The following is a 144,179-nucleotide window of genomic DNA, read 5'->3' on the forward strand; positions in this document are numbered from 1 at the left end:
CAGTGCCTAGCTGATCCGATCAGAAGCCAGGAGACAGGAGCTTCTTCCTGGTCTTCCACATGGGTGCAGGGTCCCAAGGCTTTGGGCTGTCCTAGACTGCTTTCCCAGGCCACAAGCAGTGACCTGGTTTGGAAGCAGGGCAGCGTTCAAGGTGAGGACACCTGCGTTCAAGGTAATAGGGTACCACACCATTTTCCAGATTATTTATTCTTAATTTGGGGAAGTTTAAAGGATTAAATTTCACAATGTAATTGAAGAAATCAGCAAATGAAAGCTGAGTCACAAGCAAGAGAATGTGTTCCTCATGAGAACTGTTATGAAAAAGAATTTTGGGGACTTGGCCTGTTGTCTTAATTGGCTAATCCTCCACCTTCATGTTCCAGGATCCCACATGACGTCTGGTTTATGTCCTGTGTCCTCCTCTTCCCCTCCAGCTCCTAGCTTCTTTCCTGGGAAAGCTGGAGAGGTTGGCCCAGAGTCTGGGACCCTGCACCCATATGGGAGACCTGGAAGAGGCTCCTGGTTCCTGATTTCAGATCAGCTCAGCACCAGTCATTGCAGCCACCTGAGGAGTTAACCAGTGGATGAAGGATCTTTGTTTTTCCTTCTCACTGTAATCTGCCTTTCCAATAGCAAATATAAAACTAAATCTGAGAAAAAGAGGACTTTTTGATCAAGTAAAGCATTGCTTGCAAAAATGTCATACAAGAGAATAACTATTCAAGGGAAAGATAAGACAAAACTACTAAAACATTCAAGTGAGTTGCAGAAGGTTTGAACAAGTAATACAAGGTTTTAGGGGCATATATCTGAGAATTTGAGTGAGAAAATAGACCATAATTCTTAAAATGTTGTTTATAATTTTGTCTAAAATTTAATATCAAAAGTACACTGACTCAGAATTAGAACCTAGCTGTCAGGAGCCATGTACTACAGCTACACTGAAGCCATTTTGAATATAGACCTATGGGACAGTGGAAAACCCCCGGTTGGCTAGATGCTTGGGAAAGAAGTTATGAAACTAATCACACGCTTAGCTTCAATTGTTTCTAGCAACTGTTTCAGAATGTGATTGATGCTGTACTTACCGATATCTTGTTACTGATTACCTACGCTATTGTCGATATATTGGTTACTATTGTTGATATGGTGGCTGCTCAAGAACAATCGGTCTTGAGACCATGGCCTGCGTCCCAGTTTCTCCTTCCCTCCCTGAGCCTTAGTTACTGAAGAATATAAAAACCCTCAGTTGAAATCAATAAACTGACAGCTTGATCAGACCTACTGTCTTGCTGTCCATTCTTCGTGTCTCTTGTCCCTTCATTCTCTCCTAGGTGACTGCGACCCCGTTGACTGTCCTGCTGGACAGGACACCTAGTTTGTTCATTAATCTTCTGTTAAAGCAACAAGTGCTATTTTTGTGTGAGATTGTACTTGTTTGTATTGGAAAAGCAGATTTACAGAGAGCAGAGACAAAAAGATCTCCCACCCACGAGCTTCCTCCCCACTTGGCTGCAATGGCTGTTGCTGAGCTTGGCTATGCAGTAGGACCTGGTGGGAGACTTTGGACACGAAAGCACTGGGCGCAGGCAGCTCTTCTCAGAAAGGGAAACACATGGCCTTCATGTCAGGGTTAATCAAACACACAAGAAGAAGCTTAATGGAGAAATGATTTTATTACACTATCCTGTGGCCAAATCCACTTTCAGGATGACAGACTTTGAGAATACAGAATTTTTTGCCCCAGCAGAATGCAGATAACACAAAGGCTTAAATCAATTCTTGTCTTATGTGAAGCTAGCAATTGTTAGAATAATTATTCTCATGTTAAGAAAAGAAAAGAAAGAGAGAAGACATTAACATAGTGTCTTGGTATGTTTTGGTTTATTTACACTCAAGGAAAGCATAAGAAGAGATAGCTTTGAGGCCAGGGACACTCTCTTCTGTTATTTTTAACCCGAGGGAGGCACAAAGGAGAGAGAGCACTGTGGATTTTGGTCTGCCCCTCAGTGTTCCAAGGTTAGACACAAGCCCAGGTGTTCCCGCTTGTGAATAGTTTCCTTGTCCACTGATGCACTCAGCTCCTTCAGCCCCACGTGTGCTTTCTGCATTGGAAGAGGTAAGAGGGAGAAAGGAATTCTGAGCAAGCCTTCTCTGTGCTACATGACTACTGGACTATTTCAAAGAACTATTTGAAAGGACCAGTTGAAAGCAGATTTACTGAGAAAGCACAAGATCCTCAGAGCAGTTTTACTGAAAGAATGAGATAAAGAGGGAGAGAGAGAGATCCTTCATGTGCTGAAGGACTCCCCAAATGGCCACAACAGCTAGAACTGAGCTGATCTGAAGCCAGGAGCCAGGAGCCTATCCAGGGCCCTAACACCTGAATCATCTTCCACTGCTTCTCCAGGCCACAGACAGGCTTCTCCAGGCCACAGGGAGCTGGATCAGAAGTGGAGCAGCCAGGAAACAAACTCACATCTACATATGCTGCTGGTGCTATTTAGGCAGAGGATTAGCCTGCGGAGCCATTCTGGTCCCAGTACAGCAAAATTCTAATCAACAGAATGTCAACAGGTGTCATTTCTTCTGTAACAATAGACACCGTAGTGCCCAGTGTTTTCCTGCTGTGTTTTGTGCAGGAGAATTCTAGGTCCAGGCAGACTGTAATTGCCACCTGCATGTGATGCCTAGTGAACTCAAGTTAATTGGCCTTCACAAAGTCTGTAAGGCACACAGTATCACTGATCAGTCCAAGGAAGTCATGAGCACTGATCACCCAGGAACGTGGACACGAGCTGATGGGTTGCATGTCAGTGAATATGTAAAGAGGACTGGGAGATGAGCACTGAGAGAAGGAGACAACAGAATGTGATCAAGTGGAGACAAGTGCACTCATGGCTTTGTGAAGCACAAAGCAAAGAGCAACCCCAGTGTATCATATTTCTTGATCAGTTGCTACAGCTTAGTCACGTCCTCAGGCTAAGTTAATGACTGTCTTTGGTATGGAGAACATCACACAACAGCTTAATGCATCAAACATGCACATGATCTCAGTAAGAGCAACCTGCTATATGCATAGTGGTGTTTGGTGTGGTTTTTGACCCCGTTCGCCTACATGCACAGCCACAGGTTCCAGGCAGCCCTACTCCCAGGTCATGACTCTGAGATAGCTACCTGTGCCCATGTGCTGACAATTTTTCCTGAAGACAAGAGCTTTGAGACACTGGCACGCACAATGCCGTGCTTGGCTTCACTGTGTCTGCACACGCATGTCTCATTGTCTTCCTTGGAGTTTCCTAGCAACCAGCTGCAAGCATGAGAATTAACTTTGGGTCAGACTCTGGGCAGCCTCAGCTGAAGACAGGCTTATGTACAAAGACTTTAACTCTTTTCACACACCTCTCAGCCCCAAGTTTACCTGTAAGAACTCCCACCGCTGACTCCAAAGGGAGCCCAGGAATTTACCATAGACACTTGGTTCCTTGCCAGACACTTTTGCAGTAAACACTACTTTCTTTCCTCACCGCAGGGTCAATGTTGGGCCTGCTGTGTGTGTGTGAGAGGACCAGGTTTGGGGCTCCATAGCCACACCTCCCACCAGCTGAGGGTATTTTATACAATTAGAGGAAGAAAGAAAATAGAATTTTCATGGTTTGACCTCTCCATGGTTTTCAGGAACCACTGTGTTATGAGTTTCCCATTTTCTCTTAGCTCTGTTGCCACACAAATATGGCCCCACCTGGCCAGAATCCAAGTCTGAGTTCACACTGGAGAGCTTCCTAAAATGTCACCATGCTGACAACCCGAGCTTGCAAGAAGTGAGCATGATGGCTTAATGAGAATATTGTTTCTGTTACATATGTTTTAAAAACCATTGTGAAGACAATTGAGTTTAAGCAGATGAGTGCCTCAGTGTACTGTAGTAGCTGGGTTCCTTGCCTTTACATGCCCGGATCCCATACGGTTATAATTCCTGCAGTCCTGCTTTTGTCCAGCTCCCTGCTTATGGCCTGGGAAGGCCGTGGAGGATGGCTGAGGGCCTTGGGACGCTGCACCTATATGGGAGACCTGGGAAAGGCTCTTGGCTGCTGCCTAGCGATCGTTTCCACTCCAGCCATTGTAACCACTGGGGAATGAGTTAGCAGACAGAGGATCCTGCTGTCTCTCCTCCTCTCTTTTATCTTACTTTCAAATATAAAAGAAATGAAACTTAAAAATAATAAAGCAGATATTGTTACACATTTAGCATATTGCCCTTTCTATGAATACGAAAAAAAAAGAACTGGTTCAAGCAAGCCTAATGGAGAAATCTCTGCTCTCAATGGCACCCAGGGCAGCTAGTGGAGCAGTTGAGATCGGGGCTTGCTGAGAACAGTTCTTGCCTGTAATAAAAGGTGACTGTCCTTGGAATATATTCATGACACTGAGACTCTCCCAGTGTAAATGGCTCCCCAGGCCACCATGGAAGTCACTGGTGGTGCCTGTTGCCATGACTGCATCTGAGACATGTGGCCTGCTGTCTCTGCTCTCAGCTTCTCTCTGCTCTCAGCTTCTCACTGCTCTCTGTCCTTCTTTCCCTCCACTCCCCATCCATCAGGCTCCACGCCCCTATTTCCTGCTCATTCACATAGGACCTGGATCCCCTTTTGCTTATCCATGTCCCCTTTTCCCACAATGAAGAGACCTGCCTAGGTTGCCTGTTACCTCAGAAATCAGTCTGATTGAGAAATCACAGTGGAATTCACTCAGTGGTCAAGTTGAGGATGGGAATCCAAAACAAACTGGTGGATACTTGAAATTGCTCATCTACTAGCCTATGTGTGGCTGCAGCATCTATGCTTTTGCTGCAAGGGATCAAGGGGAAAGAGTGAGAGTGAGCATGAGAGAGAGAGACATGGGGTGGTTGTAGATTTGTAGGTTGTTTAGATTGTATTTGTCATTATTTCTGACATTCTTGTAAGTACCATGTAAGCATGAATACTCATGCATGGAACTGCTTGTCAAAATCATGTCCTGCTGAGTGTGGTGACCTACATCCCACCCTAGTGAGTGGTTTATGTATTTATAGGATCTGAAAACAACTGTGTTTTTAATGAAGTAAGGTTAATGAAGCATAGTTAAAACTGATCTAACTTGTTAGAAAGGCTCTAGAGGTTCACTGGCTTCTACGATGCTGATTTTTCTAGGCTCCTGGCTGACCCTAGTTGGTGGTCTTGGGGAGTTGAAGAAGCTGTACTTGCTGGGAATGCAGTGCAGAGCCTCTTCCCAGAGCACACTGGCCAACTGGGCCTCTCAAGGGTTTAGGATCTGGTGTTGGTCCCTGCATTGAGTGCTTTGTCTTTGGAGGTGACAGAAGGAAAGGAAGAATCGTGTTGTCTGAGCTGTCACTGTTATTCAGTCATACTGGGAGAGGAGAGTAGCCCTGCCACCCCCCGAGTCCCTTAGGGGCTGATGGGGTGCCCAGAGCCCATGGCAGCATTCTCCCCTCTGCTGCCATTCTGCACAACTCAATTGGTTGGAGGGCACGCCCAGGAGGGAGTGTGCTTAGTGAAATCTGTGGGCTCATTCCTTAATTATTCATAGAAATAAAAATTAGAGATAGATTCTAGAGAAGTTTTTCAACAAGTGATTGTGAAAAGAAGGAAAGGAAAGCAGACGGGGTGTTCCTGAGTGGGAGCTTCAGGGAGTGTGTTGAGTGTCATGGGTTTAGAGGAGTTCCCTGAGACCTCATGCGTTGCTCAACTGGGCAGGCGTTTCTCTGCAGAAATCTTCGCAACTGGTGGTCTCTAATTAGGAAATAGCTGGGTAGTTCCTGTGCTGCCCACTGGAAAGTGTGATTGGGCTGGTCATCTGGTTAGAGACCAACAGTGACCTTCCTGAGAGCAAGTTTGGCAAGGTTCCCTTCTCACTGAGGTGTGTGGTGTCTCAGAATTTAACACTATTCAATTATGTTTCCCAATACTCAGTGTGTACAAAAAAGGGGCAGTGAGGTGGTGGCCTGGGGGAATGACCTCATAAGTCTTTTTTTTTTTATAAGATTTTTCTTTTTATTACAAAGTCAGATATACAGAGAGGAGGAGAGATGGAGAGGAAGATCTTCCATCCAATGATTCACTCCCCAAGTGATGGCAACGGCCGGTGCTCTGCCAATCTGGAGCCAGGAGCCAGTAACTTCCTCCAGGTCTCTCATGTGGGTGCAGGATCCCAAAGCATTGGGCCATCCTCGACTGCTTTCGCAGGCCACAAGCAGGGAGCTGGATGGGAAGTGGAGCTGCCGGGATTAGAACCAGCACCCATTTGGGAACCCGCGTGTTCAAGGTGAGGACTTTAACTGCTAGGTCATGCTGCTGGGCCCAACACCATAAGTCTTACCCCTGGATCTGACATTCATTTTAGAGGGCTTGAATAGCCTTTGGGAGTTAGATAACGCTAAGGGAACAGCACCTTGTTGGAGCAGTCTGAGCTTCTGCTTGCAGTGCTGGTAGCTGGTATCCCATACAGGCACAGGTGCATGGTCCAGCTTCTTCCCTTCTGATCCAGCTCCCTCTGTCTCCTGGCCTTAAATCATCCCAGCTGCAGCCAGTGCGGCCATTGGGGGAGTAAACCAGCAAATGGGAGACCTCTCTCTCTCTCTCACTTTACCTTTCAAATAAATAGATCTGATGTTTTTTCTTCACAAAAGATGAAAAGAGAGACTACTGTGATTATGAAGGTGGAGACTGAGGCTGTGTCCATGGCCTGGGAATGGCTGAGTGGCCAGCAATCAGTGCTGCTGGAGAGCCCTGCAGCAGGCCTCCTGTCACAGCCTCAGAAGGGACCATGTCCCTGGTCTGTAATTTGGCTTCTGGCTGCCAGATGGACGTGTGTCATTCTATGCTTGTGGTACTATGTTATGGTAGCTTTTGTGGTATGCCTAGTCTGCCTTGTAGCCTCACCTAACCAGAGGACATGTGAGGATTCTAATCCACTTACCTGCTCCCTGACATGCAGAGGTGCTAAGCAGCTTACCTGCCTAATCTGCCTAGCACAGGAGTGGCACCAGCTGCCTGTAGTCGGCATGCCTTGCCTGAGCCCCTGCACTTGAACATGGCCATGATGGGCAGGGAAGAGAGACAGCTGTGCAGTGCTACTGCATGGTGTCCTGGAGATATTGGCAGGCTAGGCAGAGTAAAGCCTTGTGGAAGCTGCCAGCCCCTGCTCTGTTCCCAGCTGTAAACTCACACAGCTTCTATTGTTAGTTGGTATTGTCCAAGTGGAGGCATCCTTGGGAACGTTAGGGACAGGAGACTTTGCCTCCTGATTCTTGTCCTGTTGGGATCTCAGGAGTTGGCTCTATTGTACACAAATGCACTCAGGTGGCCGTCAAGAACCAGGTGCCCTAGATTCTTGTTGGGACTCCACAAACTCCAACCTTTAAGGCATCATCAAATGACTGCCCTCACCTCCCGGTGCTGATGTGGTTTGGCAGCAAAAGCAGCACTCTCTGCCACCGCACACCACCCTGCAATACAGGAGAAATAGGAAAAAATGGAAACATTTATCCAACCCCTGTTCCTCCCCCATTCCTCCACACCTTGACCCTCCACAAACCAATCAGAGGTCCACATGGGCATGCATCCCACTCAACTATGTAAACAATATTCAAAACAAAAATTAAAAAGGCCAGAGTTATTATGAGAATAAGGAAGGAAGAGAGAGAGACAGAGAGAGAGAATTTACTATTGCTGTTTCATTTCCAAATGGCCAAAACATCCAGTACTGGGCCATGGACAAAGCTAGGAGCTAGAAGCTAGAAGCTGCAATTTTCTCCCATACCATGGAGGGGCCCAAGCACTTGGGTCATGCCCCACACCTTGTCATGTTCTTTAAGAGGGAGCTGACTCAGGAGAGGAGCAACCAGGACTCACGCTGGCACACATATGGGATACCAACTCAGCCGGTGGTAGCTTAACCTACCATACCACAGTGCTGACCCTATAGAGCACTGATTTCTATTTTCTCTCCACTGCAGTTAGGAAAGACATTGGTACGATGACAATTTTCTTAAGTTTTGAGACTGATTCCCAAACTAACAGGTGGTCCCATTTGTAGACTGCTCCATGGCAGCTGAGAAGAGTGTGCGTCCAGCAGATCCTAGGTGGCGTGTCCTGTAGGGCTGGTGGGTCCATTTGCCTGTGCGGTGATTAAAGCTCGGTGCTCCTCACTGACTTCCTGTCTGACTGCTCTCTCCTTTGCTGAAACTGAGCTGTGGCATCTCCCTCTACTCCTTGCATCACTGCTTCTCACTTACCTCTGTCGGTTTTTACTTCATACATTCATATTCACAGTCAATGTTTATTGCAGGCTCTTGTGCCGGAAGAGAGAAATTCTACATCTGGCATATATATACAATACCTTTTATTCAGCAGATGAGAAAAACATGCACACACAGCTTGCCTGCATAGAGACGTATCTGTCATGAATGGAAAATGGGCCCAGAAAACAAAAGTAGTGGAAGAAGAGGAGAGAAAACACACCATTGCCTCCTGCAGTTGAGCGAGCTCTGACTCATCAATGTGGTCTGGGCTGTAGCAGTCACATTGGGCCTTTTAGAAACATACAAGCTGATCAGCCTCCAGCTTCCTGAGTACCACCAGCTGAGCTGGACACAGCACTAACAGAGGCAGCCATAAGGACAGAGGGAGGGGCCCGGCGTGAAGGCCTGGTGGCTAAATGCAAACAACACTGCCTCAATTGATTTCCTTGTGGGGTGGTTAAGTGTCCATGTAAAAGGTGGTGAGACTGTGTCAAGATGGTTGGAGAGACATCTGCTGAGCCTTGCTAAACAGCTGGAAGCTCCTCTGGGTGTTGCCAAACAGAGTAGCTGTTCTCTTCACACCTTTGTGTCATTCACAACCACTGCATGGACCCCAGCACCTGGCATCCCCGGGTATCCAATATGGACACCAGGTCATGTCCATCAGCTGCTCCACTTCCCATCCAGCTCCCTACTTGTGGCCTGGGAAAGCAATCAAGGATGGCTCAAAGCCTTGGGACGCTGCACCCGCATGGGAGATCTGGAAGAATCTCCTGGTTCCTGGCTTCAGATTGGCTAAGATTTGTCTGTTGTTGCCACTTGGGTAGTGAATCAACAGACAAAGGCTTTTATCTCTACTTCTCTCTGTAAATCTGACTTTTCAATAAAATAAATTCTTTAAAAAAAAGAAAAAGAAGTATTAGGGGCCATAGAAGCTAGAAATTATTCTGTGGATTTAAGCCACATAAAGCTCTTTTCTGTTACAATGTTCCACTTTTCCGTCATAGTATCATTGACTCCCTTTTTACAGGCTAAATGCTAAATGAGTCACACGGGATGGCTTGCTGCTGCCAAAGAAGAGGGCAAGAGTACAAGAACTGACCCACGCTGGGAAACTCCCCTAGGAGGCCAGCTGTTCTGTGCTTACACGGCGTATGATCATCGACGGTGAGGCTAGCTTTGACACAGAAGAGCAAGAAGAGGGTCTCCAAGCTGCTAGCCCAGCAGAGCCTTTAGCTCTGGAGGAGAGGCCCAGGGTGAAGACCCCTGAAAGGCTCACGTGGCCAGAGTGGCTTTAAATGCATGGCCTGTTGCCAAGTGCTCCCTAGCCGGGACATCCTTGAGGAACAAGTGAAGAACGGAGTCAGGGAGAGCTGCAGTGGCCGCAGTTTTGATCTTGCCTTTGCCTGGATGAAGTCAAAGAATCATTGAAAAAATATGTCAAAAAAAAAAAGGAGAAAGAAGAAAAATCAGGCAGAGTACATGTACATACAGTAGACAGAAGTGTTTTTGCATGAGGAAAACATCAAGTAAATAAGCAAAGTCGATTTCAGCCCCTGAGAAAGAGGACAGGCAGCAGTTTTGCTATTCATTGCACAAACCCAACACCCACAGGCCCCTGAGACCCTGGCAGATGGCATCTGCTCTTTACCACAGACAGAAAGGAAGGCAGACCCTAGCAGGAAGGCCATATGCCCTCGCAACAGTTCTGAACACCCTCATGTTACCACCATGTGGTGAGAGGAAACTCACTCCCTGAAGTACAAACTGCTGTGGTCTGCAATTAAAGCAGGTGATGGTTAACAGGTAGAGCAGCATCCCCAAACACTCAGGAGCCGTGGTTGGAGAAAAGTTGAATTAGTGGGATATTTGCTTGGTTGACAACACTAGGGCCAGTGTCCTGTCCAGGCCATGCCAGCAAATTGGAGCAAAGCATTTTAGCAGAGCAGGCTGTGCTCCCGTTCTTAGATGATCCAGCTTCAGCGGAGTCACACGCCCTCTAGCTGCGGTCCTTGGCTCCCTTCTGTAGGGAGCAAGACAGGCCAGAGGGCTCTCGGCCCCTGAGGAAGCCTGCCCATGCAGCCAAGGCCGGGCCAGCTCCTTTCCCTGAAGGGAAGGCCTCAGGCTCTGTTCTCACGTGTTCATGCCCAGGAGGTGCTGAATAGGAAACTACAGCTCCTCCAAGAACCAGCCATCTCCAGTAGAACCTTTACTCCACTTTTCCTTTAGAGAACGTTTCCATGATGTAAATGAAGAATGAAGCGTCTTTATTTGTTAATATATATTTTTTTGAAAGTCAGATATACAGAGAGGAGGAGAGACAGAAAAAAGAATCTTTTGTCTGATGACTCACTTCCCAAGTGGCTGCAATGACCAGAGCTGAGGTAATCTGAAGCCAGGAGTCTGGAGCTGCCTCCAGATCCCCCACATGGGTGCAAGGTACCAAGGCTTTGGGCCACCTTTGAATGCTTTGCAAAGCAGAGAACTGGATGGGAAGTAGAGCTGCCAGGATTAGAACTGGCTCCCTTAAGAATCCCAGCGTGAGCAAGGCAAATACTTTAGCCAATAGGCTATTGTGCCGGGCTCGGAATGAAGCTTCTCTCCTCAGTGTGAGCAGGGGTCGGAGGCCAGAGGCACACAGGCTGTTTGCCAGGCAGTCTTGTTCAAGATTCATATAATTTTCATCCTGGGGGCACATGTATCCATAGTGAATCTTCACAGTGCATACACTTTTGTTACAGAATGAAGTATTCTGTGATAAAACAGGGGTGGAGACACTTTGAATGCAAACAAAACTGCAAGGATTTTGCAAAAGTAGGTTTGTACTTCAACAAATGAGTGCATATTTTGTTAGCTGATGTCAGATGAAGGGCTTGTGATCCATACTCTGAGTGCTGCTGATAGAATAGGGGCTAGAAAGAGTCTTGTATTTCCTGATGAGGTTGGAAGTTCTGAGAGAGGCTAACTCCTAGTCACTGTGGTAGCTTAGACTGCCTGCCTTTGTTAAGATTTTCTTATAGTGACACAGGCTCACTGGCCTGGAATGAAGGTGAGCATTGCAATCCAAGGCAGCCATCTTCATGACCCTTACAGCATCAAGTGAAGGCTGGTCTCCAGATAGAAATAAGATCCTGCGGGCCACTCCAGTCCGTTAGTGAAACTGGGGTGCCAACACTAAAGAGAATATCCAGGCATTAAAACCCCTAGGTACTCGGGAAATGCATCTTGCTGAGGTTCCCTCCTGCCCACCCCTCAAGAGGGCAGGGCACAATTGAACACACCACAGCAACTGCCTGTGGGACACAGAAGAGTGCAGGTGGAGAGATGGACACAGACCACAGGAGCGAGCTTCACATTTGCAGAATGCTGAACAACAACTCAGCAGGAATTGAGGATGGAGATGACTGAATCGACTGAGCACTTGGGATGCTCTGCTTTGTCCTCCCATTGAGTCCTCTACCTCAAGACCATTTCATTTCATGTGCACTCGAACACCTGTTCCTAAGCTCTTGCCCAGAGCAGATACTGCGCTCTCTGGCCTCACCTTTGCTACTTCCCCTTCTCCTCGCACCCACAGGCACATCAATGTGTGCTTGATGCAGAAAGCAAAATCATATAGAACACAAATGATATGAATTGTAATATCCATTTCCCCCTTGGTCCCACTCACTTTCTTCAGCAGCCATTTGCTGCATGTTTCTGCATCATATTTAAGCACTGACCTTTCCTTACACGCCTCCTCACATCCTTACCTGCACGTTATCTAGTGGGAGGACAAGAGTGCTATCTGGAGGAAATCAAAGCAGCTGAAAGCTGTTCCTCAGCTCTCCTGGGCAATGCACACGTAGGTGAACAGAAGCTGCTTCTACAGTCACAGTGGGAAGGATGGAACCCGTCATCAATCATCCGAGACACTCAAATCTATGTCTAAGCAGGTGCCCCGAAGCCATATGGCCATTTCAAGCTCAATCACCTAGGACTGAAAAATCTAAACATTTTTGGAAAACCTCATTGCATATTTTTAAAGATTTATTTTTTTATTGCAAAGTCAGATATACAGAGAAGGAGAGACAGAGAGGAAGATCTTTCATCCGTTAATCCATGCCTCAAGAGGCTGCAGTGGCTAAAGTTGTGCTGATCCAAACCTAGGAGCCAGAAGTCTCTTCCAGGTCTCCCATGTGGGTACAATGGTCCCAAGGCTTTGGGGCATCCTTGACTACTTTCCCAGGACACAAGCAGAGAGTTGGTTGGGAAGCAGGTCTAATGGGATTAGAACCAACACCCATGCGGGATCCCAGAACATTCAAAGCAAGGATTTAACTGCTAGGCTAGTGCACCAGGCCCTTGTTGCATATTTTATTTGCTTGCTATTTAATCTTATTTAGTTTTGTGTGCTCACATAGAAAAATTGTCATTCTTCACCTGCACAAATCTATAAGGTTGTTGTGGAGTGTGACAGAGATCAACAGGATCAACGTGTAGGATATATTTTTTCAAAGTGTAGGATATTAAGAGGAATCTTTATTTCTGAAGCTTGGTGACAGCAGCTCCCGTTACACACCTGGAGCAGTAGAAGGCAGGGTTTTTTTCTTTTTAAAAGATTTATTTATTTATTTATTTTATTGGAAAGGTAGATATACAGAGAGGAGGAGAGACAGAGAGGAAGATCTTCTGTCCTATGGTTTACTCCCCTAGCGGCTGCAACAGCTGGAGCTGAGCCAATCCAAAGCTAGGAGTCCGGAGCCTTTTCCAGCTCTCCCACTTGGGTGCAGGGCCCCAAAGACTTGGGCTGTCCTCGACTGCCTTCCCAGGCCACATGCAGGGAGCTGGATGGGAAGCAGGGCTGCTGATATTAGAACCGGCGCCCATGTGGGATCCCGGGTGTGCAAGGCGAGGACTTTAATCACTACACTATCGCGCCGATCTGAAAGCTCAAGCAGGAAGGGACTTACTCAGTTTTCCTATAGTTTACTTAATCTAATACAGTAGCAGCCAGGAGGGGCCGGGTGTGCGGAGCCTCCGGAGTAATTTCTGCTCTGTCAGTTGTGGATGGTGCAGAAGACAGGAGAGGCAGTGTGCACGTTCTGCACCTTCAATTAACATGAATGGCGGGAGAGGAGGCAGGAAGGGCGGGGTGCGGAAGCTCCGTTCTCGTGCCCTGTCCACTGTCAGTTATCCTGACAAGCAGCGCGTGCCATTGATAGTGGTGCCTCATTACATGGTGGAATAGAAATGAGAATAACTCAGCTTTCAAATGTTGCTCTATATGAGTTACAGCTCTTACCCATTTAAAATTAGTAAAGCTTGAAGCTGCATTATGGCAGGTGGGCATCTGCGGGTGTACATACAGTCGGTTATCTTGAATTGATTTACCATGTGTTCCTTCCTCATGACTGTGCATGGAAGAGAAGTGTGTGCGTAAACTCATCGGAGACATGAGGCAGGCTGCAGCTGCTTTTGTTTTTGTCTGGCTAACGATTTCCCCCTCTTTTTCGTACAAATACCAGCGTTGCTGTGGGGAGCCATGCAGTTGGGTCGGATGGCATGGGTGTGTGATGAGCACTGCTCCTTGGTTAGCAAGGCTACGAGGAGTTTCTAGCAGCGAGGCAAGGCCCGGCGGAATGTCTCTGGTCACCTCATTGCTGCCTCACCCCGTTGTATGGACACTCAATCACCTCTCTGATGTTTCATAGAATTCTCCTGAGGGTGTTGTTGCTGTTTTTCTGCTAATGGGAAATGATTCCTGTAACTAGTATGACACCTCAAATTGATCAATCATGTTATGATAAAAACATCTTTAGCGACGTAAGGCTATGACACACAGCTAAAAGTATACAATAGTACAATTGAGCCCACAATGTCTCCAAAAATCCTGTTATGCGCCCACTTTTGTCCTGGAATTTGCCCTAGTATAAGTAATGTTTTCACTAAGAAATGGCTTGATAATATCTTGGAACTGATGGCAATCATGGAGGTACAAAGAGTTTGTTTACCATGCACCTTGAACTGTTACAGCACATGATATGATGTATTCTAGTTTCTCACCATAGAAAGCAAAAGTACATGGGGCATCTTCTAAAGGGAAACAAATGTGAACCGCCTCAAAGTGGCTTAAAATCTCTATCTTATATTGGTACTTATGTTTAGGGAAAGAAATCAGTTTATAAAAACTTTTGTCTTATATTGGCACTTATATTAAGGGAAAGAAAACAGTTTATACAGATAAAAGGAAGTTTTTTGTAAAGGCCCTCTGTAGATTGGCTGAGCTTCCTTGATCCCTTTCACTGCCCTTTAACAAAAGAACAAAAAACAATTGAATCAGCAGTAGGTGAAGGTGACAGTAATTAATGCATGACTTGATTATAAGATTTAGCAAAGAACCTATGTTACATGCTTTTATAAAATCCTTTCATTTATAATCTTTTAATTCAATAATCTTTTAATAATATCTTAATCAATCTTAGTTTGTGTTTAGTAGAAATTGATTTTGAGTATAAGATTAATTTTGAGTATAAGTAAACTACTTCTCACTATGTAACTGCATGCGCTGCCAACCGTGGAATTCCTGGCTTTAGCCAGGTCACTGCAGATTTCAATGAGTAATGGTTTGCCAAAAATGTTTTCCTTAAAGTAAATAATATGTTAGGATTGTTTTTTGCATTTTCTTAACCATGATGTAAAAATGAAACAATTGGATATTGTGCAAAAGTTTGTGATGATTTGTGTGTAAATAAAGAAGGCAACTTTTCTGAGTTGTCCATTATGAGCATCAAGCCATAGTGGTCTGTGTCTTCTCATTTCTCTTACAGTCTCGCCGATCCACGCATCCTTTGCAAGCTCTCAGTCAGCTGGAGCTGGTCTCCGGCATGTTGCAACTCTGACATGGGCAAGTGAGCGGTTCAATTTTGAGGGCTGCTCTCCACTTGGCTTCTGGGACTGACTTAGGGGTAAACATCTGTCAGTGTCAGACCAGTCCAAGCTGTATAATGGCATTCCAAAATTTTTAAAAAAAAAATCCAACTTTTAAAAAGGCCAAAAGCAGAAAACAGAAACCATCCTGACTGAGGCTGTGGGGGTTTGCGTTCAGTCTGCGACTCTGAGTTCATGGTTCTCTGTTGCTGTGCTTGACTCAATCCTTTTTTTTTGATCTTCCTGGGTGTGCTAGCTGCTGCTTAATTTGCTAAACATCCTACCAGCCATGTGAGACCAATCTGTACTGGATCTGTAAAGCTGAGATAGCTTTTGCAGGTTTTTCATAAGTCATCATTTGACACTTGAATGGAGGTTAAAAATTCTCTGCCCTTAGAGTTTCTCCAGTTCCTGTTCTTTGAAATATTTAATTGTTTTGTTACTTGAATTTACCTAACTTTCAATAAAGTTTCATTTTATCCCTATTACCCTGAGTCCTTTACTTGTGTTACCTTATGTACATTAGCTTTACCATGGTAATTTCTTCCATTTTGATCATTGAAAGGCTCTATTCTAGAAAAGTGTAACAAAGCCAAGCCCTTAGACTTTATGTTGAAACAGTAAGCGGTTTTCTTGAGCTTAGTGATTGATTAATGAGGTAAGAGTGATGTTGTTCAACATCTAAACAAAGTAATTGAGTTCAATATAGTAGATCTGGGCTAAAAGGCAGAGCATCAAAGAGAAGGAGGATGAAGAAAAAAGGAGGCAGGGAGGTAAAGAGGGAGCAAGTGAGAGGAGGAAGGCTTTCTCATCTGCTGCTTCACTCCCCACATGACTGCAACAGACAGGGCTGGACCAGGTGGAAATCAGGAGCTGGGAATCTCACCCAGTTCTCCCACAGAGGGCTCAGGGACCCGGGTGCTTCATCCAGCAAGTGCTGCCTTCCCCAGGTACATCATTGGAAGCTCCATTGGAAACAAAGCAGGTAGATCTTTTTTTTTTTTTTTTTTTTTAAAGATTTATTATCATTGGAAAGGCAGATATACAGAGGGGAGGAGAGGCAGAGAGGAAGATCTTCCATCTGATGGTTCACTCCCCAAGTGAGCCGCAACGGGCTGGTGCGCGCCGATCCAAAGCCAGGAACCAGGAACCTCTTCCAGGTCTCGCACGCGGATGCAGGGTCCCAAAGCTTTGGGCCGTCCTCCACTGCTTTCCCAGGCCACAAGCAGGGAGCTGGATGGGAAGTGGAGCTGCCGAGATTAGAACCGGCGCCCATATGGGATCCCGGGGCGTTCAAGGCGAGGACTTGAGCCACTAGGCCACGCCGCCGGGCCCCAAAGCAGGTAGATCTTGATTCAGCACTCCATTTGGGGATGATGGCAAGCAGTGATAGTTTTTTTTCTAAATTTCCTGGTTTATATGAAAGTTAGAGTCACCGATGCATAGTATACATTATACAGAAAGAGTGATCTTCCACCCACTGGCTCACTCCTCATAGCTGCAATGGCCAGCACTGGGATAGATTGAAGCCAGGAGGCAGGGGCTTTCTCGCACATGGGTGCAGGGGCCCAGGACCTGATCATCCTCCGCGTCCCTCCCAGGTCCACCAGCAGAGAACCTGGATCAGAAGTGGAGCTGCAAGGACAGGAAATAGTACACATATGAGATGCTGGTGCTGCAGGTGGCAGCTTCATGTGCAGCACCACAACACTGGCCTCACCTGGACCTTCACCTTGATCAGCTACAACACCTGTCTTGGATTATTAGGGATGCTAGGTGTTTTCACATCTCAGTTTGTGTGAACAATGCTGCAATAAGCAGGACAGAGCCAATATCTACTTGACACAATGATTTAATGTCTTTTGGCTGGGTCTGGAGTAGGGCAATCGCTGGATCAGACAGACATGCATGCCCAGTGTTTGATGGGATCTCCACACTGCTGCCCACAGTGACTGCACAGCGCACAGCCCACCCACAGTGCTGTTTTCCTATCCATGTTGTCACCAGCATTTGTCTTGTTTGCCAGCAGCCATTTTGATTTTAGTAAGCATTCAGTTGTAGTGTCTCCTTTTTAACATTTTAGGTTTTGCTTCATTAGTCTGGTTTAATGTTTCTCAGCTTTATCTTTTAATAAAACATTTTATTGATCATTTGTATTGCTTTTGTTTCTCAATTTTGCTTACTTCTTCTCTGATCCCTATAATTTAGTTCCCTTGCTAATAATGTGCTAGATCTGCTCTTGCTAACTTCTTAGAAATGCAGTTATCTTGAGTTCCTGCGTTGTCTGAAGAATAGCAACTTCATTTTTGAGGATTTTAACTCTGTGGTGATGTTGCCTGTGTATGCTCTGCATCTTCTTAAATAATGCTTACTGTCAAATGAGCAGGGATAGATTACAGCAATGACAATCATTTGCTTTCTTCCAAAACACTGCTTTTCAGTAACCTCAGTTTTTCTGATTTATGTATTTTCTTATTGGAAAGGCGGATTTGCAGAAAGATAGACAGAAGATCTTTTACTGCTTAGCTCACTCTCCAAGTGGTCACAGCAGCCAGAGCTGAGCCGACCTGAAGAAAGGAGTCTGGAAATCCTCCCAGGTCTCCCATGTGGGTGCAGGGTTCTAAGGACTTGGGCCATCCTCCACTGTTTTTCTAGGCCACAAGCAGGGAGCTGGGTGGGAAGTGGAGCAGGTGGGACAGGAACGGGTGCCCATAGGGAATCCTGCTGATTGCAAGTGAAAATTTAGCCATTGAGCCATCGTGCCAGGCCCAGCAAGCTCATTTGTATCAGCTAGGATGGGTTACTTACAATATGCTGTTTTCCAGTTTATGATGACAAGAGAACTAGAAAATAGGCACATGGAGAAGATGCCTTCCAATGTCAGTGTACTTAAATTCTGGAACAATATTTGGTCTTCCCATGGAAGATTCCTTACTTTGACCATTTAAATGTCCGATGCTAAGCAGCTCAAAGTCATACACTTTGAAACCTAAACTATTGCCGTCAAGTAATCAAGAGTAGTTACAAAAAAAAAAAAAAGTAAAGACAAGTGGAACCACCTTTATTTCTTCCCTGTGGTTTCTAAACCTATGTAAACATCCTTGACTGCATACTACCTGTACTGTGCCACTGTACCCCAACATTGTAAGACAGTAACCTTCAACCTAGAGCCTATAAAATTCACCATTCTGTCCTTCAACAAATCAGATGGCTGGAGATAATGACTTGGGGGTTACTCTCCCAGAAACAGTGTTCTTCAGTCCCAAGTGGCATTACTAGGCTCACTGGGCCCCGAGTGTTGCAAGCTGACTGATCCTATCCCAAGAATGAGTCAGAGGCCGACACTCCTCAGCTCTGCATGGAGACAAAGGGCCAGGAACTGATCAGGAGTGCACTCAAAGCTTGAAGAAATACCCAGCAGAGAGGAGGCAGGGCAAAATGCTCAAGCTTACCTCAGTTTTCAGAAAGTGCCACTGATTTTGCGGTTTTTAACCTGGTCTAGCAGGAAGCAGCTGCAGCTGGCACTGATAAAAGTGGCAGTTGGTGGGGGAGGCAGCTGTGGCTACAGATTGGGTAGGTGACCCCTAACAAGCAACCCCTCCTCCTGACCACCCTTTAAAGCCCTGGCCTTTGACCCCTGGGCCTGCCTCAGAAAGAAAGCTGTTTGTCTTGTGTGTGAGTGCTTTGGCCGTTTTCCTGTTTTGGTCATAGTTTCAATATTTTAACATGTGAATTGTAGGGTTTCATGGGGATTTCCAGGTTTTATTGTTTGTGTACAATGGAACTTTAAATCATACACACACACACACACACATACACACACACACACACACATACACACACACACACACACACACACACACACACACACATATACCTATATACTTTTCTAAGAGGGGAAATGTTATATTTTTCTGTTTCTATAAGAGATGAATACAACGATTACCTTTTCTATTGGTAATGATTGAGTTCATCTCTTTCAGAAGGCATTTTCTTTCTCTCCTGAATACTTTAAATAAAATCTGGCCCTTGTGAAGCCCTGCACACCTTGTCTGTTGAGACCCCAGGTTAAACACATCCCCAGGAATCTGTTGAAGCTGCGGTTCTTGTGTCTGCCCCTGAGGAGCCTGGGGAGGAAACATGGTTGTTGATAAGACGTGCTCCTCTTGAACTTGGGCTCCGACAGTAGCCTGCTGTGTTAGCGAATGGGCGCTTACCCCGCTGACACAAAGCAGCTCAGAAGATCCAGGCGGGTTCCTTGGCTTTTTGCTTGCTTTCCTACACATTTTTTCTAAATTATTCTAGAGTACACAAATGTCAATGGTAAGAAACACCACTGTACTGGAAGAATTAGTATATTGCTTCAGCAACATCCCTGAGCTAAGCAGAGTGTTAGGGGCACAGAGAAGCCAACATAATTTGTATGACATTTTGAAGTGAATTAAATATTTTGAACATACTTCTTTGACAGCCAGTGTTATATTTTTCAAATAAACACAAAGCACAATGATTACTCTATATTCAGCATTTTAAAATTCACATATTTAAAGTCATGTGAGCTGCAACTTCCATGTCAAAATTACTGGCTGCCAAATTTATACCTGTTTCCTCAGCTGTACTTTTTGTTATTTAGAATTTTAAAATTTCTGTAAAGTGGATTTTGTCAACTGTCCTGTGTTCACTGCCTTTATAAAGTGGTACATCATTGTATAATTTCTGTGTGTAACCTGAATGCTTGGGCTCTCAATACAGCATTCATATAAAGCAATAAATATTGATGTTATAAAAAAGGATTTTCATGTGAGCAAAACTAGGATTTACTTTTTAAAAAAATTATGTGTTTCTATCGGAAAGGCAGATCTAAAGAGATGAGGAGAGATGAAGAGAAAGCTCTTCCATCTGCTGGTTCACTGCTCAGATGGCCACAGTGCCCAGAGCTGAGCTGAAGACAGGAGTCAAGAGGTCTCTCTGGGTCTCCCATTTGCATACCGGGTTCCAAGGCTTTGGGCTATTCTCTGCTGTCTTCCTTGTCTATTAGCAGGGAGCTGGGTGGAGATGGAGGAGCTGAACATTAACTGGTGCCCATATGGGATGGTGATTTGAGGTAGAGAATCCTCCAATTGAGCCATTGTGCTGCCCCTCCAAAACAGTTTTTTTTTTCTTTTTAAAGATTTAGTTATTTTATTACGAAGTCAGATATGCAGAGAGGAGGAGAGACAGAGAGGAAGATCTTCCGTTCTATGGTTCACTCCCCAAGTGTGCGCGCCAATCCGAAGCTGGGAACCAGGAACCTCTTCCAGGTCTCCCACTTGGGTGCAAGGTCCCAAAGCATTGGGCTGTCCTCCACTGCTTTCCCAGGACACAGGCAGGGAGCTGGATGGGAAGTGGAGCTGCTGGGATTAGAACCGGCACCCATATGGGATCCCAGGATGTTTAAGGCAAGGACTTAAGCCACTAGGCCACGCCGCCGGGCCCCAAAACAGGATTTATTAAAGACAGAAACCTCCTGACATAGAAGTTAGGAAGGAGGTGCTCTAACGTGGAAAGGTCCCTACATGGGAGCTCTCAGCAGGCAGGTCAGGTTCCCAATTGTGTGTGCCTGTTGGGCCACGTGATGGTGCTTGAGTTCCCTCATTGATGGAATGCGAGCAGCGAGGCCTATCACCAGGGCTGAGAGCCTATGGCAGAGCTGCAGGGTCTACACACCCTTTCTTACCTCTCTCCCCTAGCTAGGAGGTTCCTGGTCTGCTGGAAGTGAGAAAAGCAAGTGTGCACTATGTCTGTGGTGCTAAGTGCATCCTTCTACTAAACTCATGCAGCACAGAATAATTCAGAAGTTTGTCTCCTGGGAAACTAGATCCGGTTCAGAAAAAAGAGTAACTGAGATATCTTTTGCAAGTCTTTATTCACAGAGATGGGAGACATGAACACAGGAATGCCACAGCTCCCCTAGTGGTGGCTCACTGAACTGGCTGAGCATCCAGCCTGTCCTTTACAGACACAGAGTGGCATGCAGTCCAGGACCTGCGTGGCAGTTCATGGACCCGTTGACTGGCAGAACATGTGCCAGGTGCCTGCCTGCCGGCTTGCCAAAGTAGCACAGACAAGGGAGCTAACGGCATGGGAATTTGGTATATTCACCTTCCCAACATAGAGACACCACAGAATTTTGGAAATTCTATGTGATATATAAGTCTACATAAGGACAGTCTATATTGCGAAGCAAGAAGTATCTATGCCATAACATAGAACTGATTGTCTCCTCTAACACAGAGATTGTTTTCTTCTTCCCAATTAGCATCTTTACTTCCTCAATGATGACCACGGGTTATTTGCAATGAAGAACCAGTCCTCTTCAAAGTAAGAGAAGGTAGCCTTCTGCAGAGATTGGCAGTGATCTGGTTAGATCCCCTTGGAGATCAAGAAGTGATGTCTTTTTGAGACCTAAATGCTTTCATTTGGCCTGGCCTTTGGTTATTGAAGATGACCTCAATGACAAACTTATATCTGCTATGGCAACTGTCCCTGGGCGTTATCACTAAGAATGTAGGATTTAGACAGAAAGTGGACCCTAGGATTTGTCAAGGGAGTCCAAAAAGGTTTAGACCCTTGAGTTCATTCAGAGTACAACCAGGAAAACTGATGAGATGATCTTGTACTCAGAGGGAGTCAGGCCACCACAGACAAAGCCACAAGAGGCCACTTAGAGTCAGGTGTTTGAACACACATTAGCATGAAGATGAACCTTAAAGGTAGGGAGGGCACCCCTCCCTCTTGCTGTGTCCTGGGCACTCCTGCCCTTTGCTGTGAAAGCCCTGGTGAAGTGACTCTCATGTAAGCCACTTATTTGGGGAACTATGCCTCTATGCTTTCTCCTTTCCTGGTCACAAGAAAATGAAAGTTTCTACTGAGCAAGCTGATGTTGATTGTTAAGACTCCAAGGGAAGGAAACACTGCAGCCCGCTAACTCTGGTGACAAGCTGTGGGAAAGGAAGAGGTAAAAGGCATTAATTGTAGCCATGAATATTCCCCAGGGCCCCCATACTCGCCAAGAGTAGACCAATGTGTCCAGTGTGGGACCATCCTGCAGAGGCAGTAATGAGCAACACCATCATTTGGAAGATTTTGTGATCCCAAAAGACAGCAGCATCTGTGCAGAACACTGAGTGGGTGCACATTAGGGTGGAGGTGCTTGTAAGGAGTTGTTCCAAGATCCTTCCCTGGACCCGGTGCCATTCCTTCTTCCTCACAGCTCATGAAGTTCGCGCCGGCCTAGCGATCCACCAATCAGATGTAACCTGGCATTCCACGTGAATCCCACCTGAATCCCACCTCCCAATCTTCCAGCCCCCCTCCCCAACTCTGCCCATTCACCAATCATCCCTAGGCATTCACCTGCAGGCGCCAATCCCCTGGGGGCCTGGCCTCAATCCCTCCCAATCCCCACCCCCTACACCTGGCAGACAAAAAGCCCCCCCCCCCCCCAGGTGCGGCTCTCTCTCTTATCCCTCCTTCTCTGGTCTCTGTCTCTCTGCTCTCTCTCTCTCTCTTCCTCTCTCTTGCTCTTCTTTGCTCTGCCCTCTTCCTCCGGCCTCCCTTCCCCCCTCCCCTTCCCCTTCCCCTCCACCCTGTTCCTGCCCCGTTGGAATAAACCTCCTAAGATACCTCGTTGCGTCTGGTGATTTCAGCTCACGGTAAAGAACCAGGTTGCAGGAATTAGCTGCGCGTAATAATATCGTAATATCATATGAACTAGAACTCTCTTCAATCTTTTTAAATAACTAACAGTGCTGCCCTGCCTCCCAGTCTAATGAACCCCTGCCAGCTCCTTTCATTGATCCAGTTTGCAGATCTGCTTCTAAAAGCTCAGTTCTTGTCCCTGTTGGGACCATCCAGGCCTGCTGAGGTCTTGGCCACACTGTGCAGTGGGTGGCATCAACATTACCAATCCACTTCATAATTGATTAAGAGATCACCAAAGGGGAGCATCTGACCTGTAAGTTCCCTCCCAACAAGAAGGGATCAGGGAATGCTTATAATCCCAAACCCTTCCTCAAATCTTTGTTGTCTTTCTCTCCCCCTCCCCTTTCCAGAAGACCCCACCTCCTGGCTTTCTCTTGGGAGGTGCTTTCCTCTTCCCTCTCCCTTCCCTGCTCACCTGGTTTCTTCACAATAAACTTTTCTGTCTGCAACAGATTGCTGGCTTTTTATATCTACACTAAACTGAGGAAAGAACCCACCAGGATTTTCTGGTAACACCTGTGCCAAAGCAAAACAACAAGAAATAGGTTTGAGGTAAACTAAAGGTTAAATGTATTGCCAGATGAGGAGGTGGCAGACCTCTCCATCTCTAAAACTGCTTCCCTGATGGACAGGGTGATTTACAGATTTAGAGGAGGCTACAATGGAGAGGGAGTTACTGTATGCCAGAGGGGACCTGCTGTGCACCTGAGGGAACCTGCTCTGCATGTGAGGGGGGCTGGGCTGCACCTAGGCAGCTGATCTGCACCTAAGGAGAGCTGGGCTGCACCCAGGGAGACCTGCTGTGCACCTGAGGGGAGCTGGGCTGCACCTGGGGTGACCAGCTGTGCACCCAAGGGGAGCTGAACTGTGTCTGAGGGAAGCAGGTCTGGCCCGAGGGGAGCTGCCCTGAGCCGAAGGAGAGCTGGTCTGCACAAGAGGAGAGCTGGGCAGTGTCTGAGGGGAGTTGCTCTGGGCCTGAGGGGTGCTGGTCTATGACTGAGGTGAGTTGGTTTGCGCCTGAGGGAAGGTGGTCTGCACTTGAGGAAAGTTTGTCTGCACCTGTGGGGAGCTGATCCTCTCCTGAGCTTGGGGCTTGTCCTGAGCATTTGAGCCATTCTGCCCAGGCTTTCCTGTCTCTGCTCTCTCCAGTACAGACATTCCAGCTGGTTTCCTTCCACTGTCCCATGCTTTGAGCCAGCATGTAGTTACACTTTTCTCACAACCATTTTTAAGGGCCTTTCTGGTGATCTACACAGTGCTCCCTAGTCTTTCACCATTTTGGATCTCATTTACCAGTCCTCTAACCTGAGTACTCATCCACTCTTTCTCTGCTGTTTGCAGGACTGGCCTAGTAGTCAGGAAGCAAGGAGCCTGTCTTTCTTGCAGGTCTTAATGAGCCCTGAGGCCCTGGGCTGGAAGTGATGGGCTGTACACTCAACAAGCAGAATCTGGGAGAGGAGTCCTTTTTGCCATACAGTGATGAAGTATAGGAGTATAAGATGCCAGACACAGATCCTCAGGAACTGACCCAGGTTTCCACAGCAGGGAGGTCTGCCCAGCCACTTCTGCTACATGTAAGAGATTTTAGAGGGTTTGTTTTATGAATTTCCCAAATAAGAATTCCTTTCCTCTAACTAGTTATAAGACGCAACTCTGCCCAGATTTTCCCAAAAGTGTTTACCACCCATAGGCACACTTGGAATCTGTAGATAGCATTTTCTTGGTCTTTGAAAAGTTCTAGAGCTTGATTGAAAGGATACAATCCACAGAGCTGGGTCAAACAATTGATAGGCAATGCATATGGATTGGCTGTCACAACCAATCATGGTATAGGCATTCTGTCTCTTTCCCTGAGATAGGATGGATTTGTAGTTAAAACTCTCACCCCATCATGTGCTGGCGCTTCCCTGACATCTGGACTGACCTGGAATACTAGACTAGTGTTCAATAGTGTCTAATAACACCTAACCAGCTGTGGTCGGATGCCTGCTGACTCTCCTTCCCTTCCCATAGGGAACTAGCTGGAGCCACACAGTTGTTTATTGCTAAAATCAAGTTGTTTATTGCTAAAATCAAGTTGTTTATTGCTAAAATCAAAACAGCGTGGTACTGGCACAAAGATAGAGAGGAAGACCAATGGAGCAGAATAGAAATGCCAGAAGGAAACCCACACAGATACAGCCAAATAATCTTTGACAAAAAGACAAACGACAACCCAGGCAAATGGGAAGGTCTGTTCAATAAATGCTGTTGGGACAACTGGTTGATAGCCTGCAGAAACAAAAAAATAGATCCACATCTCTCACCATACACTAAGATCAGATCTAAATGGATAACAGATCTAAACCTACATCCAGAAACCTTCAAACTTTTGGAAGAAAATGTTGGAAACACACTGGAACACTTAGGGGTAGGCCCTCACTTCCTAAAAAAGACTCCAGATGCAGTAGAAATCAAGACCAAAATAAACAATTGGGACCTCATCAAACTAAGAAGCTTCTGTACAGCTAGAGAAACAATCAACAAAGTAAAAAGACAACCCACAGAACGGGAGAAGATCTTCGCGCACGACTTAGGTGATAGAGGGCTGATCTCCAGAATATACAAAGAGCTACAAAACAACCAAAATGTCAAAACAAACAAGCCACTCAAGAAATGGGCACGGGAAATGGGCAAACACTTCACAAAGGAACAAACCCAAATGGCAAATAAACATATGAAAAAATGCTCAAGTTCCCTGGCAATAAGGGAAATCCAAATTAAAACATCAATGAGGTACCACCTAACGCCAGTAAGACTGGCCCACATGAATAAAAGCACCAACGACACTTGTTGGCGAGGTTGCGGGGAAAAGGGAACCCTACTCCACTGCTGGTGGGGCTGCAGGCTGGTACAGCCTCTATGGAAATCAGTATGGAGAATATGCAAACAACTCAAATTCAACATACCGTATGATCCAGCAATAGCACTCCTAGGAATATATCCAGAACACTTGTTCTATGAGAAACCAACATGCACTCCTATGTTCATAGCAGCACAATCAGTAATTGCAAAAACATGGAAACAACCAAAATGCCCATCAACAGAGGATTGGATAAGAAAGCTATGGTTCATCTACTCCATGGAATACTACTCAGCTATTAAAAAAAACAAAATGCAGTTCTTTGTGGCCAAATGGGCCAAACTGGAAACCATAATGCTAAGGGAAATGAGCCAATCCCAAAAGGTTAAATACCACATGTTTGCCTTAATTTAAGATGATATGATGTTAAGTATAACATGTTATGTTTTGAATGTTATATGTTGTGTATAAACTAAAATTGAAGTATAGGTGAGGTGGTCACAGAAGGTGGCTGGGAACCCACATTTACTTTTAACATATTGGTTACTCATTACTATGTCAATTAATTCCATAATGATGTAAATTTTTGCTGATGGTATGTTGGAGCTTTCAATTGACTGGGATGATGCTCTGCTGGCTCTGTCATCAGACCAGAGAGGGTATACCTAAGAAGCCGTTGAACTTGACGGGACAATAAGATGCTGGACTCTATGTTTGGTATACGCTTGCAATGGGGAAATCTCAACTGAACTTGAGCTGTGGTTATGCAACAAGGTGGAGGAATCCACCATGGTGGGAGGGTTTGGGGAGGGGTGGGGAGAACCCAAGTATCTATGTAATTGTGTCACATAATACAATGTAATTACTGAAGTTAAACAATAAATAATTAAAAAAAAAACAAAAAAAAAACCAATATGACCTGATACTTTAAAATTCCTGAGTCTGTTAACCATCTCTTAATTTTCTGACTACAAAGGTCTCTAACATGGCCCTCTATGTGCTTGTTTTTGCCTTGTTGAAGCCATGTTGTTCTGGTCCCGTTGGGTGCTTCAGCTATTCAATGAATTGCTCTCTGGATCCCAGAAGGAGAACTTCCCCCTGGGGAGGCTCTCCCTGCCTGGGATTACTCTAGGTCAGGGAGATTGCAGTGTCATCAGCTTTCCACGCTTCAGAGCTCCAACAAGGACACTCAGCACTGTGTGACCCAGCAGGTCATTTTTGTCAGCTTCCTGCTCACTCCCCTCATCCTCACTTATCAGGCTTGCAGAGGGAGCTCCTTGGTGGATGGTCCTGGTCCTGCTGTCATTCAGCAGCAGCCTTTCTCAGGGATGCTGGCCCCGCTCTCCACGCCAAGCAGCCACGGCTGTGCACCTGCTGCTTTGAGCACAGGCCGAGGAAGGCTGCTTTGCTTCCTAAGTGGAACCTCCATTCTCAGCTGTGGCTGATTTAAAGATACGTCCTCTACATCCAGCAGTCAGCATATGTCAGGAGATCTGGATGGGAGGCATGGTGAGTGTTGGGTTCCCATAAAATCCTATAGTATAATCAGATGCGGGGACAAGACCTGGGCCTGCCTCACACTGCCATGGGCTTACACCAGGAAAACTGTTTTGGCACAACCACAGCTTTGCTTTGCCAACATTTCCCAAACCCTTTCACAAGGCTGCAAGGAACCATGCTAGCTTATTGTTGTCCTACAGAACAACTGCTTGCATAGCCTGGCTACGGGATGGGGTGGAAGACAACACCCTTGCAGAGGCAGGTGGGGAAGGCGTCCTTTGACCCAGTGCAGATTGACCTGTAGTCCTAAACTCAACATGGGCTAAGCATGTGCGCTACGGAGGCCCTCTCTTCTTTCTGGTCGTGGCCTAGAGGGAACAGAGCCTGGCAACCTTTCCAGGATGAAGATCTGGGAGTGTAGGGAGGACAGATTGGGGGAGCAGGTTAATGACATTAGTGCACACTGGTGAAATCACTGAGGGTGTCACTGAGGAGCAGCCGGGGGAGCTGGGCACAATTGCTGGGCTTCCTTGGAGCGCATGCAGGATCCCCGGGCACCTGCCTCCAGGCCGAACCTGCTGGCCGTGATGCCAAGACCACTGGGGAATGCACAGTGCCCTTCTGTATTCTGAGTCAAGAAATAAGGTCAGGGAGTAGGAGGCAGGGCAGGCCTGGAAGCCAATACTGCCCACTAGTCTCACTTCACTAATCAGAACATAACTGAAACATCTAAAGGAGCAGATTTTGAATGAAACTTAAGGGGAGAGCCTGGTGCAGTGGCCTAGTGGCCAAAATTCTTTGCCTTGAACACCCTGGGTTCCCATATGGGTGCCAGTTACAACCCCAGCAGCCCCACTTCCTATCCAGCTCCCTGCTTGTGGCCTGGGAAGGCAGTTGAGGATGGCTCAAAGCCTTGGGACGCTGCACCCGTGTGCAAGCCCTAGAGGAATTTCCTGGCTCCTGGCTTCGGATCGACTCAACACTGGCTGTTGCAGTCACTCAGGGAATGAATCATCAGATGAAAGGCCTCTCCTCCTCTCTGTATATCTGACTTTGCAATAAGGATAAATAAATCTTAACAAAAATAAAGTTAAGGGGAAATTTTTCTCAAACAAGAAAAAAATAGTTTCTGAGCTGATGTGGGGTGCTCACTAGCAGGGTCCCAGCAAAAGTCAAGTTTCTGCTCCCTTCAACTAATGAGATAGTGACTGCCATGGCTTCTGCACACCCAGGCTGTTCCCCAGAGATAGGCTCAGGAGTTGGGAAGCAAAAGCACCAGGTTGTTTTTGTCTCCCTTGTATCTGGGTGAGAGCCCCCAAGAGCCAGATTCTACTCTCCGGCCACAAACAGGTGGCATAAGGTGTAAGGATGGGAAGACTGGACCCCGAGACAATGGCCACAGTGTGTGCAGAGCCCAGTCTGACAGCGTTTGAGAAGAGATTCACACCTGGAGAACTCTCCCTTCCCCTGCCATTGTCGATGATTGGCTGATCTGTCAAGGAAGAATAAACAGTCACAGAGGCAACCAAAGTGTTTCCTCTTCCTCTTCCTTCCTGGTAAATCTCACTCAGACAGAACCCCAGCGCCCCCTCCCCCCAGTCTTCATCAAAAGCCACGAGGAGGGTTATCTTCCCCTTTCTCCCTTAGAATGTTTCCACACCTGTAACATCCACTTACAGGTCTAGGAATTTCCTCTGTATTTTATTCCGAGCAGTGTGCTAAAACTTGGAATCCACCATTTTTGCAAGGGAGACCCTGATCCAGTCTCTCTTCAGCTACCACTTCCTTGATACAAACCATTCTTTGTTTTTATTTCTCCTTTCCCCTTCTCATGAAAAATTTTTGTACTTCCCTGAATAGTTCCTCAGTTGATTTCTCATTCCAGCCAGCAGTCATTTTTAGTTTCTTTGTAATATCCAGCCAGCTCTTAAATATGAAACTCACCTTTACAAGCCCTTGTGCCACTGGAACTTCTGCATCCTGTCTGGAGTATTCCTTCATCTGGTCTCTATGTACCTAGAAATGCAGAAAGGCTTTCTGCTTTTTCCTGTTGAATTTCAAAGGTTTTGGAGACATTTTTTCTTTTTTGAATTTATTTTTATTCATTTGAAAGGCAGAAAGACAGAGAATATTTCTGCTCTGCTATTTGAATTCCCAAATGTTTGCAGCAGCTGAAACTGGGCCATGTGAAGCCAGGAACCCAGAAGGCAGTTTGGGGCAGATGACAGGATGCAAGCACCTGAGCTGTTGCTGCTGCTTCCAGGGTGTGCATCAGCAAGTAGCTAGAATCAGAGCCAGAGCTGGGACTTGAACCCAAGCCCTCTGGTGCAAGATGCACCAACCCCTTGCTAGGACTTTACTCCTTAAGGCAACAGAATGTGTCTGTAAAAAGCAAACACAGCGAGACCACAGAAGTGCAGGAAGTTGAGGATGGTGGCCATTCCAAATGCCACCTGGGGTTGAGTAATTCCAGGAAGTTGAGGATGGCTACAGGAAATGAAACCCAGAAGTGATGGCAGCTCAAAAGACAGTAAGAGTAGGGGGCAACTGAAGAACCTGGAGAATTCTGGGGAAAGTCAAGGGGGATAAGCAGGAGGAGACACTGAGGAGTGGGCTACAGGCAGCAGAAGTGTGGAGGGTTTGCGGTCACTCTGTGTAATGCTGAAGTGCTCTCCCTCTGCTAGCATGAAGGAGGGGCTCCATTTTCCCAGGTCTTTTGGTGACTCACTCTCAAAGGCAGTAAGAATAAAAGGCTGGTCGTGGGGTTACTGCAGTTTTCCTGCCATCACCCTTTGGATCTATTTGCTCATCTTCCTTCCTTAGGAAATGCAGACAGCACACTCCTTCCTAGGCTCCGTTGACAACCCTTCCTTTGCCTGCAGACAAAGCTGCTTGGTTCCTGCTGGTTTTTTGGTTCTCTAAGGTATAGCTCACCCTTCACCCACCCTGCAGCCAGCTAGTTCATTGCCAACCAGTTAGCCCATTAACCTGACACAACCACTGCTCTGCTAGTTGGCCAGCTTCAACTCACTCTGTAGCCAGTTCTCTGAAGTCTAATGTTCAGTTAGCTAACAAATCCATCTGCCCATTACCAGAAATATGTTCAGCAGGATCATGGATGAATGTTTTCAGGAGTGGATCCTTGTGAATCCCATCCAACTTTCTAGCATGGAATGATAAGCTTCCTGGTTCCCATGTTAGAACAGGTATTCTTTTTTTTTTAAAGATTTATTATTTTTATTACAAAGTCAGATATACAGAGAGGAGGAGAGACAGAGAGGAAGATCTTCCGTCCGATGATTCACTCCCCAAGTGAGCCGCAACGGGCTGGTGCGTGCCGATCCGATGCTGGGAACCAGCAACCTCTTCCGGGCCTCCCATGTGGGTGCAGGGTCCCAAAGCTTTGGGCTGTCCTCGACTGCTTTCCCAGGCCACAGGCAGGGAGCTGGATGGGAAGTGGAGCTGCCGGGATTAGAACCGGCGCTGATATGGGATCCCGGGATGTTCAAGGCGAGGACTTTAGCCATTAGGCCATGCTGCCGGGCCCTAGAACAGGTATTCTTACAGTCCTGTAACAACTTCACTGCTGGGCTGGCGTCATTGCTGGGAGTCCTGGAGAATGGATAAGGTCCTAAATCTCCATGAAAATGTGGTTTCTTAGTTGTTGATTCTGCAAATATGGTGCCTATCCCAAACACCAACTGGGCTTGAGTAATGAGCCGGCTGCAGCTCCCCTTCCCCGCAGGGCGCTGCATCCTCTTGTGTGCACACTGCCACAGGTGTAACAAAAGTTCTGATGAGGTCCACACTAGCTAGTTTAATAGCTGCTTTGTGATTAATCAATAAATATTTGTCTTTGTGAATAACTCTTCTAAAGTGACAAAACACAGTTCCCTTTTGATACAATAACTCTTAAATAATAAGGAATCCATAAACTGACCAGGAGGGGTTGAATCCAACATTTCTTGATATAAAAAAAAGGGATTCAATGATGAGCTATAAGCTGCAATCCTACATAAGTACAGCTTGAATACGGACTATATTTGGATGGTGAGGTTCTTTTAATAAAGAAATTTCCAAGATTGCAGCATTAGGAACCCCTCCCTCCTCATTTTCAAGGTCACACCTTGACCTTCAGTGTGTCTATGCTTACACATCCACATGCACGACTCTGGCATCTTCTCCAGCTCTCTCCATCTTGGTAGAGTCCTCCATGGTTAATTGGGAAGTTTGGTCGGGCCCAGCTAATTACCTCCTCCATGGCAGCTGCAGGGCCAGATGCCACATCTGCAACATGCTTCGCTTAACTTCCCAGGCCAGCCTGGACACTAAGAACTGTTATTATTATTTTATTGTATTTCCATTTATGCTATGACTTTTTTTCATAATGTGTTCTTACCTTAAATATTTGGCTTAATTCATTTTAGGGCTTAAATTATATTCTCAAACAATCATGTGGTTTCCTTTTTCACTTTATTTTCATCAAGCTTCAATATCAAGATTACTCTAGCCTCCAGTTGTTTTTGTCGTTGTTGTTGTGTTTTAGCAAGTAATTTAGGAGCTCCTGGCTAAGGAGCAGCTCAGCTCTGATCATTGTGCTCACTTGGGGAGTGAACTCGCAGATGAAGATCTTTTTCTTTGTCACTCCTTCTTACTGTAAATCTGCCTTTCCAATAAGATAAAAAAAAGAAAAATCTTTAAACAGAAAGTGCAGGTTCTTTCTGCCTTAATTTTCAATATCATGCGCCCCCTGGTGGCCTCCCTGCTCAGCCCTGGTGCTCCGCCGTGCAGCAGCAGAGCCGCCACCTAGGCTCCGAGTGGTACACACAGCTAACATCCTTTTCAAATTGTGGCTATTGAGGTATTACCTTTTTCTTTTCCCTCAAATTAACAATGGTGATATGTGATTTCCCAAAATAGGATCCACCTAAGATTATGGAAAAATATTATGGACTTAATACTGTAATGTGACGTATTATTTTAGGGATTTTTAAAGATGTATTTATTTTACTTGAAGGAGTAGAAGAGACAGAGACCTCTCACCCACCGGTTTGTATCTCAAATGCCCACTCCAGCCAGAGGTGGGGCAGTCTGTGTGTAGGGGCACAAGCACTTGGCCATGCTCTGCTGCCTCCCCAGGCCAGAAGCAGGGCGCTGGGTTGAAGGTAGAGCAGTTGGAGCACGAGTCGGCACTCCCACGGGAGGCCAGTGGCACAGGCAGAGGATTACCCCGACACACCAGCCACCAGCCTTTACCTTAGTTTTAAATCTTTGACATCAGGGCACGCTACTTTCTCAATCCAAACTGCCTGTGTTTTCTGCATCTTGTTCACATTTTCAGAATTGTATTTAATCCACTTAGAGATTCTTTCCTAAAAGTCATATTTGGAATTGTGAGTTCTAGGACTGTAGAAATTTTTACATTTACTAATTCATAGTTTTAAAACTATTTTTCCCCTGAGCTGTAGGCAGCTGCCTGCATTGCCTTGTACACTGAGAAGAAACAAGCTCTAAAGCCATGGGACACAGAAAGAACCTAAGAGTGTATTATTAAGTGAAAAAAGCCAATCTGAAAAGCATATATGTTATATACTCCAACACCATACCATCCTGGGGAAAGTGAAACTATGGAAATAGCAAAAAGCTCAGTGTTAGCCAAAGATGAGTCAGCATTCAGAGAGATTCAGAGGGCACTGAAACTTCTCTGTGAGATAACACCAGGCTCCCTATATGTGCTTTTCCAAACCCATAGAACACACAGCACAAGCGTGACTCATTGAGTGGGACAAATGCAGGAGTCTGGCTGAAGACACTGCTGCCACTTTTGTTAGAGGATGCCTGTGCAGGGGTGGGAAAAACAAGAGCTCCATTTCCTTTTGCTCCCTTTTGTTGTGACCTAACAGTTCCATTCCCAGTCCCATTGACCCCAACGAATCTGTTGGGGAAACTCCTGAGTGCCCAGGTAAACATCCACTTGCACTTGCCCAGCACCGTGCAGCAAGTCCTTCACAGCCTTAAGTCAGAAGGGTGGCTTTCACAGCAGTTGCTTTTAAAGAGCTTAATATGAAATGCAGGTGTGTCTTTTAATTGCCTTTTAAATTTACTAATGTTTTTCAAAGGCATGTGTATTTGAAAGGCAGGATTGTAGAGAGAAGCCTTCCATCTCCTGGTTGACTCCCTTAATGGCCACAATGATCAGGACTGAGCTAGACCAAAGCCAGGAACCTCGAGCTTCCTCACTGTCTCCCACACGGCTGCAGGGCCCCAAGCACTTGGGCTGGCCTCTGCTGCTTTCCAAAGCACATTATAAGGGTGCTGTATTGAAAGTGGAGCAGTCAGGGTCCAAACTGGTGCCAATATGGGATGTTAGCACTGCAGGTGACAGCTTAACCTTCTACATGACTATAACAGTGGCCCCTTACTTTTCCCCTTCTTTGAGGTTTATTTATGCATTTGTTTATTTATTTCTGAGCCAGGGCTACAGAGAGAAAGAGACAAAGAGAAACATAGATCTTTCATCCACTGGTTGATGGTTACCACAGTTAAAGGAAGTGGGTGGACACCACAGTGACCTCAGCCAGAGATCTGGCACACCCTGAAGGCAGCCAAGGCCATGTATGGGCCAATGATGGACAAAGGTGAACATTTCTTGCCCTATCAGGTCCCAAGCAGGACTGATGCCAGCACCCATGGCAGAGGGGCATAAAACCTTTGTCTGCTACCCAGCTTGTTTTTCCCACTAGCTGTTCCTTCCTCTCCTGCTCATTCTTCCGCAGCGTGGGGAAAGGCCCAGGAAGGACTTCTCTTTGCTTTATAAATGCCTGTTTGTACTCGGCTGGCTTTTTCTTTCTTGGGTGTTTGGCATAGCTAACACTAGTTTACTCCCAAATGGCCACACTGGCCTTAGGTAGGCCAGAGCAATGCAGGAGGCAGGAGTTTCATCTGTATATTCCAAGTGAGCTCAGAGACTTCAAGCACTTGGCCCATCTTCTGTTGTTTCTCCTGGCAGATCAGCAGGGAGCTGGGCCAAGATGGACCAGCCAGGATTCAAAGTTGTGCCCACATGGGATGCAGACACCTACACGGGCTTAATCCACTCTCGCACAACCCTGGTTCTTGGTGTTTTCCTAATACTTTACTAGTTCCTTATCCATGTATATTAGGCCTTGTATGCTTAAATGCTTATACAGAAGGAAGGAAGTTCTTTTTATATATAAATTTTCTTTTTGATGTTTACATAGTTGACAAGGATGCACACTCATGAGGGTCACTGATTAGGGTGTAGAGGGTCGAGGCTTGGGGGAAGATGGTGGGTACAAATGCTTGCAATTTTTCTTTTCTTTCATTATTTTCTCCTGTATCTAGGAGGGGAGGGGTGTGTGTGTGTGTGTGCGTGTGTGTGTGTGTGTGTGTGTGTGTGTGTGAAACTTCATCAGTACACAGGGATGGGGCATTTTTACTTACTGTCATCTTAGAAACCCTGATATGAAGAAGAATGCTCTGAGGGTATTGCTTGAGTAGCTTTGAGAGTTCTGAAATGCTGTTGGTTTTGTTGCTCCAAGGTTGAGAAAATCCTTCCAATAGCCATTGACCCACCCAGACACTTGCTGCCGCAGCTCAGCCAAAAGAGTTGTCCAGCCTGCTCTGTTCTCCATCTTCTTCAATGGCACTTGCCGTCCTCTTCAGCTAGAATGAGTTGGCTATTTTGTCCCCTCTATGCACCTGGGCATGCTGTCCCCTGCAAAGGCATCAGCACTCGAAGGTTGGGACACATGTTTTCCAGGATCAGGCCACAAATCCTATGATTCCCCATGTGGCCAGAGTTTTGAGCCATGTGATCTACTTTGAGATTTCCCCCAAGAAATTTCACCCGGAATGACCCCAGATTTGATTGTTGCAAATGTGCCAACAAGTAAAAGGTCTGGTTCAGCAGCCTCATGCATCAGACTGCACACACCAGTGATTGTAGTTGCCAGGTTAGTTCCATTCCCAGTCCCATGTCCCATGTAAACTAATGGGTGTTGTGGTCCAGCCCAACCCAGCATGCAACAGACGTGGCCTTTATCCAAGCCAGCACAACTTTAGTCTTCTTTGGGTGACTCCCCAAAATCCCCACCAGGCCCGCCCCTGCCCTGGTTCCTGAGAGAACCAGCATAAACAGTGGACTAGTCTGGGGCACACCACATCCCAATCAGGCTTTCATATACACCTATGGGTGTTGCAGCTTAGCTAAGACCTCCCCACCCCACAATCCAGTCCACACGCATGCCAATTTCCTGTTGATGCCTTGTCCAGCCTGGCCCGCCCACAGCCCTGGCTCTGATGTCTACCAACAGGAGCTGAGGCCCAATAGAGGAGTGTTCAGTTTCCCTACTAGGCCCACCCTCAAGCCTGGCTCTTGCAATTTCCAGGGTTATTGTGGTCCAGTCTGACATGACTTAACCCTGTCCCAGCACTTGCCAGTGGATGCTGTGGCAAAACCTAGCCAGTTGGCTCTTATCCTGGCTCTTGCATGTGCCAGAAGATGCAGTTGTCTAGCTTAGCCTGGCCCACTCCCAAGGTCCACTCACATGCGCAGCCTGGACCATCCCAGTCTCAGCTGTCACACTTCCCAGTGGGAGCAATGGTCTGGGTTCTTTCATGTGCCAGTGGGTGCTGTGGCCCCATCTGATATGATCTGCCTCACCTCAGCATTCACCAGTGGTTCCTGCAGCCTGGCTCTACCTGTTCTGCCCCCAGTCTCAGTGCACGCTGGAAGGTCCTGCAGCCTAGCCCAGCCTGGCCAGCACCCAGTCTGAGCCCTAATATGAACTTGCATGTGTTGCATCCCATCTTGACTATTGCACCAGCCAGCAGGTGCTGCAGCCTAGACCACCTGACCTATTCCTAACTCCAGTTCCCTTGAGTGTTAGTGAGTTCCATGATACTGGCTAGTTTGGCTCATTACCACCCACGGAACTTGAGCAAACCAGTGGGTATTGCTGTCCTTCAGGGGAGAGCCCACATATTCCCCAGAGAATCTGCCCCAAAAGCAGTTCTCTCAGGTTCCAGTTAGTGTAATAGCTCAGCCTAACATGACCCATCCCCTGCTCTGACACTTACTGGTGGGTACTGTGGTCTAGCCCTGCCAGGCAGGCCCACTTTCATGTGCATTGGAGGGTAACAGTTCATGCTAACTCATCCAGCTCAGGCGTTTTACATGAGTGAGTGCACTGATTTTATCCAGAATGGTCCTCTAGTTTCCCACCTCCAAATCATTCAGAGTCCGTTCCCTCACTTGCCTGCAAGTACAAGTGGCCTGGTTGATGGAAGTCTCCCAGAAGCCATCCCCCATCTGTAACATACTTCCTCAGCAACTCCCCCATACACCCCATAGCTCCTTCCTTGAGCAAGCTGCAGTCCCTGCGTGCACCAGCACATGGGTTCCTGGGCCCTGGCTTCCAGTGGGGTGGTGTGCTGGCCTGGAGTCCTGCCCACCCACCAGCACCCAAGCACACCCATGGGTTCCCATTCTGGTCTACAAGCATGCCAAGCCAGCAGGCCAGCCTAAGGCCTCACCTAGAGGCCAAGCATGTGTGCAAGTCCTCAGCCTGCTCTGCTGGATGTAGTGAGAGAAAAGGGAAAAAATTCTAAGGCATTTGCACTGATTCCGGTTGTGTGACCTCCTCAAAGGAGCAATGGCAGGAGAACTGGTTAAGTCAGAAGACTTGCAATGGGCGTCCCTCAGCAACTGCTCTCTGTGCTTCCACAGAACTCCAAGTGTCCTTGATCATCGGGCGTGGAGCATCAGCTGCAGCAGCTGCAGCCTTACAGACACCTGGACAACCAGAGAGCTCAGTAACCAACTTCCCCCCAGCCCAGTAGCTGGTAGAAGGCAGCAGCAGTGGGATTCCCACTCCAGTTTTTATCCAGATGCTCTCTGCTTCCCGCCCCTCATGAATTCTGGGAGGTACCTCCTCTTGTGGGTGAATCAGAAGCTAGTGCAGAATGTCTTACTGCCTGGGAGGACTTGGGGAAAAGGTAGTGTCAGCCTGGATCCTACCAGGGCCAGCCATGGAAAGTACGTTCCCTGGATCATCTCATTCAGAATCCATGAGCTAAAGCTGAGAGGTTCTGCTGACATTAGAAAGTTGTGACAGTCTCATGACATAAGGACCATCCTTGACCATGCCAGTTATAAGATAAACTGGCTGTAAAACTCAGCTTGTGAAATTCACACGCAGGTCTCTGAAACCATCTCCTTTGCTGGCCACCAGGGGGAGCGTTTGTCTGAGGAATGCCTGACTGGAGCCCTTCCTAACTGGCTCCCTGCACAACGGAAGCCTCTGCGTTTGTCATTCACTGTTGGAAGGGTCAGTGTGCTGCAAGTTCTGCTTACTGTGAGTGCACTCAGCGTCACTGTCACATGGCGAGGAAGAAAGCTGGAATTTCGTTGCTTCTGGAGCAAGCGCTACAAATTAGCACTAAAAAATGGTTCATGCCCTGATGCTGCACTGAAAACCCTTTAAAAAAGTGAAGTCAGAAACCCCGCGGCATTTTGGCAGGCTAGAACTTAGTAGAGTTGAACGCACCTGTGATCAATTGCAGGCTCACTGAGGCTTCCAGGGAATGATTATTAACATTTCCCTTCAAGTTAGTGCTCAGCTTAAGACTTAGACAAGGGCCTGACACAGAGTAGCTATTTCATAACTGACAGCAACTTGACATGATTTCAGGGTGAACACTGGGCAATACGACAGTCTTAAGCATCCTAAAATCAACTTGGAATGCATGTGAGTTTTAGATTTTCACTGAGGATAGCCCTAAGAACCCACATGGCTAAGACCCAAGGTGGCTGAATAGGGGAAGTCATACTGACTGCATGTGTGATAGGACAGAAAAATAAACAAAGAGGGGCTGATAGTGTGGATCAGCCAGCTAATTCTCCACTTGGAGTGCCAGCAATCCGTATGGACACTACTTCTAGACCGCGTTGTTCCGCTTTTGATCCAGCTCCCTGCTTATGGCGTGGGAAAGCAGCAGAGGATGGCTCAAGTCACTGGGGCGCTGTACCCCTGTAGGAACCTCCTAAGAAGCTCCAAGATCCTGGCTCCTGGCTCTGGAGCAGCTCAACTCTGGCTGCGGCAGCATTTTTGGAGAGTGACCTAGCACGTTGCAAATCTCTCTCACCTGCTGTCTTTCATTTCTCTGTAAATCTTCCTCTCAAATAAAAATACTTTATCAACAGACAAATAAAGAAGGGAAGCAGTGCATTTCTAGAGGTCTAAAAAACAGGAGTTCTTAGCGAGCTGGAAGGAAAGCAATGAAGATTGCATGGGCCAGTGAGGAAAGAAGTCAGAAGCACAGCAGGCTGGCCACACAGCTCACAGCTGCAGCTGGCCACCACCATCCCACAAGGCGAGCTGGGAAGCAGCTTGCACACGCTCCACCACCCACAGCTTAGCCAGTCACCCCACTGCCTGTGGTCTCAGCCTGGGAGCTCCCTGGGCTCTGAGCAAGCTGGGACTCAGAGCAGGGAAGCCGCATTCACTCCTCTGATCCCTCTGCACACAGTGCTGAGCTCTCTGCAAAAAGTTACTGACCTCATCCTGTGCACACTGTGAGAGTTAGGGTCAGGGTGCACTGTGGAGCAGTGGCAGGCTGCTTGCATCCAGGGATTCATGGAGCTTTACAATAAGCACAGAGCTATGCTCATGCATTCCATGGGAGTCAGAGGATGACCTTTAGCTTTTCTGGGGGGAGTTGCAGGAAAACGCACTCCCACCCTGGGAATCTGGGCAATAGCCCACTGCACTCTGCAGCAGCAGGACTGCAAACAGGCAGTTTTATCTCCTGCCAGAGCCAAAGCTCTTGTGCCCCACCCAGCCAGCCTGCAGGACTGGAGCAGGATGTGTTCCCATTCCCCGGCCCCAGACCTAACCTGCAGCCCCAGCTGCTCACATAGCAAGACTTGAGAAAGGGCGCAAACACATCACACAGTCTGGAGTCCCAGCAATTCCCAAGACAAGTTGCAGCATCACACAGGTTTGCCAGTGGGACTGAAGGACATCCCCTCAGATCAGAGCCCTGGCCATTGTGATCTGCACTGACTCATGTCAAACTCTGGATTTGAGAGACATCCTAGGGAGCCATATTATCTCAAAGTCTACCTTCTTTTATAGTGATTGACTTTTTTCATTGGAATGTCAGAGTTACAGGGAGAAACGGAGAAACAGATAAGTTGACAGATACATGCATAGAGAGCTCAGTACTGGTTTACTCCACAAATGACTACAATGGCCAGACCTAGGCTGGGCTGCTGCTGAAAGCCAGGATCTTCCTTTGGCTCTCTCACATGTGAGCAGGACCCCCAAGGCCTCGGGCCATTCTTTGCTGCTTTTAAGCCATTAGCAGGGAACTCGATCTGAAATGGAGCAGGTGGAACTGCTCACCTGAGAACCCATGCTCATATGGGAAGTCTGCGTTACAGGCAGACACTTAGCCTGAGAAACCAAAGCATCAACCTTTCAAAGTGAAACTTACACCATGAACTTCAGCACACTAGACCAGTTTGTCACGTGTAGACTCAATGACATTGGTTAAAAGAAACCAGTCACTCAGACATGCACTTCTGGGCTCACAGACAACCAAATCCAAAGCAACAACCAGGAGCTGCGCCGCACTTCAGCTAAGCCAGAAACTCTCTTCCAGGAGCAACTGCTCCATGAACAAGAAGGGATTCTTACACTAGATGTCCACATGCCACTGTAGAACCCCGAAGGACGTGAAGAAGCAAGCCAGCAGGAAGTTTCCAAAGCAACAGTCATTCCTGAGATTTAGACCCTGGTCTGTGGGAAACTACAGCAGGCCAGAAATAGAATTCAAGATGGTGGTTGTAAGGAAACTCAATGCAGTCCAAGACATTGCACACAGACAAACATAAAACATGAGCAAACCAATGAGTGAGATGAATGATAACACTTACAAGCAAAGAAAAGGCATTAAGAAGAATCAAATAGAAATGTTGTTGATGAAATTTTTAATCAGTGAAATAAAGATGACTCAGAGCTTTAACACCAGAACAGACCAAGTGAGGCAGAGAATTTCTGATCTGGGCAAAATGTTCAAATAACCTTGGCAAAAATATACAGAAGTTAATTAAAAATAATCAATAAAGCTTTATGACGTTCGGTATAAATTATGTACCAATGACTAAATAGATATTCCTGAATAAGAAGAGCAGGAAAAAAGATGTGAATCTGCTAAATGAAAGGACAGTTACACACTTCTCAGATTTCAAGAGACACGGACATCCAGAAGCAGGATGCTTAAAGAGGAACAAGCAGACTCAACAAAAAAAGGTCTTTCCAAGGCATATTGTGGTCAAACTATCAAAAGCTGATGACACAGAATCCTAAAAGCAGTGAGAATACCACATTTTTCTTTTACAAGCTTAGATTTACTTTCAAATGTTTCTTACCTAGGATTACAGACCCATGCAGGATGGGAAGAGATGGGAGAAAGGTGAGTGAGAAGACAACTCTGCCCTCCCTCCTGTGAGCACAGGGGAGGTGCTGCACTGCTCCTCGGTGCTGGGTCACATCAGCACCAGGGCACAGAGATGGTCCCCTGACTGTCCCAGGGACTTTGGTGGGTACATGGATGGTCCAAGGGTGTTCCCTCAGTAGTCTGAACTGTTCTGAGATTGCATTGACTTCATGGCACTAGCTGCCACTTCCCATCCTTGCCAGCTGTCTATGTTTTGTTATGTCCATAGTCTTACTGCTGGGTGGAGAATTTGGCTTATAGCAGAATTCAACCTTCTCCTCCATTATTTTTGAGTGAGGCATTCAAGTTCTTCTGGCTGTCCTGTCTTTCAGGGGCATCCTAGTGTGCTGTCTCTGTTTACACAGTCAGCCATGGGAGTGGCTCCATGACCAGAACAGGTGTCCATGTGACAGCATCTGAGGTTGGGAATGAATGCAGTGGGCCCGTCAGCCCAACTCATAAGAGCCCCAAAGGGATTGATCTCCAGATGCAGCCCTTGTGTGTGCCAGCAGATACTATGACCTGGTTGGGATGACCCACAAGAAGCCCAGCTAGGCCCACGCCCAGACCCAGCACTCTATTATACCAGCAGGTGCTGCAGCCTAGCTGAGCACGTCTGGGAGGCCCCCTTCCACACCTGATTCCTGATCCAGCACTCATGCTTGCCAAAAGGGAGTTGCAGCCTAACCTGTCCTGGCCATACCCAGTCCCAGCTCATGCTTGCTGGTGGGTGCTGCACCTTGGTTAGGGTGACTCTCAGAACTCCCAACCAGGCCCATGTCCAGATCTGGCCCCCACACATGCCAGTCAGGGCTGCAGTCCAGCCCACACTGATAAGTCCCATTTCTTGGTTTCTGTGTGTACCAGCAAACATTATGGCTTTGTGCAACCTGCCCCTTGTCCAAGCTCTTACTTGTTCCAGCTGGTGCTGTGTAATAGTTGGGAAGCCTCCTGAGGACCTCTAACAAGGCCATCCCTTGACAGGCATACATGTTCACCAGTGGGTGCTACAACCTGGCCTGCCTGGTCTGCCCCCAAGCCCAGCTCTTAGTAGCAAATACTACAGCCTACTCAGGGAAATCCCTTGAGGAGTCCTGTCTGATCTTGCCCCCAGAGGTAGTTCTCACATTATCTGCCAAGTGTTGTAGCCTAACCCTGGCCAGCCTGCCTGAAGCCCTGATGCTCATGTGTTCTAGTGGGTCCTGCAGCCGAACCTTGCCTGGTTTCACCTCCAGTCCCAGCTGAACGAGTGCTGGCAGGTGCTGCGGCCTAGCAAGGGTGCCACCAAAAATCCTCCACCAGGTCTGCTCCCAGTCCCAGTTCTTCAACGTGCCACTGGAGCCTAGGCCAACACGGCCCACTCCCGTTCTTGGCACTTGGCTTTGGACTGCGTGACTCTACTTTTTAAGGCCTTTGTGGAGTGATTCTCAGATGAAAGATTTCTTTCTTTGTCTCTCCTCTCTGTAACTTTGCCTTTCAAGTAAAAATAAAATAAATATTTATTTTTAAGAATAATAATGAGGAAAAAATAAGATGTTTTCTATATAAGACAAGCTCATGACCAGCCTTGCAAGAAATTCTATAATGAATCCTGCATTGAGAGTAAACCTCACAAAAACAACTGAGCTCATTCATAACAGGTAAAACCAACATCTGATTGACAACATGGCTGGGGTAGTTCTCAATCAATAATACTGATATAAATGAATTAAATTCAAAAACTTAGTTTGGCTGAATAGATAAAACCAAAGCCCTACCCTAAACCTAACAAAAGAAAATGCATGTAGACTAAAGGCAAGGGCTAGAAAAAAGACATATCTGGCCTACAGAAGCCAAGTGTTAAAATGTGTGACTATTCTGTTATCTGATAAAACAGGTTTTAAATAAAAAGCCATTAAAATCACCAAAAATAACATTGCATTTTTGCTAAGAGATTTTGAACAGCAAAAAGATATAATACTCATAAACATGTATGCATCCAACGTAAGGCTACCCAGTCATATACAACAAATACTTTCAGAAATAAAAAGGACCTGGTGTGTTGGCTAAAACCCTCACCTACAACTGCCAGAGTCCCATATGGGTGCCAGTTCATTCCCCAGCTGTTCCACTTCCCATCCAGCTGCATACTTGTGTCCTGGGAAAGCAGTTGAGGATGGACAAAATTCTTGGGACGCTGCACCTTTGTGGGAGACCCAGAAGAAGCTCCTGGTTCCTTACTTCAGATAAGCACAGCTCCAGCCATGTGGCCACTATGGGACCAGCAAATGAAAGATCTTTTTTTCTGTCTTTCCTTTCTGTAAATCTGTTTTCCCTATATAAATAGATAAATCTCCGAAAAACAAAAATAAGTAAAATGAACTATGAAAACACAACCCATACAATAGTACTTGGCCATTCCAACAGCTCCTCTAGTTCAAAGGCAAGTCAGTCAAACCCTAGAGATACACTAGGGTTGAAACCCTGAGCAAATGGACCTCACAGGCTTCTACAGAGCACTGCACCAGCAGCCACAGTGTATACATTCTTCTCATAAGCATATGAAACTTTTTAAAGAAAAATTTGTTTTTCATTTTTATTTGAAAGGCAGGATTTGAAAGAGAGAAATCTTTCAACCACTGGTTCACTCCTCAAAGTGGAGCCAGTCCAGTGAGAAGCTGGGGCCATGAACTTCTGGGTTTCCCACATGGCTACAGGGGTCCAAGGATTTAGACTGTCCTCTGTTGCCTTTCCAGACCATTGGGAGGATGCTGGATTTCAGGTGGAGCTGCCTGCTATAGAACCGATGCCCATACGGCAGGATGCCCAAGGTGGAGGTTTACTCTGCTATGACATGGCACCAGGCTGTGGAACATTTTCTAAGAGAAACCATATACTAAGCCATACCTCAAGTCTCAATAAATCTAAAAGTATGAAATTCTATCATGTATCTTCTCTGACCACAGACAAACAAAATTAGAAGTCAATAATACAAGGAATAGAACACTGATACAGGTGCCGGTTCGAATTCTGGCTTCTCCATATCCAATCCAGCTCCCTGCTTACATCCTGGGAAGGCAGCTAAGGAAGTCTTAAGTTCTTACATCCCTGAAACCACATGGGAGAGCTGGAAGAAGCTCCTGACTTTGGGTTAGTTGAGCTCCAAACCTTATAGTGATTCGGAGAGTGAGCCAACAAGTGGAAGACATCTCTGTGTCTCCATCTCTCTTTCTCTCTCAAACTCTGCCTTTCAAATACAAATAAATATATTTTAAACAGTACTTCATTTTAAAAAAATGCAAAATATTAGACTACTCCAATATTTTTAAAACTCTTCTAAAATATTGAGCACGGGGCTCGGCAGTGTGGCCTAGTGGCTAAGGTCCTCGCCTTGATCCCATATGGCCGCTGGTTCTAATCCCGGCAGCTCCACTTCCTCTCTGTCTCTCCTCCTCTCAGTATATCTGACTTTGTAATAAAAATAAAATAAATCTTTAAAAAAAAATATTGAGCAGGTAGGAACTGTGTGAAACTCTTTATGGGGCAAACATCACACTGACATCCAAATTAAAGGCAACATAAAAAGAAAACTATGTGCCTAGATATTTGATGAGCATAGATGAAATGATTATAAACAAAATTGAATTGAATCCAAAACCACATCAAAAGCAGAGAAGACAAAGATGACTGAGTAGCATTTGCAAATCAACAAATTTCATAAATTGTATCAACAGAGTTTGGTCATCCCAATAGATTAAAGAGAACACTGGATAAGACTCAACAACCACTTGGGCTTGATGCAGTAGCCTAGTGGCTAAAGTCCTTGCCTTGCACCCCTGGGATCTCATATGGGTACTGATTCATCCCCAGCTCCATCACTTCCCTTCCAGCTCCCTGTCTGTGGCTTGAGAAACCAGTGGAGGATGGTCCAAAGCCAAGGGGCCCTATAGCTGTGTGGGAGTCCTGGAGAAGTTCCTGGATTCAGATCAGCTCAGCTCTGGCCATTGTGGGTACTTGGGGAGTGAAGATCTTTCTCTCTGTCTCTCCTTCCCTCTGAAAACCTGCCATTCCAATAAACAGAGAAATAAAAAGAAAACAGATTCAACAATCCTTCATGGATAAAAATGCTACAAAATTGATACAGAATCAACATCTCACAGAATTATAAAAGGTTATTTCTGACAAACTAACAGCTGGTATAATGCTGAACCGAGCAAAGCTGAAAGGTTGTCCAGTCTCAGCACTTTGTTCAGTCCGGCACAGGCAGCATTAGCAAGAGCAGACAGGGAGGAGAAAGCAATGGAGGGAATCAAAACAAGAAAGGAGGAAGTCGAGATAGCCCTGTGTGTGGTTGATATGATGCTATATACGCACCATCCCAAACCTCCAGCAAAACATTGTCTTCAGAAGAACAATAAATGTCCTTCGGGACCAGGGAGGAGAGCTTTCTCTGGTCCGAGCCTGGCTCCACTCTGGACCCCCCCCTCACAATGACCATCGGGATCGCTTCGAAAACCCCTCACAGCAAACAATCATACAAACTAAAAAAAAAAAAAAAAACCCTAAAATAAATTAACAACAGAAAGTAGAACTTGAAATCTGACAGAAAAGAGCTGGCATGGATTGGCTCATGCCTCGCTGGGTGGGACACAAAGATTAGTTACTCCTCACCATGGTGTTGAGGATTTTCCTGCACCCCCCCCAAAAATGTTCTGCACCTTAAATGTCAACAAATGTCTTGTTAGAGTTACAAGCCAGTCTAGATTATCCTAAAATCTTCCAAGATCAGCAAAATTTTACTTTAACACAACAAATGGCTAAATACTATAATGAAATAGACACAAAACAGCTGAATGGTACCTTATAGCCATTTTAAGGTATATAGCAGCCGGTCCTGTATATGAACTAAAATTGAAATGTCAATGAGCTAATCATAGGTTGTGGTTAGGACTTGTTTTTTTTTTTTTAACATACTGGTTACTCAAAACCATGTCAATTGCATAACGTTGCAAATTGCTGTTGATGTTATATTGGGACTCTTAATTTACTGGGATGATATTCTACCAGCTCTAACTTCAGACCAGAAAAGGTCTGCCCAAGAAACTGTTCAACCCATCTGGACAATAAGTAGCTGGACTCTATGCTTGGTATATGCTTGCAAGGAAAGAATCTTGATTGAATTTGAACTGTAATACTGCATCAATGTGGAGGAATCCACCAGGGGGGAGGGGAGGGGGAGGGATGGGGGGATTCCCAGAGCCTATGAAACTGTCACATAATGCAAAATAACTAATAAAAAAAAACATTGTCTGAAGCAATGGGCCAATTCAGCAAGGATTCAGGTTACGAAATAAACATACAAGACCAGGAGACTTGAAATGCACTGATGATGAACGCAGTGAAAGGGAAGTTAAGAAAGAAATTCTATTCAAAATGACCAGAAAACAAATAATTAGCACCAAATTTAAACAAAGAAGTGAAAAGTCTACATAGTGAAAATGATCAAACACTGAAAGAATTAGGCAGTAACACAAAAACTTGAAAGTTATAATTGCTTGTCAATTAAAGAAACAGTATAATTAAATGTCTATACTACCTAAAGAAATCTACAGATTCAATCCAACAAAGTACCAGTGATATTCTTTACAAAATTAGGAAATTCTAGAATTTATATAAAATCCCAAAGACCCAGAATGGCCAAAGAAATTCTAAATAAAGATAATCAAGCTGCAAGCATCAGAACCCCTGACTTCAATGAATGCTGCAAAACAATAGCCACTTATACATAACATTTCTTTATTTGGAAGTCAGAGGTAGAGGGGGAAAGATCTTCTGTCCACTGATTCACTCCCCAAATGGCTGCAGGGGGCAGGGCTGAACCAGGCTGGAGCCAGCAAATGTTTCCTACATGGAAAGCAGGAACTCAAATGCTTGGAACATCTTCTCTTTTCTCAGGCCATTAGCATGGAACTGGATTGGCCTAGCTCAGCCTGAATGACTGTGCTACTTAGCCCATACTCACAGCATCAGGCACCACCACCTCTTGAGCCAGCCCACCATGAGTCCTAGTTCTCATGCTCACTGGGGGGAGCCACAGCATATCAGAGGAGTGCTCACAGTTTCCTTGCTAGGCCCACTCTCAGGCCCGTAATTTGCACTTTCCAGGTGGCACTGCAGTCCAGCCTGATAGGACATGCCTCCAGTCCCAGCATTTGTGGCTGAAGCTGTGACAGAACCTGACTAGCCAGCACTTACTCTGGTTCATTTCTGTACCAGTGAGTATAGTCACTTAGCTCAGTTTCACTCACTTACTAACCTAGCTCACATGCAGGCCAATGGGATTTTATAACCCTGCCCCACCTGGTCTGCCTCAAGTCCCAGGTCTCATGCCACCAGCAGGAACGGTGGCCCAGCAAGGGAGCCATTGAAGCCCCTCAACTGGGCTTTCCCCTAATCTCAGCTTTCACATGTGCTGATGAATGTTGAGGCTCAGTGTGGCACAGCCCACCTCACCCCAGCATTTGCCGACAGATACTGCAAACTGCCTCTGCCTGACCTTCCCCAAGTCCTAGCTCATGCTGGTGGGTGTTGTAGCCCAGCCCAGCCCAGCACAGCACAGCCAGTCCCCAGTCCCAGTCATAATGTGATGCATGGATGGTGCAGCAACAGGCACGTAAACAGTGCCCATATGATTTGTCAGTACTTGAAGGCAGAGGATTAGCCAGTTTAGCCAATGCACTGACCCCCTCAGATCATTACTGTTTTCTGAGTGAGTGTCAGCAGGCCAAAGAAGGCATTATTAACTTTAGGGAGAGGGTGCCAACGTTTCTTTCCCAAGATGTAGGCAGAAGGATAACAAATCTCTCACAGTTGAGTACAGTGACTTGAGTTAGATTTTGAAAGGAGCAATGCACCCAAATCCTGAAAAGACAAGGACAGGCAGGAGTTTGTGGAGCCCAAACAGGAGTATAGGGCAGCCAGGATCTTGACAGCCAACTGAGTACGCTTGTATACAATAGAGCCAACTCCTGTGAACCCAACAGGGCAAGAACAAGGAGGCAAAAGTCTCCTGTCCCCAAAGGTCTCATGGATGCCTCCACTTGGACAATTCCAACTAATAAGAAAAGCTGTGCAGCTCCCTACTTGTTGGCACCTGGGAACAGAGCAGGGGCTGGCAGCTTCCACAAGGCTTTACTCTGCCTAGCCTGCCAATTTCTCCAAGATACCATGCAGTAGCACTGCACAGCTGTCTCTCTTCCCTGCCTATCATGGCCATGTTCAAGTGCAGGAGCTCAGGCAAGGCATGCAGCTGGTGCCAATCCTTTGCTAGGCAGATTAGGCAGGTAAGCTGATTCGCATCTCTGCATGTTAGGGAGCAGGTAAGTGGATTAGAATCCTCACATGTGCTCTGGTTAGGTGAGGCTACAAGGCAGAATAAGTATGCCACAATGACTGCCATGCCACAGTACCACAATCATAGAGTGACACATGTCCATCTGGCAGCCAGAAGCCAAATTACAGATCAGGGTCATGGTCCCTTCTGGGGCTGTGACAGGACACCTGCTGCAGGGCTCTCCAGCAGCACTGATTGCTGACCACTCAGCAATACCAGGCACAGATGCATCATCAGTTTCCACCTTCATGATCACATTAGTCTCCTTTTCATCTTTTATAAAGAAAAAAACCCCAGATGCATGTATTTGAAAGGAAGATAAAGAGAGAGAGAGAGAGAGAGAGAGAGAGAGAGAGAGAGAGAGAGAGAGAGAGAGAGAGAGAGAGAGAGAGAGAGAGAGAGAGAGAGAGAGAGAGAGAGAGAGAATTTCTCTCATCTGCTCATTTACTCTCAAGATGACTGCACTGGCTGCAGCTGGGATTATCTAAAGGCAGGAGACAGAAGGGAACTGGATCAGAAGGGAAGTAGCTGGACCATGCACCTGTGCCTTGTATGGGATACCAGCTACCAGCACTGCAAGCAGAGGCTCAGACTGCTCCAACTAGGCGCTGTACCCTTAGTGGTATCAAACTCCCCAAGGCTATTCAAGCCCACTCAAATACATGTCAGATCCAGAGGTAAGGCTTATGAGGCCATTCCTCCAGGCCACCATCTCACTGATCCACATGTTCGTGCATACTGTGAGTAATGGTAAGCACAATTTAATAGTGTTTAAGTTCTGAGAGACCAGACCACTCAGTGAGAAGGGAACCTTGCCAAACTTGCTCTCTCAGGAAGGCCAGTGTTTATCCATAATCAGATGGCCAGCCCAATCACACTTTCAAGTGGGCAGCACAGGAACTACCCAGCTATTTCCTAATTAGAGACCACCAGTTGCGAAGATTTCTGCAGAGAAACCTCTGCTCAGTTGAGAAATGCATGAGGTGTCAGGGAACTTGTCAAAGCCAATGACACTCAAGACATTTCCTGAAGCCCATCCTCCTGAGGCGCCTCATCTGTTTTCCTTTCCTTCTTTTCACCTTCATTTATTCACAAACTTCTCTGCAGCCAATGTCCAGTTATTATGTCTACACTCAGCTAAGGAAAGAGCCCACACATGTTACTACTAATGCTCCCTGCTGTGCATACCCTCCAACTTGGTGGGTTGTGCAGCTGGCAATGGAGGAGAGAATGCTCCCATGGGTTGTGGACACCCCATTAGCTTCTAAGGGACTCAGGAGGGACCAGGTTGCTCTCCTGTCCTAGGATGACAGAATGAGAGTGACAGCTCAGACAACACAATTCTTCCTTTTTTCTGTTACCTCCAAAGACAAAACCCGCAATGCGTGGACCACACCGGAACCTAAACTCTTCACAGGCCCAGTCGGCCAGCGTGCACTCTGGGAAGAGGCTCTGCAGTGCATTCCCAGCAAGCACAGCTTCTTCAGCTCCCCAAGACCACTAACTAGGGTCAGCCAGGAGCCCAGAAATATCTGCATGGTAGAAGCCAGTGAACTTTTAGAGCCTTTCTAACAAGTTAGATCAGTTTTAACTATGCTTCATTTACCTTACTTCATTAAATATATAATGGTTTTAGGATCCTACAAATAATCTATTGAGCCATTGTGGCCAGGCCCAAAACTTGCCATTCTTCTTATTTCCTTAGAAGAGTAATTTTGATTCTTTGAGTTAATTCCCTGGCGACATTCCAACTGTAAGCTTGATGGTGGATGTTTTGTGCAGTGTTTAAGATCCCATGTGAAATGCCCACATCCAGTCTAAAAGTGCCTGGATTCTAGTGGAACAGCCAGGACTTTAACTGGCACCTATATGGAATGTGGGCATTGCTAGGCAATGGGTAAGTCCACAAACCCACAGTGCCAGCCCCAAAGATTGATTGTTTTTTAAGGATGTGTTTATTTTGGTTGAATGTCAACATTACAGAGTTGTATAGACAGAAAGGGATGAAGAGACAAAGGCAGAGATAATTCTCCTGTGCTTACAAATGGCCACAGTGGCAAGAGCCTGGCCAGTTCAAAGTTAGGAGACAGAAGTTTCTTCCAGGTCTCCCCAATGGGTACAGGAGCCCAAGTTTCTGGGTATCCTCCATTGCCTTTCTTGGCTATAAGTAGAGGGATGGTTCTGAAGCAATAGTTTGGGTTTAAACAGTGCCTATATTAGATGCCAAGGCCATGGACTGAGGATTAGTTTGCTGTACCAAGTCACTTGGCCAAGCTGAAGCTTTTTAAGTGAGAGGAACATGCAAAAATAGAGAAATCATCCACTTGCTAATTCATTTCCCAATTCCATGAAAGAGCTGGAAGTAGATCAAGCCAGGCAGGAGCCAGGAATTCCTTCTGCCTCTTCCACATGGTGCCAGGAAGGCCATGACTTTAGCTTCTCAGGCTGTGTACTAGCAAGAGCTTTAACTGGATGAGCATGTGCACTGCAGCTCAGTCAGCTGCGGGATGTAGATAGTCCAAGCAGTATCTGAAATGCCAGGCACAATGCCTGAAGCTTCCTGAAGCTGCAACTGTCAGTTCTTTCATGTGTGGAGACTGAAGAGTGACTTCTGGCAAACTACTTTGATGACTTGTTGCTGGTAAAAACTTGAAAAGAAGACAGAATCTAGTCAGTCTGGGAGGACTCAAAGTGCCCCTGATTCCAAGACTTCTGGATGCCATGGGAACTGCTGAAAGGTCTGGCCTCATTATACTCTTGTTGAAGGACTGATCAATTGGGACTCCAGAGAAAGAGGAAAAAAACAATGAAGAGAGTGTCCAAACTGGTATTTCTCCCTGTTATTGAGTTCTTAAAGCCAGCAATTTTTCTGCTGCACCTTAGAGTTTAACACACATTTGTCAGTTAGATGGAACCATGGACAGTGCTTACTTACAAGCGAAAAAAATCTTCTCATATGTACTTACAGAGATTTTTATTCTGAGCCCCTCAAAATCCCCTATAAAAATCTTTGTCTGTTCTCTGACTGAAGATGAGTTTCCCGTGATTTGCCAAGAGTCATTTACATCGAGAATTCCAAATAGAGTCTCAAGAGTCTCCTTTTTCCTCCAGTAACCTCTTGGTTTTCCTCTGCCAGTCAAGCCACACACTTGCAAAGTGTTGTAAATCAGAATGCAGAGTCTTCAACCTTTCGGGGAAAATGAATTTATTATAAAGCAAGGCAGCAGCTATCTTGCTTGAATGTGTGACAAGAGAAATGAATAACAAAGTTGTAGTTAAGGTGAACATACTAAAAATCATGCTATGTGCACAAGATCAGGCTGAACATCATGCTACGAGCACAACAGCGGGGTGGTCACTGGTAGCAATCTGTTAATCCTAAAAGCAAGAATTATCTCCTCAGATAAAGTAAAAGTTACCAAGGTCAGCATGCCCTGAAAGAGACAGTAGCATTAGAGAGGCCAGAGGCTCTCAGCCAGCCAAGAGCCTCACCTAAACTGGTAACTTTGCCAAGACCATAGATGGTCCTGTCACTGTTGTCTGTCTTAGCTGATCAATATCAATAATAATATCTTCCGTAAAAATAAACATGGAATACATGTGAAATGGCACATGGTTACACACTAAACAAAACTTTTATATTCTGCAAGGCTTAAAGGTATATTTCATTTCAGACACCACAGTAGTACAATATCTTTAAGACCAGAATTTAGTGCTTGAGACAAATTGCAGACTTAATATGATTGACCATGATCAATGTGGGCATCTGTCTCAAAAACTAAACATCTGTGCAGCATAATCCAGTGAGCATGCTTTGAAACATAGTCATAAGATTTGAATTTATTTTAAAGGTCATCTAAATAGCAACACTTTCATTCCAAAGCCTTGTCTTTCTTTTTTTTTTTTTTAAAGATTTATTTTATTTTTATTACAAAGTCAGATGTACTGAGAGGAGGAGAGATAGAGAGGAAGTGGAGCTGCCGGGATTAGAACCAGCAGCCATATGGGATCAAGGCGAGGACGTTAGCCACTAGGCCACGCTGCCGAGCCCAGCTTTGTCTTTCTTAAGAGTCATTGCAGGACTCTCCTATTATTTCCAGTAGTGATTCTGAAGGAAGTAAAAATTTTGTCCATAGAGAATCAAGCCACAATGCCTAGTTTTATATGTATATTCTACTGAAGCATTCCTCCCCCACAACATTTTGAGTTTTCAAGACACTGATATACAAAATAATTTGATGACAGCCTCAGTCAATGAAGGCAGCTCATTTTCATGGAATGCTGTATTGGGGTTGCTGCCATAATATTAACTTTAATTTTCACATCTTCCTGTGCCTGGTAAGAGGTATCTGTCAAGGAAATGCCCAGTCCAAAAGATGTGATGGATGTAGGGACTGCTGCAAGACCAGAATGTGACCATTACAGATGGTGAGAACAGCTGCAACGAGCCTGTGACCAGGCAAGGTGTGACAACTATGGAGCCACCCAGCCTGCGACTAGAGCATGGTGGGACAACTGTGGAGCCACCAAGCCTGTGACCAGAGATGAAACTACTAATTTTGCATTCCTCCAATATCTCTCAGTCAAAGAGGCTCCCAAGTACATATTATGTCTTTTGTCTATAAAGTGTTATTATATTACATGGCCATAACTGAGACCTGAAAGTGTGAACCTCTGATCAAAGGCCACAGTTTGTAAGCACTCAAGGGGCAATTCGAACTAACACATCCTCATTGTTTAGTCCCAAGTTGTTTTGCACCATCACACGCCAGCTAATTAAAGAAGCTCTGAATGTGGTTTAAGAGTTGGAATTGTTTTACCTGCTTCCGTAATTTTTCACTAGAGGAAATAAAAAATGATTTTACTAACATCATTAAGATATACTTTTAATTATTGTTCGGTTGTTTATGAGGTTGTAGAGCCTGAAGTTATAGGGGGACTTAATGTTTAAAACTTTTTGTTTTAGATCTTTATGTTTTTCTCTTCTGATGTATTTATTATTATGATTTATTATATAATTCTATAGGCCCTGGGATTTCTCTAAACCCCTCCATAATTTTCCACCCCCACAACTGAGTTCCCCTACATTCTTACTATAGTATAGTTTTTTATAAATAGTCATGTATCTATCATTGCAGGTATGAACAATGATGGAGAGTCCAGCATCCTAATGTCAAGGTATAGTTAGTTTCATTGGGAGTTCACCTTTGATCTGGAAGTAGAAATGAATGCTGCATGCTGCAATGTATTCTCATATTTGGACATGGTAGTCTTCATTACGCAGTTAATATACATTCCTCTTAAATGAAAAGGCACAATATAAAATCAAGAACTGGAAGAAAAAGAGATATTTACAACACCATGAAGTTAAATAACATGCTACTGAATGACTAATGTGTCAATGATGAAATGAAAATCAAGAACCTTCTTGAAGAAAAGATGCTACTGTATGATCTATGAGGTATGAAAGAATTTAATGAGGAAAAAGAAGTGTTTTGAAAAGATGAAACTTAAGCAAAATCAGAATTCATGAGATATACTTTCCACGGATCTTTGTTGGTGAGATACGCTTTCTATAGGAAACAAATAGATGGGTTTTGTTTTCATAATCCAGTCTAGTTATCTATAACATTTGCTTGATGAGTTTAAGCAGTTAGTTTCAGGGTTAATATGAATGGATGGTAATTTGCTCTTGTCATTTTAACAATGGATTAGTCATTGACTTAGTCTTCTGTTAATTTACTGGGATGCTCCTCACACTTGCTTTAGGTTTTGTTGGGTGTTATTCTTCTCTGTCAAGAAGACATGTTGGCCACAAGATGGCGGCAGGACAAATCAGGGTGGATTCCAATCTTGGGACTGGGGGTGGTCTGGACCACTCTGCAGGGTGTCAGCTGCGGGAGGTGTCCCTGCTAGGTGGAATCCGTCTAGGGACTCAAGCCAAAATCACCCCGCATGGCGGTGGCTGAGGCCTTGATTTTGGGCGGCCAGTGCACCAATTGATGCCAGGCTCTGCCTGCTGGCCACCCAGCGGCGAGCTCTGGGGTTTTTATGATTTGTAACAGCTGCTTAAGGACACTCATCAATTAGACCAGCTTTAGTATAGGTGAAATATGTATTCCTGGTGATTGCCAGTGATAGGGACATGTAACTTTAGCATAAGAGTGGGACTGAGACCTGAAGGTTTGAAGGGGAATGCCCATAAAAGGAGCAGTGGCATCTGAGTGTGCATCCTGAGTGGGGTGTGGGGTGTGGGCTGGACCAGACTGCAACCTTTACCAGCTCAGACAGGGCCAATGGGAGGGCCTGACTGCGCCAGGCACTGGCCTAAAGCCCGAAGGCATCTAGGAGAACTGGATCTGGGGAGGACTCAGGGGCAGAAACCCGGGAAGGTCCCCTGGTGGTTATAGCTCCCACTGGTGAACAGGTGGTCTGGACCTGGGGGGCAGACAGGCTGGGCAAAGTTGCACCAACGGCTTGTCAGTGTATGAAAAGGCGATGGAACAGGTACACCAGGCAGCACTGAGCAAACCCTAGCCCAGAAATAAGATTGGAAACCAGGATGGACCACAGGACAGGCCCAGCTAGGTTTTTGCACCAACTGGTCTGCATGAGCCACGGATGCTGAGCTACAATGTCTAGGACAGGGGTCGCGACAAGTGACATGGTGTGTCAAGCTGAGTCAGAGCAACCACTGGCATGTGTGTGATCTATGGCTGGGAGCAGGCCCAGTCGGGGGACTAAGGGGACACCCTAGCTGGGTGGAGGCTCCCACCAAAGGAGCACACGAGCTGGAATGGGGCTGCATTCTGGTCAGGATACAGTTGTAGTCTCCCTTGGCATAAGTGTTGACTGGGACACAACACACCAGGCCAGGCCAGACTGCAACACCTTCTAGTGTTCTGGAGGACCAGGGTAGATGTGGGAAGGACTAGGCTAGGTCTCAACCCCAACTGAGCCATATATGAACTATATGTGGGTATGGATGCACTGTGGCTGGGCTGAAGCATCCATAAGCAAGAGCCAGAATGGGTTGAAGGCCAGTTAGAAGAGGCCACTGTTCCTGCTAGGACAGGGGGTGAGCTGAGTACTGCTGGCTAATGGACCCACTGGTATGTGTGAAATCTGGCACTTGGAGGCGTTCTGATGGAGGAGCCTGGGCAACTCCTCTTGCAGGACACAGACCCTGTGGGTAAGCACAAGAAGCATGGAAGGATACAGCCAAGAGGTCATGGAAAGTGTCCCACTGTCATACATTTGGCAAGGGCCGGGAGTGGACCAGACTGAATTAGTTCATGTCACCCACTGGCAAATCTGAACACTGCAACAGAGTGTGAATGGAGCCAGGTTTGGTCGCGACAAAAACTGTTGACGGTGCAGAATGCCAAGGTGAGGTTGCCTGTGTCAGACATGACTGCAGCACCCAACCAGCACATGTGAGAGCCAGGAAGGGAGGGGGCTGAACTGCAAGGGAACAATGGGCGGTCCCCTTGCTGAACAGCTACGTCCACTGGAGAGCATGAGCAGGAATGGGGTCAGACCAGACCACGCAGGGCTACTGCACCTGTGCGCCTCATGTGGACTGGATCAGGGAAGACCAAGGCTGGGCCAGGTGTTCCGACTGGTGCAATCTACAATTAGAGTGGGTGAGGGTTATTGGGGCTTGGCCGAAGTATCAGCTGGCAGAAGCTGGCACTGGGGGCTAGTTCTATAAAGTTAAACCACAGAAACACCTGGACACTACATAATTCAGGAGGGGGAGTGGCCTGGGAGGGAAAAAGTGAGCTCCTCTCTCTTGGGTTACCACACCAACGGGAGGGCATGAAAGCTAGGACAGGGGTTGAGGTGGCTCTTGTCAATGATTACACAGGCAACAAGGCATGTTGGTGAAGATCATATTGAAGAAGAATCAGCCGAGTGGTTCTTGTGGGAGAACAACTCCATTTGGCTCACTACTTCACACACCATCAGGCTTCCAAGCAGCTCTCAAGGAAACTCAGTTTTCACACTCTATGCTTAGTGCCCTTTGAGTGCATTATCTAGGAATGAACCTCTTAGAGCATTCCACACAAACGAATGCTCCACATGCGGGTTTCACATGCCACCAACTCCACATTCACAGACAACTTCAGCGCCAAAGCCATTTGCAAATAGCCCTCAATGCAAAGGCTCTCGGCGAAAATATTGGTGTGAGAACTAATTTAATCAATGAAACACTGCATGTTGGTGAAGGGCATATTGAAAAAAAGTAAGCCGAGTGGTTCTTGTGGGAGAACAACTCCGTTTGGCGCACTAAGCTCACACACCATCAGGCTTCCAACAGCATTCAAGGAAACTCAGTTTTCACACTCTATGCCTAATGCACTTTGAGAGCCTAGGACTGAAATGAAGCTTGATGAGCATCAAACACAAACCAATGCTCCACATGCGGGTTTCACATGCCACCAACTCCACATTCACAGACAACTTCAGCGCCAAAGCCGTTTTCAGATAGCCCTCAATGCAAAGGCTCTAGACGCAAATAGTGGTGTGAGAGCTAATTCAATCAAGGAAACATTGCATGTTGGTGAAGGGCATATTGAAGAAGAATCAGCCGAGTGGTTCCTGTGGGAGAACAACTCCATTTGGCTCACTAACTTCACACACCATCAGGCTTCCATGCAGCCCTCAAGGAAACTCAGTTTTCGCACTCTATGCTTAATGCCCTTTGAGTGCCTAGGACTGAAATGAAGCTTGGTGAGCATCCCACACAAACGAATGCTCCACATGCGGGTTTCACATGCCACCAACTCCACATTCACAGACAACTTCAGCGCCAAAGACGTTTTCAGATAGCCCTAATGCAAAGGCTCTAGACGCAAATATTGGTGTGAGAGCTAATTCAATCAAGGAAACACTGCATGTTGGTGAAGGGCATATTGAAGAAGAATCAGCCGAGTGGTTCTTGTGGGAGAACAACTCCATTTGGCTCACTAACTTCATACACCATCAGGCTTCCAAGCAGCTCTCAAGGAAACTCAGTTTTCACACTCTATGCTTAATGCCCTTTGAGTGTATTATAGGAAATGAAGTGGTAGAACATCCCACAGAAACCAATGCTCCACATGCGGGTTTCACATGCCACCAACTCCACATTCACAGGCAACTTCAGCGCCACAGCCGTTTTCAGATAGCCCTCAATGCAAAGGCTCTAGACGCAAATATTGGCGTGAGAGCTAATTCAATCAAGGAAACATTGCATTTGGTGAAGGGCATATTGAAGAAGAATCAGATGAGTGGTTCTTGTGGGAGAACAACTCCATTTGGTTCACTAAGCTCACACACCATCAGGCTTCCAACAGCATTCAAGGAAACTCAGTTTTCACACTCTATGCTTAGTGCCCTTTGAGAGCCTAGGACAGAAATGAAGCTTGGTGAGCATCAAACACAAACGAATGCTCCACATGCGGGTTTCACATGCCACCAACTCCACATTCACAGACAACTTCAGCGCCAAGACCATTGTCAGATAGCCCTAATGCAAAGGATCTAGACGCAAATATTGGTGTGAGAGCTAATTCAATCAAGGAAACACTGCATGTTGGTGAAGGGCATATTGAAGAAGAATCAGCCGAGTGGTTCTTGTGGGAGAACAACTCCATTTGGCTCACTAACTTCACACACCATCAGGCTTCCAAGCAGCTCTCAAGGAAACTCACTTTTCACACTCTATGCTTAATGCCCTTTGAGTGTATTATAGGAAATGAAGTGGTAGAACATCCCACACAAACAAAAGCTTCACATGCGGGTTTCACATGCCACCAACTCCACATTCACAGACAACTTCAGCGCCAAAGCCGTTTTCAGATAGCCCTTAATGCAAAGGCTCTAGATGCAAATATTGGTGTGAGAGCTAATTCAATCAAGGAAACACTGCATGTTGGTGAAGGGCATATTGAAGAAGAATCAGCCGAGTGGTTCTTGTGGGAGAACAACTCCGTTTGGCTCACGAACTTCACACACCATCAGGCTTCCAAGCAGCTCTCAAGGAAACTCAGTTTTCACACTCTATGCTTAATGCACTTTGAGAGCCTAGGACTGAAATGAAGCTTGATGAGCATCAAACACAAACGAATGCTCCACATGCGGGTTTCACATGCCACCAACTCCACATTCACAGACAACTTCAGCACCAAAGCCGTTTTCAGATAGCCCTCAATGCAAAGGCTCTAGACGCAAATATTGGTATGAGAGCTAATTCAATCAAGGAAACATTGCATGTTGGTGAAGGGCATATTGAAGAAGAATCAACCGTGTGGCTCTTGTGGGAGAACAACTCCATTTGGCTCACTAACTTCACACACCATCAGGCTTCCAAGCAGCCCTCAAGGAAATTCAGTTTTCACACTCTATGCTTAATGCCCTTTGAGTGCCTAGGACTGAAATGAAGCTTGATGAGCATCCCACACAAACGAATGCTCCACATGCGGGTTTCACATGCCACCAACTCCACATTCACAGACAACTTCAGCGACAAAGCCGTTTTCAGATAGCCCTCAATGCAAAGGCTCTAGACGCAAATATTGGTGTGAGAGCTAATTCAATCAAGGAAACACTGCATGTTGGTGAAGGGCATATTGAAGAAGAATCAGCCTAGTGGTTCTTGTGGGAGAACAACTCCATTTGGCACACTAACTTCACACACCATCAGGCTTCCAAGCAGCTCTCAAGGAAACTCAGTTTTCACACTCTATGCTTAATGCCCATTGAGTGTATTATAGGAAATGAAGTGGTAGAACATCCCACACAAACGAATGCTCCACATGCGGGTTTCACATGCCACCAACTCCACATTCACAGACAACTTCAGCGCCAAAGCCGTTTTCAGATAGCCCTCAATGCAAAGGCTCTAGACGCAAATAGTGGTGTGAGAGCTAATTCAATCAAGGAAACACTGCATGTTGGTGAAGGGCATATTGAAGAAGACTCAGTCGAGTGGTTCTTGTGAGAGAACAACTCCATTTGGCTCACTAACTTCACACACCATCAGGCTTCCAAGCAGCTCTCAAGGAAACTCAGTTTTCACACTCTATGCTTAATGCCCTTTGAGTGCCTAGGACTGAAATGAAGCTTGGTGAGCATCCCACACAAACGAATGCTCCACATGCGGGTTTCACATGCCACCGACTCCACATTCACAGACAACTTCAGCGCCAAAGCCTTTTTCAGGTAGCCCTCAATGCAAAGGCTCTAGACGCAAATATTGGTGTGAGAGCTAATTCAATCAAGGAAACACTGCATGTTGGTAAAGTGCATATTGAAGAAGACTCAGTCGAGTGGTTCTTGTGGGAGAACAACTCCATTTGGCTCACTAACTTCACACACCATCAGGCTTCAAAGCAGCTCTCAAGGAAACTCAGTTTTCACACTCTATGCTTAATGCCCTTTGAGTGTATTATAGGAAATGAAGTGGTAGAACATCCCACAGAAACCAATGCTCCACATGCGGGTTTCACATGCCACCAACTCCACATTCACAGGCAACTTCAGCGCCACAGCCGTTTTCAGATAGCCCTCAATGCAAAGGCTCTAGACGCAAATATTGGCGTGAGAGCTAATTCAATCAAGGAAACATTGCATGTTGGTGAAGGGCATATTGAAGAAGAATCAGATGAGTGGTTCTTGTGGGAGAACAACTCCATTTGGTTCACTAAGCTCACACACCATCAGGCTTCCAACAGCATTCAAGGAAACTCAGTTTTCACACTCTATGCTTAGTGCCCTTTGAGAGCCTAGGACAGAAATGAAGCTTGGTGAGCATCCCACACAAACGAATGCTCCACATGAGGGTTTCACATGCCACCAACTCCACATTCACAGACAACTTCAGCGCCAAAGCCATTTGCAAATAGCCCTCAATGCAAAGGCTCTCGGCGAAAATATTGGTGTGAGAACTAATTCAATCAATGAAACACTGCATGTTGGTGAAGGGCATATTGAAGAAGAATCAGCCGAGTGGTTCTTGTGGGAGAACAAGTCCATTTGGCTCACTAACTTCACACACCATCAGGCTTCCAAGCAGCTCTCAAGGAAACTCAGTTTTCAAACTCTATGCTTAATGCCCATTGAGTGCCTAGGATTGAAGTTAAGCTTTGTGAGCATGAAACACAAACGAATGCTCCACATACGGGTTTCACATGCCACCAACTCCACATTCACAGACAACTTCAGCACCAAAGCCATTTGCAAATAGCCGTCAATGCAAAGGCTCTAGGCGAAAATATTGGTGTGAGAACTAATCCAATCAATGAAACACTGCATGTTGGTGAAGGGCATATTGAAGAAGAATCAGCCGAGTGGTTCTTGTGGGAGAACAACTCCATTTGGCTCACTAAGGTCACACACCATCAGGCTTCCAACAGCATTCAAGGAAACTCAGTTTTCACACTCTAAGCTTAATGCACGTTGAGTGCCTAGGACTGAAATGATTCTTGGTGAGCATCCCACACAAAAGAATGCTGCACATGCGGGTTTCACATGCCAACAACTCCACATTCACAGACAACTTCAGCGCCAAAGACGTTTTCAGATAGCCCTAATGCAAAGGCTCTAGACGCAAATATTGGTGTGAGAGCTAATTCAATCAAGGAAACACTGCATGTTGGTGAAGGACATATTGAAGAAGAATCAGCCGAGTGGTTCTTGTGGGAGAACAACTCCATTTTGCTCACTAACTTCACACACCATCAGACCGCCAAGCAGCTCTCAAGGAAACTCAGTTTTCACACTCTATGCTTAGTGCCCTTTGAGTGCCTAGGACTGAAATGAAGCTTTGTGAGCATCCCACACAAATGAATGCTGCACATGCGGGTTTCACATGCCACCGACTCCACATTCACAGGCAACTTCAGCGCCACAGCCGTTTTCAGATAGCCCTCAATGCAAAGGCTCTAGACGCAAATAGTGGTGTGAGAGCTAATTCAATCAAGGAAACACTGCATGTTGGTAAAGTGCATATTGAAGAAGACAAAGTCGAGTGGTTCTTGTGGGAGAACAACTCCATTTGGCTCACTAACTTCACACACCATCAGGCTTCCAAGCAGCTCTCAAGGAAATTCACTTTTCGCACTCTATGCTTAATGCCCTTTGAGTGCCTAGGACTGAAATGAAGCTTGGTGAGCATCCCACACAAACGAATGCTCCACATGCGGGTTTCACATGCCACCAACTCCACATTCACAGACAACTTCAGCGCCAAAGCCATTTGCAAATAGCCCTCAATGCAAAGGCTCTCGGCGAAAATATTGGTGTGAGAACTAATTCAATCAATGAAACACTGCATGTTGGTGAAGGGCATATTGAAAAAAAGTCAGCCGAGTGGTTCTTGTGGGAGATCAAGTCCATTTGGCTCACTAACTTCACACACCATCAGGCTTCCAAGCAGCTCTCAAGGAAACTCAGTTTTCACACTCTATGCTTAATGCCCTTTGATTGTATTATCAGAAATGAAGTGGTAGAGCATCCCACACAAACGAATGCTCCACATGCGGGTTTCACATGCCACCAACTCCACATTCACAGACAACTTCAGCGCCAAAGCCGTTTTCAGATAGCCCTCAATGCAAAGGCTCTAGACGCAAATAGTGGTGTGAGAGCTAATTCAGTCAAGGAAACACTGCATGTTGGTGAAGGGCATATTGAAGAAGAATCAGCCGAGTGGTTCTTGTGGGAGAACAACTCCATTTGGCTCACTAACTTCACACACCATCAGGCTGCCAAGTACCTCTCAAGGAAACTCAGTTTTCAAACTCTATGCTTAATGCCCATTGAGTGCCTAGGATTGAAATGAAGCTTGGTGAGCATGAAACACAAACGAATGCTCCACATGCGGGTTTCACATGCCACCAACTCCACATTCACAGACAACTTCAGCCCCAAAGCCATTTGCAAATAGCCCTCAATGCAAAGGCTCTCGGCGAAAATATTGGTGTGAGAACTAATTCAATCAAGGAAACACTGCATGTTGGTGAAGGGCATATTGAAGAAGAATCAGCCGAGTGGTTCTTGTGGGAGAACAACTCCATTTGGCTCACTAACTTCACACACCATCAGGCCGCCAAGCAGCTCTCAAGGAAACTCAGTTTTCACACTCTATGCTTAGTGCCCTTTGAGCGCCTAGGTCTGAAATGAAGCTTGGTGAGCATCCCACAAAAACCAATGCTCTACATGCGGGTTTCACATTCCACCAACTCCACATTCACAGACAACTTCAGCGCCACAGCCGTTTTCAGATAGCCCTCAATGCAAAGGCTCTAGACGCAAATATTGGCGTGAGAGCTAATTCAATCAAGGAAACATTGCATGTTGGTGAAGGGCATATTGAAGAAGAATCAGCCGAGTGGTTCTTGTGGGAGAACAACTCCATTTGGCTCACTAACTTCACACACCATCAGGCTTCCATGCAGCCCTCAAGGAAATTCAGTTTTCGCACTCTATGCTTAATGCCCTTTGAGTGCCTAGGACTGAAATGAAGCTTGGTGAGCATCCCACACAAACGAATGCTCCACATGCGGGTTTCACATGCCACCAACTCCACATTCACAGACAACTTCAGCGCCAAAGCCATTTGCAAATAGCCCTCAATGCAAAGGCTCTCGGCGAAAATAGTGGTGTGAGAGCTAATTCAATCAATGAAACACTGCATGTTGGTGAAGGGCATATTGAAAAAAAGTCAACCGAGTGGTTCTTGTGGGAGAACAAATCCATTTGGCTCACTAACTTCACACACCATCAGGCTTCAAAGCAGCTCTCAAGGAAACTCACTTTTCACACTCTATGCTTAAAGCCCTTTGAGTGTATTATAGGAAATTAAGTGGTAGAACATCCCACACAAACCAATGCTCCACATGCGGGTTTCAGATGCCACCAACTCCACATTCACAGACAACTTCAGCGCCAAAGCCATTTGCAAATAGCCCTCAATGCAAAGGCTCTTGGCGAAAATATTGGTGTGAGAACTAATTCAATCAATGAAACACTGCATGTTGGTGAAGGGCATATTGAAAAAAAGTCAACCGAGTGGTTCTTGTGGGAGAACAACTCCATTTGGCTCACTAAGCTCACACACCATCACGCTTCCAACAGCATTCAAGGAAACTCAGTTTTCACACTCTATGCTTAATGCCCTTTGACAGCCTAGGACTGAAATGAAGCTTGATGAGCATCAAACACAAACCAATGCTCCACATGCGGGTTTCAGATGCCACCAACTCCACATTCACAGACAACTTCAGCGCCAAAGACGTTTTCAGATAGCCCTCAATGCAAAGGCTCTAGACGCAAATAGTGGTGTGAGAGCTAATTCAATCAAGGAAACATTGCATGTTGGTGAAGGGCATATTGAAGAAGAATCAGCCGAGTGGCTCTTGTGGGAGAACAACTCCATTTGGCTCACTAACTTCACACACCATCAGGCTTCCATGCAGCCCTCAAGGAAATTCAGTTTTCGCACTCTATGCTTAATGCCCTTTGAGTGCCTAGGACTGAAATGAAGCTTGGTGAGCATCCCACACAAACGAATGCTCCACATGCGGGTTTCACATGCCACCAACTCCACATTCACAGACAACTTCAGGGCCAAAGCCGTTTTCAGATAGCCCTAATGCAACGGACTAGACGCAAATAGTGGTGTGAGAGCTAATTCAATCAAGGAAACACTGCATGTTGGTGAAGGGCATATTGAAGAAGAATCAGCTGAGTGGTTCTTGTGGGAGAACAACTCCATTTGGCTCACTAAGCTCACAAACCATCAGGCTTCCAAGCAGCTCTCAAGGAAACTCAGTTTTCACACTATATGCTTAGTGCCCTTTGAGTGCCTAGGTCTGAAATGAAGCTGGTGAGCATCCCACACAAACCAATGCTCCACATGCGTGTTTCATATGCCACCAACTTCACATTCACAGACAACTTCAGTGCAAAGACCATTGTCAGATAGCCCTCAATGCAAAGGCTCTAGACGCAAATATTGGTGTGAGAGATACTTCTATCAAGGAAACACTGCATGTTGGTGAAGGGCATATTGAAGAAGAATCAGCTGAGTGGTTCTTGTGGGAGAACAACTCCATTTGGCTCAGTAACTTCACACACCATCAGGCTTCCAAGCAGCTCTCAAGGAAACTCAGTTTTCACACTCTATGCTTAGTGCCCTTTGAGTGCCTAGGTCTGAAATGAAGCTTGGTGAGCATCAAACACAAACGAATGCTCCACATGCGGGTTTCACATGCCACCAACTCCACATTCACAGACAACTTCAGCGCCACAGCCGTTTTCAGATTGCCCTAATGCAACGGATCTAGACGCAAATATTGGTGTGAGAGCTAATTCAATCAAGGAAACACTGCATGTTGGTGAAGGGCATATTGAAGAAGAATCAGCCGAGTGGTTCTTGTGGGAGAACAACTCTATTTGGCTCACTAAGCTCACAAACCATCAAGCTTCCAAGCAACTCTCTAGGAAACTCAGTTTTCACACTCTATGCTTAGTGCCCTTTGAGTGCCTACGTCTGAAATGAAGTTTGGTGAGCATCCCACACAAACGAATGCTCCACATGCGTGTTTCACATCCCACCAACTTCACATTCACAGACAACTTAAGTGCAAAGACCATTGTCAGATAGCCCTCAATGCAAAGGCTCTAGAAGCAAATATTGGTGTGAGAGATACTTCTATCAAGGAAACACTGCATGTTGGTGAAGGGCATATTGAAGAAGAATCAGCCGAGTGGTTCTTGTGGGAGAACAACTCCATTTGGCTCACTAACTTCACACACCATCAGGCTTCCAAGCAGCTCTCAAGGAAACTCAGTTTTCAAACTCTATGCTTAATGCCCTTTGAGTGTATTATAAGAAATGAAGTGGTAGAGCATCCCACACAAACCAATGCTCTACATGCGGGTTTCACATGCCACCAACTCCACATTCACAGACAACTTCAGCGCCAAAGACGTTTTCAGATAACCATAATGCAAAGGTTCTAGACGCAAATAGTGGTGTGAGAGCTAATTCAATCAAGGAAACACTGCATGTTGGTGAAGGGCATATTGAAGAAGAATCAGCCGAGTGGTTCTTGTGGGAGAACAACTCCATTTGGCTCATTAACTTCACACACCATCAGTCTTCCAAGTAGCTCTCAAGGAAACTCAGTTTTCAAACTCTATGCTTAATGCCCATTGAGTGCCTAGGACTGAAATGAAGCTTGATGAGCATCAAACACAAACGAATGCTCCACATGCGGGTTTCACATGCCACCAACTCCACATTCACAGACAACTTCAGCGCCAAAGCCATTTGCAAATAGCCCTCAATGCAAAGGCTCTTGGCGAAAATATTGGTGTGAGAACTAATTCAATCAATGAAACACTGCATGTTGGTGAAGGGCATATTGAAAAAAAGTCAACCGAGTGGTTCTTGTGGGAGAACAACTCCATTTGGCTCACTAAGCTCACACACCATCACGCTTCCAACAGCATTCAAGGAAACTCAGTTTTCACACTCTATGCTTAATGCCCTTTGAGTGCCTAGGACTGAAATGAAGCTTGATGAGCATCAAACACAAACCAATGCTCCACATGCGTGTTTCACATGCCACCAACTCCAGATTCACAGACAACTTCAGTGCAAAGACCATTGTCAGATAGCCCTCAATGCAAAGGCTCTAGACGCAAATATTGGTGTGAGAGATACTTCTATCAAGGAAACACTGCATGTTGGTGAAGGGCATATTGAAGAAGAATCAGCCGAGTGGTTCTTGTGGGAGAACAACTCCATTTGGCTCACTAACTTCACACACCATCAAGCTTCCAAGCAGCTCTCAAGGAAACTCAGTTTTCAAACTCTATGCTTAATGCCCTTTGAGTGTATTATAAGAAATGAAGTGGTAGAGCATCCCACACAAACGAATGCTCCACATGCGGGTTTCACATGCCACCAACTCCACATTCACAGGCAACTTCAGCCCCACAGCCGTTATCAGATAGCACTCAATTCAAAGGCTCTAGACGCAAATATTAATGTGAGAGCTAATTCAATCAAGGAAACACTGCATGTTGGTGAAGGGCATATTGAAGAAGAATCAGCTGAGTGGTTCTTGTGGGAGAACAACTCCATTTGGCTCACTAACTTCACACACCATCAGGCTTCCAAGCAGCTCTCAAGGAAACTCAGTTTTCACACTCTATGCTTAGTGCCCTTTGAGTGCATTATCTAGGAATGAACCTGGTGAGCATCCCACACAAACGAATGCTCTACATGCGGGTTTCACATGCCACCAACTCCACATTCACAGGCAACTTCAGCGCCACAGCCACTTTCAGATAGCCCTCAATGCAAAGGCTCTAGACGCAAATATTGGTGTGAGAGCTAATTCAACCAAGGAAACACTGCATGTTGGTGAAGGGCATATTGAAGAAGAATCAGCCGAGTGGTTCTTATGGGAGAACAACTCCATTTGGCTCACTAACTTCACACACCATCAGGCTTCCAAGCAGCTCTCAAGGAAACTCAGTTTTCACACTCTATGCTTAGTGCCCTTTGAGTGCATTATCTAGGAATGAACCTGGTAGAGCATCCCACACAAACCAATGCTCCACATGCGGGTTTCACATGCCACCAACTCCACATTCCAGTCAACTTCAGCGCCACAGCCGTTTTCAGATAGTCCTCAATGCAAAGGCTCTAGACGCAAATATTGGTGTGAGAGCTAATTCAATGAAGGAAACACTGCATGTTGGTGAAGGGCACATTGAAGAAGAATCAGATGAGTGGTTCTTGTGGGAGAACAACTCCATTTGGCTCAGTAACTTCACACACCATCAGGCTTCCAAGCAGCTCTCAAGGAAACTCAGTTTTCACACTCTATGCTTAGTGCCCTTTGAGTGCCTAGGTCTGAAATGAAGCTTGGTGAGCATCAAACACAAACGAATGCTCCACATGCGGGTTTCACATGCCACCAACTCCACATTCACAGACAACTTCAGCGCCACAGCCGTTTTCAGATTGCCCTAATGCAACGGATCTAGACGCAAATATTGGTGTGAGAGCTAATTCAATCAAGGAAACACTGCATGTTGGTGAAGGGCATATTGAAGAAGAATCAGCCGAGTGGTTCTTGTGGGAGAACAACTCTATTTGGCTCACTAAGCTCACAAACCATCAAGCTTCCAAGCAACTCTCTAGGAAACTCAGTTTTCACACTCTATGCTTAGTGCCCTTTGAGTGCCTACGTCTGAAATGAAGTTTGGTGAGCATCCCACACAAACGAATGCTCCACATGCGTGTTTCACATCCCACCAACTTCACATTCACAGACAACTTAAGTGCAAAGACCATTGTCAGATAGCCCTCAATGCAAAGGCTCTAGAAGCAAATATTGGTGTGAGAGATACTTCTATCAAGGAAACACTGCATGTTGGTGAAGGGCATATTGAAGAAGAATCAGCCGAGTGGTTCTTGTGGGAGAACAACTCCATTTGGCTCACTAACTTCACACACCATCAGGCTTCCAAGCAGCTCTCAAGGAAACTCAGTTTTCAAACTCTATGCTTAGTGCCCTTTGAGTGCCTAGGTCTGAAATGAAGCTGGTGAGCATCCCACACAAACCAATGCTCTACATGCGGGTTTCACATGCCACCAACTCCACATTCACAGACAACTTCAGCGCCAAAGACGTTTTCAGATAACCATAATGCAAAGGTTCTAGACGCAAATAGTGGTGTGAGAGCTAATTCAATCAAGGAAACACTGCATGTTGGTGAAGGGCATATTGAAGAAGAATCAGCCGAGTGGTTCTTGTGGGAGAACAACTCCATTTGGCTCATTAACTTCACACACCATCAGTCTTCCAAGTAGCTCTCAAGGAAACTCAGTTTTCAAACTCTATGCTTAATGCCCATTGAGTGCCTAGGACTGAAATGAAGCTTGATGAGCATCAAACACAAACGAATGCTCCACATGCGGGTTTCACATGCCACCAACTAGACATTCACAGACAACTTCAGCGCCAAAGCCATTTGCAAATAGCCCTCAATGCAAAGGCTCTTGGCGAAAATATTGGTGTGAGAACTAATTCAATCAATGAAACACTGCATGTTGGTGAAGGGCATATTGAAAAAAAGTCAACCGAGTGGTTCTTGTGGGAGAACAACTCCATTTGGCTCACTAAGCTCACACACCATCACGCTTCCAACAGCATTCAAGGAAACTCAGTTTTCACACTCTATGCTTAATGCCCTTTGAGTGCCTAGGACTGAAATGAAGCTTGATGAGCATCAAACACAAACCAATGCTCCACATGCGTGTTTCACATGCCACCAACTCCAGATTCACAGACAACTTCAGTGCAAAGACCATTGTCAGATAGCCCTCAATGCAAAGGCTCTAGACGCAAATATTGGTGTGAGAGATACTTCTATCAAGGAAACACTGCATGTTGGTGAAGGGCATATTGAAGAAGAATCAGCCGAGTGGTTCTTGTGGGAGAACAACTCCATTTGGCTCACTAAATTCACACATCATCAGGCTTCCAAGCAGCTCTCAAGGAAACTCAGTTTTCAAACTCTATGCTTAATGCCCTTTGAGTGTATTATAAGAAATGAAGTGGTAGAGCATCCCACACAAACGAATGCTCCACATGCGGGTTTCACATGCCACCAACTCCACATTCACAGGCAACTTCAGCCCCACAGCCGTTATCAGATAGCACTCAATTCAAAGGCTCTAGACGCAAATATTAATGTGAGAGCTAATTCAATCAAGGAAACACTGCATGTTGGTGAAGGGCATATTGAAGAAGAATCAGCTGAGTGGTTCTTGTGGGAGAACAACTCCATTTGGCTCACTAACTTCACACACCATCAGGCTTCCAAGCAGCTCTCAAGGAAACTCAGTTTTCACACTCTATGCTTAGTGCCCTTTGAGTGCATTATCTAGGAATGAACCTGGTGAGCATCCCACACAAACGAATGCTCCACATGCGGGTTTCACATGCCACCAACTCCACATTCACAGGCAACTTCAGCGCCACAGCCACTTTCAGATAGCCCTCAATGCAAAGGCTCTAGACGCAAATATTGGTGTGAGAGCTAATTCAACCAAGGAAACACTGCATGTTGGTGAAGGGCATATTGAAGAAGAATCAGCCGAGTGGTTCTTATGGGAGAACAACTCCATTTGGCTCACTAACTTCACACACCATCAGGCTTCCAAGCAGCTCTCAAGGAAACTCAGTTTTCACACTCTATGCTTAGTGCCCTTTGAGTGCATTATCTAGGAATGAACCTGGTAGAGCATCCCACACAAACCAATGCTCCACATGCGGGTTTCACATGCCACCAACTCCACATTCCAGTCAACTTCAGCGCCACAGCCGTTTTCAGATAGTCCTCAATGCAAAGGCTCTAGACGCAAATATTGGTGTGAGAGCTAATTCAATGAAGGAAACACTGCATGTTGGTGAAGGGCATATTGAAGAAGAATCAGCCGAGTGGTTCTTGTGGGAGAACAACTCCATTTGGCTCACTAACTTCACACACCATCAGGCTTCCAAGCAGCTCTCAAGGAAACTCAGTTTTCACACTCTATGCTTAGTGCCCTTTGAGTGACTAGGACTGAAATGAAGCTTGGTGAGCATCCCACACAAACCAATGCTCGACATGCGGGTTTCACATGCCACCAACTCCACATTCACAGGCAACTTCAGCGCCACAGCCACTTTCAGATAGCCCTCAATGCAAAGGCTCTAGACGCAAATAGTGGTGTGAGAGCTAATTCAATCAAGGAAACACTGCATGTTGGTGAAGGGCATTTTGAAGAAATATCAGCTGAGTGGTTCTTGTGGGAGAACAACTCTATTTTCCTCGATAAGCTCACACACCATCAATCTTCCAAGCAACTCTCAAGGAATCTCAGTGTTCACACTCTATGCTTAGTGCCATTTGAGTGCATTATCTAGGAATGAACCTGGTAGACCATCCCACACAAACGAATGCTCCACCTGCGGGTTTCACCTGCCACCAACTCCACATTCACAGACAACTTCAGCGCCACAGCCGTTTTCAGATAGCCCTCAATGCAAAGGCTCTAGACGCAAATAGTGGTGTGAGAGCTAATTCAATCAAGGAAACACTCCATGTTGGTAAAGGGCATATTGAAGAAGAATCACCCAAGTGGTTCTTGTGGGAGAACAACTCCATTTGGCTCACTAAGCTCAGACACCATCAGCCTTCCAAGCAGCTCTCAAGGAACCTCAGTTTTCACACTCTATGCTTAATGCCCTTTGAGAACCTAGGACTGAAATGAAGCTTGGTGAGCATCAAACACAAACCAATGCTCCACGTGTGGGTTTCACATGCCACCAACTCCACATTCACAGACAACTTCAGCGCCAAGACCGTTTTCAGATAGCCCTCAATGCAAAGGCTCTAGGTGCAAGTATTGGTGTGAGAGCTAATTCAATCAAGGAAACACTGCATGTTGGTGAAGGGCATTTTGAAGAAAAATCAGCTGAGTGGTTCTTGTGGGAGAACAACTCCATTTGGCTCACTAACTTCACACACCATCAGGCTTCCAAGCAGCTCTCAAGGAAACTCAGTTTTCACACTCTATGCTTAGTGCCCATTGAGTGCCTAGGACTGAAATGAAGCTTGATGAGCATTCCACACAAACGAATGCTCCACATGCGGGTTTCACATGCCACCAACTCCACATTCACAGGCAACTTCAGCGCCACAGCTACATTCAGATAGCCCTCAATGCAAAGGCTCTAGAATCAAATATTGGTGTGAGAGCTAATTCAATCAAGGAAACACTGCATGTTGGTGAAGGGCATATTGAAGAAGAATCAGCCGAGTGGTTCTTGTGGGAGAACAACTCCATTTGGCTCACTAACTTCACACACCATCAGGCTTCCAAGCAGCTCTCAAGGAAACTCAGTTTTCACACTCTATGCTTAGTGCCCTTTGAGTGCATTATCTAGGAATGAACCTGGTAGAGCATCCCACACAAACGAATGCTCCACATGCGGGTTTCACATGCCACCAACTCCACATTCACAGGCAATTTCAGCGCCACTGCCGTTTTCAGATAGCCCTCAATGCAAAGGCTGTAGAATCAAATATTGGTGTGAGAGCTAATTCAATCAAGGAAACACTGCATGTTGGTGAAGGGCATATTGAAGAAGAATCAGCTGAGTGGTTCTTTTGGGAGAACAACTCCATTTGGCTCACTAACTTCACACACCATCAGGCTTCCAAGCAGCTCTCAAGGAAACTCAGTTTTCACACTCTATGCTTAGTGCCCTTTGAGTGCATTATCTAGGAATGAACCTGGTAGAGCATCCGACACAAACGAATGCTCTACATGCGGGTTTCACATGCCACCAACTCCACATTCACAGGCAACTTCAGCGCCACAGCCACTTTCAGATAGCCCTCAATGCAAAGGCTCTAGAATCAAATATTGGTGTGAGAGCTAATTCAATCAAGGAAACACTGCATGTTGGTGAAGGGCATATTGAAGAAGAATCAGCCGAGTGGTTCTTGTGGGAGAACAACTCCATTTGGCTCACTAACTTCACACACCATCAGGCTTCCAAGAAGCTCTCAAGGAAACTCAGTTTTCACACTCTATGCTTAGTGCCCTTTGAGTGCATTATCTAGGAATGAGCTAGGTAGTGCATTCCACACAAACGAATGTTCCACATGCGGGTTTCACATGCCACCAACTCCACATTCACAGGCAACTTCAGCGCCACAGCCGTTTTCAGATAGCCCTCAATGCAAAGGCTCTAGACGCAAATAGTGGTGTGAGAGCTAATTCAATCAAGGAAACACTGCATGTTGGTGAAGGGCATATTGAAGAAGAATCAGCCAAGTGGTTCTTGTGGGAGAACAACTCCATTTAGCTCACTAACTTCACACACCATCAGGCTTCCAAGCAGCTCTCAAGGAAACTCAGTTTTCACACTCTATGCTTAGTGCCCTTTGAGTGCCTAGGACTGAAATGAAGCTTGGTGAGTATCCCACACAAACGAATGCTGCACATGCGGGTTTCACATGCCACCAACTCCACATTCACAGGCAACTTCAGCGCCACAGCCGTTTTCAGATAGCCCTCAATGCAAAGGCTCTAGAATCAAATATTGGTGTGAGAGCTAATTCAATCAAGGAAACACTGCATGTTGGTGAAGGGCATATTGAAGAAGAATCAGCCGAGTGGTTCTTGTGGGAGAACAACTCCATTTGGCTCACTAACTTCACATACCATCAGGCTTCCAAGCAGCTCTCAAGGAAACTCAGTTTTCACACTCTATGCTTAGTGCCCTTTGAGTGCCTAGGACTGAAATGAAGCTTGGTGAGCATCCCACACAAACGAATGCTGCACATGCGGGTTTCACATGCCACCAACTCCACATTCACAGGCAACTTCAGCGCCACAGCCGTTTTCAGATAGCCCTCAATGCAAAGGCTCTAGACGCAAATAGTGGTGTGAGAGCTAATTCAATCAAGGAAACACTGCATGTTGGTGAAGGGCATATTGAAGAAGAATCAGCCGAGTGGTTCTTGTGGGAGAACAACTCCATTTGGCTCACTAACTTCACACACCATCAGGCTTCCAAGCAGCTCTCAAGGAAACTCAGTTTTCACACTCTATGCTTAGTGCCCTTTGAGTGCCTAGGACTGAAATGAAGCTTTGTGAGCATCCCACACAAACGAATGCTGCACATGCGGGTTTCACATGCCACCAACTCCACATTCACAGGCAACTTCAGCGCCACAGCCGTTTTCAGATAGCCCTCAATGCAAAGGCTCTAGACGCAAATATTAGTGTGAGAGCTAATTCAATCAAGGAAACACTGCATGTTGGTGAAGGGCAAATTGAAGAAGAATCAGCCGAGTGGTTCTTGTGGGAGAACAACTCCATTTGGCTCACTAACTTCACACACCATCAGGCTTCCAAGCAGCTCTCAAGGAAACTCAGTTTTCACACTCTATGCTTAGTGCCCTTTGAGTGCCTAGGACTGAAATGAAGCTGGTGAGCATCCCACACAAACGAATGCTGCACTTGCGGGTTTCACATGCCACCAACTCCACATTCACAGGCAACTTCAGCGCCACAGCCGTTTTCAGATAGCCCTCAATGCAAAGGCTCTAGAATCAAATAGTGGTGTGAGAGCTAATTCAATCAAGGAAACACTGCATGTTGGTGAAGGGCATATTGAAGAAGAATCAGCCGAGTGGTTCTTGTGGGAGTACAACTCCATTTTGCTCACTAACTTCACACACCTGCAGGCTTCCAAGCAGCTCTCAAGGAAACTCAGTTTTCATACTGTATGCTTAGTGCCCTTTGAGTGCATTATCTAGGAATGAACCTGGAAGAGCATTCCACACAAACGAATGCTCCACATGCGGGTTTCACATGCCACCAACTCCACATTCACAGGCAACTTCAGCGCCACAGCCACTTTCAGATAGCCCTCAATGCAAAGGCTCTAGACGCAAATAGTGGTGTGAGAGCTAATTCAATCAAGGAAATACTGCATGTTGGTGAAGGGCATATTGAAGAAGAATCAGCTGAGTGGTTCTTTTCGGAGAACAACTCCATTTGGCTCACTAACTTCACACACCATCAGGCTTCCAAGCAGCTCTCAAGGAAACTCAGTTTTTTTTTTAAAATTATTTATTATTTAACTTCAGTAATTACATTGTATCATGTGACACAGTTACATAGATACTTGGGTTCTCCCCACCCCTCCCCAAACCCTCCCACCATGGTGGATTCCTCCACCTTGTTGCATAACTACAGCTCAAGTTCAGTTGAGATTTCCCCATTGCAAGCGTATACCAAAGATAGAGTCCAGCATCTTATTGTCCCGTCAAGTTCAACGGCTTCTTAGGTATACCCTCTCTGGTCTGATGACAGAGCCAGCAGAGTATCATCCCAGTCAATTGAAAGCTCCAACATACCATCAGCAAAAATTTACATCATTATGGAATTAATTGACATAGTAATGAGTAACCAATATGTTAAAAGTAAATGCGGGTTCCCAGCCACCTTCTGTGACCACCTCACCTATACTTCAATTTTAGTTTATACACAACATATAACATTCAAAACATAACATGTTATACATAACATCATATCATCTTAAATTAAGGCAAACATGTGGTATTTAACCTTTTGGGATTGGCTCATTTCCCTTAGCATTATGGTTTCCAGTTTGGCCCGTTTGGCCACAAAGAACTGCATTTTGTTTTTTTTAATAGCTGAGTAGTATTCCATGGAGTAGATGAACCATAGCTTTCTTATCCAATCCTCTGTTGATGGGCATTTTGGTTGTTTCCATGTCTTTGCAATTACTGATTGTGCTGCTATGAACATAGGAGTGCATGTTGGTTTCTCATAGAACAAGTGTTCTGGATATATTCCTAGGAGTGCTACTGCTGGATCATACGGTATGTTGAATTTGAGTTGTTTGAATATTCTCCATACTGATTTCCATAGAGGCTGTACCAGCCTGCAGCCCCACCAGCAGTGGAGTAGGGTTCCCTTTTCCCCGCAACCTCGCCAACAAGTGTCGTTGGTGCTTTTATTCATGTGGGCCAGTCTTACTGGCGTTAGGTGGTACCTCATTGATGTTTTAATTTGGATTTCCCTTATTGCCAGGGAACTTGAGCATTTTTTCATATGTTTATTTGCCATTTGGGTTTGTTCCTTTGTGAAGTGTCTGCCCATTTCCCGTGCCCATTTCTCAAGTGGGTTGCTTGTTTTGACATTTTGGTTGTTTTGTAGCTCTTTGTATATTCTGGAGATCAGCCCTCTATCACCTTAGTCGTGTGCGAAGATCTTCTCCCATTCTGTGGGTTGCCTTTTTACTTTGTTGATTGTTTCTCTAGCTGTACAGAAGCTTCTTAGTTTGATGAGGTCCCACTTGTTTATTTTGGTCTTGATTTCTACTGCATCTGGAGTCTTTTTTAGGAAGTGAGGGCCTACCCCTAAGTGTTCCAGTGTGTTTCCAACATTTTCTTCCAAAAGTTTGAAGGTTTCTGGATGTAGGTTTAGATCTGTTATCCATTTAGATCTGATCTTAGTGTATGGTGAGAGATGTGGATCTATTTTTTTGTTTCTGCAGGCTATCAACCAGTTGTCCCAACAGCATTTATTGAACAGACCTTCCCATTTGCCTGGGTTGTCGTTTGTCTTTTTGTCAAAGATTATTTGGCTGTATCTGTGTGGGTTTCCTTCTGGTGTTTCTATTCTGCTCCATTGATCTTCCTCTCTATCTTTGTGCCAGTACCACGCTGTTTTGAGAACCACTGCCCTATAGTATGTCCAGAGGTCCGGAACTGTGATTCCCCCTGCTAACGTCCTGTTCTTCAGGATAGTTCTAGCTATCCGTGTTTTTTTGTGCTTCCAGATGAACCTTTGGATCATTGTTTCCAGTTCCATGAAGAATGTTTTGGGCAATTTGATTGGGATTGCGTTGAATGTATATATTGCTTTTGGCAGTATAGACATTTTAATGATATTGATTTTACCTATCGAGGAGCATGGGATGTTACTCCATCTTTTGAGGTCTTGTTCAATTTCTTTTTTAAGCAGTTTGTAGTTTTCTTCAAATAAGTCTTCTACATTTTTGGTTAGATTTATTCCCAGATATTTCATACTTTTCTCTGTTATTTTGAATGGTATCTTGCTGGTTAAGTCTTTTTCCATCTTGGGGCTGTTCGCATACACTATGGCTGTTGATTTTTGTTCATTAATTTTGTACCCTGCCACTGTACCAAACTCCCGTACAAGTTCTAGCAGTCTCTGTATTGAGTCTCTTGGCTCTTCTACATAAAGAATCATATCATCTGCGTATAGTGAGAGCTTGACTTCTTCGTTTCCCATTTGGGTTCCTCTGATTTCTTTTTCTTGTCTTATGGCCTCAGCGAGTACCTCTAGGACTTTGTTGAATAGTAGTGGAGAAAGTGGACATCCCTGTCTTGTTCCAGATCTCAGTGGGAAGGGTTCCAGCTTTTCTCCGTTCAGTATGATGCTGGCGTTGGGTTTTTCATATATGGCTTTAATTATGTTGTGGATTTTTCCATCTATGCCTACCTTGATTAGGGTTTTTAGTAGGAAGTGATGTTGGATTTTGTCGAAAGCTTTTTCTGCATCTATTGATATTATCATGTGATTCTTGTTTTTCAGTTTTTGGATGTGGTGTATCACATTTATAGATTTTTGAATGTTGAACCATACCTGCATTCCAGGGATGAATCCTACTTGATCTGGATGAATGATCTGTCTGATGTGTTTTTGAATTCTGTTGGCTAGGATTTTGTTGAGAATCTTAGCATCAATGTTCATCAAAGAGATAGGTCTGTAGTTTTCCTTCTCTGTTAGTTCTCTGTCTGGTTTTGGGATTAAGGTAATGTTGGATTCATAGAATGAGTTTGGAAGGGTTGCCTCTTTTTCTATTGTTTTGAAGAGTTTGTAGAGGATTGGGGTCAGCTCTGTTCGGAATGTTTTGTAGAATTCTGGAGTGAAGCCGTCTGGGCCTGGGCTTTTCCTTGTTGGGAGGTCTTTAATCACTGATACAATCTCTACTTCAGTTATGGGTTTGTTCAGGTCGTTTGTTGCCTCTGGGCTAAGTTTTGGCAAGTGGTAGAAGTCTGAGAACTTTTCCATTTCTTGGTGATCTTAAGGAAACTCAGTTTTCACACTCTATGCTTAGTGCCCTTTGAGTGCCTAGGACTGAAATGAAGCTTTGTGAGCATCCCACACAAACGAATGCTGCACATGCGGGTTTCACATGCCACCAACTCCACATTCACAGGCAACTTCAGCGCCACAGCCACTTTCAGATAGCCCTCAATGCAAAGGCTCTAGACGCAAATAGTGGTGTGAGAGCTAATTCAATCAAGGAAACACTGCATGTTGGTGAAGGGCATATTGAAGAAGAATCAGCCGAGTGGTTCTTGTGGGAGAACAACTCCATTTGGCTCACTAACTTCACACACCATCAGGCTTCCAAGCAGCTCTCAAGCAAACTCCGTTTTCTCACTCTATGCTTAGTGCCCTTTGAGTGCATTATCTAGGAATGAACCTGGTAGAGCATCCCACACATACGAATGCTCCACATGCGGGTTTCACATGCCACCAACTCCACATTCACAGGCAACTTCAGAGCCACAGCTGTTTTCAGATAGCCCTCAATGCAAAGGCTCTAGAATCAAATATTGGTGTGAGAGCTATTTCAATCAAGGAAACACTGCATGTTGGTGAAGGGCATATTGAAGAAGAATCAGCCGAGTGGTTCTTGTGGGAGAACAACTCCATTTGGCTCACTAACTTCATACACCATCAGGCTTCCAAGCAGCTCTCAAGGAAACTCAGTTTTCACACTCTATGCTTAGTGCCCTTTGAGTGCCTAGGACTGAAATGAAGCTTGGTGAGCATCAAACACAAACGAATGCTCCACATGTGGGTTTCACATGCCACTAACTCCACATTCACAGGCAACTTCAGCGCCACAGCCACTTTCAGATAGCCCTCAATGCAAAGGCTCTAGACGCAAATAGTGGTGTGAGAGCTAATTCAATCAAGGAAACACTGCATGTTGGTGAAGGGCATATTGAAGAAGAATCAGCCGAGTGGTTCTTGTGGGAGAACAACTCCATTTGGCTCACTAACTTCACACACCATCAGGCTTCCAAGCAGCTCTCAAGGAAACTCAGTTTTCACACTCTATGCTTAGTGCCCTTTGAGTGCCTAGGACTGAAATGAAGCTTTGTGAGCATCCCACACAAACGAATGCTGCACATGCGGGTTTCACATGCCACCAACTCCACATTCACAGGCAACTTCAGCGCCACAGCCGTTTTCAGATAGCCCTCAATGCAAAGGCTCTAGACGCAAATAGTGGTGTGAGAGCTAATTCAATCAAGGAAACACTGCATGTTGGTAAAGGGCATATTGAAGAAGAATCAGCCGAGTGGTTCTTGTGGGAGAACAACTCCATTTGTCTCACTAAATTCACACACCATCAGGCTTCCAAGCAGCTCTCAAGGAAACTCAGTTTTCACACTCTATGCTTAGTGCCCTTTGAGTGCATTATCTAGGAATGAACCTGGTAGAGCATCCCACACAAACGAATGCTCCACATGCGGGTTTCACATGCCACCAACTCCACATTCACAGGCAACTTCAGCGCCACAGCCGTTTTCAGATAGCCCTCAATGCAAAGGCTCTAGACGCAAATATTGGTGTGAGAGCTAATTCAATCAAGGAAACACTGCATGTTGGTGAAGGGCATATTGAAGAAGAATCAGCCGAGTGGTTCTTGTGAGAGAACAACTCCATTTGGCTCACTAACTTCACACACCATCAGGCTTCCAAGCAGCTCTCAAGGAAACTCAGTTTTCACACTCTATGCTTAGTGCCCATTGAGTGCCTAGGACTGAAAAGAAGCTTGGTGAGCATCCCACACAAACGAATGCTGCACATGTGGGTTTCACATGCCACCAACTCCACATTCACAGGCAACTTCAGCGCCACAGCTGTTTTCAGATAGCCCTCAATGCAAAGTCTCTACACACAAATATTGGTGTGAGAGCTAATTCAATCAAGGAAACACTGCATGTTGGTGAAGGGCATATTGAAGAAGAATCAGCCGAGTGGTTCTTGTGGGAGAACAACTCCATTTGGCTCACTAACTTCACACACCATCAGGCTTCCAAGCAGCTCTCAAGCAAACTCCGTTTTCTCACTCTATGCTTAGTGCCCTTTGAGTGCATTATCTAGGAATGAACCTGGTAGAGCATCCCACACATACGAATGCTCCACATGCGGGTTTCACATGCCACCAACTCCACATTCACAGGCATCTTCAGAGCCACAGCCACTTTCAGATAGCCCTCAATGCAAAGGCTCTAGAATCAAATATTGGTGTGAGAGCTATTTCAATCAAGGAAACACTGCATGTTGGTGAAGGGCATATTGAAGAAGAATCAGCCGAGTGGTTCTTGTGGGAGAACAACTCCATTTGGCTCACTAACTTCACACATCATCAGGCTTCCAAGCAGCTCTCAAGGAAACTCAGTTTTCACACTCTATACTTAGTGCCCATTGAGTGCCTAGGACTGAAAAGAAGCTTGGTGAGCATCCCACACAAACGAATGCTGCACATGCGGGTTTCACATGCCACCAACTCCACATTCACAGGCAACTTCAGCGCCACAGCCGTTTTCAGATAGCCCTCAATGCAAAGGCTCTACACACAAATATTGGTGTGAGAGCTAATTCAATCAAGGAAACACTGCATGTTGGTGAAGGGCATATTGAAGAAGAATCAGCCGAGTGGTTCTTGTGGGAGAACAACTCCATTTGGCTCACTAACTTCACACACCATCAGGCTTCCAAGCAGCTCTCAAGGAAACTCAGTTTTGACACTCTATGCTTAGTGCCCTTTGAGTGCCTAGGACTGAAATGAAGCTTGGTGAGCATCCCACACAAACGAATGCTGCACATGCGGGTTTCACATGCCACCAACTCCACATTCACAGGCAAATTCAGCGCCACAGCCATTTTCAGATAGCCCTCAATGCAAAGGCTCTATACGCAAATAGCGGTGTGAGAGCTAATTCAATGAAGGAAACACTGCATGTTGGTAAAGGGCATATTGAAGAACAATCAGCTGAGTGGTTCTTGTGGGAGAACAACTCCATTTGGCTCACTAAATTCACACATCATCAGGCTTCCAAGAAGCTCTCAAGGAAACTCAGTTTTTACACTCTATGCTTAGTCCCCTTTGAGTGCATTATCTAGGAATGAACCTGGTAGAGCATCCCACACAAACGAATGCTCCACATGCGGGTTTCACATGCCACCAACTCCACATTCACAGGCAACTTCAGAGCCACAGCCACTTTCAGATAGCCCTCAATGCAAAGGTTCTAGACGCAAATATTGGTGTGAGAGCTAATTCAATCAAGGAAACACTGCATGTTGGTGAAGGGCATATTGAAGAAGAATCAGCCGAGTGGTTCTTGTGGGAGAACAACTCCATTTGGCTCACTAACTTCACACACCATCAGGCTTCCAAGCAGCTCTCAAGGAAACTCAGTTTTCACACTCTATGCTTAGTGCCCTTTGAGTGCATTATCTAGGAATGAACCTGGTGAGCATCAAACACAAACGAATGCTCCACATGCGGGTTTCACATGCCACCAACTCCACATTCACAGGCAACTTCAGCGCCACAGCCGTTTTCAGATAGCCGTCAATGCAAAGGCTCTAGACGCAAATAGTGGTGTGAGAGCTAATTCAATCAAGGAAACACTGCATGTTGGTGAAGGGCATATTGAAGAAGAATCAGCCGAGTGGTTCTTGTGGGAGAACAACTCCATTTGGCTCACTAACTTCACACACCATCAGGCTTCCAAGCAGCTCTCAAGGAAACTCAGTTTTCACACTCTATGCTTAGTGCCCTTTGAGTGCCTAGGACTGAAATGAAGCTGGTGAGCATCCCACACAAACGAATGCTCCACATGCGGGTTTCACATGCCACCAACTCCACATTCACAGGCAACTTCAGCGCCACAGCTTTTTCAGATAGCCCTCAATGCAAAGTCTCTAGACGCAAGTAGTGGTGTGAGAGCTAATTCAATGAAGGAAACACTGCATGTTGGTGAAGGGCATATTGAAGAAGAATCAGCCGAGTGGTTCTTGTGGGAGAACAACTCCATTTGGCTCACTAACTTCACACACCATCAGGCTTCCAAGCAGCTCTCAAGGAAACTCAGTTTTCACACTCTATGCTTAGTGCCCTTTGAGTGCATTATCTAGGAATGAACCTGGTAGAGCATCCCACACAAACGAATGCTCCACATGCGGGTTTCACATGCCACCAACTCCACATTCATAGGCAACTTCAGCGCCACAGCCGTTTTCAGATAGCCCTCAATGCAAAGGCTCTAGACACAAATAGTGGTGTGAGAGCTAATTCAATGAAGGAAACACTGCATGTTGGTGAAGGGCATATTGAAGAAGAATCAGCCGAGTGGTTCTTGTGGGAGAACAACTCCATTTGGCTCACTAACTTCACAAACCATCAGGCTTCCAAGCAGCTCTCAGGAAACTCAGTTTTCACACTCTATGCTTAGTGCCCTTTGAGTGCATTATCTAGGAATGAACCTGGTAGAGCATCCCACACAAACGAATGCTCCACATGCGGGTTTCACATGCCACCAACTCCACATTCATAGGCAACTTCAGCGCCACAGCCGTTTTCAGATAGCCCTCAATGCAAAGGCTCTAGACACAAATAGTGGTGTGAGAGCTAATTCAATGAAGGAAACACTGCATGTTGGTGAAGGGCATATTGAAGAAGAATCAGCCGAGTGGTTCTTGTGGGAGAACAACTCCATTTGGCTCACTAACTTCACACACCATCAGGCTTCCAAGCAGCTCTCAAGGAAACTCAGTTTTCACACTCTATGCTTAGTGCCCATTGAGTGCCTAGGACTGAAATAAAGCTGGTGAGCATCCCACACAAACGAATGCTCCACATGCGAGTTTCACATCCCACCAACTCCACTTTCCAGGCAACTTCAGCGCCACAGCCACTTTCAGATAGCCCTCAATGCAAAGGCTCTAGACGCAAATATTGGTGTGAGAGCTAATTCAATCAAGGAAACACTGCATGTTGGTGAAGGGCATATTGAAGAAGAATCAGCCGAGTGGTTCTTGTGGGAGAACAACTCCATTTGGCTCACTAACTTCACACACCATCAGGCTTCCAAGCAGCTCTCAAGGAAACTCAGTTTTCACACTCTATGCTTAGTGCCCTTTGAGTGCCTAGGACTGAAATGAAGCTGGTGAGCATCCCACACAAACGAATGCTCCACATGCGGGTTTCACATGCCACCAACTCCACATTCACAGTTAACTTCAGCGCCACAGCCGTTATCAGATAGCCCTCAATGCAAAGGCTCTAGACGCAAATATTAGTGTGAGAGCTAATTCAATCAAGGAAACACTGCATGTTGGTGAAGGGCATATTGAAGAAGAATCAGCCGAGTGGTTCTTGTGGGAGAACAACTCCATTTGGCTCACTAACTTCACAAACCATCAGGCTTCCAAGCAGCTCTCAAGGAAACTCAGTTTTCACACTCTATGCTTAGTGCCCTTTGAGTGCCTAGACTGAAATGAAGCTTGGTGAGCATCCCACACAAACGAATGCTGCACATGCGGGTTTCACATGCCACCATCTCCACATTCACAGGCAGCTTCAGCGCCACAGCCGTTTTCAGATAGCCCTCAATGCAAAGGCTCTAGATGCGAATAGCGGTGTGAGAGCTAATTCAATCAAGGAAACACTGCATGTTGGTGAAGGGCATATTGAAGAAGAATCAGCCGAGTGGTTCTTGTGGGAGAACAACTCCATTTGGCTCACTAACTTCACACACCATCAGGCTTCGAAGCAGCTCTCAAGGAAACTCAGTTTTCACACTCTATGCTTAGTGCCCATTGAGTGCCTAGGACTGAAATGAAGCTTGGTGAGCATCCCACACAAACGAATGCTCCACATGCGGGTTTCACATGCCACCAACTCCACATTCATAGGCAACTTCAGCGCCACAGCCGTTTTCAGATAGCCCTCAATGCAAAGGCTCTAGACGCAAATATTAGTGTGAGAGCTAATTCAATCAAGGAAACACTGCATGTTGGTGAAGGGCATATTGAAGAAGAATCAGCCGAGTGGTTCTTGTGGGAGAACAACTCCATTTGGCTCACTAACTTCACAAACCATTAGGCTTCCAAGCAGCTCTCAAGGAAACTCAGTTTTCACACTCTATGCTTAGTGCCCTTTGAGTGCATTATCTAGGAATGAACCTGGTAGAGCATCCCACACAAACGAATGCTGCACATTCGGGTTTCACATGCCACCAACTCCACATTCATAGGCAACTTCAGCGCCACAGCCGTTTTCAGATAGCCCTCAATGCAAAGGCTCTAGATGCAAATAGTGGTGTGAGAGCTAATTCAATCAAGGAAACACTGCATGTTGGTGAAGGGCATATTGAAGAAGAATCAGCTGAGTGGTTCTTGTGGGAGAACAACTCCATTTGGCTCACTAACTTCACACACCATCAGGCTTCCAAGCAGCTCTCAAGGAAACTCAGTTTTCACACTCTATGCTTAGTGCCCATTGAGTGCCTAGGACTGAAATGAAGCTTGGTGAGCATCCCACACAAACGAATGCTCCACATGCGGGTTTCACATGCCACCAACTCCACATTCACAGGCAACTTCAGCGCCACAGCCGTTTTCAGATAGCCCTCAATGCAAAGGCTCTAGACGCAAATAGTGGTGTGAGAGCTAATTCAATCAAGGAAACACTGCATGTTGGTGAAGGGCATATTGAAGAAGAATCAGACGAGTGGTTCTTGTGGGACAACAACTCCATTTCGCTCACTAACTTCACACACCATCAGGCTTCCAAGCAGCTCTCAAGGAAACTCAGTTTTCACACTCTATGCTTAGTGCCCTTTGAGTGCCTAGGACTGAAATGAAGCTTGGTGAGCATCCCACACAAACGAATGCTCCACATGCGGGTTTCACATGCCACCAACTCCACATTCACAGGCAACTTCAGCGCCACAGCCGTTTTCAGATAGCCCTCAATGCAAAGGCTCTAGACGCAAATAGTGGTGTGAGAGTTAATTCAATCAAGGAAACACTGCATGTTGGTGAAGGGCATATTGAAGAAGAATCAGCTGAGTGGTTCTTGTGGGAGAACAACTCCATTTGGCTCACTAACTTCACACATCATCAGGCTTCCAAGCAGCTCTCAAGGAAACTCAGTTTTCACACTCTATGCTTAGTGCCCTTTGAGTGCCTAGGACTGAAATGAAGCTTTGTGAGCATCCCACACAAACGAATGCTCCACATGCGGGTTTCACATGCCACCAACTCCACATTCACAGGCAACTTCAGCGCCAAAGCCGTTATCAGATAGCCCTCAATGCAAAGGCTCTAGACGCAAATATTAGTGTGAGAGCTAATTCAATCAAGGAAACACTGCATGTTGTTGAAGGGCATGTTGAAGAAGAATCAGCCGAGTGGTTCTTATGGGAGAACAACTCCATTTGGCTCACTAACTTCACACACCATCAGGCTTCCAAGCAGCTCTCAAGGAAACTCAGTTTTCACACTCTATGCTTAGTGCCCTTTGAGTGCCTAGGACTGAAATGAAGCTTTGTGAGCATCCCACACAAACGAATGCTCCACATGCGGGTTTCACATGCCACCAACTCCACATTCACAGGCAACTTCAGCGCCAAAGCCGTTATCAGATAGCCCTCAATGCAAAGGCTCTAGACGCAAATATTAGTGTGAGAGCTAATTCAATCAAGGAAACACTGCATGTTGGTGAAGGGCATATTGAAGAAGAATCAGCCGAGTGGTTCTTGTGGGAGAACAACTCCATTTGGCTCACTAACTTCACACACCATCAGGCTTCCAAGCAGCTCTCAAGGAAACTCAGTTTTCACACTCTATGCTTAGTGCCCTTTGAGTGCCTAGGACTGAAATGAAGCTTGGTGAGCATCCCACACAAACGAATGCTCCACATGCGGGTTTCACATGCCACCAACTCCACATTCCAGGCAACTTCAGCGCCACAGCCACTTTCAGAAAGCCCTCAATGCAAAGGCTCTAGACGCAAATAGTGGTGTGAGAGTTAATTCAATCAAGGAAACACTGCATGTTGGTGAAGGGCATATTGAAGAAGAATCAGCTGAGTGGTTCTTGTGGGAGAACAACTCCATTTGGCTCACTAACTTCACACACCATCAGGCTTCCAAGCAGCTCTCAAGGAAACTCAGTTTTCACACTCTATGCTTAGTGCCCTTTGAGTGCCTAGGACTGAAATGAAGCTTGGTGAGCATCCCACACAAACGAATGCTCCACATGCGGGTTTCACATGCCACCAACTCCACATTCACAGGCAACTTCAGCGCCAAAGCCGTTATCAGATAGCCCTCAATGCAAAGGCTCTAGACGCAAATATTAGTGTGAGAGCTAATTCAATCAAGGAAATACTGCATGTTGGTGAAGGGCATGTTGAAGAAGAATCAGCCGAGTGGTTCTTGTGGGAGAACAACTCCATTTGGCTCACTAACTTCACACACCATCAGGCTTCCAAGCAGCTCTCAAGGAAACTCAGTTTTCACACTCTATGCTTAGTGCCCTTTGAGTGCCTAGGACTGAAATGAAGTTTCGTGAGCATCCCACACAAACGAATGCTCCACATGCGGGTTTCACATGCCACCAACTCCACATTCACAGGCAACTTCAGCGCCACAGCCGTTTTCAGATAGACCTCAATGCAAAGGCTCTAGATGCAAATATTGGTGTGAGAGCTAATTCAATCAAGGAAACACTGCATGATGGTGAAGAGCATATTGAAGAAGAATCAGCCGAGTGGTTCTTGTGGGAGAACAACTCCATTTGGCTCACTAACTTCACACACCATCAGGCTTCCAAGCAGCTCTCAAGGAAACTCAGTTTTCACACTCTATGCTTAGTGCCCTTTGAGTGCCTAGGACTGAAATGAAGCTTGGTGAGCATCCCACACAAACGAATGCTCCACATGCGGGTTTCACATGCCACCAACTCCACATTCACAGGCAACTTCAGCGCCAAAGCCATTTTCAGATAGCCCTCAATGCAAAGGCTCTAGATGCAAATATTGGTGTGAGAGCTAATTCAATCAAGGAAACACTGCATGTTGGTGAAGGGCATATTGAAGAAGAATCAGCTGAGTGGTTCTTGTGGGAGAACAACTCCATTTGGCTCACTAACTTCACACACCATCAGGCTTCCAAGCAGCTCTCAAGGAAACTCAGTTTTCACACTCTATGCTTAGTGCCCTTTGAGTGCCTAGGACTGAAATGAAGCTGGTGAGCATCCCACACAAACGAATGCTCCACATGCGGGCTTCACATGCCACCAACTCCACATTGCAGGCAACTTCAGCGCTAAAGCCGTTTTCAGATAGCCCTCAATGCAAAGGCTCTAGACGCAAATATTAGTGTGAGAGATAATTCAATCAAGGAAACACTGCATGTTGGTGAAGGGCATATTGAAGAAGAATCAGCCGAGTGGTTCTTGTGGGAGAACAACTCCATTTGGCTCACTAACTTCACACACCATCAGGCTTCCAAGCAGCTCTGAAGGAAACTCAGTTTTCACACTCTATGCTTAGTGCCCATTGAGTGCCTAGGACTGAAATGAAGCTTGGTGAGCATCCCACACAAACGAATGCTCCACATGCGGGTTTCACATGCCACCAACTCCACATTCACAGGCAACTTCAGCGCCACAGCCGTTTTCAGATAGCCCTCAATGCAAAGGCTCTAGACGCAAATATTGGTGTCAGAGCTAATTCAATCAAGGAAACACTGCATGTTGGTGAAGGGCATATTGAAGAAGAATCAGCTGAGTGGTTCTTGTGGGAGAACAACTCCATTTGGCTCACTAACTTCACACACCATCAGGCTTCCAAGCAGCTCTCAAGGAAACTCAGTTTTCACACTCTATGCTTAGTGCCCTTTGAGTGCCTAGGACTGAAATGAAGCTGGTGAGCATCCCACACAAACGAATGCTCCACATGCGGGCTTCACATGCCACCAACTCCACATTCCAGGCAACTTCAGCGCCAAAGCCGTTTTCAGATAGCCCTCAATGCAAAGACTCTAGACGCAAATAGTGGTGTGAGAGCTAATTCAATCAAGGAAACACTGCATGTTGGTGAAGGGCATATTGAAGAAGAATCAGCCGAGTGGTTCTTGTGGGAGAACAACTCCATTTGGCTCACTAACTTCACACACCATCAGGCTTCCAAGCAGCTCTCAAGGAAACTCAGTTTTCACACTCTATGCTTAGCACCCTATGAGTGCCTAGGACTGAGATGAAGCTGGTGAGCATCCCACACAAACGAATGCTCCACATGCGGGTTTCACATGCCACCAACTCCACATTCACAGGCAACTTCAGCGCCACAGCCGTTTTCAGATAGCCCTCAATGCAAAGGCTCTAGACGCAAATATTAGTGTGAGAGCTAATTCAATCAAGGAAACACTGCATGTTGGTGAAGGGCATATTGAAGAAGAATCAGCCGAGTGGTTCTTGTGGGAGAACAACTCCATTTGGCTCACTAACTTCACACACCATCAGGCTTCCAAGCAGCTCTCAAGGAAACTCAGTTTTCACACTCTATGCTTAGTGCCCTTTGAGTGCCTAGGACTGAAATGAAGATTTGTGAGCATCCCACACAAACGAATGCTCCACATGCGGGTTTCACATGCCACCAACTCCACGTTCACAGGCAACTTCAGCGCCACAGCCACTTTCAGATAGCCCTCAATGCAAAGGCTCTAGACGCAAATAGTGGTTTGAGAGCTAATTCAATCAAGGAAACACTGCATGTTGGTGAAGGGCATATTGAAGAAGAATCAGCTGAGTGGTTCTTGTGGGAGAACAACTCCATTTGGCTCACTAACTTCACACACCATCAGGCTTCCAAGCAGCTCTCAAGGAAACTCAGTTTTCACACTCTATGCTTAGCACCCTTTGAGAGCCTCGGACTGAAATGAAGCTGGTGAGCATCCCACACAAACGAATGCTCCACATGCGGGTTTCACATGCCACCAACTCCACATTCCAGGCAACTTCAGCGCCACAGCCGTTTTCAGATAGCCCTCAATGCAAAGGCTCTAGACGCAAATAGTGGTGTGAGAGCTAATTCAATGAAGGAAACACTGCATGTTGGTGAAGGGCATATTGAAGAAGAATCAGCCGAGTGGTTCTTGTGGGAGAACAACTCCATTTGGCTCACTAACTTCACACACCATCAGGCTTCCAAGCAGCTCTCAAGGAAACTCAGTTTTCACACTCTATGCTTAGTGCCCTTTGAGTGCCTAGGACTGAAATGAAGCTTTGTGAGCATCCCACACAAACGAATGCTCCACATGCGGGTTTCACATGCCACCAACTCCACATTCACAGGCAACTTGAGCGCCACAGCCACTTTCAGATAGCCCTCAATGCAAAGGCTCTAGACGCAAATAGTGGTGTGAGAGTTAATTCAATCAAGGAAACACTGCATGTTGGTGAAGGGCATATTGAAGAAGAATCAGCCGAGTGGTTCTTGTGGGAGAACAACTCCATTTGGCTCACTAACTTCACACACCATCAGGCTTCCAAGCAGCTCTCAAGGAAACTCAGTTTTCACACTCTATGCTTAGTGCCCTTTGAGTGCCTAGGACTGAAATGAAGCTGGTGAGCATCCCACACAAACGAATGCTCCACATGCGGGTTTCACATGCCACCAACTCCACATTCACAGGCAATTTCAGCGCCACAGCCACTTTCAGATAGCCCTCAATGCAAAGGCTCTAGACGCAAATATTAGTGTGAGAGCTAATTCAATCAAGGAAACACTGCATGTTGGTGAAGGGCATATTGAAGAAGAATCAGCCGAGTGGTTCTTGTGGGAGAACAACTCCATTTGGCTCACTAACTTCACACACCATCAGGCTTCCAAGCAGCTCTCAAGGAAACTCAGTTTTCACACTCTATGCTTAGCACCCTTTGAGTGCCTAGGACTGAAATGAAGCTTGGTGAGCATCCCACACAAACGAATGCTGCACATGCGGGCTTCACATGCCACCAACTCCACATTCACAGGCAACTTCAGCGCCACAGCCGTTTTCAGATAGCCCTCAATGCAAAGGCTCTAGACGCAAATATTAGTGTGAGAGCTAATTCAATCAAGGAAACACTGCATGTTGGTGAAGGGCATATTGAAGAAGAATCAGCCGAGTGGTTCTTGTGGGAGAACAACTCCATTTGGCTCACTAACTTCACACACCATCAGGCTTCCAAGAAGCTCTCAAGGAAACTCAGTTTTCACACTCTATGCTTAGCGCCCTTTGAGTGCCTAGGACTGAAATGAAGCTTGGTGAGCATCCCACACAAACGAATGCTCCACATGCGGGTTTCACATGCCACCAACTCCACATTCCAGGCAACTTCAGCGCCACAGCCGTTTTCAGATAGCCCTCAATGCAAAGGCTCTAGACGCAAATATTAGTGTGAGAGCTAATTCAATCAAGGAAACACTGCATGTTGGTGAAGGGCATATTGAAGAAGAATCAGCTGAGTGGTTCTTGTGGGAGAACAACTCCATTTGGCTCACTAACTTCACACACCATCAGGCTTCCAAGCAGCTCTCAAGGAAACTCAGTTTTCACACTCCATGCTTAGCGCCCTTTGAGTGCCTAGGACTGAAATGAAGCTTGGTGAGCATCCCACACAAACGAATGCTCCACATGCGGGTTTCACATGCCACCAACTCCACATTCACAGGCAATTTCAGCGCCACAGCCACTTTCAGATAGCCCTCAATGCAAAGGCTCTAGACGCAAATAGTGGTGTGAGAGCTAATTCAATGAAGGAAACACTGCATGTTGGTGAAGGGCATATTGAAGAAGAATCAGCCGAGTGGTTCTTGTGGGAGAACAACTCCATTTGGCTCACTAACTTCACACACCATCAGGCTTCCAAGCAGCTCTCAAGGAAACTCAGTTTTCACACTCTATGCTTAGTGCCCTTTGAGTGCCTAGGACTGAAATGAAGCTTTGTGAGCATCCCACACAAACGAATGCTCCACATGCGGGTTTCACATGCCACCAACTCCACATTCACAGGCAACTTCAGCGCCACAGCCACTTTCAGATAGCCCTCAATGCAAAGGCTCTAGACGCAAATAGTGGTGTGAGAGTTAATTCAATCAAGGAAACACTGCATGTTGGTGAAGGGCATATTGAAGAAGAATCAGCTGAGTGGTTCTTGTGGGAGAACAACTCCATTTGGCTCACTAACTTCACACACCATCAGGCTTCCAAGCAGCTCTCAAGGAAACTCAGTTTTCACACTCTATGCTTAGTGCCCTTTGAGTGCCTAGGACTGAAATGAAGCTTGGTGAGCATCCCACACAAACGAATGCTCCACATGCGGGTTTCACATGCCACCAACTCCACGTTCACAGGCAACTTCAGCGCCACAGCCACTTTCAGATAGCCCTCAATGCAAAGGCTCTAGACGCAAATAGTGGTGTGAGAGTTAATTCAATCAAGGAAACACTGCATGTTGGTGAAGGGCATATTGAAGAAGAATCAGCCGAGTGGTTCTTGTGGGAGAACAACTCCATTTGGCTCACTAACTTCACACACCATCAGGCTTCCAAGCAGCTCTCAAGGAAACTCAGTTTTCACACTCTATGCTTAGTGCCCTTTGAGTGCCTAGGACTGAAATGAAGCTTGGTGAGCATCCCACACAAACGAATGCTCCACATGCGGGTTTCACATGCCACCAACTCCACATTCACAGGCAACTTCAGCGCCACAGCTACATTCAGATAGCCCTCAATGCAAAGGCTCTAGACGCAAATATTAGTGTGAGAGCTAATTCAATCAAGAAAACACTGCATGTTGGTGAAGGGCATATTGAAGAAGAATCAGCCGAGTGGTTCTTGTGGGAGAACAACTCCATTTGGCTCACTAACTTCACACACCATCAGGCTTCCAAGCAGCTCTCAAGGAAACTCAGTTTTCACACTCTATGCTTAGTGCCCTTTGAGTGCCTAGACTGAAATGAAGCTTGGTGAGCATCCCACACAAACGAATGCTCCACATGCGGGTTTCACATGCCACCAACTCCACATTCACAGGCAACTTCAGCGCCACAGCCACTTTCAGATAGCCCTCAATGCAAAGGCTCTAGACGCAAATAGTGGTGTGAGAGCTAATTCAATCAAGGAAACACTGCATGTTGGTGAAGGGCATATTGAAGAAGAATCAGCCGAGTGGTTCTTGTGGGAGAACAACTCCATTTGGCTCACTAACTTCACACACCATCAGGCTTCCAAGCAGCTCTCAAGGAAACTCAGTTTTCACACTCTATGCTTAGTGCCCTTTGAGTGCCTAGGACTGAAATGAAGCTGGTGAGCATCCCACACAAAAGAATGCTCCACATGCGGGTTTCACATGCCACCAACTCCACATTCACAGGCAACTTCAGCGCCACAGCCGTTTTCAGATAGCCCTCAATGCAAAGGCTCTAGACGCAAATAGTGGTGTGAGAGCTAATTCAATCAAGGAAACACTGCATGTTGGTGAAGGGCATATTGAAGAAGAATCAGCCGAGTGGTTCTTGTGGGAGAACAACTCCATTTGGCTCACTAACCTCACACACCATCAGGCTTCCAAGCAGCTCTCAAGGAAACTCAGTTTTCACACTCTATGCTTAGTGCCCTTTGAGTGCATTATCTAGGAATGAACCTGGTAGAGCATCCCACACAAACGAATACTGCACATGCGGGTTTCACATGCCACCAACTCCACATTCACAGGCAACTTCAGCGCCACAGCCGTTTTCAGATAGCCCTCAATGCAAAGGCTCTAGACGCAAATAGTGGTGTGAGAGCTAATTCAATCAAGGAAACACTGCATGTTGGTGAAGGGCATATTGAAGAAGAATCAGCTGAGTGGTTCTTGTGGGAGAACAACTCCATTTGGCTCACTAACTTCACACACCATCAGGCTTCCAAGCAGCTCTCAAGGAAACTCAGTTTTCACACTCTATGCTTAGTGCCCTTTGAGTGCATTATCTAGGAATGAACCTGGTAGAGCATCCCACACAAACGAATGCTCCACATGCGGGTTTCACATGCCACCAACTCCACATTCACAGGCAACTTCAGCGCCACAGCCACTTTCAGATAGCCCTCAATGCAAAGGCTCTAGAATCAAATATTGGTGTGAGAGTTAATTCAATCAAGGAAACACTGCATGTTGGTGAAGGGCATATTGAAGAAGAATCAGCCGAGTGGTTCTTGTGGGAGAACAACTCCATTTGGCTCACTAACTTCACACACCATCAGGCTTCCAAGCAGCTCTCAAGGAAACTCAGTTTTCACACTCTATGCTTAGTGCCCTTTGAGTGCATTATCTAGGAATGAACCTGGTAGAGCATCCCACACAAACGAATGCTCCACATGCGGGTTTCACATGCCACCAACTCCACATTCACAGGCAACTTCAGCGCCACAGCCGTTTTCAGATAGCCCTCAATGCAAAGGCTCTAGACGCAAATAGTGGTGTGAGAGCTAATTCAATCAAGGAAACACTGCATGTTGGTGAAGGGCATATTGAAGAAGAATCAGCCGAGTGGTTCTTGTGGGAGAACAACTCCATTTGGCTCACTAACTTCACACACCATCAGGCTTCCAAGCAGCTCTCAAGGAAACTCAGTTTTCACACTCTATGCTTAGTGCCCTTTGAGTGCATTATCTAGGAATGAACCTGGTAGAGCATCCCACACAAACGAATGCTCCACATGCGGGTTTCACATGCCACCAACTCCACATTCACAGGCAATTTCAGCGCCACAGCCACTTTCAGATAGCCCTCAATGCAAAGGCTCTAGACGCAAATAGTGGTGTGAGAGCTAATTCAATCAAGGAAACACTGCATGTTGGTGAAGGGCATATTGAAGAAGAATCAGCTGAGTGGTTCTTGTGGGAGAACAACTCCATTTGGCTCACTAACTTCACACACCATCAGGCTTCCAAGAAGCTCTCAAGGAAACTCAGTTTTCACACTCTATGCTCAGTGCCCTTTGAGTGCCTAGGACTGAAATGAAGCTTGGTGAGCATCCCACACAAACGAATGCTCCACATGCGGGTTTCACATGCCACCAACACCACATTCAAAGGCAACTTCAGCGCCACAACCGTTTTCAGATAGCCCTCAATGCAAAGGCTCTAGACGCAAATAGTGGTGTGAGAGCTAATTCAATGAAGGAAACACTGCATGTTGGTGAAGGGCATATTGAAGAAGAATCAGCCGAGTGGTTCTTGTGGGAGAACAACTCCATTTGGCTCACTAACTTCACACACCATCAGGCTTCCAAGCAGCTCTCAAGGAAACTCAGTTTTCACACTCTATGCTTAGTGCCCTTTGAGTGCCTAGGACTGAAATGAAGCTTTGTGAGCATCCCACACAAACGAATGCTCCACATGCGGGTTTCACATGCCACCAACTCCACATTCACAGGCAACTTCAGCGCCACAGCCACTTTCAGATAGCCCTCAATGCAAAGGCTCTAGACGCAAATAGTGGTGTGAGAGTTAATTCAATCAAGGAAACACTGCATGTTGGTGAAGGGCATATTGAAGAAGAATCAGCTGAGTGGTTCTTGTGGGAGAACAACTCCATTTGGCTCACTAACTTCACACACCATCAGGCTTCCAAGCAGCTCTCAAGGAAACTCAGTTTTCACACTCTATGCTTAGTGCCCTTTGAGTGCCTAGGACTGAAATGAAGCTTGGTGAGCATCCCACACAAACGAATGCTCCACATGCGGGTTTCACATGCCACCAACTCCACATTCACAGGCAACTTCAGCGCCACAGCCACTTTCAGATAGCCCTCAATGCAAAGGCTCTAGACGCAAATAGTGGTGTGAGAGTTAATTCAATCAAGGAAACACTGCATGTTGGTGAAGGGCATATTGAAGAAGAATCAGCCGAGTGGTTCTTGTGGGAGAACAACTCCATTTGGCTCACTAACTTCACACACCATCAGGCTTCCAAGCAGCTCTCAAGGAAACTCAGTTTTCACACTCTATGCTTAGTGCCCTTTGAGTGCCTAGGACTGAAATGAAGCTTGGTGAGCATCCCACACAAACGAATGCTCCACATGCGGGTTTCACATGCCACCAACTCCACATTCAAAGGCAACTTCAGCGCCACAGCCGTTATCAGATAGCCCTCAATGCAAAGGCTCTAGACGCAAATATTAGTGTGAGAGCTAATTCAATCAAGAAAACACTGCATGTTGGTGAAGGGCATATTGAAGAAGAATCAGCCGAGTGGTTCTTGTGGGAGAACAACTCCATTTGGCTCACTAACTTCACACACCATCAGGCTTCCAAGCAGCTCTCAAGGAAACTCAGTTTTCACACTCTATGCTTAGTGCCCTTTGAGTGCCTAGACTGAAATGAAGCTTGGTGAGCATCCCACACAAACGAATGCTCCACATGCGGGTTTCACATGCCACCAACTCCACATTCACAGGCAACTTCAGCGCCACAGCCACTTTCAGATAGCCCTCAATGCAAAGGCTCTAGACGCAAATAGTGGTGTGAGAGCTAATTCAATCAAGGAAACACTGCATGTTGGTGAAGGGCATATTGAAGAAGAATCAGCCGAGTGGTTCTTGTGGGAGAACAACTCCATTTGGCTCACTAACTTCACACACCATCAGGCTTCCAAGCAGCTCTCAAGGAAACTCAGTTTTCACACTCTATGCTTAGTGCCCTTTGAGTGCCTAGGACTGAAATGAAGCTGGTGAGCATCCCACACAAAAGAATGCTCCACATGCGGGTTTCACATGCCACCAACTCCACATTCACAGGCAACTTCAGCGCCACAGCCGTTTTCAGATAGCCCTCAATGCAAAGGCTCTAGACGCAAATAGTGGTGTGAGAGCTAATTCAATCAAGGAAACACTGCATGTTGGTGAAGGGCATATTGAAGAAGAATCAGCCGAGTGGTTCTTGTGGGAGAACAACTCCATTTGGCTCACTAACTTCACACACCATCAGGCTTCCAAGCAGCTCTCAAGGAAACTCAGTTTTCACACTCTATGCTTAGTGCCCTTTGAGTGCATTATCCAGGAATGAACCTGGTAGAGCATCCCACACAAACGAATACTGCACATGCGGGTTTCACATGCCACCAACTCCACATTCACAGGCAACTTCAGCGCCACAGCCGTTTTCAGATAGCCCTCAATGCAAAGGCTCTAGACGCAAATAGTGGTGTGAGAGCTAATTCAATCAAGGAAACACTGCATGTTGGTGAAGGGCATATTGAAGAAGAATCAGCTGAGTGGTTCTTGTGGGAGAACAACTCCATTTGGCTCACTAACTTCACACACCATCAGGCTTCCAAGCAGCTCTCAAGGAAACTCAGTTTTCACACTCTATGCTTAGTGCCCTTTGAGTGCATTATCTAGGAATGAACCTGGTAGAGCATCCCACACAAACGAATGCTCCACATGCGGGTTTCACATGCCACCAACTCCACATTCACAGGCAACTTCAGCGCCACAGCCGTTTTCAGATAGCCCTCAATGCAAAGGCTCTAGAATCAAATATTGGTGTGAGAGTTAATTCAATCAAGGAAACACTGCATGTTGGTGAAGGGCATATTGAAGAAGAATCAGCCGAGTGGTTCTTGTGGGAGAACAACTCCATTTGGCTCACTAACTTCACACACCATCAGGCTTCCAAGCAGCTCTCAAGGAAACTCAGTTTTCACACTCTATGCTTAGTGCCCTTTGAGTGCATTATCTAGGAATGAACCTGGTAGAGCATCCCACACAAACGAATGCTCCACATGCGGGTTTCACATGCCACCAACTCCACATTCACAGGCAACTTCAGCGCCACAGCCGTTTTCAGATAGCCCTCAATGCAAAGGCTCTAGATGCAAATAGTGGTGTGAGAGCTAATTCAATCAAGGAAACACTGCATGTTGGTGAAGGGCATATTGAAGAAGAATCAGCCGAGTGGTTCTTGTGGGAGAACAACTCCATTTGGCTCACTAACTTCACAAACCATCAGGCTTCCAAGCAGCTCTCAAGGAAACTCAGTTTTCACACTCTATGCTTAGTGCCCTTTGAGTGCATTATCTAGGAATGAACCTGGTAGAGCATCCCACACAAACGAATGCTCCACATGCGGGTTTCACATGCCACCAACTCCACATTCACAGGCAATTTCAGCGCCACAGCCACTTTCAGATAGCCCTCAATGCAAAGGCTCTAGACGCAAATAGTGGTGTGAGAGCTAATTCAATCAAGGAAACACTGCATGTTGGTGAAGGGCATATTGAAGAAGAATCAGCTGAGTGGTTCTTGTGGGAGAACAACTCCATTTGGCTCACTAACTTCACACACCATCAGGCTTCCAAGCAGCTCTCAAGGAAACTCAGTTTTCACACTCTATGCTCAGTGCCCTTTGAGTGCCTAGGACTGAAATGAAGCTTGGTGAGCATCCCACACAAACGAATGCTCCACATGCGGGTTTCACATGCCACCAACACCACATTCAAAGGCAACTTCAGCGCCACAACCGTTTTCAGATAGCCCTCAATGCAAAGGCTCTAGACGCAAATAGCGGTGTGAGAGCTAATTCAATCAAGGAAACATTGCATGTTGGTGAAGGGCATATTGAAGAAGAATCAGCCGAGTGGTTCTTGTGGGAGAACAACTCCATTTGGCTCACTAACTTCACACACCATCAGGCTTCCAAGCAGCTCTCAAGGAAACTCAGTTTTCACACTCTATGCTTAGTGCCCTTTGAGTGCATTATCTAGGAATGAACCTGGTAGAGCATCCCACACAAACGAATGCTCCACATGCGGGTTTCACATGCCACCAACTCCACATTCACAGGCAACTTCAGCGCCACAGCCGTTTTCAGATAGCCCTCAATGCAAAGGCTCTAGACGCAAATAGCGGTGTGAGAGCTAATTCAATCAAGGAAACATTGCATGTTGGTGAAGGGCATATTGAAGAAGAATCAGCCGAGTGGTTCTTGTGGGAGAACAACTCCATTTGGCTCACTAACTTCACACACCATCAGGCTTCCAAGCAGCTCTCAAGGAAACTCAGTTTTCACACTCTATGCTTAGTGCCCTTTGAGTGCATTATCTAGGAATGAACCTGGTAGAGCATCCCACACAAACGAATGCTCCACATGCGGGTTTCACATGCCACCAACTCCACATTCACAGGCAACTTCAGCGCCACAGCCGTTTTCAGATAGCCCTCAATGCAAAGGCTCTAGACGCAAATAGTGGTGTGAGAGCTAATTCAATCAAGGAAACACTGCATGTTGGTGAAGGGCATATTGAAGAAGAATCAGCCGAGTGGTTCTTGTGGGAGAACAACTCCATTTGGCTCACTAACTTCACAAACCATCAGGCTTCCAAGCAGCTCTCAAGGAAACTCAGTTTTCACACTCTATGCTTAGTGCCCTTTGAGTGCATTATCTAGGAATGAACCTGGTAGAGCATCCCACACAAACGAATGCTCCACATGCGGGTTTCACATGCCACCAACTCCACATTCACAGGCAATTTCAGCGCCACAGCCACTTTCAGATAGCCCTCAATGCAAAGGCTCTAGACGCAAATAGTGGTGTGAGAGCTAATTCAATCAAGGAAACACTGCATGTTGGTGAAGGGCATATTGAAGAAGAATCAGCTGAGTGGTTCTTGTGGGAGAACAACTCCATTTGGCTCACTAACTTCACACACCATCAGGCTTCCAAGCAGCTCTCAAGGAAACTCAGTTTTCACACTCTATGCTCAGTGCCCATTGAGTGCCTAGGACTGAAATGAAGCTTTGTGAGCATCCCACACAAACGAATGCTCCACATGCGGGTTTCACATGCCACCAACTCCACATTCACAGGCAACTTCAGCGCCAGAGCTTTTTCAGATAGCCCTCAATGCAAAGGCTCTAGAATCAAATATTGGTGTGAGAGCTAATTCAATCAAGGAAACACTGCATGTTGGTGAAGGGCATATTGAAGAAGAATCAGCCGAGTGGTTCTTGTGGGAGAACAACTCCATTTGGCTCACTAACCTCACACACCAGCAGGCTTCCAAGCAGCTCTCAAGGAAACTCAGTTTTCACACTCTATGCTTAGTGCCCTTTGAGTGCCTAGGACTGAAATGAAGCTTGGTGAGCATCCCACACAAACGAATGCTCCACATGCGGGTTTCACATGCCACCAACTCCACATTCACAGGCAACTTCAGCGCCACAGCCGTTTTCAGATAGCCCTCAATGCAAAGGCTCTAGACGCAAATAGCGGTGTGAGAGCTAATTCAATCAAGGAAACATTGCATGTTGGTGAAGGGCATATTGAAGAAGAATCAGCCGAGTGGTTCTTGTGGGAGAACAACTCCATTTGGCTCACTAACTTCACACACCATCAGGCTTCCAAGCAGCTCTCAAGGAAACTCAGTTTTCACACTCTATGCTTAGTGCCCTTTGAGTGCATTATCTAGGAATGAACCTGGTAGAGCATCCCACACAAACGAATGCTCCACATGCGGGTTTCACATGCCACCAACTCCACATTCACACGCAACTTCAGCGCCACAGCCACTTTCAGATAGCCCTCAATGCAAAGGCTCTAGACGCAAATAGTGGTGTGAGAGCTAATTCAATGAAGGAAACACTGCATGTTTGTGAAGGGCATATTGAAGAAGAATCAGCCGAGTGGTTCTTGTGGGAGAACAACTCCATTTGGCTCACTAACTTCACACACCATCAGGCTTCCAAGCAGCTCTCAAGGAAACTCAGTTTTCACACTCTATGCTTAGTGCCTTTTGAGTGCCTAGGACTGAAATGAAGCTTGGTGAGCATCCCACACAAACCAATGCTCCACATGCGGGTTTCACATGCCACCAACTCCACATTCATAGGCAACTTCAGCGCCACAGCCGTTATCAGATAGCACTCAATGCAAAGGCTCTAGACGCAAATAGTGGTGTGAGAGCTAATTCAATCAAGGAAACACTGCATGTTGGTGAAGGGCATATTGAAGAAGTATCAGCCGAGTGGTTCTTGTGGGAGAAAAACTCCATTTGGCTCACTAACTTCACACACCATCAGGCTTCCAAGCAGCTCTCAAGGAAACTCAGTTTTCACACTCTATGCTTAGTGCCCTTTGAGTGCCCAGGACTGAAATGAAGGTTTGTGAGCATCCCACACAAACGAATGCTCCACATGCGGGTTTCACATGCCACCAACTCCACATTCACACGCAACTTCAGCGCCACAGCCACTTTCAGATAGCCCTCAATGCAAAGGCTCTAGACGCAAATAGTGGTGTGAGAGCTAATTCAATCAAGGAAACACTGCATGTTGGTGAAGGGCATATTGAAGAAGAATCAGCCGAGTGGTTCTTGTGGGAGAACAACTCCATTTGGCTCACTAACTTCACACACCATCAGGCTTCCAAGCAGCTCTCAAGGAAACTCAGTTTTCACACTCTATGCTTAGTGCCCTTTGAGTGCCTAGGACTGAAATGAAGCTTTGTGAGCATCCCACACAAACGAATGCTCCACATGCGGGTTTCACATGCCACCAACTCCACATTCACAGGCAACTTCAGGGCCACAGCCGTTATCAGATAGCCCTCAATGCAAAGGCTCTAGACGCAAATAGTGGTGTGAGAGCTAATTCAATGAAGGAAACACTGCATGTTGGTGAAGGGCATATTGAAGAAGAATCAGCCGAGTGGTTCTTGTGGGAGAACAACTCCATTTGGCTCACTAACTTCACACACCATCAGGCTTCCAAGCAGCTCTCAAGGAAACTCAGTTTTCACACTCTATGCTTAGTGCCTTTTGAGTGCCTAGGACTGAAATGAAGCTTGGTGAGCATCCCACACAAACCAATGCTCCACATGCGGGTTTCACATGCCACCAACTCCACATTCATAGGCAACTTCAGCGCCACAGCCGTTATCAGATAGCACTCAATGCAAAGGCTCTAGACGCAAATAGTGGTGTGAGAGCTAATTCAATCAAGGAAACACTGCATGTTGGTGAAGGGCATATTGAAGAAGTATCAGCCGAGTGGTTCTTGTGGGAGAAAAACTCCATTTGGCTCACTAACTTCACACACCATCAGGCTTCCAAGCAGCTCTCAAGGAAACTCAGTTTTCACACTCTATGCTTAGTGCCCTTTGAGTGCCTAGGACTGAAATGAAGCTTGGTGAGCATCCCACACAAACGAATGCTCCACATGCGGGTTTCACATGCCACCAACTCCACATTCACAGGCAACTTCAACGCCACAGCCGTTATCAGATAGCCCTCAATGCAAAGGTTCTAGACGCAAATAGTGGTGTGAGAGCTAATTCAATGAAGGAAACACTGCATGTTTGTGAAGGGCATATTGAAGAAGAATCAGCCGAGTGGTTCTTGTGGGAGAACAACTCCATTTGGCTCACTAACTTCACACACCATCAGGCTTCCAAGCAGCTCTCAAGGAAACTCAGTTTTCACACTCTATGCTTAGTGCCTTTTGAGTGCCTAGGACTGAAATGAAGCTTGGTGAGCATCCCACACAAACCAATGCTCCACATGCGGGTTTCACATGCCACCAACTCCACATTCCAGGCAACTTCAGCGCCACAGCCGTTATCAGATAGCACTCAATGCAAAGGCTCTAGACGCAAATAGTGGTGTGAGAGCTAATTCAATCAAGGAAACACTGCATGTTGGTGAAGGGCATATTGAAGAAGTATCAGCCGAGTGGTTCTTGTGGGAGAAAAACTCCATTTGGCTCACTAACTTCACACACCATCAGGCTTCCAAGCAGCTCTCAAGGAAACTCAGTTTTCACACTCTATGCTTAGTGCCCTTTGAGTGCCTAGGACTGAAATGAAGCTTGGTGAGCATCCCACACAAACGAATGCTCCACATGCGGGTTTCACATGCCACCAACTCCACATTCACAGGCAACTTCAGCGCCACAGCCGTTATCAGATAGCCCTCAATGCAAAGGCTCTAGACGCAAATAGTGGTGTGAGAGCTAATTCAATCAAGGAAACACTGCATGTTGGTGAAGGGCATATTGAAGAAGAATCAGCCGAGTGGTTCTTGTGGGAGAACAACTCCATTTGGCTCACTAACTTCACAAACCATCAGGCTTCCAAGCAGCTCTCAAGGAAACTCAGTTTTCACACTCTATGCTTAGTGCCCTTTGAGTGCATTATCTAGGAATGAACCTGGTAGAGCATCCCACACAAACGAATGCTCCACATGCGGGTTTCACATGCCACCAACTCCACATTCATAGGCAACTTCAGCGCCACAGCCGTTTTCAGATAGCCCTCAATGCAAAGGCTCTAGACGCAAATAGTGGTGTGAGAGCTAATTCAATGAAGGAAACATTGCATGTTGGTGAAGGGCATATTGAAGAAGAATCAGCCGAGTGGTTCTTGTGAGAGAACAACTCCATTTGGCTCACTAACTTCACACACCATCAGGCTTCCAAGCAGCTCTCAAGGAAACTCAGTTTTCACACTCTATGCTTAGTGCCCTTTGAGTGCATTACCTAGGAATGAACCTGGTAGAGCATCCCACACAAACGAATGCTCCACATGCGGGTTTCACATGCCACCAACTCCACATTCACAGGCAACTTCAGCGCCACAGCTACATTCAGATAGCCCTCAATGCAAAGGCTCTAGAATCAAATATTGGTGTGAGAGCTAATTCAATGAAGGAAACACTGCATCTTGGTGAAGGGCATATTGAAGAAGAATCAGCCGAGTGGTTCTTGTGGGAGAACAACTCCATTTGGCTCACTAACTTCACACACCATCAGGCTTCCAAGCAGCTCTCAAGGAAACTCAGTTTTCACACTCTATGCTTAGTGCCCTTTGAGTGCATTATCTAGGAATGAACCTGGTAGAGCATCCCACACAAACGAATGCTCCACATGCGGGTTTCACATGCCACCAACTCCACATTCACAGGCAATTTCAGCGCCACTGCCGTTTTCAGATCGCCCTCAATGCAAAGGCTCTAGAATCAAATATTGGTGTGAGAGCTAATTCAATGAAGGAAACACTGCATGTTTGTGAAGGGCATATTGAAGAAGAATCAGCCGAGTGGTTCTTGTGGGAGAACAACTCCATTTGGCTCACTAACTTCACACACCATCAGGCTTCCAAGCAGCTCTCAAGGAAACTCAGTTTTCACACTCTATGCTTAGTGCCCTTTGAGTGCCCAGGACTGAAATGAAGGTTTGTGAGCATCCCACACAAACGAATGCTCCACATGCGGGTTTCACATGCCACCAACTCCACATTCACAGGCAACTTCAGCGCCACAGCCGTTTTCAGATAGCCCTCAATGCAAAGGCTCTAGACGCAAATAGTGGTGTGAGAGCTAATTCAATCAAGGAAACACTGCATGTTGGTGAAGGGCATATTGAAGAAGAATCAGCCGAGTGGTTCTTGTGGGACAACAACTCCATTTCGCTCACTAACGTCACACACCATCAGGCTTCCAAGCAGCTCTCAAGGAAACTCAGTTTTCACACTCTATGCTTAGTGCCCTTTGAGTGCCTAGGACTGAAATGAAGCTTGGTGAGCATCCCACACAAACGAATGCTCCACATGCGGGTTTCACATGCCACCAACTCCACATTCACAGGCAACTTCAGCGCCACAGCCGTTTTCAGATAGCCCTCAATGCAAAGGCTCTAGACGCAAATAGTGGTGTGAGAGTTAATTCAATCAAGGAAACACTGCATGTTGGTGAAGGGCATATTGAAGAAGAATCAGCTGAGTGGTTCTTGTGGGAGAACAACTCCATTTGGCTCACTAACTTCACACATCATCAGGCTTCCAAGCAGCTCTCAAGGAAACTCAGTTTTCACACTCTATGCTTAGTGCCCTTTGAGTGCCTAGGACTGAAATGAAGCTTTGTGAGCATCCCACACAAACGAATGCTCCACATGCGGGTTTCACATGCCACCAACTCCACATTCACAGGCAACTTCAGCGCCAAAGCCGTTATCAGATAGCCCTCAATGCAAAGGCTCTAGACGCAAATATTAGTGTGAGAGCTAATTCAATCAAGGAAACACTGCATGTTGTTGAAGGGCATGTTGAAGAAGAATCAGCCGAGTGGTTCTTATGGGAGAACAACTCCATTTGGCTCACTAACTTCACACACCATCAGGCTTCCAAGCAGCTCTCAAGGAAACTCAGTTTTCACACTCTATGCTTAGTGCCCTTTGAGTGCCTAGGACTGAAATGAAGCTTTGTGAGCATCCCACACAAACGAATGCTCCACATGCGGGTTTCACATGCCACCAACTCCACATTCACAGGCAACTTCAGCGCCAAAGCCGTTATCAGATAGCCCTCAATGCAAAGGCTCTAGACGCAAATATTAGTGTGAGAGCTAATTCAATCAAGGAAACACTGCATGTTGGTGAAGGGCATATTGAAGAAGAATCAGCCGAGTGGTTCTTGTGGGAGAACAACTCCATTTGGCTCACTAACTTCACACACCATCAGGCTTCCAAGCAGCTCTCAAGGAAACTCAGTTTTCACACTCTATGCTTAGTGCCCTTTGAGTGCCTAGGACTGAAATGAAGCTTGGTGAGCATCCCACACAAACGAATGCTCCACATGCGGGTTTCACATGCCACCAACTCCACATTCCAGGCAACTTCAGCGCCACAGCCACTTTCAGATAGCCCTCAATGCAAAGGCTCTAGACGCAAATAGTGGTGTGAGAGTTAATTCAATCAAGGAAACACTGCATGTTGGTGAAGGGCATATTGAAGAAGAATCAGCTGAGTGGTTCTTGTGGGAGAACAACTCCATTTGGCTCACTAACTTCACACACCATCAGGCTTCCAAGCAGCTCTCAAGGAAACTCAGTTTTCACACTCTATGCTTAGTGCCCTTTGAGTGCCTAGGACTGAAATGAAGCTGGTAGAGCATCCCACACAAACGAATGCTCCACATGCGGGTTTCACATGCCACCAACTCCACATTCACAGGCAACTTCAGCGCCAAAGCCGTTATCAGATAGCCCTCAATGCAAAGGCTCTAGACGCAAATATTAGTGTGAGAGCTAATTCAATCAAGGAAATACTGCATGTTGGTGAAGGGCATGTTGAAGAAGAATCAGCCGAGTGGTTCTTGTGGGAGAACAACTCCATTTGGCTCACTAACTTCACACACCATCAGGCTTCCAAGCAGCTCTCAAGGAAACTCAGTTTTCACACTCTATGCTTAGTGCCCTTTGAGTGCATTATCTAGGAATGAACCTGGTAGAGCATCCCACACAAACGAATGCTCCACATGCGGGTTCCACATGCCACCAACTCCACATTCACAGGCAACTTCAGCGCCACAGCCGTTTTCAGATAGCCCTCAATGCAAAGGCTCTAGACGCAAATATTGGTGTCAGAGCTAATTCAATCAAGGAAACACTGCATGTTGGTGAAGGGCATATTGAAGAAGAATCAGCTGAGTGGTTCTTGTGGGAGAACAACTCCATTTGGCTCACTAACTTCACACACCATCAGGCTTCCAAGCAGCTCTCAAGGAAACTCAGTTTTCACACTCTATGCTTAGTGCCCTTTGAGTGCCTAGGACTGAAATGAAGCTGGTGAGCATCCCACACAAACGAATGCTCCACATGCGGGCTTCACATGCCACCAACTCCACATTCCAGGCAACTTCAGCGCCAAAGCCGTTTTCAGATAGCCCTCAATGCAAAGACTCTAGACGCAAATAGTGGTGTGAGAGCTAATTCAATCAAGGAAACACTGCATGTTGGTGAAGGGCATATTGAAGAAGAATCAGCCGAGTGGTTCTTGTGGGAGAACAACTCCATTTGGCTCACTAACTTCACACACCATCAGGCTTCCAAGCAGCTCTCAAGGAAACTCAGTTTTCACACTCTATGCTTAGCACCCTATGAGTGCCTAGGACTGAAATGAAGCTGGTGAGCATCCCACACAAACGAATGCTCCACATGCGGGTTTCACATGCCACCAACTCCACATTCACAGGCAACTTCAGCGCCACAGCCGTTTTCAGATAGCCCTCAATGCAAAGGCTCTAGACGCAAATATTAGTGTGAGAGCTAATTCAATCAAGGAAACACTGCATGTTGGTGAAGGGCATATTGAAGAAGAATCAGCCGAGTGGTTCTTGTGGGAGAACAACTCCATTTGGCTCACTAACTTCACACACCATCAGGCTTCCAAGCAGCTCTCAAGGAAACTCAGTTTTCACACTCTATGCTTAGTGCCCTTTGAGTGCCTAGGACTGAAATGAAGCTTTGTGAGCATCCCACACAAACGAATGCTCCACATGCGGGTTTCACATGCCACCAACTCCACGTTCACAGGCAACTTCAGCGCCACAGCCACTTTCAGCTAGCCCTCAATGCAAAGGCTCTAGACGCAAATAGTGGTTTGAGAGCTAATTCAATCAAGGAAACACTGCATGTTGGTGAAGGGCATATTGAAGAAGAATCAGCTGAGTGGTTCTTGTGGGAGAACAACTCCATTTGGCTCACTAACTTCACACACCATCAGGCTTCCAAGCAGCTCTCAAGGAAACTCAGTTTTCACACTCTATGCTTAGCACCCTTTGAGAGCCTAGGACTGAAATGAAGCTGGTGAGCATCCCACACAAACGAATGCTCCACATGCGGGTTTCACATGCCACCAACTCCACATTCCAGGCAACTTCAGCGCCACAGCCGTTTTCAGATAGCCCTCAATGCAAAGGCTCTAGACGCAAATAGTGGTGTGAGAGCTAATTCAATGAAGGAAACACTGCATGTTGGTGAAGGGCATATTGAAGAAGAATCAGCCGAGTGGTTCTTGTGGGAGAACAACTCCATTTGGCTCACTAACTTCACACACCATCAGGCTTCCAAGCAGCTCTCAAGGAAACTCAGTTTTCACACTCTATGATTAGTGCCCTTTGAGTGCCTAGGACTGAAATGAAGCTTTGTGAGCATCCCACACAAACGAATGCTCCACATGCGGGTTTCACATGCCACCAACTCCACATTCACAGGCAACTTCAGCGCCACAGCCACTTTCAGATAGCCCTCAATGCAAAGGCTCTAGACGCAAATAGTGGTGTGAGAGCTAATTCAATCAAGGAAACACTGCATGTTGGTGAAGGGCATATTGAAGAAGAATCAGCTGAGTGGTTCTTGTGGGAGAACAACTCCATTTGGCTCACTAACTTCACACACCATCAGGCTTCCAAGCAGCTCTCAAGGAAACTCAGTTTTCACACTCTATGCTTAGTGCCCTTTGAGTGCCTAGGACTGAAATGAAGCTTGGTGAGCATCCCACACAAACGAATGCTCCACATGCGGGTTTCACATGCCACCAACTCCACATTCACAGGCAACTTCAGCGCCACAGCCGTTATCAGATAGCCCTCAATGCAAAGGCTCTAGACGCAAATATTAGTGTGAGAGCTAATTCAATCAAGGAAACACTGCATGTTGGTGAAGGGCATATTGAAGAAGAATCAGCTGAGTGGTTCTTGTGGGAGAACAACTCCATTTGGCTCACTAACTTCACACACCATCAGGCTTCCAAGCAGCTCTCAAGGAAACTCAGTTTTCACACTCTATGCTTAGTGCCCTTTGAGTGCCTAGGACTGAAATGAAGCTTGGTGAGCATCCCACACAAACGAATGCTCCACATGCGGGTTTCACATGCCACCAACTCCACATTCACAGGCAATTTCAGCGCCATTGCCACTTTCAGATAGCCCTCAATGCAAAGGCTCTAGACGCAAATAGTGGTGTGAGAGCTAATTCAATCAAGGAAACACTGCATGTTGGTGAAGGGCATATTGAAGAAGAATCAGCTGAGTGGTTCTTGTGGGAGAACAACTCCATTTGGCTCACTAACTTCACACACCATCAGGCTTCCAAGCAGCTCTCAAGGAAACTCAGTTTTCACACTCTATGCTTAGCACCCTTTGAGTGCCTAGGACTGAAATGAAGCTGGTAGAGCATCCCACACAAACGAATGCTCCACATGCGGGTTTCACATGCCACCAACTCCACATTCACAGGCAATTTCAGCGCCACAGCCACTTTCAGATAGCCCTCAATGCAAAGGCTCTAGACGCAAATATTAGTGTGAGAGCTAATTCAATCAAGGAAACACTGCATGTTGGTGAAGGGCATATTGAAGAAGAATCAGCCGAGTGGTTCTTGTGGGAGAACAACTCCATTTGGCTAACTAACTTCACACACCATCAGGCTTCCAAGCAGCTCTCAAGGAAACTCAGTTTTCACACTCTATGCTTAGCACCCTTTGAGTGCCTAGGACTGAAATGAAGCTTGGTGAGCATCCCACACAAACGAATGCTGCACATGCGGGCTTCACATGCCACCAACTCCACATTCCAGGCAACTTCAGCGCCACAGCCGTTTTCAGATAGCCCTCAATGCAAAGGCTCTAGACGCAAATATTAGTGTGAGAGCTAATTCAATCAAGGAAACACTGCATGTTGGTGAAGGGCATATTGAAGAAGAATCAGCCGAGTGGTTCTTGTGGGAGAACAACTCCATTTGGCTCACTAACTTCACACACCATCAGGCTTCCAAGCAGCTCTCAAGGAAACTCAGTTTTCACACTCTATGCTTAGTGCCCTTTGAGTGCCTAGGACTGAAATGAAGCTTTGTGAGCATCCCACACAAACGAATGCTCCACATGCGGGTTTCACATGCCACCAACTCCACATTCACAGGCAACTTCAGCGCCACAGCCACTTTCAGATAGCCCTCAATGCAAAGGCTCTAGACGCAAATAGTGGTGTGAGAGCTAATTCAATCAAGGAAACACTGCATGTTGGTGAAGGGCATATTGAAGAAGAATCAGCTGAGTGGTTCTTGTGGGAGAACAACTCCATTTGGCTCACTAACTTCACACACCATCAGGCTTCCAAGCAGCTCTCAAGGAAACTCAGTTTTCACACTCCATGCTTAGCGCCCTTTGAGTGCCTAGGACTGAAATGAAGCTTGGTGAGCATCCCACACAAACGAATGCTCCACATGCGGGTTTCACATGCCACCAACTCCACATTCACAGGCAATTTCAGCGCCACAGCCACTTTCAGATAGCCCTCAATGCAAAGGCTCTAGACGCAAATAGTGGTGTGAGAGCTAATTCAATGAAGGAAACACTGCATGTTGGTGAAGGGCATATTGAAGAAGAATCAGCCGAGTGGTTCTTGTGGGAGAACAACTCCATTTGGCTCACTAACTTCACACACCATCAGGCTTCCAAGCAGCTCTCAAGGAAACTCAGTTTTCACACTCTATGCTTAGTGCCCTTTGAGTGCCTAGGACTGAAATGAAGCTTGGTGAGCATCCCACACAAACGAATGCTCCACATGCGGGTTTCACATGCCACCAACTCCACGTTCACAGGCAACTTCAGCGCCACAGCCGTTTTCAGATAGCCCTCAATGCAAAGGCTCTAGACGCAAATAGTGGTGTGAGAGCTAATTCAATCAAGGAAACACTGCATGTTGGTGAAGGGCATATTGAAGAAGAATCAGCCGAGTGGTTCTTGTGGGAGAACAACTCCATTTGGCTCACTAACTTCACACACCATCAGGCTTCCAAGCAGCTCTCAAGGAAACTCAGTTTTCACACTCTATGCTTAGTGCCCTTTGAGTGCCTAGGACTGAAATGAAGCTTGGTGAGCATCCCACACAAACGAATGCTCCACATGCGGGTTTCACATGCCACCAACTCCACATTCACAGGCAACTTCAGCGCCACAGCCACTTTCAGATAGCCCTCAATGCAAAGGCTCTAGACGCAAATAGTTGTGTGAGAGTTAATTCAATCAAGGAAACACTGCATGTTGGTGAAGGGCATATTGAAGAAGAATCAGCTGAGTGGTTCTTGTGGGAGAACAACTCCATTTGGCTCACTAACTTCACACACCATCAGGCTTCCAAGCAGCTCTCAAGGAAACTCAGTTTTCACACTCTATGCTTAGTGCCCTTTGAGTGCCTAGGACTGAAATGAAGCTTTGTGAGCATCCCACACAAACGAATGCTCCACATGCGGGTTTCACATGCCACCAACTCCACGTTCACAGGCAACTTCAGCGCCACAGCCACTTTCAGATAGCCCTCAATGCAAAGGCTCTAGACGCAAATAGTGGTGTGAGAGTTAATTCAATCAAGGAAACACTGCATGTTGGTGAAGGGCATATTGAAGAAGAATCAGCCGAGTGGTTCTTGTGGGAGAACAACTCCATTTGGCTCACTAACTTCACACACCATCAGGCTTCCAAGCAGCTCTCAAGGAAACTCAGTTTTCACACTCTATGCTTAGTGCCCTTTGAGTGCCTAGGACTGAAATGAAGCTTGGTGAGCATCCCACACAAACGAATGCTCCACATGCGGGTTTCACATGCCACCAACTCCACATTCAAAGGCAACTTCAGCGCCACAGCCGTTATCAGATAGCCCTCAATGCAAAGGCTCTAGACGCAAATATTAGTGTGAGAGCTAATTCAATCAAGAAAACACTGCATGTTGGTGAAGGGCATATTGAAGAAGAATCAGCCGAGTGGTTCTTGTGGGAGAACAACTCCATTTGGCTCACTAACTTCACACACCATCAGGCTTCCAAGCAGCTCTCAAGGAAACTCAGTTTTCACACTCTATGCTTAGTGCCCTTTGAGTGCCTAGACTGAAATGAAGCTTGGTGAGCATCCCACACAAACGAATGCTCCACATGCGGGTTTCACATGCCACCAACTCCACATTCACAGGCAACTTCAGCGCCACAGCCACTTTCAGATAGCCCTCAATGCAAAGGCTCTAGACGCAAATAGTGGTGTGAGAGCTAATTCAATCAAGGAAACACTGCATGTTGGTGAAGGGCATATTGAAGAAGAATCAGCCGAGTGGTTCTTGTGGGAGAACAACTCCATTTGGCTCACTAACTTCACACACCATCAGGCTTCCAAGCAGCTCTCAAGGAAACTCAGTTTTCACACTCTATGCTTAGTGCCCTTTGAGTGCCTAGGACTGAAATGAAGCTGGTGAGCATCCCACACAAAAGAATGCTCCACATGCGGGTTTCACATGCCACCAACTCCACATTCACAGGCAACTTCAGCGCCACAGCCGTTTTCAGATAGCCCTCAATGCAAAGGCTCTAGACGCAAATAGTGGTGTGAGAGCTAATTCAATCAAGGAAACACTGCATGTTGGTGAAGGGCATATTGAAGAAGAATCAGCCGAGTGGTTCTTGTGGGAGAACAACTCCATTTGGCTCACTAACTTCACACACCATCAGGCTTCCAAGCAGCTCTCAAGGAAACTCAGTTTTCACACTCTATGCTTAGTGCCCTTTGAGTGCATTATCTAGGAATGAACCTGGTAGAGCATCCCACACAAACGAATACTGCACATGCGGGTTTCACATGCCACCAACTCCACATTCACAGGCAACTTCAGCGCCACAGCCGTTTTCAGATAGCCCTCAATGCAAAGGCTCTAGACGCAAATAGTGGTGTGAGAGCTAATTCAATCAAGGAAACACTGCATGTTGGTGAAGGGCATATTGAAGAAGAATCAGCTGAGTGGTTCTTGTGGGAGAACAACTCCATTTGGCTCACTAACTTCACACACCATCAGGCTTCCAAGCAGCTCTCAAGGAAACTCAGTTTTCACACTCTATGCTTAGTGCCCTTTGAGTGCATTATCTAGGAATGAACCTGGTAGAGCATCCCACACAAACGAATGCTCCACATGCGGGTTTCACATGCCACCAACTCCACATTCACAGGCAACTTCAGCGCCACAGCCACTTTCAGATAGCCCTCAATGCAAAGGCTCTAGAATCAAATATTGGTGTGAGAGTTAATTCAATCAAGGAAACACTGCATGTTGGTGAAGGGCATATTGAAGAAGAATCAGCCGAGTGGTTCTTGTGGGAGAACAACTCCATTTGGCTCACTAACTTCACACACCATCAGGCTTCCAAGCAGCTCTCAAGGAAACTCAGTTTTCACACTCTATGCTTAGTGCCCTTTGAGTGCATTATCTAGGAATGAACCTGGTAGAGCATCCCACACAAACGAATGCTCCACATGCGGGTTTCACATGCCACCAACTCCACATTCACAGGCAACTTCAGCGCCACAGCCGTTTTCAGATAGCCCTCAATGCAAAGGCTCTAGACGCAAATAGTGGTGTGAGAGCTAATTCAATGAAGGAAACACTGCATGTTGGTGAAGGGCATATTGAAGAAGAATCAGCCGAGTGGTTCTTGTGGGAGAACAACTCCATTTGGCTCACTAACTTCACAAACCATCAGGCTTCCAAGCAGCTCTCAAGGAAACTCAGTTTTCACACTCTATGCTTAGTGCCCTTTGAGTGCATTATCTAGGAATGAACCTGGTAGAGCATCCCACACAAACGAATGCTCCACATGCGGGTTTCACATGCCACCAACTCCACATTCACAGGCAATTTCAGCGCCACAGCCACTTTCAGATAGCCCTCAATGCAAAGGCTCTAGACGCAAATAGTGGTGTGAGAGCTAATTCAATCAAGGAAACACTGCATGTTGGTGAAGGGCATATTGAAGAAGAATCAGCTGAGTGGTTCTTGTGGGAGAACAACTCCATTTGGCTCACTAACTTCACACACCATCAGGCTTCCAAGCAGCTCTCAAGGAAACTCAGTTTTCACACTCTATGCTCAGTGCCCTTTGAGTGCCTAGGACTGAAATGAAGCTTGGTGAGCATCCCACACAAACGAATGCTCCACATGCGGGTTTCACATGCCACCAACACCACATTCAAAGGCAACTTCAGCGCCACAACCGTTTTCAGATAGCCCTCAATGCAAAGGCTCTAGACGCAAATAGTGGTGTGAGAGCTAATTCAATGAAGGAAACACTGCATGTTGGTGAAGGGCATATTGAAGAAGAATCAGCCGAGTGGTTCTTGTGGGAGAACAACTCCATTTGGCTCACTAACTTCACACACCATCAGGCTTCCAAGCAGCTCTCAAGGAAACTCAGTTTTCACACTCTATGCTTAGTGCCCTTTGAGTGCCTAGGACTGAAATGAAGCTTTGTGAGCATCCCACACAAACGAATGCTCCACATGCGGGTTTCACATGCCACCAACTCCACATTCACAGGCAACTTCAGCGCCACAGCCACTTTCAGATAGCCCTCAATGCAAAGGCTCTAGACGCAAATAGTGGTGTGAGAGTTAATTCAATCAAGGAAACACTGCATGTTGGTGAAGGGCATATTGAAGAAGAATCAGCTGAGTGGTTCTTGTGGGAGAACAACTCCATTTGGCTCACTAACTTCACACACCATCAGGCTTCCAAGCAGCTCTCAAGGAAACTCAGTTTTCACACTCTATGCTTAGTGCCCTTTGAGTGCCTAGGACTGAAATGAAGCTTGGTGAGCATCCCACACAAACGAATGCTCCACATGCGGGTTTCACATGCCACCAACTCCACGTTCACAGGCAACTTCAGCGCCACAGCCACTTTCAGATAGCCCTCAATGCAAAGGCTCTAGACGCAAATAGTGGTGTGAGAGTTAATTCAATCAAGGAAACACTGCATGTTTGTGAAGGGCATATTGAAGAAGAATCAGCCGAGTGGTTCTTGTGGGAGAACAACTCCATTTGGCTCACTAACTTCACACACCATCAGGCTTCCAAGCAGCTCTCAAGGAAACTCAGTTTTCACACTCTATGCTTAGTGCCCTTTGAGTGCCTAGGACTGAAATGAAGCTTGGTGAGCATCCCACACAAACGAATGCTCCACATGCGGGTTTCACATGCCACCAACTCCACATTCAAAGGCAACTTCAGCGCCACAGCCGTTATCAGATAGCCCTCAATGCAAAGGCTCTAGACGCAAATATTAGTGTGAGAGCTAATTCAATCAAGAAAACACTGCATGTTGGTGAAGGGCATATTGAAGAAGAATCAGCCGAGTGGTTCTTGTGGGAGAACAACTCCATTTGGCTCACTAACTTCACACACCATCAGGCTTCCAAGCAGCTCTCAAGGAAACTCAGTTTTCACACTCTATGCTTAGTGCCCTTTGAGTGCCTAGACTGAAATGAAGCTTGGTGAGCATCCCACACAAACGAATGCTCCACATGCGGGTTTCACATGCCACCAACTCCACATTCACAGGCAACTTCAGCGCCACAGCCACTTTCAGATAGCCCTCAATGCAAAGGCTCTAGACGCAAATAGTGGTGTGAGAGCTAATTCAATCAAGGAAACACTGCATGTTGGTGAAGGGCATATTGAAGAAGAATCAGCCGAGTGGTTCTTGTGGGAGAACAACTCCATTTGGCTCACTAACTTCACACACCATCAGGCTTCCAAGCAGCTCTCAAGGAAACTCAGTTTTCACACTCTATGCTTAGTGCCCTTTGAGTGCCTAGGACTGAAATGAAGCTGGTGAGCATCCCACACAAAAGAATGCTCCACATGCGGGTTTCACATGCCACCAACTCCACATTCACAGGCAACTTCAGCGCCACAGCCGTTTTCAGATAGCCCTCAATGCAAAGGCTCTAGACGCAAATAGTGGTGTGAGAGCTAATTCAATGAAGGAAACACTGCATGTTGGTGAAGGGCATATTGAAGAAGAATCAGCCGAGTGGTTCTTGTGGGAGAACAACTCCATTTGGCTCACTAACTTCACACACCATCAGGCTTCCAAGCAGCTCTCAAGGAAACTCAGTTTTCACACTCTATGCTTAGTGCCCTTTGAGTGCCTAGGACTGAAATGAAGCTTGGTGAGCATCCCACACAAACGAATGCTCCACATGCGGGTTTCACATGCCACCAACTCCACATTCACAGGCAACTTCAGCGCCACAGCCGTTTTCAGATAGCCCTCAATGCAAAGGCTCTAGAATCAAATATTGGTGTGAGAGTTAATTCAATCAAGGAAACACTGCATGTTGGTGAAGGGCATATTGAAGAAGAATCAGCCGAGTGGTTCTTGTGGGAGAACAACTCCATTTGGCTCACTAACTTCACACACCATCAGGCTTCCAAGCAGCTCTCAAGGAAACTCAGTTTTCACACTCTATGCTTAGTGCCCTTTGAGTGCATTATCTAGGAATGAACCTGGTAGAGCATCCCACACAAACGAATGCTCCACATGCGGGTTTCACATGCCACCAACTCCACATTCACAGGCAACTTCAGCGCCACAGCCGTTTTCAGATAGCCCTCAATGCAAAGGCTCTAGATGCAAATAGTGGTGTGAGAGCTAATTCAATCAAGGAAACACTGCATGTTGGTGAAGGGCATATTGAAGAAGAATCAGCCGAGTGGTTCTTGTGGGAGAACAACTCCATTTGGCTCACTAACTTCACACACCATCAGGCTTCCAAGCAGCTCTCAAGGAAACTCAGTTTTCACACTCTATGCTTAGTGCCCTTTGAGTGCCTAGGACTGAAATGAAGCTTTGTGAGCATCCCACACAAACGAATGCTCCACATGCGGGTTTCACATGCCACCAACTCCACATTCACAGGCAACTTCAGCGCCACAGCCACTTTCAGATAGCCCTCAATGCAAAGGCTCTAGACGCAAATAGTGGTGTGAGAGTTAATTCAATCAAGGAAACACTGCATGTTTGTGAAGGGCATATTGAAGAAGAATCAGCTGAGTGGTTCTTGTGGGAGAACAACTCCATTTGGCTCACTAACTTCACACACCATCAGGCTTCCAAGCAGCTCTCAAGGAAACTCAGTTTTCACACTCTATGCTTAGTGCCCTTTGAGTGCCTAGGACTGAAATGAAGCTTGGTGAGCATCCCACACAAACGAATGCTCCACATGCGGGTTTCACATGCCACCAACTCCACGTTCACAGGCAACTTCAGCGCCACAGCCACTTTCAGATAGCCCTCAATGCAAAGGCTCTAGACGCAAATAGTGGTGTGAGAGTTAATTCAATCAAGGAAACACTGCATGTTTGTGAAGGGCATATTGAAGAAGAATCAGCCGAGTGGTTCTTGTGGGAGAACAACTCCATTTGGCTCACTAACTTCACACACCATCAGGCTTCCAAGCAGCTCTCAAGGAAACTCAGTTTTCACACTCTATGCTTAGTGCCCTTTGAGTGCCTAGGACTGAAATGAAGCTTGGTGAGCATCCCACACAAACGAATGCTCCAGATGCGGGTTTCACATGCCACCAACTCCACATTCAAAGGCAACTTCAGCGCCACAGCCGTTATCAGATAGCCCTCAATGCAAAGGCTCTAGACGCAAATATTAGTGTGAGAGCTAATTCAATCAAGAAAACACTGCATGTTGGTGAAGGGCATATTGAAGAAGAATCAGCCGAGTGGTTCTTGTGGGAGAACAACTCCATTTGGCTCATTAACTTCACACACCATCAGGCTTCCAAGCAGCTCTCAAGGAAACTCAGTTTTCACACTCTATGCTTAGTGCCCTTTGAGTGCCTAGACTGAAATGAAGCTTGGTGAGCATCCCACACAAACGAATGCTCCACATGCGGGTTTCACATGCCACCAACTCCACATTCACAGGCAACTTCAGCGCCACAGCCACTTTCAGATAGCCCTCAATGCAAAGGCTCTAGACGCAAATAGTGGTGTGAGAGCTAATTCAATCAAGGAAACACTGCATGTTGGTGAAGGGCATATTGAAGAAGAATCAGCCGAGTGGTTCTTGTGGGAGAACAACTCCATTTGGCTCACTAACTTCACACACCATCAGGCTTCCAAGCAGCTCTCAAGGAAACTCAGTTTTCACACTCTATGCTTAGTGCCCTTTGAGTGCCTAGGACTGAAATGAAGCTGGTGAGCATCCCACACAAAAGAATGCTCCACATGCGGGTTTCACATGCCACCAACTCCACATTCACAGGCAACTTCAGCGCCACAGCCGTTTTCAGATAGCCCTCAATGCAAAGGCTCTAGACGCAAATAGTGGTGTGAGAGCTAATTCAATCAAGGAAACACTGCATGTTGGTGAAGGGCATATTGAAGAAGAATCAGCCGAGTGGTTCTTGTGGGAGAACAACTCCATTTGGCTCACTAACTTCACACACCATCAGGCTTCCAAGCAGCTCTCAAGGAAACTCAGTTTTCACACTCTATGCTTAGTGCCCTTTGAGTGCATTATCTAGGAATGAACCTGGTAGAGCATCCCACACAAACGAATACTGCACATGCGGGTTTCACATGCCACCAACTCCACATTCACAGGCAACTTCAGCGCCACAGCCGTTTTCAGATAGCCCTCAATGCAAAGGCTCTAGACGCAAATAGTGGTGTGAGAGCTAATTCAATGAAGGAAACACTGCATGTTGGTGAAGGGCATATTGAAGAAGAATCAGCCGAGTGGTTCTTGTGGGAGAACAACTCCATTTGGCTCACTAACTTCACACACCATCAGGCTTCCAAGCAGCTCTCAAGGAAACTCAGTTTTCACACTCTATGCTTAGTGCCCTTTGAGTGCCTAGGACTGAAATGAAGCTTGGTGAGCATCCCACACAAACGAATGCTCCACATGCGGGTTTCACATGCCACCAACTCCACATTCACAGGCAACTTCAGCGCCACAGCCGTTTTCAGATAGCCCTCAATGCAAAGGCTCTAGAATCAAATATTGGTGTGAGAGTTAATTCAATCAAGGAAACACTGCATGTTGGTGAAGGGCATATTGAAGAAGAATCAGCCGAGTGGTTCTTGTGGGAGAACAACTCCATTTGGCTCACTAACTTCACACACCATCAGGCTTCCAAGCAGCTCTCAAGGAAACTCAGTTTTCACACTCTATGCTTAGTGCCCTTTGAGTGCATTATCTAGGAATGAACCTGGTAGAGCATCCCACACAAACGAATGCTCCACATGCGGGTTTCACATGCCACCAACTCCACATTCAAAGGCAACTTCAGCGCCACAACCGTTTTCAGATAGCCCTCAATGCAAAGGCTCTAGACGCAAATAGTGGTGTGAGAGCTAATTCAATCAAGGAAACACTGCATGTTGGTGAAGGGCATATTGAAGAAGAATCAGCCGAGTGGTTCTTGTGGGAGAACAACTCCATTTGGCTCACTAACTTCACAAACCATCAGGCTTCCAAGCAGCTCTCAAGGAAACTCAGTTTTCACACTCTATGCTTAGTGCCCTTTGAGTGCATTATCTAGGAATGAACCTGGTAGAGCATCCCACACAAACGAATGCTCCACATGCGGGTTTCACATGCCACCAACTCCACATTCACAGGCAATTTCAGCGCCACAGCCACTTTCAGATAGCCCTCAATGCAAAGGCTCTAGACGCAAATAGTGGTGTGAGAGCTAATTCAATCAAGGAAACACTGCATGTTGGTGAAGGGCATATTGAAGAAGAATCAGCTGAGTGGTTCTTGTGGGAGAACAACTCCATTTGGCTCACTAACTTCACACACCATCAGGCTTCCAAGCAGCTCTCAAGGAAACTCAGTTTTCACACTCTATGCTCAGTGCCCATTGAGTGCCTAGGACTGAAATGAAGCTTTGTGAGCATCCCACACAAACGAATGCTCCACATGCGGGTTTCACATGCCACCAACTCCACATTCACAGGCAACTTCAGCGCCAGAGCTTTTTCAGATAGCCCTCAATGCAAAGGCTCTAGACGCAAATAGTGGTGTGAGAGCTAATTCAATCAAGGAAACACTGCATGTTGGTGAAGGGCATATTGAAGAAGAATCAGCCGAGTGGTTCTTGTGGGAGAACAACTCCATTTGGCTCACTAACCTCACACACCAGCAGGCTTCCAAGCAGCTCTCAAGGAAACTCAGTTTTCACACTCTATGCTTAGTGCCCTTTGAGTGCCTAGGACTGAAATGAAGCTTGCTGAGCATCCCACACAAACGAATGCTCCACATGCGGGTTTCACATGCCACCAACTCCACATTCACAGGCAACTTCAGCGCCACAGCCGTTTTCAGATAGCCCTCAATGCAAAGGCTCTAGACGCAAATAGTGGTGTGAGAGCTAATTCAATCAAGGAAACATTGCATGTTGGTGAAGGGCATATTGAAGAAGAATCAGCCGAGTGGTTCTTGTGGGAGAACAACTCCATTTGGCTCACTAACTTCACACACCATCAGGCTTCCAAGCAGCTCTCAAGGAAACTCAGTTTTCACACTCTATGCTTAGTGCCCTTTGAGTGCATTATCTAGGAATGAACCTGGTAGAGCATCCCACACAAACGAATGCTCCACATGCGGGTTTCACATGCCACCAACTCCACATTCACAGGCAACTTCAGCGCCACAGCCGTTTTCAGATAGCCCTCAATGCAAAGGCTCTAGACGCAAATATTGGTGTGAGAGCTAATTCAATCAAGGAAACACTGCATGTTGGTGAAGGGCATATTGAAGAAGAATCAGCCGAGTGGTTCTTGTGGGAGAACAACTCCATTTGGCTCACTAACTTCACACACCATCAGGCTTCCAAGCAGCTCTCAAGGAAACTCAGTTTTCACACTCTATGCTTAGTGCCCTTTGAGTGCCTAGGACTGAAATGAAGCTTGGTGAGCATCCCACACAAACGAATGCTCCACATGCGGGTTTCACATGCCACCAACTCCACATTCACAGGCAACTTCAGCGCCACAGCCGTTTTCAGATAGCCCTCAATGCATAGGCTCTAGACGCAAATAGTGGTGTGAGAGCTAATTCAATCAAGGAAACACTGCATGTTGGTGAAGGGCATATTGAAGAAGAATCAGCCGAGTGGTTCTTGTGGGAGAACAACTCCATTTGGCTCACTAACTTCACACACCATCAGGCTTCCAAGCAGCTCTCAAGGAAACTCAGTTTTCACACTCTATGCTTAGTGCCCTTTGAGTGCATTATCTAGGAATGAACCTGGTAGAGCATCCCACACAAACGAATGCTCCACATGCGGGTTTCACATGCCACCAACTCCACATTCACAGGCAACTTCAGCGCCACAGCCGTTTTCAGATAGCCCTCAATGCAAAGGCTCTAGACGCAAATAGCGGTGTTAGAGGTAATTCAATCAAGGAAACACTGCATGTTGGTGAAGGGCATATTGAAGAAGAATCAGCCGAGTGGTTCTTGTGAGAGAACAACTCCATTTGGCTCACTAACTTTACACACCATCAGGCTTCCAAGCAGCTCTCAAGGAAACTCAGTTTTCACACTCTATGCTTAGTGCCCTTTGAGTGCCTAGGACTGAAATGAAGCTTGGTGAGCATCCCACACAAACGAATGCTCCACATGCGGGTTTCACATGCCACCAACTCCACATTCAAAGGCAACTTCAGCGCCACAGCCGTTTTCAGATAGCCCTCAATGCAAAGGCTCTAGACGCAAATAGTGGTGTGAGAGCTAATTCAATCAAGGAAACACTGCATGTTGGTGAAGGGCATATTGAAGAAGAATCAGCCGAGTGGTTCTTGTGGGAGAACAACTCCATTTGGCTCACTAACTTCACACACCATCAGGCTTCCAAGCAGCTCTCAAGGAAACTCAGTTTTCACACTCTATGCTTAGTGCCCTTTGAGTGCCCAGGACTGAAATGAAGGTTTGTGAGCATCCCACACAAACGAATGCTCCACATGCGGGTTTCACATGCCACCAACTCCACATTCACAGGCAACTTCAGCGCCACAGCCACTTTCAGATAGCCCTCAATGCAAAGGCTCTAGACGCAAATAGTGGTGTGAGAGCTAATTCAATCAAGGAAACACTGCATGTTGGTGAAGGGCATATTGAAGAAGAATCAGCCGAGTGGTTCTTGTGGGAGAACAACTCCATTTGCCTCACTAACTTCACACACCATCAGGCTTCCAAGCAGCTCTCAAGGAAACTCAGTTTTCACACTCTAGGCTTAGTGCCCTTTGAGTGCATTATCTAGGAATGAACCTGGTAGAGCATCCCACACAAACGAATGCTCCACATGCGGGTTTCACATGCCACCAACTCCACATTCACACGCAACTTCAGCGCCACAGCCACTTTCAGATAGCCCTCAATGCAAAGGCTCTAGACGCAAATAGTGGTGTGAGAGCTAATTCAATCAAGGAAACACTGCATGTTGGTGAAGGGCATATTGAAGAAGAATCAGCCGAGTGGTTCTTGTGGGAGAACAACTCCATTTGGCTCACTAACTTCACACACCATCAGGCTTCCAAGCAGCTCTCAAGGAAACTCAGTTTTCACACTCTATGCTTAGTGCCCTTTGAGTGCCTAGGACTGAAATGAAGCTTTGTGAGCATCCCACACAAACGAATGCTCCACATGCGGGTTTCACATGCCACCAACTCCACATTCACAGGCAACTTCAGCGCCACAGCCGTTATCAGATAGCCCTCAATGCAAAGGCTCTAGACGCAAATAGTGGTGTGAGAGCTAATTCAATGAAGGAAACACTGCATGTTGGTGAAGGGCATATTGAAGAAGAATCAGCCGAGTGGTTCTTGTGGGAGAACAACTCCATTTGGCTCACTAACTTCACACACCATCAGGCTTCCAAGCAGCTCTCAAGGAAACTCAGTTTTCACATTCTATGCTTAGTGCCTTTTGAGTGCCTAGGACTGAAATGAAGCTTGATGAGCATCCCACACAAACCAATGCTCCACATGCGGGTTTCACATGCCACCAACTCCACATTCATAGGCAATTTCAGCGCCACAGCCGTTATCAGATAGCACTCAATGCAAAGGCTCTAGACGCAAATAGTGGTGTGAGAGCTAATTCAATCAAGGAAACACTGCATGTTGGTGAAGGGCATATTGAAGAAGTATCAGCCGAGTGGTTCTTGTGGGAGAACAACTAGATTTGGCTCACTAACTTCACACACCATCAGGCTTCCAAGCAGCTCTCAAGGAAACTCAGTTTTCACACTCTATGCTTAGTGCCCTTTGAGTGCCTAGGACTGAAATGAAGCTTGGTGAGCATCCCACACAAACGAATGCTCCACATGCGGGTTTCACATGCCACCAACTCCACATTCACAGGCAACTTCAGCGCCACAGCCGTTATCAGATAGCCCTCAATGCAAAGGCTCTAGACGCAAATAGTGGTGTGAGAGCTAATTCAATGAAGGAAACACTGCATGTTTGTGAAGGGCATATTGAAGAAGAATCAGCCGAGTGGTTCTTGTGGGAGAACAACTCCATTTGGCTCACTAACTTCACACACCATCAGGCTTCCAAGCAGCTCTCAAGGAAACTCAGTTTTCACACTCTATGCTTAGTGCCTTTTGAGTGCCTAGGACTGAAATGAAGCTTGGTGAGCATCCCACACAAACCAATGCTCCACATGCGGGTTTCACATGCCACCAACTCCACATTCATAGGCAACTTCAGCGCCACAGCCGTTATCAGATAGCACTCAATGCAAAGGCTCTAGACGCAAATAGTGGTGTGAGAGCTAATTCAATCAAGGAAACACTGCATGTTGGTGAAGGGCATATTGAAGAAGTATCAGCCGAGTGGTTCTTGTGGGAGAACAACTCCATTTGGCTCACTAACTTCACACACCATCAGGCTTCCAAGCAGCTCTCAAGGAAACTCAGTTTTCACACTCTATGCTTAGTGCCCTTTGAGTGCCCAGGACTGAAATGAAGGTTTGTGAGCATCCCACACAAACGAATGCTCCACATGCGGGTTTCACATGCCACCAACTCCACATTCACAGGCAACTTCAGCGCCACAGCCGTTTTCAGATAGCCCTCAATGCAAAGGCTCTAGACGCAAATAGTGGTGTGAGAGCTAATTCAATCAAGGAAACACTGCATGTTGGTGAAGGGCATATTGAAGAAGAATCAGCCGAGTGGTTCTTGTGGGAGAACAACTCCATTTGGCTCACTAACTTCACACACCATCAGGCTTCCAAGCAGCTCTCAAGGAAACTCAGTTTTCACACTCTATGCTTAGTGCCCTTTGAGTGCATTATCTAGGAATGAACCTGGTAGAGCATCCCACACAAACGAATGCTCCACATGCGGGTTTCACATGCCACCAACTCCACATTCACACGCAACTTCAGCGCCACAGCCACTTTCAGATAGCCCTCAATGCAAAGGCTCTAGACGCAAATAGTGGTGTGAGAGCTAATTCAATGAAGGAAACACTGCATGTTGGTGAAGGGCATATTGAAGAAGAATCAGCCGAGTGGTTCTTGTGGGAGAACAACTCCATTTGGCTCACTAACTTCACACACCATCAGGCTTCCAAGCAGCTCTCAAGGAAACTCAGTTTTCACACTCTATGCTTAGTGCCCTTTGAGTGCCTAGGACTGAAATGAAGCTTTGTGAGCATCCCACACAAACGAATGCTCCACATGCGGGTTTCACATGCCACCAACTCCACATTCACAGGCAACTTCAGCGCCACAGCCGTTATCAGATAGCCCTCAATGCAAAGGCTCTAGACGCAAATAGTGGTGTGAGAGCTAATTCAATGAAGGAAACACTGCATGTTTGTGAAGGGCATATTGAAGAAGAATCAGCCGAGTGGTTCTTGTGGGAGAACAACTCCATTTGGCTCACTAACTTCACACACCATCAGGCTTCCAAGCAGCTCTCAAGGAAACTCAGTTTTCACACTCTATGCTTAGTGCCTTTTGAGTGCCTAGGACTGAAATGAAGCTTGGTGAGCATCCCACACAAACCAATGCTCCACATGCGGGTTTCACATGCCACCAACTCCACATTCATAGGCAACTTCAGCGCCACAGCCGTTATCAGATAGCACTCAATGCAAAGGCTCTAGACGCAAATAGTGGTGTGAGAGCTAATTCAATCAAGGAAACACTGCATGTTGGTGAAGGGCATATTGAAGAAGTATCAGCCGAGTGGTTCTTGTGGGAGAAAAACTCCATTTGGCTCACTAACTTCACACACCATCAGGCTTCCAAGCAGCTCTCAAGGAAACTCAGTTTTCACACTCTATGCTTAGTGCCCTTTGAGTGCCTAGGACTGAAATGAAGCTTGGTGAGCATCCCACACAAACGAATGCTCCACATGCGGGTTTCACATGCCACCAACTCCACATTCACAGGCAACTTCAACGCCACAGCCGTTATCAGATAGCCCTCAATGCAAAGGCTCTAGACGCAAATAGTGGTGTGAGAGCTAATTCAATGAAGGAAACACTGCATGTTGGTGAAGGGCATATTGAAGAAGAATCAGCCGAGTGGTTCTTGTGGGAGAACAACTCCATTTGGCTCACTAACTTCGCACACCATCAGGCTTCCAAGCAGCTCTCAAGGAAACTCAGTTTTCACACTCTATGCTTAGTGCCCTTTGAGTGCCTAGGACTGAAATGAAGCTGGTGAGCATCCCACACAAACGAATGCTCCACATGCGAGTTTCACATGCCACCAACTCCACATTCACAGGCAACTTCAGCGCCACAGCCGTTTTCAGATAGCCCTCAATGCAAAGGCTCTAGACGCAAATAGTGGTGTGAGAGCTAATTCAATCAAGGAAACACTGCATGTTGGTGAAGGGCATATTGAAGAAGAATCAGCTGAGTGGTTCTTGTGAGAGAACAACTCCATTTGGCTCACTAACTTCACACACCATCAGGCTTCCAAGCAGCTCTCAAGGAAACTCAGTTTTCACACTCTATGCTTAGTGCCCTTTGAGTGCATTATCTAGGAATGAACCTGGTAGAGCATCCCACACAAACGAATGCTCCACATGCGGGTTTCACATGCCACCAACTCCACATTCACAGGCAACTTCAGCGCCACAGCCGTTTTCAGATAGCCCTCAATGCAAAGGCTCTAGACGCAAATATTGGTGTGAGAGCTAATTCAATGAAGGAAACACTGCATGTTGGTGAAGGGCATATTGAAGAAGAATCAGCCGAGTGGTTCTTGTGAGAGAACAACTCCATTTGGCTCACTAACTTCACACACCATCAGGCTTCCATGCAGCTCTCAAGGAAACTCAGTTTTCACACTCTATGCTTAGTGCCCTTTGAGTGCATTATCTAGGAATGAACCTGGTAGAGCATCCCACACAAACGAATGCTCCACATGCGGGTTTCACATGCCACCAACTCCACATTCACAGGCAACTTCAGCGCCACAGCTACATTCAGATAGCCCTCAATGCAAAGGCTCTAGAATCAAATATTGGTGTGAGAGCTAATTCAATGAAGGAAACACTGCATCTTGGTGAAGGGCATATTGAAGAAGAATCAGCCGAGTGGTTCTTGTGGGAGAACAACTCCATTTGGCTCACTAACTTCACACACCATCAGGCTTCCAAGCAGCTCTCAAGGAAACTCAGTTTTCACACTCTATGCTTAGTGCCCTTTGAGTGCATTATCTAGGAATGAACCTGGTAGAGCATCCCACACAAACGAATGCTCCACATGCGGGTTTCACATGCCACCAACTCCACATTCACAGGCAATTTCAGCGCCACTGCCGTTTTCAGATCGCCCTCAATGCAAAGGCTGTAGAATCAAATATTGGTGTGAGAGCTAATTCAATGAAGGAAACACTGCATGTTGGTGAAGGGCATATTGAAGAAGAATCAGCTGAGTGGTTCTTTTGGGAGAACAACTCCATTTGGCTCACTAACTTCACACACCATCAGGCTTCCAAGCAGCTCTCAAGGAAAACTCAGTTTTCACACTCTATGCTTAGTGCCCTTTGAGTGCATTATCTAGGAATGACCCTGGTAGAGCATCCCACACAAACGAATGCTCCACATTGGGGTTTCACATGCCACCAACTCCACATTCACAGGCAACTTCAGCGCCACAGCCGTTTTCAGATAGCCCTCAATGCAAAGGCTCTAGAATCAAATATTGGTGTGAGAGCTAATTCAATCAAGGAAACACTGCATGTTGGTGAAGGGCATATTGAAGAAGAATCAGCCGAGTGGTTCTTGTGGGAGAACAACTCCATTTGGCTCACTAACTTCACACACCATCAGGCTTCCAAGCAGCTCTCAAGGAAACTCAGTTTTCACACTCTATGCTTAGTGCCCTTTGAGTGCATTATCTAGGAATGAGCTAGGTAGTGCATTCCACACAAACGAATGCTCCACATTGGGGTTTCACATGCCACCAACTCCACATTCACAGGCAACTTCAGCGCCACAGCCGTTTTCAGATAGCCCTCAATGCAAAGGCTCTAGACGCAAATAGTGGTGTGAGAGCTAATTCAATCAAGGAAACACTGCATGTTGGTGAAGGGCATATTGAAGAAGAATCAGCCGAGTGGTTCTTGTGGGAGAACAACTCCATTTGGCTCACTAACTTCACACACCATCAGGCTTCCAAGCAGCTCTCAAGGAAACTCAGTTTTTTTTTTTTTTAAATTATTTATTATTTAACTTCAGTAATTACATTGTATCATGTGACACAGTTACATAGATACTTGGGTTCTCCCCACCCCTCCCCAAACCCTCCCACCATGGTGGATTCCTCCACCTTGTTGCATAACTACAGCTCAAGTTCAGTTGAGATTTCCCCATTGCAAGCGTATACCAAACATAGAGTCCAGCATCTTATTGTCCCGTCAAGTTCAACGGCTTCTTAGGTATACCCTCTCTGGTCTGATGACAGAGCCAGCAGAGTATCATCCCGATCAATTAAAAGCTCCAACATACCATCAGCAAAAATTTACATCATTATGGAATTAATTGACATAGTAATGAGTAACCAATATGTTAAAAGTAAATGCGGGTTCCCAGCCACCTTCTGTGACCACCTCACCTATACTTCAATTTTAGTTTATACACAACATATAACATTCAAAACATAACATGTTATACATAACATCATATCATCTTAAATTAAGGCAAACATGTGGTATTTAACCTTTTGGGATTGGCTCATTTCCCTTAGCATTATGGTTTCCAGTTTGGCCCGTTTGGCCACAAAGAACTGCATTTTGTTTTTTTTAATAGCTGAGTAGTATTCCATGGAGTAGATGAACCATAGCTTTCTTATCCAATCCTCTGTTGATGGGCATTTTGGTTGTTTCCATGTCTTTGCAATTACTGATTGTGCTGCTATGAACATAGGAGTGCATGTTGGTTTCTCATAGAACAAGTGTTCTGGATATATTCCTAGGAGTGCTACTGCTGGATCATACGGTATGTTGAATTTGAGTTGTTTGAATATTCTCCATACTGATTTCCATAGAGGCTGTACCAGCCTGCAGCCCCACCAGCAGTGGAGTAGGGTTCCCTTTTCCCCGCAACCTCGCCAACAAGTGTCGTTGGTGCTTTTATTCATGTGGGCCAGTCTTACTGGCGTTAGGTGGTACCTCATTGATGTTTTAATTTGGATTTCCCTTATTGCCAGGGAACTTGAGCATTTTTTCATATGTTTATTTGCCATTTGGGTTTGTTCCTTTGTGAAGTGTTTGCCCATTTCCCGTGCCCATTTCTCGAGTGGGTTGCTTGTTTTGACATTTTGGTTGTTTTGTAGCTCTTTGTATATTCTGGATATTAGCCCTCTATCACCTATGTCGTGTGCGAAGATCTTCTCCCATTCTGTGGGTTGCCTTTTTACTTTGTTGATTGTTTCTCTAGCTGTACAGAAGCTTCTTAGTTTGATGAGGTCCCACTTGTTTATTTTGGTCTTGATTTCTACTGCATCTGGAGTCTTTTTTAGGAAGTGAGGGCCTACCCCTAAGTGTTCCAGTGTGTTTCCAACATTTTCTTCCAAAAGTTTGAAGGTTTCTGGATGTAGGTTTAGATCTGTTATCCATTTAGATCTGATCTTAGTGTATGGTGAGAGATGTGGATCTATTTTTTTGTTTCTGCAGGCTATCAACCAGTTGTCCCAACAGCATTTATTGAACAGACCTTCCCATTTGCCTGGGTTGTCGTTTGTCTTTTTGTCAAAGATTATTTGGCTGTATCTGTGTGGGTTTCCTTCTGGTGTTTCTATTCTGCTCCATTGATCTTCCTCTCTATCTTTGTGCCAGTACCACGCTGTTTTGAGAACCACTGCCCTATAGTATGTCCAGAGGTCCGGAACTGTGATTCCCCCTGCTAACGTCCTGTTCTTCAGGATAGTTCTAGCTATCCGTGTTTTTTTGTGCTTCCAGATGAACCTTTGGATCATTGTTTCCAGTTCCATGAAGAATGTTTTGGGCAATTTGATTGGGATTGCGTTGAATGTATATATTGCTTTTGGCAGTATAGACATTTTAATGATATTGATTTTACCTATCGAGGAGCATGGGATGTTACTCCATCTTTTGAGGTCTTGTTCAATTTCTTTTTTAAGCAGTTTGTAGTTTTCTTCAAATAAGTCTTCTACATTTTTGGTTAGATTTATTCCCAGATATTTCATACTTTTCTCTGTTATTTTGAATGGTATCTTGCTGGTTAAGTCTTTTTCCATCTTGGGGCTGTTCGCATACACTATGGCTGTTGATTTTTTTTTTTAATTTTATTTTAAATTCATTAATTACATTGTATTATGTGACACAGTTTCATAGGTACTGGGATTCTCCCCACCCCTCCCCAAACCCTCCCACCATGGTGGATTCCTCCACCTTGTTGCATAACCACAGTTCAAGTTCAGTTGAGATTCCCCCATTGCAAGCGTATACCAAACATAGAGTCCAGCATCTTATTGTCTAGTCAAGTTCAACGGCTTCTTAGGTATACCCTCTCTGGTCTGAAGACAGAGCCAGCAGAGTATCATCCCGATCAATTAAAAGCTCCAACATACCATCAGCAAAAATTTACATCATTATGGAATTAATTGACATAGTAATGAGTAACCAATATGGTAAAAGTAAATGCGATTTCTTATCCACCTTCTGTGACCACCTCATTGACATTTCAATTTTGGTTTATACACAACATATAACATTCATAACATAACTTGTTATACATAACATCATATCAAATAAAGGCAAACATGTGGTATTTAACCTTTTTGGATTGGCTCATTTCCCTTAGCATTATGGTTTCCAGTTTGGCCCATTTGGCCACAAAGAACTGCATTTTGTTTTTTTTTAATAGCTGAGTAGTATTCCATGGAGTAGATGAACCATAGCTTTCTTATCCAATCCTCTGTTGATGGGCATTTTGGCTGCTTCCATGTCTTTGCAATTACTGATTGTGCTGCTTGAACATAGGAGTGCATGTTGGTTTCTCATAAAACAAGTGTTCTGGATATATTCCTAGGAGTGCTATTGCTGGGTCATACGGTATGTTGTATTTGAGTTGTTTGAATGTTCTCCATACTGATTTCCATAGAGGCTGTACCAGCCTGCAGCCCCACCAGCAGTGGAGTAGGGTTCCCTTTTCCCCGCAACCTCGCCAACAAGTGTTGTTGGTGCTTTTATTCATGTGGGCCAGTCTTACTGGCGTTAGGTGGTACCTCATTGATGTTTTAATTTGGATTTCCCTTATTGCCAGGGAACTTGAGCATTTTTTCATATGTTTATTTGCCATTTGGGTTTGTTCCTTTGTGAAGTGTTTGCCCATTTCCCGTGCCCATTTCTTGAGTGGCTTGTTTGTTTTGACATTTTGGTTGTTTTGTAGCTCTTTGTATATTCTGGAGATCAGCCCTCTATCACCTTAGTCGTGTGCGAAGATCTTCTCCCATTCTGTGGGTTGCCTTTTTACTTTGTTGATTGTTTCTCTAGCTGTACAGAAGCTTCTTAGTTTGATGAGGTCCCACTTGTTTATTTTGGTCTTGATTTCTACTGCATCTGGAGTCTTTTTTAGGAAGTGAGGGCCTACCCCTAAGTGTTCCAGTGTGTTTCCAACATTTTCTTCCAAAAGTTTGAAGGTTTCTGGATGTAGGTTTAGATCTGTTATCCATTTAGATCTGATCTTAGTGTATGGTGAGAGATGTGGATCTATTTTTTTGTTTCTGCAGGCTATCAACCAGTTGTCCCAACAGCATTTATTGAACAGACCTTCCCATTTGCCTGGGTTGTCGTTTGTCTTTTTGTCAAAGATTATTTGGCTGTATCTGTGTGGGTTTCCTTCTGGTGTTTCTATTCTGCTCCATTGATCTTCCTCTCTATCTTTGTGCCAGTACCACGCTGTTTTGAGAACCACTGCCCTATAGTATGTCCAGAGGTCCGGAACTGTGATTCCCCCTGCTAACGTCCTGTTCTTCAGGATAGTTCTAGCTATCCGTGTTTTTTTGTGCTTCCAGATGAACCTTTGGATCATTGTTTCCAGTTCCATGAAGAATGTTTTGGGCAATTTGATTGGGATTGCGTTGAATGTATATATTGCTTTTGGCAGTATAGACATTTTAATGATATTGATTTTACCTATCCAGGAGCATGGGATGTTACTCCATCTTTTGAGGTCTTGTTCAATTTCTTTTTTAAGCAGTTTGTAGTTTTCTTCAAATAAGTCTTCTACATTTTTGGTTAGATTTATTCCCAGATATTTCATACTTTTCTCTGTTATTTTGAATGGTATCTTGCTGGTTAAGTCTTTTTCCATCTTGGGGCTGTTCGCATACACTATGGCTGTTGATTTTTGTTCATTAATTTTGTACCCTGCCACTGTACCAAACTCCCATACAAGTTCTAGCAGTCTCTGTATTGAGTCTCTTGGCTCTTCTACATAAAGAATCATATCATCTGCGTATAGTGAGAGCTTGACTTCTTCGTTTCCCATTTGGGTTCCTCTGATTTCTTTTTCTTGTCTTATGGCCTCAGCGAGTACCTCTAGGACTTTGTTGAATAGTAGTGGAGAAAGTGGACATCCCTGTCTTGTTCCAGATCTCAGTGGGAAGGGTTCCAGCTTTTCTCCGTTCAGTATGATGCTGGCGTTGGGTTTTTCATATATGGCTTTAATTATGTTGTGGATTTTTCCATCTATGCCTACCTTGATTAGGGTTTTTAGTAGGAAGTGATGTTGGATTTTGACGAAAGCTTTTTCTGCATCTATTGATATTATCATGTGATTCTTGTTTTTCAGTTTTTGGATGTGGTGTATCACATTTATAGATTTTTGAATGTTGAACCATCCCTGCATTCCAGGGATGAATCCTACTTGATCTGGATGAATGATCTGTCTGATGTGTTTTTGAATTCTGTTGGCTAGGATTTTGTTGAGAATCTTAGCATCAATGTTCATCAAAGAGATAGGTCTGTAGTTTTCCTTCTCTGTTAGTTCTCTGTCTGGTTTTGGGATTAAGGTAATGTTGGCTTCATAGAATGAGTTTGGAAGGGTTGCCTCTTTTTCTATTGTTTTGAAGAGTTTGTAGAGGATTGGGGTCAGCTCTGTTCGGAATGTTTTGTAGAATTCTGGAGTGAAGCCGTCTGGGCCTGGGCTTTTCCTTGTTGGGAGGTCTTTAATCACTGATACAATCTCTACTTCAGTTATGGGTTTGTTCAGGTCGTTTGTTGCCTCTGGGCTAAGTTTTGGCAAGTGGTAGAAGTCTAAGAACTTTTCCATTTCTTGGTGATCTTAAGGAAACTCAGTTTTCACACTCTATGCTTAGTGCCCTTTGAGTGCCTAGGACTGAAATGAAGCTTTGTGAGCATCCCACACAAACGAATGCTGCACATGCGGGTTTCACATGCCACCAACTCCACATTCACAGGCAACTTCAGCGCCACAGCCACTTTCAGATAGCCCTCAATGCAAAGGCTCTAGACGCAAATAGTGGTGTGAGAGCTAATTCAATCAAGGAAACACTGCATGTTGGTGAAGGGCATATTGAAGAAGAATCAGCCGAGTGGTTCTTGTGGGAGAACAACTCCATTTGGCTCACTAACTTCACACACCATCAGGCTTCCAAGCAGCTCTCAAGCAAACTCCGTTTTCTCACTCTATGCTTAGTGCCCTTTGAGTGCATTATCTAGGAATGAACCTGGTAGAGCATCCCACACATACGAATGCTCCACATGCGGGTTTCACATGCCACCAACTCCACATTCACAGGCAACTTCAGAGCCACAGCTGTTTTCAGATAGCCCTCAATGCAAAGGCTCTAGAATCAAATATTGGTGTGAGAGCTATTTCAATCAAGGAAACACTGCATGTTGGTGAAGGGCATATTGAAGAAGAATCAGCCGAGTGGTTCTTGTGGGAGAACAACTCCATTTGGCTCACTAACTTCATACACCATCAGGCTTCCAAGCAGCTCTCAAGGAAACTCAGTTTTCACACTCTAAGCTTAGTGCCCTTTGAGTGCCTAGGACTGAAATGAAGCTTGGTGAGCATCAAACACAAACGAATGCTCCACATGTGGGTTTCACATGCCACTAACTCCACATTCACAGGCAACTTCAGCGCCACAGCCACTTTCAGATAGCCCTCAATGCAAAGGCTCTAGACGCAAATAGTGGTGTGAGAGCTAATTCAATCAAGGAAACACTGCATGTTGGTGAAGGGCATATTGAAGAAGAATCAGCCGAGTGGTTCTTGTGGGAGAACAACTCCATTTGGCTCACTAACTTCACACACCATCAGGCTTCCAAGCAGCTCTCAAGGAAACTCAGTTTTCACACTCTATGCTTAGTGCCCTTTGAGTGCCTAGGACTGAAATGAAGCTTTGTGAGCATCCCACACAAACGAATGCTGCACATGCGGGTTTCACATGCCACCAACTCCACATTCACAGGCAACTTCAGCGCCACAGCCATTTTCAGATAGCCCTCAATGCAAAGGCTCTAGACGCAAATATTAGTGTGAGAGCTAATTCAATGAAGGAAACACTGCATGTTGGTAAAGGGCATATTGAAGAAGAATCAGCCGAGTGGTTCTTGTGGGAGAACAACTCCATTTGGCTCACTAAATACACACATCATCAGGCTTCCAAGAAGCTCTCAAGGAAACTCAGTTTTCACACTCTATGCTCAGTGCCCTTTGAGTGCATTATCTAGGAATGAACCTGGTAGAGCATCCCACACAAACGAATGCTCCACATGCGGGTTTCACATGCCACCAACTCCACATTCACAGGCAACTTCAGCGCCACAGCCGTTTTCAGATAGCCCTCAATGCAAAGGCTCTAGACGCAAATATTGGTGTGAGAGCTAATTCAATCAAGGAAACACTGCATGTTGGTGAAGGGCATATTGAAGAAGAATCAGCCGAGTGGTTCTTGTGGGAGAACAACTCCATTTGGCTCACTAACTTCACACACCATCAGGCTTCCAAGCAGCTCTCAAGGAAACTCAGTTTTCACACTCTATGCTTAGTGCCCATTGAGTGCCTAGGACTGAAAAAAAGCTTGGTGAGCATCCCACACAAACGAATGCTCCACATGCGGGTTTCACATGCCACCAACTCCACATTCACAGGCAACTTCAGCGCCACAGCCACTTTCAGATAGCCCTCAATGCAAAGTCTCTACACGCAAATATTGGTGTGAGAGCTAATTCAATCAAGGAAACACTGCATGTTGGTGAAGGGCATATTGAAGAAGAATCAGCCGAGTGGTTCTTGTGGGAGAACAACTCCATTTGGCTCACTAACTTCACACACCATCAGGCTTCCAAGCAGCTCTCAAGGAAACTCAGTTTTCACACTCTATGCTTATTGCCCTTTGAATGCCTAGGACTGAAATGAAGCTTGGTGAGCATCAAACACAAACGAATGCTCCACATGTGGGTTTCACATGCCACTAACTCCACATTCACAGGCAACTTCAGCGCCACAGCCACTTTCAGATAGCCCTCAATGCAAAGGCTCTAGACGCAAATAGTGGTGTGCTAGCTAATTCAATCAAGGAAACACTGCATGTTGGTGAAGGGCATATTGAAGAAGAATCAGCCGAGTGGTTCTTGTGGGAGAACAACTCCATTTGGCTCACTAACTTCACACACCATCAGGCTTCCAAGCAGCTCTCAAGGAAACTCAGTTTTCACACTCTATGCTTAGTGCCCTTTGAGTGCCTAGGACTGAAATGAAGCTTTGTGAGCATCCCACACAAACGAATGCTGCACATGCGGGTTTCACATGCCACCAACTCCACATTCACAGGCAAATTCAGCGCCACAGCCGTTTTCAGATAGCCCTCAATGCAAAGGCTCTAGACGCAAATATTAGTGTGAGAGCTAATTCAATGAAGGAAACACTGCATGTTGGTAAAGGGCATATTGAAGAACAATCAGCCGAGTGGTTCTTGTGGGAGAACAACTCCATTTGGCTCACTAAATTCACACATCATCAGGCTTCCAAGAAGCTCTCAAGGAAACTCAGTTTTCACACTCTATGCTTAGTGCCCTTTGAGAGCATTATCTAGAAATGAACCTGGTAGAGCATCCCACACAAACGAATGCTCCACATGCGGGTTTCACATGCCACCAACTCCACATTCACAGGCAACTTCAGCGCCACAGCCGTTTTCAGATAGCCCTCAATGCAAAGGCTCTAGACGCAAATAGTGGTGTGAGAGCTAATTCAATCAAGGAAACACTGCATGTTGGTGAAGGGCATATTGAAGAAGAATCAGCCGAGTGGTTCTTGTGGGAGAACAACTCCATTTGGCTCACTAACTTCACACACCATCAGGCTTCCAAGCAGCTCTCAAGGAAACTCAGTTTTCACACTCTATGCTTAGTGCCCATTGAGTGCCTAGGACTGAAAAGAAGCTTGGTGAGCATCCCACACAAACCAATGCTCCACATGCGGGATTCACATGCCACCAACTCCACATTCACAGGCAACTTCAGCGCCACAGCTGTTTTCAGATAGCCCTCAATGCAAAGTCTCTACACACAAATATTAGTGTGAGAGCTAATTCAATCAAGGAAACACTGCATGTTGGTGAAGGGCATATTGAAGAAGAATCAGCCGAGTGGTTCTTGTGGAGAACAACTCCATTTCGCTCACTAACTTCACACACCATCAGGCTTCCAAGCAGCTCTCAAGGAAACTCAGTTTTCACACTCTATGCTTAGTGCCCTTTGAGTGCCTAGGACTGAAATGAAGCTTTGTGAGCATCCCACACAAAGGAATGCTGCACATGCGGGTTTCACATGCCACCAACTCCACATTCACAGGCAACTGCAGCGCCATAGCCGTTTTCAGATAGCCCTCAATGCAAAGGCTCTAGACGCAAATAGTGGTGTGAGAGCTAATTCAATCAAGGAAACACTGCATGTTGGTGAAGGGCATATTGAAGAAGAATCAGCCGAGTGGTTCTTGTGGGAGAACAACTCCATTTGGCTCACTAACTGCACACACCATCAGGCTTCCAAGCAGCTCTCAAGCAAACTCCGTTTTCTCACTCTATGCTTAGTGCCCTTTGAGTGCATTATCTAGGAATGAACCTGGTAGAGCATCCCACACAAACCAATGCTCCACATGCGGGTTTCACATGCCACCAACTCCACATTCACAGGCAACTTCAGAGCCACAGCCGTTTTCAGATAGCCCTCAATGCAAAGGCTCTAGAATCAAATATTGGTGTGAGAGCTATTTCAATCAAGGAAACACTGCATGTTGGTGAAGGGCATATTGAAGAAGAATCAGCCGAGTGGTTCTTGTGGGAGAACAACTCCATTTGGCTCACTAACTTCATACACCATCAGGCTTCCAAGCAGCTCTCAAGGAAACTCAGTTTTCACACTCTATGCTTAGTGCCCTTTGAGTGCCTAGGACTGAAATGAAGCTTGGTGAGTATCAAACACAAACGAATGCTCCACATGTGGGTTTCACATGCCACTAACTCCACATTCACAGGCAACTTCAGCGCCACAGCCACTTTCAGATAGCCCTCAATGCAAAGGCTCTAGACGCAAATAGTGGTGTGAGAGCTAATTCAATCAAGGAAACACTGCATGTTGGTGAAGGGCATATTGAAGAAGAATCAGCCGAGTGGTTCTTGTGGGAGAACAACTCCATTTGGCTCACTAACTTCACACACCATCAGGCTTCCAAGCAGCTCTCAAGCAAACTCCGTTTTCTCACTCTATGCTTAGTGCCCTTTGAGTGCATTATCTAGGAATGAACCTGGTGAGCATCCCACACAAACGAATGCTCCACATGCGGGTTTCACATGCCACCAACTCCACATTCACAGACAAATTCAGCGCCACAGCCGTTTTCAGATAGCCCTCAATGCAAAGGCTCTAGACGCAAATAGTGGTGTGAGAGCTAATTCAATCAAGGAAACACTGCATGTTGTTGAAGGGCATATTGAAGAAGAATCAGCCGAGTGGTTCTTGTGGGAGAACAACTCCATTTGGCTCACTAACTTCACACATCATCAGGCTTCCAAGCAGCTCTCAAGGAAACTCAGTTTTCACACTCTATACTTAGTGCCCATTGAGTGCCTAGGACTGAAAAGAAGCTTGGTGAGCATCCCACACAAACGAATGCTCCACATGCGGGTTTCACATGCCACCAACTCCACATTCACAGGCAACTTCAGCGCCACAGCCGTTTTCAGATAGCCCTCAATGCAAAGTCTCTACACACAAATATTGGTGTGAGAGCTAATTCAATCAAGGAAACACTGCATGTTGGTGAAGGGCATATTGAAGAAGAATCAGCCGAGTGGTTCTTGTGGGAGAACAACTCCATTTGGCTCACTAACTTCACACACCATCAGGCTTCCAAGCAGCTCTCAAGGAAACTCAGTTTTGACACTCTATGCTTAGTGCCCTTTGAGTGCCTAGGACTGAAATGAATCTTTGTGAGCATCCCACACAAACGAATGCTCCACATGCGGGTTTCACATGCCACCAACTCCACATTCACAGGCAACTTCAGCGCCACAGCCGTTTTCAGATAGCCCTCAATGCAAAGGCTCTAGACGCAAATATTAGTGTGAGAGCTAATTCAATGAAGGAAACACTGCATGTTGGTAAAGGGCATATTGAAGAACAATCAGCAGAGTGGTTCTTGTGGGAGAACAACTCCATTTGGCTCACTAAATTCACACATCATCAGGCTTCCAAGAAGCTCTCAAGGAAACTCAGTTTTCACACTCTATGCTTAGTGCCCTTTGAGTGCATTATCTAGGAATGAACCTGGTAGAGCATCCCACACAAACGAATGCTCCACATGCGGGTTTCACATGCCACCAACTCCACATTCACAGGCAACTTCAGAGCCACAGCCACTTTCAGATAGCCCTCAATGCAAAGGCTCTAGACGCAAATATTGGTGTGAGAGCTAATTCAATCAAGGAAACACTGCATGTTGTTGAAGGGCATATTGAAGAAGAATCAGCCGAGTGGTTCTTGTGGGAGAACAACTCCATTTGGCTCACTAACTTCACACACCATCAGGCTTCCAAGCAGCTCTCAAGGAAACTCAGTTTTCACACTCTATGCTTAGTGCCCTTTGAGTGCATTATCTAGGAATGAACCTGTTGAGCATCCCACACAAACGAATGCTCCACATGCGGGTTTCACATGCCACCAACTCCACATTCACAGGCAACTTCAGCGCCACAGCCGTTTTCAGATAGCCGTCAATGCAAAGGCTCTAGACGCAAATAGTGGTGTGAGAGCTAATTCAATCAAGGAAACACTGCATGTTGGTGAAGGGCATATTGAAGAAGAATCAGCCGAGTGGTTCTTGTGGGAGAACAACTCCATTTGGCTCACTAACTTCACACACCATCAGGCTTCCAAGCAGCTCTCAAGGAAACTCAGTTTTCACACTCTATGCTTAGTGCCCATTGAGTGCCTAGGACTGAAATGAAGCTGGTGAGCATCCCACACAAACGAATGCTCCACATGCGGGTTTCACATGCCACCAACTCCACATTCACAGGCAACTTCAGCGCCACAGCTTTTTCAGATAGCCCTCAATGCAAAGGCTCTAGACGCAAATAGTGGTGTGAGAGCTAATTCAATCAAGGAAACACTGCATGTTGGTGAAGGGCATATTGAAGAAGAATCAGCCGAGTGGTTCTTGTGGGAGAACAACTCCATTTGGCTCACTAACTTCACAAACCATCAGGCTTCCAAGCAGCTCTCAAGGAAACTCAGTTTTCACACTCTATGCTTAGTGCCCTTTGAGTGCATTATCTAGGAATGAACCTGGTAGAGCATCCCACACAAACGAATGCTCCACATGCGGGTTTCACATGCCACCAACTCCACATTCACAGGCAACTTCAGCGCCACAGCCGTTTTCAGATAGCCCTCAATGCAAAGACTCTAGACGCAAATAGTGGTGTGAGAGCTAATTCAATCAAGGAAACACTGCATGTTGTTGAAGGGCATATTGAAGAAGAATCAGCCGAGTGGTTCTTGTGGGAGAACAACTCCATTTGGCTCACTAACTTCACACACCATCAGGCTTCCAAGCAGCTCTCAAGGAAACTCAGTTTTCACACTCTATGCTTAGTGCCCATTGAGTGCCTAGGACTGAAATAAAGCTGGTGAGCATCCCACAGAAACGAATGCTCCACATGCGAGTTTCACATGCCACCAACTCCACTTTCCAGGCAACTTCAGCGCCACAGCCGTTTTCAGATAGCCCTCAATGCAAAGGCTCTAGACGCAAATAGTGGTGAGAGCTAATTCAATCAAGGAAACACTGCATGTTGGTGAAGGGCATATTGAAGAAGAATCAGCCGAGTGGTTCTTGTGCTAGAACAACTCCATTTGGCTCACTAACTTCACACACCATCAGGCTTCCAAGCAGCTCTCAAGGAAACTCAGTTTTCACACTCTATGCTTAGTGCCCTTTGAGTGCCTAGGACTGAAATGAAGCTGGTGAGCATCCCACACAAACGAATGCTCCACATGCGGGTTTCACATGCCACCAACTCCACATTCACAGGCAACTTCAGCGCCACAGCCATTATCAGATAGCCCTCAATGCAAAGGCTCTAGACGCAAATATTAGTGTGAGAGCTAATTCAATCAAGGAAACACTGCATGTTGGTGAAGGGCATATTGAAGAAGAATCAGCCGAGTGGTTCTTGTGGGAGAACAACTCCATTTGGCTCACTAACTTCACACACCATCAGGCTTCCAAGCAGCTCTCAAGGAAACTCAGTTTTCACACTCTATGCTTAGTGCCCTTTGAGTGCCTAGGACTGAAATGAAGCTTGGTGAGCATCCCACACAAACGAATGCTGCACATGCGGGTTTCACATGCCACCATCTCCACATTCACAGGCAACTTCAGCGCCACAGCCGTTTTCAGATAGCCCTCAATGCAAAGGCTCTAGATGCAAATAGCGGTGTGAGAGCTAATTCAATCAAGGAAACACTGCATGTTGGTGAAGGGCATATTGAAGAAGAATCAGCCGAGTGGTTCTTGTGGGAGAACAACTCCATTTGGCTCACTAACTTCACACACCATCAGGCTTCGAAGCAGCTCTCAAGGAAACTCAGTTTTCACACTCTATGCTTAGTGCCCATTGAGGGCCTAGGACTGAAATGAAGCTTGGTGAGCATCCCACACAAACGAATGCTCCACATGCGGGTTTCACATGCCACCAACTCCACATTCACAGGCAACTTCAGCGCCACAGCCGTTTTCAGATAGCCCTCAATGCAAAGGCTCTAGACGCAAATAGCGGTGTGAGAGCTAATTCAATGAAGGAAACACTGCATGTTGGTTAAGGGCATATTGAAGAAGAATCAGCCGAGTGGTTCTTGTGGGAGAACAACTCCATTTGGCTCACTAACTTCACAAACCATTAGGCTTCCAAGCAGCTCTCAAGGAAACTCAGTTTTCACACTCTATGCTTAGTGCCCTTTGAGTGCATTATCTAGGAATGAACCTGGTAGAGCATCCCACACAAACGAATGCTCCACATGCGGGTTTCACATGCCACCAACTCCACATTCATAGGCAACTTCAGCGCCACAGCCGTTTTCAGATAGCCCTCAATGCAAAGGCTCTAGATGCAAATAGCGGTGTGAGAGCTAATTCAATCAAGGAAACACTGCATGTTGGTGAAGGGCATATTGAAGAAGAATCAGCCGAGTGGTTCTTGTGGGAGAACAACTCCATTTGGCTCACTAACTTCACACACCATCAGGCTTCCAAGCAGCTCTCAAGGAAACTCAGTTTTCACACTCTATGCTTAGTGCCCATTGAGTGCCTAGGACTGAAATGAAGCTTGGTGAGCATCCCACACAAACGAATGCTCCACATGCGGGTTTCACATGCCACCAACTCCACATTCACAGGCAACTTCAGCGCCACAGCCGTTTTCAGATAGCCCTCAATGCAAAGGCTCTAGACGCAAATAGTGGTGTGAGAGCTAATTCAATCAAGGAAACACTGCATGTTGGTGAAGGGCATATTGAAGAAGAATCAGACGAGTGGTTCTTGTGGGAGAACAACTCCATTTCGCTCACTAACTTCACACACCATCAGGCTTCCAAGCAGCTCTCAAGGAAACTCAGTTTTCACACTCTATGCTTAGTGCCCTTTGAGTGCCTAGGACTGAAATGAAGCTTGATGAGCATCCCACACAAACGAATGCTCCACATGCGGGTTTCACATGCCACCAACTCCACATTCACAGGCAACTTCAGCGCCACAGCCGTTTTCAGATAGCCCTCAATGCAAAGGCTCTAGACGCAAATAGTGGTGTGAGAGTTAATTCAATCAAGGAAACACTGCATGTTGGTGAAGGGCATATTGAAGAAGAATCAGCCGAGTGGTTCTTGTGGGAGAACAACTCCATTTGGCTCACTAACTTCACACACCATCAGGCTTCCAAGCAGCTCTCAAGGAAACTCAGTTTTCACACTCTATGCTTAGTGCCCTTTGAGTGCCTAGGACTGAAATGAAGCTTTGTGAGCATCCCACACAAACGAATGCTCCACATGCGGGTTTCACATGCCACCAACTCCACATTCACAGGCAACTTCAGCGCCAAAGCCGTTATCAGATAGCCCTCAATGCAAAGGCTCTAGACGCAAATATTAGTGTGAGAGCTAATTCAATCAAGGAAATACTGCATGTTGGTGAAGGGCATGTTGAAGAAGAATCAGCCGAGTGGTTCTTGTGGGAGAACAACTCCATTTGGCTCACTAACTTCACACACCATCAGGCTTCCAAGCAGCTCTCAAGGAAACTCAGTTTTCACACTCTATGCTTAGTGCCCTTTGAGTGCATTATCTAGGAATGAACCTGGTAGAGCATCCCACACAAACGAATGCTCCACATGCGGGTTCCACATGCCACCAACTCCACATTCACAGGCAACTTCAGCGCCACAGCCGTTTTCAGATAGCCCTCAATGCAAAGGCTCTAGACGCAAATATTAGTGTGAGAGCTAATTCAATCAAGGAAACACTGCATGTTGGTGAAGGGCATATTGAAGAAGAATCAGCTGAGTTGTTCTTGTGGGAGAACAACTCCATTTGGCTCACTAACTTCACACACCATCAGGCTTCCAAGCAGCTCTCAAGGAAACTCAGTTTTCACACTCTATGCTTAGTGCCCTTTGAGTGCATAGGACTGAAATGAAGTTTCGTGAGCATCCCACACAAACGAATGCTCCACATGATTGTTTCACATGCCACCAACTCCACATTCACAGGCAACTTCAGCGCCACAGCCGTTTTCAGATAGCCCTCAATGCAAAGGCTCTAGACGCAAATATTGGTGTGAGAGCTAATTCAATCAAGGAAACACTGCATGATGGTGAAGAGCATATTGAAGAAGAATCAGCCGAGTGGTTCTTGTGGGAGAACAACTCCATTTGGCTCACTAACTTCACACACCATCAGGCTTCCAAGCAGCTCTCAAGGAAACTCAGTTTTCACACTCTATGCTTAGTGCCCTTTGAGTGCCTAGGACTGAAATGAAGCTTGGTGAGCATCCCACACAAACGAATGCTCCACATGCGGGTTTCACATGCCACCAACTCCACATTCACAGGCAACTTCAGCGCCACAGCCACTTTCAGATAGCCCTCAATGCAAAGGCTCTAGACGCAAATAGCAGTGTGAGAGCTAATTCAATGAAGGGAACACTGCATGTTGGTGAAGGGCATATTGAAGAAGAATCAGCTGAGTGGTTCTTGTGGGAGAACAACTCCATTTGGCTCACTAACTTCACACACCATCAGGCTTCCAAGCAGCTCTCAAGGAAACTCAGTTTTCACACTCTATGCTTAGTGCCCTTTGAGTGCCTAGGACTGAAATGAAGCTTGGTGAGCATCCCACACAAACGAATGCTCCACATGCGGGCTTCACATGCCACCAACTCCACATTGCAGGCAACTTCAGCGCCAAAGCCGTTTTCAGATAGCCCTCAATGCAAAGGCTCTAGACGCAAATATTAGTGTGAGAGCTAATTCAATCAAGGAAACACTGCATGTTGGTGAAGGGCATATTGAAGAAGAATCAGCCGAGTGGTTCTTGTGGGAGAACAACTCCATTTGGCTCACTAACTTCACACACCATCAGGCTTCCAAGCAGCTCTCAAGGAAACTCAGTTTTCACACTCTATGCTTAGTGCCCTTTGAGTGCCTAGGACTGAAATGAAGCTTGGTGAGCATCCCACACAAACGAATGCTCCACATGCGGGTTTCACATGCCACCAACTCCACATTCCAGGCAACTTCAGCGCCACAGCCGTTTTCAGATAGCCCTCAATGCAAAGGCTCTAGACGCAAATATTGGTGTGAGAGCTAATTCAATCAAGGAAACACTGCATGTTGGTGAAGGGCATATTGAAGAAGAATCAGCTGAGTGGTTCTTGTGGGAGAACAACTCCATTTGGCTCACTAACTTCACACACCATCAGGCTTCCAAGCAGCTCTCAAGGAAACTCAGTTTTCACACTCTATGCTTAGTGCCCTTTGAGTGCCTAGGACTGAAATGAAGCTGGTGAGCATCCCACACAAACGAATGCTCCACATGCGGGCTTCACATGCCACCAACTCCACATTCCAGGCAACTTCAGCGCCAAAGCCGTTTTCAGATAGCCCTCAATGCAAAGACTCTAGACGCAAATAGTGGTGTGAGAGCTAATTCAATCAAGGAAACACTGCATGTTGGTGAAGGGCATATTGAAGAGGAATCAGCCGAGTGGTTCTTGTGGGAGAACAACTCCATTTGGCTCACTAACTTCACACACCATCAGGCTTCCAAGCAGCTCTCAAGGAAACTCAGTTTTCACACTCTATGCTTAGCACCCTATGAGTGCCTAGGACTGAAATGAAGCTTGGTGAGCATCCCACACAAACGAATGCTCCACATGCGGGTTTCACATGCCACCAACTCCACATTCACAGGCAACTTCAGCGCCACAGCCGTTTTCAGATAGCCCTCAATGCAAAGGCTCTAGACGCAAATATTAGTGTGAGAGCTAATTCAATCAAGGAAACACTGCATGTTGGTGAAGGGCATATTGAAGAAGAATCAGCCGAGTGGTTCTTGTGGGAGAACAACTCCATTTGGCTCACTAACTTCACACACCATCAGGCTTCCAAGCAGCTCTCAAGGAAACTCAGTTTTCACACTCTATGCTTAGTGCCCTTTGAGTGCCTAGTACTGAAATGAAGCTTTGTGAGCATCCCACACAAACGAATGCTCCACATGCGGGTTTCACATGCCACCAACTCCACATTCACAGGCAACTTCAGCGCCACAGCCACTTTCAGATAGCCCTCAATGCAAAGGCTCTAGACGCAAATAGTGGTTTGAGAGCTAATTCAATCAAGGAAACACTGCATGTTGGTGAAGGGCATATTGAAGAAGAATCAGCTGAGTGGTTCTTGTGGGAGAACAACTCCATTTGGCTCACTAACTTCACACACCATCAGGCTTCCAAGCAGCTCTCAAGGAAACTCAGTTTTCACACTCTATGCTTAGTGCCCTTTGAGTGCCTAGGACTGAAATGAAGCTTGGTGAGCATCCCACACAAACGAATGCTCCACATGCGGGTTTCACATGCCACCAACTCCACATTCCAGGCAACTTCAGCGCCACAGCCACTTTCAGATAGCCCTCAATGCAAAGGCTCTAGACGCAAATAGTGGTGTGAGAGTTAATTCAATCAAGGAAACACTGCATGTTGGTGAAGGGCATATTGAAGAAGAATCAGCTGAGTGGTTCTTGTGGGAGAACAACTCCATTTGGCTCACTAACTTCACACACCATCAGGCTTCCAAGCAGCTCTCAAGGAAACTCAGTTTTCACACTCTATGCTTAGTGCCCTTTGAGTGCCTAGGACTGAAATGAAGCTTTGTGAGCATCCCACACAAACGAATGCTCCACATGCGGGTTTCACATGCCACCAACTCCACATTCACAGGCAACTTCAGCGCCAAAGCCGTTATCAGATAGCCCTCAATGCAAAGGCTCTAGACGCAAATATTAGTGTGAGAGCTAATTCAATCAAGGAAATACTGCATGTTGGTGAAGGGCATGTTGAAGAAGAATCAGCCGAGTGGTTCTTGTGGGAGAACAACTCCATTTCGCTCACTAACTTCACACACCATCAGGCTTCCAAGCAGCTCTCAAGGAAACTCAGTTTTCACACTCTATGCTTAGTGCCCTTTGAGTGCATTATCTAGGAATGAACCTGGTAGAGCATCCCACACAAACGAATGCTCCACATGCGGGTTCCACATGCCACCAACTCCACATTCACAGGCAAATTCAGCGCCACAGCCGTTTTCAGATAGCCCTCAATGCAAAGGCTCTAGACGCAAATAGCAGTGTGAGAGCTAATTCAATCAAGGAAACACTGCATGTTGGTGAAGGGCATATTGAAGAAGAATCAGCCGAGTGGTTCTTGTGGGAGAACAACTCCATTTGGCTCACTAACTTCACACACCATCAGGCTTCCAAGCAGCTCTCAAGGAAACTCAGTTTTCACACTCTATGCTTAGTGCCCTTTGAGTGCCTAGGACTGAAATGAAGTTTCGTGAGCATCCCACACAAACGAATGCTCCACATGCGGGTTTCACATGCCACCAACTCCACATTCACAGGCAACTTCAGCGCCACAGCCACTTTCAGATAGCCCTCAATGCAAAGGCTCTAGACGCAAATAGTGGTGTGAGAGCTAATTCAATCAAGGAAACACTGCATGATGGTGAAGAGCATATTGAAGAAGAATCAGCCGAGTGGTTCTTGTGGGAGAACAACTCCATTTGGCTCACTAACTTCACACACCATCAGGCTTCCAAGCAGCTCTCAAGGAAACTCAGTTTTCACACTCTATGCTTAGTGCCCTTTGAGTGCCTAGGACTGAAATGAAGCTTGGTGAGCATCCCACACAAACGAATGCTCCACATGCGGGTTTCACATGCCACCAACTCCACATTCACAGGCA

Source organism: Ochotona princeps, unplaced genomic scaffold, assembly GCF_030435755.1.
Source record: "Ochotona princeps isolate mOchPri1 unplaced genomic scaffold, mOchPri1.hap1 HAP1_SCAFFOLD_244, whole genome shotgun sequence".
Taxonomy (NCBI): domain Eukaryota; kingdom Metazoa; phylum Chordata; class Mammalia; order Lagomorpha; family Ochotonidae; genus Ochotona; species Ochotona princeps.